This window comes from Mytilus edulis, chromosome 2, assembly GCF_963676685.1.
Source record: "Mytilus edulis chromosome 2, xbMytEdul2.2, whole genome shotgun sequence".
In the NCBI taxonomy this organism is placed as follows: domain Eukaryota; kingdom Metazoa; phylum Mollusca; class Bivalvia; order Mytilida; family Mytilidae; genus Mytilus; species Mytilus edulis.
The window spans coordinates 8,675,549-8,797,975 of record NC_092345.1 but is presented as its reverse complement, the minus strand read 5'-3'; the positions used below and the strand labels follow the sequence as shown (position 1 = coordinate 8,797,975).

At 32.4% G+C, this 122,427-nt stretch overlaps 2 protein-coding genes across 19 annotated transcripts; one reads left to right on the top strand and one right to left on the bottom strand.

Moving 5' to 3' along the window:
• Window positions 1-8,417: 8,417 nt before the first annotated feature.
• Window positions 8,418-87,656, bottom strand: LOC139511382 (retinoic acid receptor RXR-like). Of its 18 annotated transcripts, none has more exons than XM_071298062.1 (9): window positions 87,524-87,656; window positions 29,717-30,107; window positions 26,505-26,662; window positions 24,121-24,171; window positions 20,873-20,929; window positions 19,884-20,032; window positions 17,918-18,044; window positions 16,494-16,718; window positions 8,418-13,564 (listed from the first exon to the last, which is right to left on the bottom strand). In XM_071298062.1, exons 1-9 carry the CDS (start codon window positions 87,543-87,545, stop codon window positions 13,314-13,316), a joined length of 1,431 nt encoding a protein of 476 aa, XP_071154163.1. In that variant the 5' UTR covers window positions 87,546-87,656; the 3' UTR covers window positions 8,418-13,313. The 18 variants fall into 18 exon arrangements, 16 of the variants coding, with proteins under 16 accessions (XP_071154163.1, XP_071154160.1, XP_071154159.1 ...); XM_071298059.1 differs by lacking the exon at window positions 87,524-87,656 and adding an exon at window positions 62,727-62,869; XM_071298058.1 differs by lacking the exon at window positions 87,524-87,656 and adding an exon at window positions 43,095-43,220.
• A 17,584-nt stretch (window positions 87,657-105,240) lies between these two features.
• Window positions 105,241-119,076, top strand: LOC139511381 (ras-related protein Rab-14). Its single transcript, XM_071298057.1, has 9 exons — window positions 105,241-105,377; window positions 109,644-109,756; window positions 110,303-110,348; window positions 111,963-112,094; window positions 113,888-113,954; window positions 115,146-115,233; window positions 115,699-115,729; window positions 116,544-116,612; window positions 118,356-119,076. Exons 2-9 carry the CDS (start codon window positions 109,651-109,653, stop codon window positions 118,459-118,461), a joined length of 645 nt encoding a protein of 214 aa, XP_071154158.1. The 5' UTR covers window positions 105,241-105,377; window positions 109,644-109,650; the 3' UTR covers window positions 118,462-119,076.
• The last annotated feature ends 3,351 nt before the right edge of the window (window positions 119,077-122,427 follow it).

Sequence of the window (122,427 nt, the reverse complement as noted above, 5' to 3'; positions counted from 1 at the left end):
TCGTGTGACAGACATACAGTTCTAAATTCTTTTAAGCTGTTTTATGTACTGTTCTAAATTGATTATAGTTATTCGTTGTTATTCTTTGGTTAACATGTCGAAATGTACTCTTTTAATATTTTTAAATTATTTATGTATTTCTCTGTCTTGAGTGTTCTTGCATTTAATTTTGTACAAAACTGAACAGGCTTGAAAAACCTCTAAACTAAAGTAAGTGCCGTAAGGCTTACAAAGAACTTTTCAAGAACCCAAATTGATAATGAGTGTTGCCTATCATCATACTCAGTCGAATTTAAAAATTGAGTTGGTTTTATAAAAATATTTCCATGGGACGTGTGCTTTTTAACATTTAAAATATTAATTAGTCACAAAATCCAGAAATACCTTGCCACTTCAATGTATTTGAATCAACATGAACAACGAGTTGTTGAATGTGGTCAGCGAATCATGAAATGAAATCAAGATCAGATGAGCCCTCCTAATTAGATGGACTGGTGAACATTTCAAATATTCTGAATACCGAATGAAGTTATCGCATAGTGACTTGGAAACTGACCTTAGTCAGAAACTTTACTTTAAAATGAAGTCCGGGACAGCAAGACATAGTATGTTTTATAGGTCTCTATACAAGAAATTAAAAATCCCCCATCAAAATATTTGGCAGAGTTACATGCCATGACATAGGCATGTTTCTACTATTGAGTGTAAATATCCTCCAAGCCTCGTATCTCAATGAGTTTTGGCAAAGATCTTGGCTATAGATTATATATTGACATATTGTTGATAGTTTAAATTCATCAAGGTTACCTGTCTCCTCAAGGGTTATTTTTATTGTTCTTCGGGACGGGTATGACGTTTTCAGGTTTAATGTTAAGTTATATTTTTTTACAACCGGGGTTTTCTCGGTTACATATGAACAAGCTCTGTACTTATATACATCCCGTCATTCTGTTATTGTTCAATGATGATTTCTGTATTTTTGTCTTTCGTTTTTGATGTGCTTTGTCTATGACCTTTTTATGCTTCTTTCTTGCATGTGACGTTTCTCTGTTCTTCGCGTCATTGTGTTATTGTGTCATGTGAAATGTTTGTTTATATATTTGTTTGTAGTTATAGGGATTAAGATAATAACACAACGTTGACTAGTGAACCCTTATGTTTGACATTTTTACCTATTATGTCTGTGTGTTTTGTTCACACATCGTTGTCAATACACTTCTGTTTAATCCACCATTTTCTACATTACAGAATGCAGGTTCAAAGTCAGGAATATGACAGTTGTTGTCTATTTAGTTGATGTGTTTGAGATTTGATTTTGTCATTTCATTAGAGACTTTCCGTTTTAAAATATCCCCAGAGTTCAGTATTTTTGTGATATTACTTTTTTCATATTTACATACAAATTTTAAAAAGGTCAAACTCCAATCGAAATCTGGTTTTTAATAGTTATGTTATTGTTTTAACTGTCTTAATAAGCACATACACTGGGAACGTTAAGTGTCTTTTTAGTCTGTAGCCAAACTCTATTGTACACTTTCTTTTAATATTGAAGGGGATATACAACTAAATAAAAAACTTGGTGAAAGTCCTATAATTTTGGAATTTCAACCAATAAAAAATAATCTTTAAAAAGTCTTGTTCCCCAGTGAGACTTTTTTAGTTATAGGTAAGACCTACCGACAGTTTTCGTATCAGTGTCGTTTACTTTTCTGCATTGGCTAGAGGTATAGGGGAGGGTTGAGATCTCATAAACATGTTTAACCCCGCCGCATTTTTGCGCCTGTCCCAAGTCAGGAGCCTCTGGCCTTTGTTAGTCTTGTATTATTTTTAATTTTAATTTCTTGTGTATAATTTGGAGTTTAGTATGGCGTTCATTATCACTGAACTAGTATATTTATTTGTTTAGGGGCCATCCGGGTGCGGGAATTTCTCGTTGCATTGAAGACCTGTTGGTGACCTTCTGCTGTTGTCTTCTCTATGGTCGGGTTGTTGTTTCTTTGACACATTCCCCATTTCCATTCTCAATTTCATTGTAATTATAAGAAAGATTAAACACTTCTTAAAAATCCAAAGACTATTCTACAATCTGTCTAAGTTGATAAATTGGTGAAATATAAATTCGCTCTTACAGTGTCCAGATTTTAAATCAGTGACCTGCTCGATTTCACAAAACAGCTTTTTACTATAACCTAAAAAATTGACAATTATCTTTCTTTCAAAATGAACGAGAAGAATCCTGTCAATGTATATAATCCATAATTTGCTGACACAAATTCTGAAGTTATTGAAATGTTTTAGAAATGCGAAAAATGCAACAGTATCATAATTTCAGTAGTGATTTTTCTAAAAACAAACATTATGCAATTGAATTAATTAGATATTGCAAGAAACACCAATAAATCCAATTCCTTAAATAACTTTTCGCAAATCATATTTGATTGAAGTGATTACAAATAGCAATCATTTTAAATATTGCCTTTGAGGACTGTTCAATGTATTCAAATTGATTTCCAATGTGAAATATAGCAAACACATACTTGATCTTGAAAGAACTACAGAACGAAAACCTTGTGACCTCATTTTTGGTTGTGGACCAAAATGACATGCACATGATACCAATATAATAATATATAACTTAAGCAAAAATACTTAACATTAACTAGAGGCTCTAAAGAGCCTGTGTCGCTCACCTTGGTATATGTGAATATTAAATAAAAGAAACAGATGGATTCATGACAAAATTGTGTTTTGGTGATGGTTATGTGTTTGTACATCTTACTTTATTGAACATTCTTGCTGCTTACAATTATCTCTATCTATAATGAACTTGGCCCAATGAAAATTGTTAAAAATTGACTATATAAAGGACATTAACTCCTTAGGGGTCAATTGACCATTTCAGTCATGTTGACTTATTTGTAAATATTACTTTGCTGAACATTATTGCTTTTTACAGGTTATCTCTATCTATAATAGTATTCAAGATAATAACCAAAAACAGCAAAATTTCCTTAAAAACCAATTTAGGGGCAGCAACCCAACAACAGGTTGTCAGATTCATCTGAAAATTTCAGGACGGATAGATCTTGACCTGAAAAACAATTTTACATTGTCAGATTTGCTCTAAAGGCTGTCGTTTCAGAGTTATAAGCCAAAATCTACATTTCACCCCTATGTTCTATTTTTAGCCATGGCGGCCATCTTGGTTGGTTGGCCAAGTCACGGGACACAATTTTTAAACTATTTACCCCAATGATGATTGTGGCCAAGTTTGGTTTAATTTGGCCCAGTAGTTTCAGAGGAGAAGATTTTTGTAAAAGATAACTAAGATTTACGAAAAATGGTTAAAAATTGACTATAAAGGGCAATAACCCCTAAAGAAATCAAGACCATTTTGGTCTTGTTGACTTATTTGTATAGATCTTACTTTGCTGAACATTTTTGCTGTTAACAGTTTATCTCTATCTATAATAATATTCAAGATAATAACCAAAAAACAGCAAAATGTCCTTAAAATTACCAATTCAGGGGCAGCAACCTATCAACGGGTTGTCCAATTCATCTCAAAATTTCAGGGCAGATAGATCTTGACCTGATAAACAATTTTACGCGATGTCAGATTTGCTCTTAATGCTTTGGTTTTTGAGTGATAAGCCAAAAACTGCATTTTACCCCTATGTTCTATTTTTAGCCATGGCGGCCATCTTGGTTGGTCGGCCAGGTCACCGGACTCAATTTTTTAACTAGATACCCCAATGATGATTGTGGTCAAGTTTGGTTCAATTTGGCCCAGTAGTTTCAGAGGCGAAGATTTTTGTAAAAAATGACTAAGATTTACGAAAAATGGTTAAAAATTTACTATAAAGGGCAATAACTCCTAAAGGGGTCAACAGACCATTTTGGTCCTGTTGACTTATTTGTATATCATACTTTACTGAACATTTTTGCTGTTTACAGTTTATCTCTATCTATGATAATATTCAAGATAATAACCAAAAACAGCAAAATGTCCTTAAAATTACCAATTCAGGGGCAGCAACTTATCAACGGGTTGTCCAATTCATCTCAAAATTTCAGGGCAGATAGATCTTGACCTGATAAACAAGTTTACGCGATGTCAGATTTGCTCTTAATGCTTTGGTTTTTGAGTTATAAGCCAAAAACTGCATTTTACCCCTATGTTCTATTTTTAGCCATGGCGGCCATCTTGGTTGGTTGGCCGGGTCACCGGACACAATTTTTAAACTAGATACCCTAATAATGATTGTGGCCAAGTTTGGTAAAAATTGGCTCAGTAGTTTCAGAGGAGAAGATTTTTGTAAAAGCTAACGACGGACGACGGACGCCAAGTGATGAGAAAAGCTCACTTGGCCCTTTGGGCCAGGTGAGCTAAAAATGGTTCAAAATTGACTACAAAGGGCAATAACTCCTAAAGGGGTCAACTGACCATTTCAATCATGTTGACTTATTTATAAATCTTACTTAGCTGAACATTATTGCTGTTTACAGTTTATCTCTATCTATGATAATATTCAAGATAATAACCAAAAAACAGCAAAATGTCCTTAAAATTACCAATTCAGGGGCAGCAACCTATCAACGGGTTGTCCAATTCATCTCAAAATTTCAGGGCAGATAGATCTTGACCTGATAAACAATTTTACGCGATGTCAGATTTGCTCTTAATGCTTTGGTTTTTGAGTGATAAGCCAAAAACTGCATTTTACCCCTGTTCTATTTTTAGCCATGGCGGCCATCTTGGTTGGTCGGCCAGGTCACCGGACTCAATTTTTTAACTAGATACCCCAATGATGATTGTGGTCAAGTTTGGTTCAATTTGGCCCAGTAGTTTCAGAGGAGAAGATTTTTGTAAAAAATGACTAAGATTTACAAAAATGGTTAAAAATTGACTATAAAGGGCAATAACTCCTAAAGGGGTCAACAGACCATTTTGGTCTTGTTGACTTATTTGTATATCTTACTTTACTGAACATTTTTGCTGTTTACAGTTTATCTCTATCTATGATAATATTCAAGATAATAACCAAAAACAGCAAAATGTCCTTAAAATTACCAATTCAGGGGCAGCAACTTATCAACGGGTTGTCCAATTCATCTCAAAATTTCAGGGCAGATAGATCTTGACCTGATAAACAAGTTTACGCGATGTCAGATATGCTCTTATGGCTTTGGTTTTTGAGTTATAAGCCAAAAACTGCATTTTACCCCTATGTTCTATTTTTAGCCATGGCGGCCATCTTGGTTGGTTGGCCGGGTCACCGGACACAATTTTTAAACTAGATACCCTAATAATGATTGTGGCCAAGTTTGGTAAAAATTGGCTCAGTAGTTTCAGAGGAGAAGATTTTTGTAAAAGCTAACGACGGACGACGGACGCCAAGTGATGAGAAAAGCTCACTTGGCCTAAAAATGGTTCAAAATTGACTACAAAGGACAATAACTCCTAAAGGGATCAACTGACCATTTCAATCATGTTGACTTATTTATAAATCTTACTTACCTGAACATTATTGCTGTTTACAGTTTATCTCTATCTATAATAATATTCCAAGATAATAACCAAAAACAGTAAAATTAAGAAAAAATTACCAATTCAGGGGCAGCAACCAAACAACGGGTTGTCCGATTCATCTGAAAATTTCAGGGCAGATAGATCTTGACCTGATGAACGATTTAACCCCATGTCAGATTTGCTCTAAATGCTATGGTTTTTGAGTTAAAAGCCAACCAGATGGCAGGGCGCAGCTTTATATGACCGCAGAGGTTGAACCCTGAACGGTTGGGGCAAGTATGGACACAACATTCAAGCTGGATTCAGCTCTAAATTTGAATTGTGATGAATAGTTGACACAGCATAGGTTTCTGACTCAGAATGAATGTGGTCTAATGAACTTAAAATTTTTTTTTGCCTTTGAGCAATTCACTATGCTGTTGAATATTAATCCTCTCAAAAAATTTGTTTGAAGAAATTTTCTTTTTATCTATGAAATCTGAAATGAGAAAAATTTAACCCCCCCCCCCCCTTTTTTTTCACATCCCCCTTTCCCTTTTTCCAAAACTGATCTCAATTTAAATTTCTAATGGAGTTTGCAACAATAACTACTCATTTAAATACATCATAAAATATTAAAATGTAAAATAAAGTGCTTGTTATCACTGAATGGTAAAGATTGTTTTAATTTATCAGTTGGTAGTAAAAGTGAATTAACATTGTATATTGTATAAAACAATGATTTAAGTTGATTCAACTACTATTCTGGACAAAGAAAGATAACTCCAATTGAAAATATCTTGCTATTGCACAATATTGTGCAATTAGATATTTCACGCTATTGCACAATACTGTGCAATTGAAAATATTTGCTATTGCACAATACTGTGCAATTGAAGATTTCTTGCTATTGCGCAATCCTGTGCAATTGAAAATTTCTTGCTACTGCACAATACTGTGCAATTGAAGATTTCTTGCTATTGCTGAATACTGTGCAATTGAAAATTTCTTGCTATTGCACAATACTTAATATAATAATTTTGGATCCTGATTTGGACCAACTTGAAAACTGGGCCCATAATCAAAAATCTAAGTACATGTTTAGATTCAGCATATCAAAAAAGCCCAAGAATTCAATATTTGTTAGTTTTAATTTTGGACCCTTTGGACTTTAATGTAGACCAATTTGAAAACGGGACCAAAAATTAAGAATCTACATACACAGTTAGATTTGGCATATCAAAGAACCCCAATTATTCAATTTTTGATGAAATCAAACAAAGTTTAATTTTGGACCCCGATTTGGACCACTTGAAAACTGGGCCAATAATAAAAAATCTAAGTACATTTTTAGATTCAACATATTAAAAAACCCCAAGATTTCAATTTTTGTTAAAATCAAACTAAGTTTAATTTTGACCCTTTGGACCTTAATGTAGACCAATTTGAAAACAGGACCAAAAATTAAGAATCTACATACAGTCAGATTTAGCATATCAAAGAACCCCATTTATTCAATTTTTTATGAAATCAAACAAAGTTTAATTTTGGACCCCGATTTGGACCAACTTGAAAACTGGGCCAATAATCAAGAATCTAAGTACATTTTTAGATTCAGCATATCAAAGAACCTAACTGTTTCATTTTTTGTCAAAATCAAACCAAGTTTAATTTTGGACCCTTTGGACCTTAATGTAGACCAATTTGAAAACGGGACCAAAAGTTAAGAATCTACATACACAGTCATGACAGTTAGATTCGGCATATCAAAGAACCCCAATTATTCAATTTTGATGAAATCAAACAAAGTTTAATTTTGGACCCTTTGGGCCCCTTATTCTGTTGGGACCAAAACTCCCAAAATCAATACCAACCTTCCTTTTATGGTCATAAACCTTGTGTTTAAATTTCATAGATTTCTATTTACTTATACTAACGTTATGGTGCGAAAACCAAGAAAAATGCTTATTTGGGTCCCTATTTGGCCCCTAATTCCTAAACAGTTGGGACCTAAACTCCCAAAATCAATACCAACCTTCCTTTTGTAGTCATTAACATTGTGTTTAAATTTCACTGATTTCTATTTACTTAAACTAAAGTCATTGAGCGAAAACCAAGAATAATGCTTATTTGGGCCCTTTTTTTGCCCCTAATTCCTAAACTGTTAAAACCAAAACTCCCAAAATCAATCCCAACCGTTCTTTTGTGGTCTTAAACCTTGTGTCAAAATTTCATAGATTTCTATTAACTTAAACTAAAGTTATAGTGCGAAAACCAAGAAAATGCTTATTTTGGCCCTTTTTGGCCCCCAATTCCTAAAATGTTGGGACCAAAACTCCCAAAATCAATCCCAACCTTCCTTTTGTGGTCATAAACCTTGTGTTAAAATTTCATAGATTTCCATTCACTTTTACTAAAGTTAGAGTGCGAAAACTAAAAGTATTCGGACGATGACGACGACGCCAACGTGATAGCAATATACGACGAAAAATTTTTCAAATTTTGCGGTCGTATAAAAATTAAAAATTTTGCGGTTGCATAAAAACCGCATTTTACCCCTATGTTCTATTTTAAGCCATGGTGGCCATCTTGGTTGGTTGACCGGGTCACCGGACACATTTTTTAAACTAGATACCCCAATGATGATTGTGGCCAAGTTTGGTAAAATTGGCCCAGTAGTTTCAGAGGAGAAGATTTTTGTAAAAGCTAACGACAGACGACGACGGACGACAAGTGATGAGAAACGCTCACTTGGCCCTTTGGGCCAGGTGAGCTAAAAAGTGACCCATTTGCCAGTCTGAAAAGTACAAAATGAATTTATCAAAACAGGATGAGATGAGCACATGGTATCAGATATTGCATGATGTTTAGTATGTAACAAAGACTATCAAATAAAGAAAAACAATAAATTCTTGTATCGTTTATTCTAGCAATGTCTGATATATATATATATTTTACTGGATTCATGACATAAGACAAATATAGCACTCCCCAATAGTTGATGAAATAAGCCTACCACAATAAAACCAACATTTTATGATATATATACAATGATAAAATATATATTTCTACAGTTGTGTAAAATATTTTCTTCAACATACATTATACATTTTATGTACATAGCACTGGACTATCAAAGCAATGAACATGGCTTCAATAATATCACTAACAATATCTATAATGTTTCATCTGGGATATGCCATTATTTGTGTAGTGGTGTTAAATAAGAAAATATGTCGGCTTTCTTTCCTTAATCCAATAGAGATGAATAATGTCAGCTGGTTAGATTATAAAATACCCAAAATAGTGGAAATCAATATAAGATGAAATTATTCTTGATTGGAAAAATGAAAATTAATCTATAAAATTTCCAGCTTAATGTCAAAATTTTAATTCAAAATTAATAAATGGCAATGAAAGAAAGCGAATATATTTCTTTTCCAGATTTTGAGGGAAATTTTTGAGGATAACAGCCTACAGGAAGTATGTAGTAGTTAAAACATTAAAAAGGTTTTGCCTTTATACATGAAATTCCTCATATATCAGTAAAACCTATCCATAATAGTACTAAAACAATCTGATGTTTAGAATAAATCAATAATGAGGATATAATGTGGTTCATTTTAGACAATACATGGCATCATCTAGCAACTTTCAACCAGTTCACAGATACAAAAGGGGATTTCTTTGAGGTGAGGCTGATAATAAATGTTGGGTTGAGTTTTTCTTCGCTATATTTATGTAAAATATATTCAAAATAGTACTCACATAGTTTTTTAATGTTTGAAACTGGTTATCTAAATTATTAATTTACAATACAATAAAAAGTTAATCGCTGATGATTTTCGTATGTGCCTGTTAAATTATATACATGGTAATGTCAAAACAAAACTGAAATCCATATATATGTAGCAAATTCTGGTAACCTAGCAACCAATCTACAACCATAAATATACAATTTACACTTCTTTATGAATCACAACTGAAAAATCAAATATATACAGAAACCGTACAAATAAAGGTACCCACTGGCAAGTTGAAACCATGCAAATAAAGATCCCCACTGGTCAGATGCAACCATACAAATTAAGATACCCCATGTTCAGTAAGAACCATGCAAATAAAGATACCCACTGGTCAGTTGCAACCATACTAATTAAGATACCCACTGGCAAGTTGAAACCATACAAATAAAAATACCCACTGGTTAGTGGAAACCATACAAATAAAGATACCCATTGGTTATTTACACATAAACCATAAAAATAAAGACACTCACTGGTCAGTTGAGACAGAACCAGGATAGTTCAATTTACAAATAAAAATCTTTTTTAAGTTATTTTGTAAGTATGTTAGTAATTTTTGATAATCTTATTTTTTCACTAAAAACATATGTACAGCTGAGTAAAATGTACATTTTAAAGACCTGTACATTTTTACACTGATATACTGTTTCTAATAGATAGTGTCATTTTTATTTTTCGAAGAACCTTGTGTTGACAAATTACTTTAAATATGTTAATAAGTAATCTGTACAGTAAAAACCAAGTAGATACTGAATCTGTAGTGAAACCAAAGTGGAAAATGTATCTGTACAGTGAAATCACAGTGGATTGATATCTTTACAGTGCATTCATATGAGATACTGTATTTGTAGTGAAATCAGTGAATACTGTATCTGTACAGTGAAATCACAGTGGATACCGTATCTGTACAGTGAAATCACAGTGTATACCGTATTTGTACAGTGAAATCACAGTGGATACCATTTGTGTACAGTGAAATCACAGTGGATACCGTATGTGCACAGTTAAATCACAGTGGATACTGTATCTGTACAGTTAAATCACAGTGGATACTGTATCTGTACAGTTAAATCACAGTGGATACCGTATGTGTACAGTGAAATCACAGTGGATACTGTATCTGTACAGTGAAATCACAGTGGATACTGTATCTGTACAGTGAAATCACAGTGGATACTGTATCTGTACAGTGAAATCACAGTGGATACTGTATGTGTACAGTGAAATTGAGCATTAAATTCATATGAATCAATAGCTGCACTAACATCCATTAAATAAGAACATACACAATGAAATGTCTCAGTAAGATTTAAATAAAGATTTGTCTAAGCATGCAACCACTGGATTTACCTGTATACAATCTATCCATTAAAAACCCTAATATATACATTATTTAGTTAATTATCCTTTCAAATATAAAACTGTTCACAATTTTTTAAAAGCACTTATAAAACATGAGACAATCACAGAACTGACACATCAATTGTAGTTGTATACAAAAACCAACCTAAATTCTTTAACATGAAAACCATTAAAAAGAAAAACAGAAAAAAAAACATAGTGACAAATGCCTTGATAGATTGCAGTCTTTTACTAGAAATTGATAGATTGCAACCTTTTACTAGAAATTGAACTAATGAGACATTTGGTGTCTAATAACACTCAATTATATTATTTTAACCAGGAAAAATGCAACGTTGTGTAATGGGGATCAAACAAAGATAAGCCTGTATTTTTATATTTAAACAAATGTGTAGGTCTTTCTTCTATGTAAACCAGCAAGCTTAGAATATACCCTGTATTTCAAAATATATTCATTAAAAGTTTTTTATCACAATTAACAATCTGTTTTCCTCATCACGTTTTCATCAACACTGTTCTTTACCTAAATCACTTCAATGCCATCAACAATATAACAAATAAACAAATCCTTGCATACTAGTACATATTACCCAAGCACTTTATAATCATATCACAGTATTATACATAAAATAAGAAATATTAGTTATCTACACTGGACTAAGTTACCTGGGGGAGACAATACACATCTATGTGTTGATTCTGATGATCACTCCCTTCATTTTAAATATAAGTATAATATCAAAACTAATAAATTAACAATAGTATTGAATTTAAAACAATTGACTTTGATAGTACTTAGTGCATTCTTTCTAGAAATGGAACTTTTGATATAAATATGAAGTGTATCCTTGAAGCAAAAATTAACCTTAACTAAATGGTGGCACAAAATCTGGTTTTAATATTCTAAACATGTAACACGGAAAATGTCTGAACAGGTTAACAAAGTTGTGTAATTATGTTCAAAGTTAAAATAGCCATTTACTCATTGTAACAGATAGTATTTACATCATATAATAATAATTGGGACTACATTTGGCCAATGTTTATGATTTAATGAAATTACCAAGTTTTACTAGATACTCTTTTTTAACATATGATATGTATCAAATTAGACACTAGGGATAACTTGGAATCGAAACTAATAATCATCATCATGAAAAAGAAGTAGGATCTTTTATGGAAGATCTTTACATAATTTTACACTAACAGTAGGATTATAGTATTAATACTTTCAAATGCCTAGTGTCTGGAAATGGCCGGTAAATGAAAGGTTAGATTTCTGTAATTATTGTTAATGGATGGCCGCCTATATATTTATCACCTCTGAAACAGTGATTTCTTTTTTTTCAATACTCATCATAAGTACTATTAGTAAAATTTTGAACACCAGACTAGCCTTTCCTTTTCAAGACTCATCAGTGATACTTGAATCAAAAAGGTTAAAAAGGCCAAATAAAGTAGATATTTACCTTGTGTAGATATTAACAATGTAATTCCTACAGTATAATTATGTGGATTTGGTGACAAGGAAAATCATTTTACCCCCTGATATATCATATGCAGAAAAAAATTATCAATGTAAACCAAGGGTACATTATAATGAAACAAAAATATCAATGTGAACAAGAAGTGCCATCTTGAACATTCAACACGACTTCTTACATTTTGTCTGCCATAACCGAGTACAAATACATACAAATATTACATATAAAACTATAAACATTACAAAACATCTTGAGGACATATGTTTATCTGAATGTAGGTGTTGTCTGTCATTAAAAGTTTTAGTTTCATGGCATGATCACAAGAAAAACATGACTACATGTATTTCTAAATATATCTAGAATCATTGATTGTTTAAATTAAGAAATTGGGCTCATTTCAGAGAGCTTACACTCATTGTGGTTGATTTTGAGGATTTTTTCATGTTTGTATTTTTATTTTTCTGTTTACTAAGTGTAAAATGTACTGAATTTCAGATTTACATCCTGTTTTGATTGATAAAGGGGAGATTAAATGCTACCCTTTTTTCCAGAATAATAAGTATCTCTCAAAAAAAGTACAGTTGATTAATCAAAAGTCTATATTACTGGCAATTAAAGTCAGACATCACTTATCTGGGACAAAATGGAACATATTCAAAATACAGCAGCATAATAAATCCTGTCAAGCAGAAATTAAATTCAATAGGCATATCAATAGATTGGTGTCTCGAGGAGATTGGGGTGTTCTGGAAAATCAAAGTAACTAGTACTACAGGTCAACTTTGAAACTGATTAATTTTTTTTTTAAATTACCGATGATTTAGAAAAAAATATCTGTATACAGGCCATTTTTTGTACTCTGTAGGACCTAATTTTCTGACAAGGATTCAGGTATCATATCATTTCATATCAATATAGTTTAACTACAAACAAAAACAATTTCAGCTGAACTGCAATCTACAGGTGGTCTTGTTACACAGGTTAGGTGGACATAATAAAACTAGAATTGTAACTGAAAAATGAGAGGAAATGATGAAAGTTTTATACAAGACCATCATGATACAGCCCAAATTGTAACCACACTGGGTCAAAGCCAGTCTTAATGTCAAGTGTGACCGATACTGTTCCAATAAATGACATATGTGGTTCTCAGGTATTTGTAGGGCTTTCTAACATCTCCATGAGGAACGTGTCTATTGGTGTATCACCAATCAATTTAAAGAAAAACAAATGTTCCAGGCACTTTAGTCCAATACTTCGTAAGGCAGGTAGTCTGAGCAGTAACTTGGCAAATCGGCCTGGTTCTTCTGGATATCGGGTTTTACAGTATTCCTCCAATGAAGCGTAAACTTTCTCGCGCAACTGTTCAACTTCATGGGTAGCAGTTAGTCCTTTAGCATCTATCAAACAAATCAAAATATTTTATTTAAAAAAGTATATTTAACATATGGAAATATAAATAATTTTATTGAATAATCATAAGCATGTAACAGTCACTAGGTAATAAGCTGGGAATATAGACACTGAGGAGGTGAATATTGCTGTCCAAAATATTTGTGTTTTCTTTAAAAGAACATTTACTTGTTAGTGTGAATTGAGTTATTTCCCTTTGTCCATTGGATAGTAGTAAGAACAGAGATTCAGAACTTGTATAATTTTCATATGGCTATTATATTAAAAACACCACTATTTTAGCAATTCTGACATTCAAGCATATATTTTTATAAATCACTTGATGATATGGGCCTATTCAGATATCAAATTAAATTAACTAAAACAATTTTCTCCTTAGTGCTCTTTGTTCTTTGTATTAAAAAACAAGAGGCTCTCAAGAGCCTGAATCGCTCACCTGGTAAACAATGCCTTATTGAACATATTGAACCATGCCAGGCAAACATGTACAGCTAACAATTCTTCAATATTACAAATATATATGACTTACTGTTTATAAATAAAGAAAATGAGACCAAAACACAAACACTTAAAACTTAGCAATGGACTGTGAAAATGAGGTCAAGTTCAAATAAAACCTGCGTAACTGACATATAGATCATAAAATATTTTCATACACCAAATATAGTTGACCTAATGCATAAAGTATTAAAAAAATAGACCAAAACTAAACTAGAGGCTCTAAAGAGCCTGTGTCGCTCACCTTGGTCTATGTGAATATTAAACAAAGGAAGCAGATGGATTCATGACAGAATTGTGTTTTGGTGATGGTGATGTGTTTGTACATCTTACTTTACTGAACATTCTTGCTACTTACAATTATCTCTATCTATAATGAACTTGGCCCAGTAGTTTTAGTGGAAAATGTTAGTTAAAATTTACAAATTTTATGAAAATTGTTAAAAATTGATTACAAAGGACAATAACTCCTTAGGGGTCAATTGACCATTTCCGTCATGTTGACTTATTTGTAAATCTTACTTTGCTTAACATTATTGATGTTTAAAGTTTATCTCTATCTATAATAATATTCAAGATAACAACCAAAAACAGCAAAATTTCCTTAAAATTACCAATTCAGGGGCAGCAACCCAACAACAGGTTGTCAGATTCATCTGAAAATTTCAGGGCAGATAGATCTTGACCTGATAAACAATTTAACCCCATGTCAGATTTGCTCTAAGGGCTGCGGTTTCAGAGTTATAAGCCCAAAACTGCATTTTACCCCTATGTTCTATTTTTAGCCATGGCGGCCATCTTGGTTGGTTGGCCAGGTCACGGGACACAATTTTTAAACAAGATACCCCAATGATGATTGTGGCAAAGTTTGGTTTAATTTGGCCCAGTAGTTTCAGAGGAGAGTATTTTTGTAAAAGATAACTAAGATTTACGAAAAATGGTTAAAAATTGACTATAAAGGGCAATAACTCCTAAAGAAATCAACAGACCATTTTGGTTTTGTTGACTTATTTGTAGATCTTACTTTGCTGAACATTTTTGCTGTTTACAGTTTATCTCTATCTATAATAATATTCAAGATAATAACCAAAAACAGCAAAATGTCCTTAAAATTACCAATTCAGGGGCAGCAACCTATCAACGGGTTGTCCAATTCATCTCAAAATTTCAGGGCAGATAGATCTTGACCTGATAAACAATTTTACCATATGTCAGATCTGCTCTAAATACTTTGGTTTTTGAGTGATAAGCCCAAAACTGCATTTTACCCCTATGTTCTATTTTTAGCCATGGCGGCCATCTTGGTTGGTTGGCCAGGTCACCGGACACAATTTTTTAATAAGATACCCCAATGATGATTGTGGTCAAGTTTGGTTTAATTTGGCCCAGTAGTTTCAGAGGAGAAGATTTTTGTAAAAGATGACTAAGATTTACGAAAAATGGTTAAAAATTGACTATTAAGGGCAATAACTCCTAAAGGGGTCAACAGACCATTTTGGTCCTGTTGACTTATTTGTAGATCTTACTTTACTGAACATTTTTGCTGTTTACAGTTTATCTCTATCTATGATAATATTCAAGATAATAACCAAAAACAGCAAAATTTCCTTAAAATTATCAATTCAGGGGCAGCAACCTATCAACGGGTTGTCTGATTCATCTCAAAATTTCAGGGCAGATAGATCTTGACCTTATTAACAATTTTACCCCATGTCAGATTTGCTCTAAATGCTTTGGTTTTTGAGTTATAAGCCAAAAACTGCATTTTACCCCTATGTTCTATTTTTAGCCATGGCGGCCATCTTGGTTGGTTGGCCGGGTCACCGGACACAATTTTTAAACTAGATACCCTAATAATGATTGTGGCCAAGTTTGGTAAAAATTGGCCCAGTAGTTTCAGAGGAGAAGATTTTTGTAAAAGCTAACGACGGACGACGACGACGACGACGGACGACGGACGCCGGACGCCGGACGCCAAGTGATGAGAAAAGCTCACTTGGCCCTTCGGGCCAGGTGAGCTAAAAATGTTAAGAGAAAGGTGAAAATTATAGACATGAAGTAACATACTGTTAATAGTTTTATTTTCCAATATATTTTTTCTGTGTTTAGCCATTCCCAGCTGACTTAGCAGCTACTTTTTTTTCTGTGATATTAACATTTTCTTGATGTTTTTGTATAAGAAAAATAAATTTTTAAGACTTATATTAGCTTTATTCTTCCATTCACACGAAATCAATCGCTGGCCAAAATAATTTGTTTACATTATCCTTATAATGGGATTAATACAGAAATTCATAATTTTTCATGGGGGAATTGGGATCTTGTCCCCTCAAAAACCAGAATGTCTCCAACCTATGAGTTAAGTCAGCCCTATAATACCCATTCCCTTACAAGTTTAGTTTAAAGCCTGTGTATTACCTGGGTTGTACAGGACTATAGCCCTAAGACAGCCAACTTCTGTCTTGTCCATTTTCATTTCCCTCATTTTGGCCACTAATTCTGTAAGGACTCTATCAAATATAGTTCCTACTCCAGCCTGGTGAGCACTACTTCTATGTACATGTAAACCTGTAGCTAGTAATATACCATCCTTAACTACAGTAGATCGGTGGGAAAATGCAGCAATTAACAATTCATTCCAGCCTGCAATGAGAAAAACAAAATAAATATCAAAATATTTCCTGATGCAAATGGTAAAAAATAAAAAATAAAATAAGAGATTTCATTGCCTAAAAATAAATTAATAATTTGATTCATCTTACAAAAACACAATAAACAAAACATTAGATTTTCTTCTTTGCAATCATATAATAATTACATTAGATAAAATTGAGAATGGAAATGGGGAATGTGTCAAAGAGACAACAACCCGACCATAGAGAAGACAACAGCAGAATGTATGTTTCATTAAAATACGTTATTCTGATTGGCTAACTGCACATCTCGCATTATTCCTTAAGCAGTTGCATTACACAACAAAATATCATTCATGATGACACGAGGTCCCACAATAAAGTGCAATATAAGGTGAATTAAATAAAAAATTGATAAAAATCGTGTTTTCATGAATTATAAGTATTGAAGGCTTCTTTTTGTAACTTCATAGGGTTGTAAAAGCGTTGACAGTGCACACATTTTTAGAATGATAGAATGAAGCACTTCCGTGCTTCATACAAAATGTACTTCAGTCAACGCTTTTATACCCAAATGAAGTTACAAAAAGAGGCATTCAATTCCTAATTGAAAACATTTATATATGGCTATTGCTTCAGTTGTTTAACCAAGATAAGCCTTTTATATTGGTCACTGATTATTTTTATTTTATTCATTGGGATGGTTTGGAATTTAATTTGGTTCAGATCAGAATATCTTGAATATTCAATTCCATTTTTATTCATCTTTTTTTCCAAAGCAACCAAATTTTTCAAAATGATAAGAGGACATGATAATTCTGAGCTGATCAATGTTTACTCTTACTTCTATATGACCTGTGAGAAGGAGCAGCATAAATCATTCATTAATTTGACCTGTGAGAAGGAGCAGCATATATCATTCATTAATTTGACCTGGTCACGTATTAAACTCACAATCTACAGCACTCAAGTCCAGCAGTGTGTACAGAGTGTACCAGACAAAATATTTAGCGGACCACACTGTGTGAAAAATTAAATTTTTTATTAATTTTTTATTTATTATTATTGTAGTTGATCATCCATTTAGACAAGTGTTTTACTAGTTTGACAATTCTTTTATTATTGAAAACAATATCTTATTTCAATTTTGCCCCTCCCATTTATCTTGCTCATTATAGATGGTTGACATTATAATGGTAGAAGGTATACCAGCTCTCAGCAGTATCACTTGATCCTCCAATGGTAGTTCTACAAAGTGTGGAATTCTCTTGGCCCATTCTACTAATGTAATCAGCTGTTTGTCTGCAGCCTGACATATGTTGGTAACTGCGTCTTTCTGTAATCAAAGTTGAAACACAATTAAATTTCTTATTCTGATGCTATCGAAAGATGCTGGAAAGACACTCGTATGGAATAACAACAAAGTAAGACTCTTTCATTTTTGAAATGAGGATCTTGGAGAAAATTAGAGTTTTTTTTCTGCTTTTTGACTTATGTTATTCACACAGTTGTTTTTATTTGACACCATACCATATTTAGCACTAAATGAATCATAAAACACTTTTCCAATGAATAAGAGATCTTTACCAGTCGACATTTTGATGTCTTTTTAAGGTTGTGTCAGGTGTTATAACATAAACTCTCCATGATGTCATTCAGTCTTGTCAGGAATTTAATAATTCATAAACCATATGTTGTCATATTTAATATATGTAACAAAATGGCAAATTATCAAACAGTCTAGAAGTGATGAAGTTACAAAATTTGTAATCATTCCTGTGTTTAATGACATTATAAAGACTTTTCATGCCTTCGACTATATCACCCTGCTAAGACAATCCGTTATTTTAGTATCACTGCTTTGATACAAGAGCCCATACTATCCTCATGGTCACAACGGCTGAGGATAAGTGAAGTGAAGTGACAATATGTAAGGCGACGTTATTTAATCGATGTTTGTCAAGCATAAAACTGTGTTAGAGACAGTGGAAAAGACCAGTTATAGAAAGCTAAATAGATTACACAGTTTTCTAATAAAATTGAGAAAGGAAATGGGGAATGTGTCAAAGTGACAACAACCCGACCATAGAGCAGACAACAGCCAAAGGTCACCAATGGGTCTTCAATGCAGCGAGAAATTCCTGCACCCAAAGGCGTCCTTCAGCTGGCCCTAAACAAATATGTATACTAGTTACTCAGTATTGATATCATTAAAATATCAGCCCCTCAACACAACACAAGTTTTTTTGCTCATTTGCTGTGCTTACTTGTCAACTGGTTCATATTGAGGCTTAATTAAGGTTGATATTTTACGATATCAATGTGTAGATAACATCATAATTTATGTACAATCTATTGATACTAACATATATATAATTCAACATTTCTATAAATAGGGGATTAAAAGTTGAGTGGGGATAGGTGGCTCTGGACAGAGCAGAACACCAAACTCGTGTAAGATGGTTTTTTTGTTGTTGTTTTCCTTGATCAATATTTTTTTTTACTTATTCACAACACAAAAACATAATAGCACTTAATAATAGAGTTCTATTAAAATCAAGAGGACAATGACATCTATAAAATCATTGACAAGTACAAAAATCATTAAACATATGAATTAACAGCTTTACAGAAAAAAAAAGTTCATCTGAGTTAATGTAGCCTTTGAAAATACCCAAAGTGTTTACTTTTATAAATTAACACTCAAGAACCAAGTTTCAATATAAAATTCATTATCCCATCTCTGCATACATACAAAAACGTCCAGAAATCACACATTTTCCAAAACATTTACTATTTAAGTCAAAGTCTATTAGCACCTTTGTTTTTAAGAAAACTTTTAAAAAGTCATCACAATAAAGTCAATGCCCTTTGTCAAGAGAAAAATACCTTTTTCCACCATTACTTATGTCAAAGATTTATCATACTATCATGACTACATTGTTTGCTTTAACTTCACACTTTATTTGGTCTTTTTAATGTTTTTGAATCAAGCGTCACTGATCTAGACAATACACGTGTCTGGAGTCTATTGTAAGACAGATATCTTTGATGTCCCCGCTGTTTCTCGCTGCATTGAAGACCCATTGATTGCCCTCAGATGTTGTCTGCTCTATGGTCAGGTTGTTGTCTCTTTGACACATTCCCAATTTTCATTCTCAATTTTATTACCCACCTGAGTATCAATATATGTATCTGTATTAGGATCAACAGCTAGCTCTGCCTCTAAGATTTTCTCTACAGGCATGTCATTGTTGGCTCCACTTGTACTCTCTACTTCTCCCTCCCCTTTCTCTTTATTCCTCTGTCTTTCTTCCTGAACAGCTGGAAAATAAATGAAACATTTAAATTTAAAGGACCACTAATCAATGATACTCTTCAAACATATAAATAAGCTGTTACACCTTTAAATGTTCTCATTTCCATCTGCAAATAAATAAAACATTTAAATATGAATTCTCAATGTCTGTGAATATAACATATTAAAATATAAGGTGCAGCTCAAGCTTCATCAAACATTAGACATGAAGGGAGAATTCATTTTTGTTTCTTTTTCATGAAAATATTTCAGTAATGAAGGGAGACATATATACATGTAAATTAATGAAAGACATCTAGATTTAGTTTTCAAAAAAAAGAAAGAAAAAAAATGAGAAAAAAGACATTGTATTTTCATTAAAAATACTCTGTTTTTCATTAAAAACACTGTGTTAATTGTAAGGAAAGATAAAACTTGTGCATTCAAAACATAACATAAAACATAAATACAGCATGGCAGCATTATCATACTCAAATAAATCAAAAATAGAAAAAATTGTGCTTTTCACAGAATACTCTCCATAGAAACAGATACTGTAATGAATTCAAACCATTAGCCAATTTGACAATCAGAAGAAAAGATTTGAATAATGTCTTCATGGCTTAATTTGTAAGGGACTTTTAATTTTCTTTGCACAGCTCTTTAGACCTTACTGTCTGCCATGAATGTGTTCTTACACGCTACACTGAAACAAGATAGTTACACTGTTCATCAGATATTTGAATATTTTGTATCTCCTCTTTCTGAATAATGACAAATGGCCAATACTAAAACTTCAAAAATTTAACTAGTAACCATTGTAACAAAGTAAACAGAACTGTAAAAAAAGCAACAATAGTTATTACTATCTTCCTCTGAGTCCTCATCGTCCTCATAATACTGATAGAGTTCTGCATCAACCTCTGAAAGTACACAAAGGAGTAGGTTCGGTTAGGGCCATATTGGATCCAAAATCAAGTCAATTGTTGAAAATGAAAGATTTCAAGTTGATCAAAATACATGTAAGAAAGTGAAATAGAGCTATTTTTTTACATCTTTCTTTATAAGGCATTTTAATTTACAACCCAAATAGGCCTTACATAGATATTTTGGTTAAATTTGACAAAATTGCAAGGTTTTCAACCAGATTCACGCCTAGGAAACATAGAGCCCAGGCTTTGACAAGCTAGAGATTTAAGTCAAGTATGTAAAATGTTATAAAAAAACATTATATGATAAAATCTTATTTGTTGACAAATTCAGTTTAAGATTTCAGTCCAAAAAATCAATGGAAATTATCTGTTTTTATTGAATTTCGTGGAAAATTAATATGTGTCTTATTTCTGACTGTCATAAAAAGAAAGCCAATATGTAAAATTTCAACAAATAGACATATAAACTATCTTTTCATTGTTGTTTTTAGCAAATGATTCATTTTGATATCAATCAATAAATCCTAATTTGACATTTAGCTAGAAATCTGGGCCATTTTAGAGCCTTATCGAACATACTCCTTTCATACTTCTTTCTTTTTACAGAACCTAGCTATTGCTTGCTTATTGATTTTGGTATTAAAAATACATGCAGTAAATTCAAAGTGAATAATAGTGTCTTTTTGTCATTTTGTGTAAATACAAGATTTGTAATTTGAATAAAGTCTTAACTTCTTTGCATTATTTGTAATTTGAATAAAGTCTTAACTTCTTTGCATTTTAGACTCTGATTTATTCATCATGCTGACTTAACTTCAACAAAAGCTTACAATGTCTTATAAAAGTTTTAAAAAATTGAAACATTTCTTTCTTTTCAAAAAGAAGAATTCAACACTTCAATGCTGAATAAACTTGGAGATGAAGTTCAAAATTTTAAATATAAAGCAACATAGCTAATAAATATTCATGGCGAAAAGATAAGAAATCCAATTTGAACTTTTTTTAAATGTAATTATCAATGGTACATAAAGACTTTTTTTAGTTTTACACTTTGTATGTCTTAAAGAATAGAAAAAGAAAGTCAGACAATATATATCCTACCAGTCACATCTCTGACATCTTGTTTCATAATAACATTTTAGTAATCTAATAAACATGATAAATAAGTTGGTGTATTCTCAGATTTATAATCAATAGTAACAATTGACAATATAAATAATTCTGTTATCCGATATTGATTATACTGGACTATAACAGCTGAATGGATACTTCTACAAACAAATACAAATCAAAAGCCTAATTAACAATACACAACACTGGTAGAGATGCTTCGTCGTCATTACTTCAAGAAATTTACAGCTTTTAAAGATCAATTACATCGTTTTGTGCAGAACTAAAAAAAATGGAAAAACTCGTTAATTTCTTCCTTAACTGAGAAACATATATAGGAACATTAAAGTGAACAATAAGAGATAGCAAGCTTTGATCTCTACAGAATAGTACATGTTGTCTTGCCAAGTTGATCTAATTATAAAAGCATTGCTACATTCATATCAATTAGCATGCAATCATAAAGTTTTAAAAATTCAATTCCAAATTTATTTTATTTCACTTATTACAGAAACAAAATTAAAATTTCTTTATCCAATTTGCAAATTCTCATGATTGTACTTGATTTGAAATGAACATTTTCATCCTAGTGAAATGTCAAATTTTTCCATCTTATTTGAATGTCAAACAGTGTAATAATAAACAATAAAGTTAGAAGAGACACAATTGTTATACACAGGAGGGACAGAAAGTCTAGAGGTTGACTTCACAAACAGTGAAACCTGTAATTGATTATCAAAGCTTGCTATTCTTATTTCAAATCTTGCTTTTATCCTTCCCTTCTAATTTCAAATCTTGCTTTTATCCTTCCCTATCTCTTGCTAAATCCCTTGATTATTATATGGCACCATTTGATTCCAACAGATAAATGAAAAAATATTATAATCTTCACGGTTTTTTTTATTTCGTTCTTTGACACACCAATTTATTTATTCCCACCCGACTGAAAATTGGCCGCTGGTAATCTTATCAAAGAGAACAAGGAACCTTGATAGACAAAGTCCAAATACATTCACTCATTCTCTGAAAATGAAAATCCCCAAAATTACCGAATTATAAATCTGAATAACATAAAATGTATCAAAATAGTGTGTGTACACCAAGTAAAAGCAGAAGCTGTAACTATTATTTTTTACAATCAAATATTTGGAAAGAGTAAAAAAGTATGTCATCAACGTACATGTAAACAACAGTAAAAATAATAATTAATTGACTTAATGACTGAAATAAAGCATGACCTATTTATTAAAATGTTAATCACAAAAATAGTCACATGAGGAGGTAAATAAAAGACCATCTTGATAATCAAATTAGGAAACACTGATTGAGTTGTCATGGTAACCCTTTCCCAGATGTAACAAAAACTCCAGAAAATGTTAAAAAGTCTTAACTTCATAATGAAGCTGACATACAAAGTAATTTGAATCTAGATATGTGTGGATTGATTTCTGATTAAAAGGGTTACCCAAGAAATCTAATATAACTAGCAATAGAAAATATTTCACTCGCAAATGCTTTCTAATGAGCTATTTATTATATACACAATTTTTGTACAATATATGAAACAGTAAAGAGTATTTAATTTTTCCTTATAAAATCACTTAAAAGAAGGAGATATTGCCATTAAAAAAACTACATTGATTTTTTTTTGTAGAGAAGTTTTCTATTTCAAATATTAACATACATGTAATTCTATTTATAAAAAATTTTTTGACTTGATTTTCTTTTCTAATTTCTATAAAAAATTCTAAAAGTCTGTATATGTATACATTTTAATGAAATATTGAATTTATAAATATTCTATTAATTAAATTACATGAATAGCAAACATTCTACATGCATGTTTTAAGCCAGTTAAAAAGTATAATGTACTTAAACATGTTGAAGAAAAATTTAAATTGCGCTAAAATAAAACTTCATGGATAATTTTTACAGTAATTCAATTTTTGTTTCAAGGCACAGCAATCTAAAAGCCAAGCCTGTGGCAGGAATAGGAATAACTAAATACTCAATACTATTTGCAGACCATGCCATTTTTGTGTGAAATATTTAGATTTATTGGTCCTATTTACCACCCCATGATGATCCGCTGTTATCTGCAGGAGGAGCTACACTTTTCACATCTGTAAATGATAAACAATTATACTGAATGCTAACAATATACAAAATTTGGACCACTGTGAACTTGAGTTGTTCAAAAACTAATCTTCATCATCAAGTCCTTGTTTCAGGTTGTGATTTTAATTTGTACAAGGTTCTCACTAAGGATTGTTGAAGAGAGTTGTCAATTTAGTCATTGGGAGTCCAACAGCATGAAGATCAAATTTCATTGCTATCTAATATAAAATTTCAGGCTCCATGACAAAGTAGAGTAAGAAAATGATAATAAATTTAAATTATCATGATCATTTTCAAATTAAGCAATAAAAATTTTGATAGATATACATGTGCTCAAATGATACAATATTTTACAATCTGGATGCATCTTTTGACTCATGAACTCACCTGAGGACCTTAGTAGGAACCTGTTCTTTTATCACTATTTGTTAATCATTCAGTGCAATCATTCTTTTAAATCGCACTGGAAATTTTGCTGGTTTGATATTGTTTTTAAATTTTCTCTGACCAGGTATACCTGAAGATACCTGAAGACTGTCAAGCTACAAGTACAATTATTGAACTGAGCTGGATTTTCCATGTGTCAGTTCAATAACATTACCTTTGGTAACTGACTGTCTTGTCTATGAACATGAATGTGAAGGAATGAAGAATCCAGGAAGTATTCAACATCATCAACCACCAGTCTCATGGAAATCTCTTAAGTATATGTCATCAATAATTCAAACTTGATTGATTTTACAGGAAATTTAAATATGAAGAAAACTGAGCTGTCAGAATAATGTCAATTTCATATAAAAAGACATATGCAAGTGCATATCCAATTCCGTTAAAAAAATCACAATGAAAAACTACAGTTAACATCAATTACGTCTTATAAACGACAAATAACTGTCACAGATTGATTTTTTCCAAAGGCATTTACAACAAAAACATTGCTGAGATTTCAAAATCAATTTAAATTTCTACTTTTCTGAACTAAAACAAATCAATTATGTTTCTTTCAGTTTCTGAAATGTAACATTTATTGAAAAATATCAAATAGAGGCAGGAAATGAAGTGTTAAGCCAGGACAATTAATCATTGTTTATTGTAAAAATGTGCATATATTTTTTGTCTAAAAAAAGTAGATATTTTGCGTGTAAAGGGAGAGATGATTCGTTTTAAAAGGTATCTTAGTCTAAATCAGGACAACATCACTGAAATCTAAAATATAGGGGGTAAACTAAGTTTTTATAAAAGTTAACTGTCAAAGGAGCCATGTACACAATTGTTTGGGTGTACATGTAGAAACCAACCAATCAAAGGAGCCATGTATACAATTGTTCAGGTGTACATGTAGAAACCAACCAATCAACCAAAGGAGCCATGTATACAATTGTTTGGGTGTACATGTAGAAACCAACCAATCAACATGATCAACGTTTCTTTGTTTAAAAATTTATGATCTTTTGTACCATATTGTTTCAACTCTTCAGCATGTTCAATAAATCAATTCAGATCAAACCATTATACTTGTCTATCTTATTCTGTTATGACTTGTCCCCAGGTTTTCACATTTTACTTTTGCTTATAAATATCCAAAATAAGTTAAAGCATCAGTCAGTTTGATACCAAAAACTATTAACGAAACAGCAACCCAAGTTCACAGTTGATTTAAACATTTAACACGCCTTCTGAAGAAAAAAATAACAGAAGGGTTTTCTGACCAACTTTTATGTCTTACTTTATTACACCTGCATATCTTAACATTAGATTTTTATAAATGATATTATTTCAATAAACATGAGTTTAAATGTGGGTAAACTTACAGCTAATTGAAAGTGTTCCAACACACATAATATAGATAGTCACACAACCAGTTATCTCAATAAAAAACCATATTGTATCTTTTTATTCTTTGAAGGACAATTGTGGAAATTTGTCAAATGTAAAAAAAACTGAAGCACTAAAATAAAAACACCATAAAATGTGACCCAAAAAAATTATATCAGTATAGGTTCAAAATGAATTCCAAAATAATTCTAATCAAAATCAATTTAGGCCAAATAAAATAATATGTGTTTCTACTAACGACTGAAAAAGATTAGGGTAGGAAGTTAGACATTATCCTTTTATTTTACAAACATTTTTAAGCTGGTTACTACTATTGAATCAGTCTGACTTAGACAGTGTTTGTTCCAAAATGGCATAAAAACTGTCAGGGTAGGCACTAAAAATTAGGGTAGGTACATGTAGGGTTGACGAAATAAACACATGTATTATTTTATTTGGCTTTAAAGAAATAAGAGTTCAAATATGAAAAATAATAACAATATTACAGTGTTGATGAGTTTACCTTCTCTTTTCATTCCCATGGTTAAACATTTCATGTAGCGGCAGTACTGACATCGGTTTCGCTGTCGTTTATCAATGATACAATTTCTGTCATCTCGACAGGCATATGTCAAATCTTTCCTCACTGTTCTCTTGAAAAATCCTTTACAACCTTCACAACTGTAAATGTAAAAAAAGACTTTTTCTTAAAATCCGTCTTATTCCTGAAAACTAAAATTAAAATGTGGTTATCTCAAGATATGTGTTATTGGTCCATACATGTGTTATTGGTCCATACATATGTTATTGGTCCATGACATATGTGTTATAGGTCCATATAATGTATATATGTTATTGGTCCATTGTTTAAACAAGATGTTGTATAAATTTATGTATACTACTGCAGTCTACTGACCAGTGTGAAAAAGGAATTTCCTAAATTGTAGACATATTGTGAGAAAGCAACAGGTCAGAAATTTATAATTGGGCAGTATCCGTTACTTATCAGCACAATTATATCTGAAAAACTCTTTAAATAAGTGGATTATAAATCAGGCCTGAAGAATATAATATGTGCAAACTTGGTTTTCATTATATTTATCAATATTAATGAATTTTGTGTAATTGCTAACATGTTCAATGATGGTTAACGCAATGAAGGGGCATAACTCCTGAATAGCAAAAGTGACAATTGTCCATTTACAATTTAAATTTTTTACCTCAATTTTTTCATCATCAATATCATACTTAAAATTTGAAAGTATTCTATGATTGAACAGGTTATTGAATGGAAACAACTGGTTCCACCTAAAGGCATGTTGTATGGACATAAATCAATAACCAGATGTCCATTGGAAAACTGATTATTTAACACATATTTTACACCACATACACCAGTGCATACGTGTTGGTTGAAGTTAACATTGTTTGCAATAATTAGAGCATTTAAATCAGATATTTGGAGGGAGGCAGGCATTCTGAGAAGAATTATATTTTATTATTTTACAATTAATTATACAATTATAAATCATATATCTACTCAATTATTTTTTTATTTGCTCTGGAGCATAAACAATATAATATTTTGTAAAAATCAAAACTATTCTGTTTCTAGAATAAAACATGTACATGTACATGTATGTACACTACATGTACACCTGCATTTACAAAAATGTAGTTACCGTAAGATACTGGTCTTTTTTTCACATAAAATTACATTCTCTTAATTTTTATAAAAAAACACTTGTAAATTGGTTTGATAAATTGGTATGCAAAACGATATAAAGTGGAAAATACATTCATGCAGATCCAGGACAAGGACAATTTAACAACCAGTCCAATAGATTGCAATGTTGACTTCTCAACATCTTTTTTTCCCTGGTGGTCCATTTAGAAAATCTACTGGCCTTCACTATTCTTTCAATTGAAAAATACCAAATTTGTGTTTGTCCTTCAAATACATTTTGGTGGTGCAACCTGGTGAAAGTGAGTTGATCAAAATGGGGGACAGCATATACATGTATGCATGCATGCATGTTTGGACTATCACTAGAACAGAAAGATATGTTGGTGTAAAAATATAGCCTAGAACAAAAATGTTCAAACAGGCCATCCGATACAGTACAATGTACACACACTTTTAAATTGTTTATACATGTACATTTGTACAAGCTAACGGTTTCATTTACTGGAAGGGATTTTTGGGGGTCATTTTCCATGCACTTGCATCCTCATTTTGTAGGCATATGCCTGATACTTTAGACCATGCTTAAAAGTTTAACTTATATACATGCACATGATGAATGTTAGATTCTTGTAGTACTTTAGGATTTTAAGTGTACATGCTATGCAATATATGTGACAACTTTCCACCCAAGGGTGCAATCTTGTAACATGTCATTAAAACTACCCTGGATCACCCACGACTAATGTAAGAACTTAAGGAAGGATTGAAAACCATCTCATTATACAGCACACGTTTCATTGAAAAAATAAATCAAATTAAATTGTTAACAATAGACATACATAGGCATAATAACTTTTTGCAAGCTAAGCAACTTGCATGTACCTATAAAATCCATAATTCCAGGACTCTTTCTTCACATGTACATTGTATGTATATATGCAACTTATGATGAGATGATTTCAGCTTTCCAATTTTGAACTTTACAGTTCTATGTAGGAACATTTCAGCAGCCCCTGAATATGGAATATATATCTTCCAGTTGATACCACATATTTCATATTGTGACTTCCTTGATAGAAGGTTGCTACTCACAAAGGAGATATTTGACCAAGAGTTCCAATTGGTGAGTTAAAATCATCCCTTCTTAATTTGTGACTGTTATGGAGTTTTCAGAGATAAAAGCAGATATGTTCCTAATTTTGTTACTACAATCCCATCCCTTTTACATGATATTGACCTACCACAATAGACATTTAAAGGGTTTGTACTGACATGAGCAACATGACATAAAGAGAAGGATCTGCTTATTCTTTCAGGCATCTAAGATCACCCCCAGTTTTTGATGGGGTTCATGTTGCTCAGTCTTTAGTTTTATATGTTGTGTTTTGTGAACTATTGTTTGTCTTTCTGTCTTTTTTTTTTAAGACACAGTGTTGTCAGTTTATTTTTCGACTTATGAGTTTGGATCTTCCACCTCTCTTTTACGAATGAACTCGTTACTCCATAATGTTTTCCAGAAGCTCTTGTTGCCACACATGCATGCACAACTTACCTATAAACTCCATAATGTTTTATAGAAGCTCTTGTCTTCTCATATACAGCTTACCTATAACATGTATAAACTCCATAATGTTTTCCAGAAGCTCTCATCTACACCAGTGTATCCCAAACTCTGTCTGACCGACAAAATGTCAGACATAAAATCATTCGGTCAGATAGAACTTTTAAGAATTTTTGGTTGAATATATATACATGTAGAAGAAAAGTTCATTTTTTTTCTTTCTGTCAAACCCTAAAACAGTTTGGCACAGACCACTACACATGTACAACTTACCTATAAACTCCATAATGTTTTCCAGAAGCTCTCATCTACACCAGTGTATCCCAAACTCTGTCTGACCGACAAAATGTCAGACACAAAATCATTCGGTCAGATAGAACTTTAAGAATTTTTGGTTGAATATATAGAAGAAAAGTTCATTTTTTTTCTTCCTATCAGACAAACCCTAAAACAGTTTGGCACAGACCACTACACATGTACAACTTACCTATAAACTCCATAATGTTTTCCAGAAGCTCTGTCTCCACATATAGCACATATATGTTTAGTAGAAAATGCATTGGTTGGAGATCCAATGGATCCAGGTGAGCCTACAGACATCATAGATGATGGGGATGTAACTGACGATGAGGGTGACAATAAACCTGGTGACTGCATGGGAGCAGACCCGGGTGACGGCTGAGTGGAAGGCATTGGCATCTGTAATCCTGGAGGAAATCCACTGAAGAAGTTGTGACCAGGCATCTGTAACTGTCCAATGTCTGGTTTAATATCAGGAGGCGAATCTAGCCCACCCATAGAGTTCATGGACCCCATCTGTCCAGCCATGCCCCCTGATGACATTCCTACAGAACTCCCAACACTGCTGTCAAGTGAATCTATAAAATAAAATGCTGAAGTTATTGATTGTCTGATATCATAAAATGATTTACTTTATTGTCAATATACATGTGTATATTAACATATTGACCTTAGGGGATCAAATCAAATGTCTGTTAATGTATGAGGAATATGCCTTTTTCACTTTTGGGATCATTATTCTGCTCAACATGTTGTAAGCAGTGCAATTTGATAGTCTAATTACGACTATGTGGTAAGATTATGGATTTAGGTCATAGTTGGTTTGCCATGTATTTGTTGTTCATTGTTGTATAATTATTTCAATGGCACAAAAATAAAACACGTCTGTCAAGCAATTTGGAAAGGAATAATATGTTTTCAATGTAATAAATATTTGAAACAAATACTTAAAGAAAATGTTATTATGCTATGAACATGATGAAATAAATTAAAGTTAGAATGTTTGATGTACATGCTGGAGTAACAAGTACTGGTCATCAAAGTCAGAAAAACAACATAAAAAGTTATTTCTTTGAAATAAAAGCATGAACATACAACAGGGCTCACGCTACCAGGCAACTTGGGCGAAGAAGTCGCCCTCCCGACCGTCACTTCGCTTTCCCCGACCCCCAAAAGCGAAAACAAGTCGCCCTGTTCTTGACGAAAGTCGCTTTCAGTCGCTTCCGTCATCGGACATTTTCAATTTTTACCAAGTTGATGAAACATTAATTTTTAACTGATAATTAAAGAAATTCAGACATAAACTATTCATTATCTTTAGAAAAGAGGTTGAAGCATTGTCTTTGCAGTGTGTATCAGGTTATTTGATAAAAATACAACTTTTTATCACTTCGTGCATGTATGCAAGTTCCGGTGCTTGTTACTCGAAAAAGTACATCAACCTAAATTTCGGCGGCAAAATAAGTTTGTTACTTCATTTAAAGGTGATAAAAGTTGCCTCCAGTAAATGTTTAATCCATTTATTGCAATAAAACCGTCATGTTCCTTTCCAAATAACTTGTCAAACATCGTTTATTTTTGTAAATTTTCTTGCATTCTTCCGCCATTGACCGATTTCTAAACTACGGATCTGAACCGGACCAGCTATGACCGAAATCCGTACTTTTACAATAATTACTACGGACGCACGGATGGAACAGCTGACAGAAGAATATTGATCCCAAAGGGGAAAATTACGCATCCCACACGCATTAAGAGACTTTTGGTTACATCTAATTGATTGGTGTATATAATTCCCTATATTTTTTATGAATGTTTCAAACTATTGATTAAAGTTGCTTAACTCTGAGACTATTATACTAATATCAATATATTATGGCCCAGCTTAATAACTTTTATATTTTTTTTATGAGAAACACTGAATTTCATACACAAGATAATTTTTAATTAAATTGTAATTGATATAATTTCTTTACATTTTTTAAAATAAAAATTTTTTTTTTAGTGCTAGATATTTAGTTGGTAGTTTCTCACAAGAACCTTAGTAAAACTTAAACAACTTTTAATTTCAAATGTTAATTTAATTGTAATTTTTTACTCATATGAATTGAACAACATAAAAAGAACATTATTTACATATGGCCCTTTATACTATTGTAAAATCCAAACATTGTAGCGCACCCGCGCTAATGAGCACTTCTCTTTCAAATCTCACCACTTCTCCCTATCAGTTTCAAAAAGAGAAGTCACTTCTCCCTATAATTCTGAAGTAGTGTGAGCCCTGATACAAAGAATGTTAAGTATATGATTTCACCATGTTTCTAAAGAAAGAAATTGTTTATGTCTCTGATTATTGGGGTTTCACATTGTTATTGTCATTTGCTGATATTTTTGTTGAATTTGAATGGTTGCTTATGTCATGTGTGTAAGATCGTTGGTGCAAACCAAAAACAGACTGGAAGCATAGGCGGATCCAGGGGGGGGGGGGGGGGGGGGGGGGGCTGGGGGGGGCCCGGGCCCCCCTTTCATGGGAAAAATTTGGTTGATTATATAGGGAATCATTGAAGCATGACTGGAGTGGGCCCCCCCTTAGGTCAGTCAGCAGGCCCCCCCTTAGGAAAAGTTCTGGATCCGCCACTGGGAAGTACAATGTTACTGTACATGTAGACATGCTTATAAAATACTAGAGAAAAAAGCCACAATCAATTTTTACAAATCCCAAACGATTATAGACATTGCTGAGACTAATCAACTTATTCCAATGGTTCGAACATCATTTCTTTGAACTGTAAACATGTCTATCATCATCAAGATCATCTTTTGACTGCTAAAAGGGTATTCCTAAACATGCTCCTTGAAAATATTTTTGCAATTAATTGACTTTTAATTTCATTAATTACTTGCAATAACAGTACATGTAATGATAAAAATCCTAGAGAGAAATAAAACAGAAGATGATTGTTGTAATTGGTCCATTTATTGTCTTTATATGCTTATACAATCAAAATTTATTTTCTTCTCTTAGACACATACAATGTACATGTTTGTCTAGCAACTAAAGATGTCAAACGAAGCAATTTAGGTATAATTCAATGTATTAGATGGACCGGGAAAGACACATTATAAATAAATTGCATCTGTTATTTGCTTCAAAAACTTCCATTTTGACATTTTACATGTTTAGAATAAATAAATGATTTATAAATATAACAAACCTGAGCATAACAACTTGCTAATCAGGGAAATTAACCAGAAAATTTTTGTAATGATATGAAATCATCAGATATGACCTCATTACTGACATTTAGAAATTTTACGGTACCTCGAATGATCAGAATAACACCGTTAATATCCGAATAACACTTGTAATGACCGAAATACACTTGGAATTTCAATATTAGAACATACAAATGTATTGGTGACTTTTAAACATTGATTTTTAAGGTGGTACCCACACTTTCACTAAAGTTAATTTGGCTCGTTTAATTTTCATAAAACTTTGCCAATGCATTTACTTTGACCCTTTAACAAAAATATAAAAATTTTAAAAATTTTGAACCAACCGTTTTGTCAGAAAAATTTCACTGGTTACATTTGTATATAGCAGTTTGACAAACACCAATTTTGATCATTGACAAGCTTAATATTCCCTTTACAACACAACGTAATTAAAGTGTTTAGCTGACTTTACAGGGTTATCTCCCTGTAGTGTTATGTACCACCTTAATTAATAGTATATTATCGATGTATTTTATAACTTATAAATGATTTACAGAAAGCAGATAAGTTCATAAAAAACTTCTAAATTTAGTGTGTACATCGAATATGGTGACCACAGAAATCACAATGGCCGCCATGTTCGATGTACACACTACATTCAAAATTATCTTTATGAACTTATCTACTTTTTGTAAAGCATTTTTAAGTTATAAAATACATCGATAATACATAATTATTTAATATTCAATGTTCAAAAGTCACCAATATGTGATCATATTAAAATTTCAAGTGTTATTCGGTCATAACAAGTGTTATTCGGATAATAACAGTGTTATTCAGTCATTCGTGTTACCCGAAATTTTACAGTCATGATTGTCCATATTAATTTTCAGAAAGAAAAAAAAGTTAAATATACTTTAGGTAATTATACTAGAACTTCGAAGTCGCACCTCCTTTAATCCAATAGTTGACCCCAGCAGAATTATTAAATAAATGCATCAAGTAATGATCCATTCAGCTGTGTATTTGTAGGCACCAGCAAAAATGTTTTATAATCATTACATATTCAATCATGAATGTACATAGCTGCGGAACCATAGCTCTTAGGTCCTTATGCTATTTTTTTGACTATTTGCGGACCATATAGTCAAAAAATAGCATAAGGACCTAAGAGCTACGGTTCCGCAGCTAGAATGTACAATGATGTACAGTGTATTTAATTATAAAAAAAAATTATGTGCAACTCAGAGTCTACTTAATTTTCTTCTCATTCTTCTGCTGTGTTGACAGTCACAAATTTAATGTCAAATTATAACTAAAGTAATGTCTTAGTTGTTAATGAAATAATCAGATTATCTAATCATATAAAAATTTTGTTCAATGTTTAAGGTATTCAATGAAAGCTATTTTTCTTGTTTAAAACAAAATATATTCTTTGTCTACAAGTAAATTTCTTACCTGTACTTATTAATTACAATAAAAACCTTCCAATATATTACAAAATCAGGAAAGTACATGTAACTCCTCCGAAATGAACCCAATTTTCAGTACGTTCAACCTAACAAGATGGCGACCAATACACAACATGTTGAATTCGAGTACGCATTCCATTGATTAACATACACTAAAAATCGAGATATGCATTAGTGGGGGACGATGAGAAAATCATCTTTTATCCTTACCCATCTCCGAATGGTCCATACTGGCTGTTTCACCAGAAATGGTGCCAACGAGGTGATTTGTAAACACAGGGTTAGTTGCCCTACTTACAAATTTTTCACCTTTACGTAGGTTTACCCACAATTCCTTGCGCCAATCTTTTTCTTCTTGTATGATTTTCGAGCTGTACAAAGATGATTACGATCATTCAATATTTGTTCATCCTTTTCATTTTATTCTGACTTTTGAGAGAATGAAATTTTACCTTTAATATAAATTTGTTTTGTTTATTTCATTGACTATAGATTGAGGTCAACAATTAAAAGGTCAAAAGTTCACAGACTCAAGTTGAGATCAAGGACCGAGCGGCTAGTTTTGTTTGACGTAGGGAATTATGACGTAACATGTCAATAAATAGAAATTTTTGATAAGCGACAGAATAACGCGGTCTGCATAATGTACACCCAACAATATAGTATCTGATTTTATACATAATCTATTAATTTAGATGATGTCTAGATGAAAGCCACAGACTAGCTGTAAATAGTCTGTAAACAGGTAAATGTCAATTTAAAAGATCAAATTGATGATCATTGATAATGACATTTATAAATGTTTTTCAGTATACCATTTTTAGATATATATATATAAAAATGCGACACCTTATTTAGAAAGGCATTAATACAACGAAATTTAGGATTGAGTTTATTGTTGTTGTTGGTTTTTTTTTTATTTATTTGGTTGATATGTGTTTGTTTGTGGGTTTGTTGTTTGTTTGTATGCTCTTTTTTTTTTTTTGGGGGGGGGGGGGGGGGAAGTAGTAACATTTCCAAGGTTTTCCCCCTTTAATTGCCCTTTCATTTTGTTGCTGTTATATGGTTATTTCGGGAAACAATCAGTTTGTTTTATATAAACCTTTTATTTTGAAACATTCCCAACCAGTTCTGGTAATCTAGTCGAATATTTGATCATTCTTATAACGTGACTTTGAAAGTCCAACGTACAAATTATAGTGCATGTCGATGTTGTATAAAAAAAAATACGAAAAAGTGTCCATGATATCGGTCGCAAATAGTTTTGGAAAGAAATCTGTTGATCATCATGCCCGATTGAGTCGGAACTCATGAAGTACACGTAATTAATAAGAGACTCAACCATTCGACCTGTCCTACAATAAGCCTGATAAGATATTTCTGTTTCAATTACGGGAACCGTGAAAAGCAGTAAACTGATATATGATTTACATAAATCATCTAAAACACTACATCAGGTGAAAACAATTATTGGTTGATTGGTTGGTGTTAAACGCCACGTCAGCACTATTGTGCCGTTCGTCGCGATCAGTTTTTATTGGTGGAGGAAGCCGGAGTGTCCAGAGAGAAATATGGACCATCGGTGGGAAAACTGACAATCCTATAGTCCATAAAGATTGTAGTCGAGTGAACCTGCCACGCCGGTGTATTGACATGTCAGCAATAAGTAGTTTGGACTACTTGGCCTGGGCCACTAGGCCACCGAGACCCCTTCAGCGGAATAAAACATGATGGTGTGGTTCAATAACTGTTATATTCAAGTTATTTGGAATTACCGGTAATTGTAAAAATGCAAAAATGTTCGATATTATGGATCTTTTAACAAATTTGAGAAGCATATCCAAATCGTACATGCAAGTGTTCATCCGTGGTGTCGAAGATGAGGCTCATTTTCTCTTTGATTGCAACAAATTAAATGATGACAGAACTGGGAGAATGATTTGTTTAATAATTTTGAGTCTAAACAAAATCATTTTGATGTTTACATAATTGAGTACAGCAGGTATCTGTAATTTAACAAAGACAGACATACAAGCACCCGCAGAAGTAAAGTCTGGTGCAACAGTAACTGTGATTTCCGGTTAAAGGCAAACACACAAGTAGTTACAGTAATAAAGTCTGGTGGATAAGGTAACGAGGATTTCACAAAGGCAAACCTGAAATCACCTGCTGAAGTAGAAGAAAGTGATGCAATATGTAATTGGGATTTCACATAAACAGTTTTACACAAAGAATCAGACGTACAGTATGACGACTCTATGATGCAACAGCTAAACTAAGGATTTCACATAGGCTGTTCTGTGAACACCTGCAGAAGTAATGTCTAGTACCACAGGTGAATGGTATTTCACATAGACAGGTCTATAAGCACCCGCAGAAGGTCTGGTGCCACAGGTAAATGATATTTCACATAGGCAAGACTGTACAGATAAATGGGTTGTCACATAGACAGGTCTGTAAGCACCAACAAAAGTAAAGGCTAAAGCCACAGGTAAATGGTGTTTCACATAGGCATGTCTGTAAGCAACCACAGAAGTAAGGTCTAGTACCACAGGTAAATGGGATTTCACATAGGCAGGTCTGTAAACAACCGCAGAGGTGAGGTCTAGTACCACAGGTAAATGGGATTTCACATAGGCAGGTCTGTAAACAACCGCAGAGGTGAGGTCTAATACCACAGGTAAATGGTATTTCACATAGGCATGTCTGTAAGCAACCGCAGAAGTAAGGTCTAGTACCACAGGTAAATGGGATTTCACATAGGCAGGTCTGCAAGCACCCTCAGAAGTAAGGTCTAGTACCACAGGTAAATGGGATTTCACATAGGCAGGTCTGTAAGCACCTGCAGAAGTAGGGTATAGTGCCACAGGTAAATGGGATTTCACATAGCTGCTGGTCTGTAAACAACCGCAGAAGTAAGGATAGTGCCACAGGTAAATGGGATTTCACATAGACAGGTCTGTAAGCACCTGTAGAAGCAAGGTCTAGTGCCACAGGTAAATGGGATTTCACATAGGCAGGTCTGTAAGCACCTGCAGAAGTAAGGTCTAGTGCCACAGGTAAATGGGAGTTCACATAGGCAGGTCTGTAAGCACCTGCAGAAGTAAGGTCTAGTGCCACAGGTAAATGGGATTTCACATAGGCAGGTCTGTAAGCACATGTAGAAGTAAGGTCTAGAACCACAGGTAAATTGGATTTCACATAGGCAGGTCTGTAAACAACCGCAGAAATAAGGTCTAGAACCACAGGTAAAATGAGATTTCACATCGGCAGGTCTGTAAGCAACCGCAAAAGTAAAGGCTAAAGCCACAGGTAAATGGTGTTTCACATAGGCATGTCTGTAAGCAACCACAGAGGTGAGGTCTAGTACCACAGGTAAATGGGATTTCACATAGGCAGGTCTGTAAACAACCGCAGAGGTGAGGTCTAATACCACAGGTAAATGGTTTTTCACATAGGCATGTCTGTGAGCAACCGCAGAAGTAATGTCTAGTACCACAGGTAAATGGGATTTCACATAGGCAGGTCTGCAAGCACCCTCAGAAGTAAGGTCTAGTACCACAGGTAAATGGGATTTCACATAGGCAGGTCTGTAAGCACCTGCAGAAGTAGGGTATAGTGCCACAGGTAAATGGGATTTCACATAGCTGCTGGTCTGTAAACAACCGCAGAAGTAAGGATAGTGCCACAGGTAAATGGGATTTCACATAGACAGGTCTGTAAGCACCTGTAGAAGCAAGGTCTAGTGCCACAGGTAAATGGGATTTCACATAGTCAGGTCTGTAAGCACCTGCAGAAGTAAGGTCTAGTGCCACAGGTAAATGGGATTTCACATATGCAGGTCTGTAAGCACCTGCAGAAGTAAGGTCTAGTGCCACAGGTAAATGGAATTTCACATAGGCAGGTCTGTAAGCACCTGTAGAAGTAAGGTCTAGAACCACAGGTAAATTGGATTTCACATAGGCAGGTCTGTAAACAACCGCAGAAGTAAGGTATAGAACCACAGGTAAAATGAGATTTCACATAGGCAGGTCTGTAAGCAACCGCAGAAGTAAGGTCTAGTGCCACAGGTAAATGAGATTTCACATAGGCAGGTCTGTAAACAACCGCAGAAGTATGGTCTAGTGCAAGGTAAATGGGATTTCACATAATCAGGTCTAGGCAAGCACCCGCAGAAGTGTGGTGCCACAGGTTAATGGTATTTCACAAAGGCTAGCATACAAACACTCGTCGATGTTAAGTCAAGTGGAACATGTATATTGGATTTCACAAAGACAAGCATACAAGTATCCGGGGATATATTGTTTATTGCAACAGTTTTCTCGGATTTCACAAAAACAGACACAATGGAATCCTCGGAATTAATTTCTGATTTAACAGGACGACTGAGATTTAAATCTAACCGGATATAGATACACATATCACAGTGAAATCTACGTCATTAGCAACTTGTGCTTCGGATGGACAGTTACCCAAAGGGGAGTTCAAACAGACTGGCGATTTAATAAATAAGGTCAGCAATTAAAGTGTATTTTTGTATGACAATTGGGAAGTAGTCAATGTCTCCAAAAATAACACAACTTTATAGGAACCGAAGGCAAATTCATGTGGTACTTATACGTATGGCATGACTTCAAGAAAGGGTATTACATGCAGTATATAAAAAAGTTCATTTATATTTATTTTCTTTCTAATTCATTTAATTGTGAAGAACTATCAAAGCTAGCGCAACTGATTTTTGCCGCGGAAAATTAGATGCTATACATGCAGTTGATTACCATGTTCCGTTTTTCTTAACATGAAAAACACAAAAAAAAATTACAGACAAAAATAAAGAAAAAGAATTAATGAAATAACACTAGTTACATATTTTCTTCTTTTTTTCTTGTGTATTGTCTATTGCAATTGTGTGCTAAAAAAAAAATATGTACTGATTATGCCTATAATGGGTCCTCTATCGGAAATAAAAAATTATCTATCTATATTGTGAGTAATTACTACTTACAATTTCCAAACCTTTGTCCATAGTGATAAAATTGATCCATCATCATTCCGACGGGTGCGATATATACAGAAGAACTTTCGGAATTAAAGACCAGGAAATATTTACCTACCTTATATGAAATAACTATACTAGTTTTGTAACACTACATCATGTTTGACACTTGAAGGTCTCTCAGTGTTTCCACTTGCTGATGACGGACATTAACCTACCCGTATGCGTGGGCGGTGTCCAGTCAATAAGGTACACCGGAAGGTCAGTATCCTTTCACTAGTGATTCTTGGGTATTATTTGATGTACAATTGATCGATTATTTCGAAAGAATATAAAAGAAGGCTTAAGGGGTTTATATTTTTTAAAAGTCCCTTTGAATTGGATTATTTGTGTTTAAAAAAGATACCCGCCATTTGTATTTGAGTTTTGTAAAGGTCAACATGCTTCTTCATGCCGTTGCATTTCTATATAATTTGGTATGCCATGTTGTAAAAAGTCACTTGTAATTGCATAAATAGTCCATGTTTAGGTAAACTGAACTATCCTTCCGATAAATGTAATTTAAAGACGAACAAACCCTATTTAATAACCTAAAGGTAACAATAACATAATCACTGACCCGAAACGAGTGTTCAATTAATGTCCATAAAATTTCTAAGGCACATTTTGAAATTGCATTCAATAAAGGGTTCGGGTCAAAATTCTGATCGTTTTTAAAAAGAATATGACATCATATCTTGCAAAAATACCTCGTAGGTAAATGGAGCGTGTGGATATGCTGTAATGATAAGTAAAGTATAAAACATACCTAGAGATTGCAATTTTTCTTTTGTATTTTTCAAGATTCTTCAGACGGGTTTCCAACAACAATAATGAGAACTATATGATCATGGCTCTATTCGAATGGTTTAGGGGCGTTACATTCAATGGCAGATTAAAGAGTATACACCTTCAATTTGATGAAAATATCATTTTATGTGGCGTAAGATCTGTGAAAAAAAGAGATTCGTCTCTATCCACTCGCCAAATCTATGAGGATCCGGTCAATGACTTCAAATTGTGGATCCGCCCGTTGGTATATACATTTGTATGCTTTAGATTTAGTTGCTCATGATATATTCATATTGGTGCTTAAACTGCATATTCATTGTATTTAAAGATTTTCCGATTTTTAGCTCGTTTGTGATTAACAGAACTCAAGTTGCAAAAGAAAGGCAAAGGGACGTTCTAGCTCATAAATCGAAAACAAAACCTGATAAAGCAATGGCATAGAATAGGAGATATTATTTCATAATAAAATTTAGAGCAGGTTCCTCAACAAGGCTAGATGTTAGGTCCTATTTTATTTATGCTTTACCTATAAGCATAATCTTCTTATACAGATATGTATGCAGATGCTTCATCACCGAACCTATAACAAACATAGGAAAGAAGAGCTGCATTTTGTGTTACAGCCGATTTCAATGAGTATGAATCAAAAGGTGATATCTTTGGTTAGCTTGCTTGCTAGCTGAACCGTGAAATCATTGTTATGAAAGGTACACTACCCTCCTTTCGAAGTAGCCTAGTCCTACATACAGATAGATCGGTTATCTGTCGGACAAGTCTACTCTTAAAGGAGGGTAGTTTAGCTAATATAACAGTGACTTCACGGTTCAGCTATCAAGCAAGCTAACCAAAGATATTACCTTTAGCTACATACGCATTGAAATCGGCTGTAAACACATTGGTTATGTACTATGAAAATGGAATGGCTCTATAAATGGGTATCTATGATTCTTATATTCAGATAAAATATCTTGCGCGGTTTACAAAAAGCTATACTATAGTTTACAAATCAATTGAAACAAACGTGGATTAACATAAATAAAAGAACATTTTATACACACGTTAAACATTGTTAATATTACTTACGGTCTTAAAAATAATGACTAAAACTTCCAGTATCAAAATAAAATTTACTGAAACAAGATTCCTTTATTCTGGAATTATCCAAGCGTCAAAGGATGTATCAAAAGAAAGTGATTTAATTTCAGATTTAATTGACATAGTTTAATACATGTACATGTATAATGGCAATGCATATTAGAAAATGATTGTTATGACGTTTGATTTGAATATTAATTCCGTCTGTCTGTATATTTTTGTTAGTGTTGTTTCGAGGACCACATCATGTGGTACATGGGAGAGTAAGTTATATAACTAAAAATGTTGATTGATTCATTGGTTCATTTAGTCATTATTTTTATTGAATATTTAGTTATGTAAGCTATAATTAATAATTTCAAGACGTAATAATTTATACTTTCCTTGACTTGCGAACCCGTTAAATTGTATTCCCATTACTCACGGTAACCTATTATATCACGTTATTTCGAAATTTGGACGAGGTGTACTTTGTTGTCGTACCTCTTACATATAAATGTGTTTAGATGAAATAATTGTTTCATTAAGTGTATTAAGACGATCTGTATAAGTACTCACAGTAATTGATATTAAGACAATCTGGTTAAGTACTCACAGTAATTGATATTAAGACAATCTGTGTAAGTACTCACAGTAATTTATTTTAAGACAATCTGTGTAAGTACTCACAGTAAATTATATTAATACAATCTGTGTAATTTCTCACAGTATTTGATATTAAGACAATCTGTGAGAGTACTTACAGTAATTGATATTAAGACTATCTGTGTAAGTACCCTCAGTAATTTATATTAAGACAATCTGTGTAGGTACTCACAGTAATTGATATTAAGACAATCTTTAATTTCTCACAGTATTTGATATAAAGACAATCTGTGAGAGTAGTTAGAGAAATTGATATTAAGACTATATGTGTAAGTACTCACAGTAAATTATATTAAGACAATCTGTGTAAGTACTCACAGTAATTGATATTAAGACTATCTGTGTAAGTACTATGAGTAATTTATATTAAGACAATCTGTGTAAGTACTCACAGTAATTGATATTAAGACAATCTGTGTAATTTCTCACAATATTTGATATTAAGACAATCTGTAAGAGTACTTACAGGAATTGATATTTAGACTATCTGTGTAAGTACTCTCAGTAATTGATATTAAGACTATATGTGTAAGTACTCTCAGTAATTGATATTAAGACAATCTGTGTAAGTACTCTCAGTATTTTATATTAAGACAATTTGTGTAAGTACTCACAGTAATTGATATTAAGACAAGCTGTGTAAGTGCTCACAGTAATTGATATTAAGACAATCTGATAAAGTACTCACAGTAATTGATATTTAGACAATCTTTGTAAGTACTAATAGCAATTGATACTAAGACAATCTGTACAAGTACTCACAGTAATTGATACTTAGACAATCTGCGTAAGATATCACAGTATTTGATACTAAGACAATCTGATAGTATTCACAGTAATTGATACAAAGACAATCTGATCACAGTAATTGATATTAAGACAATCTGTTTAGGTACTCACAGTAATTGATATTAAAACAATCTGATAAAGTACTCACAGTAATTGATAATAAGACAATCTGTTTATGTACTCACAGTAATTGATATTAAAACAATCTGATAAAGTACTCACAGTAATTGATATTAAGACAATCTGTTTATGTACTCACAGTAATTGATATTAAGACAATCTGTTTATGTACTCACAGTAATTGATATTAAGACAATCTGTTTATGTACTCACAGTAATTGATATTAAAACAATCTGATAAAGTACTCACATTAATTGATATTAAGACAATCTGTTTATGTACTCACAGTAATTGATATTAAGACACTCTGTTTATGTACTCACAGTAATTGATATTAAGACAATCTGTTTATGTACTCACAGTAATTGATATTAAGACAATCTGTTTATGTACTCACAGTAATTGACCATGTTTGAGATATCATTCACCTTTTCTGTAGACTTATCACCACATTCAATAGATAGGCAACATTTATTCTCTCGGTCGGAAATCATAGCTGACTGAAATTTGATGTGATTTGATATTACCGCAATAAAATCATAATTTTACGATCGGAATATAAACTATTGTGGGACAATGGAAAAGAAACACGTGACCATAGGTTTCCAATTTACATTTTAGTGATTGCTTCCAAAACGCAAATTTAAAAAAAAAATCTGTTAACTAAGTAACATTATTATCAAAAGTTTGCACGAGTTATTAATTTAAAGTTTCCTTTTATTAATGTACAATAACTATAAACTTCAAAATCATCGAAGTTTTGCTTGGATGATTCTTTTAAGTACAATCGCTTATATATATTTCATATTTGTAGTGTAAAAAGTTGATCTTGATTTTATCTATAGTTGATTCTTTCTAAAGTGCAAAATGAAAGACTTGCAATATATCATTTACATAAGGGGATGTGGTTGATTGCCAACGAGACAAATTTCCACTGGAGACCAAATGACGATTATATAACCAGTTATAGGGACCTGTACGGCCATCGACAATAAGTTAAAGCATAAACCCTATAGTTATCTTAATAAAATGTTCTACAGGACACACCTTGATACGACCTCAGAGATAGAGGCAAATATGAATACTACATTCAATCTCGATACAGCTCTGAATTTGAATTGTGATTAAATAGTTGAATGCTGTCTAAGAAATTTAAAATCTTAAATTGGACAATTACCTATTATGATCCAATATCCAAAATCTAAATGCATCGTTAGATTCAACATATATATATAAAAAAACTTTCTTCGTCAAAATGTTGGGTACCCCTTAGATTACACTGTAACTGATTAGTAAATGGCTACGTATCGTACATGACTGGGCCATTGAAACAGTTTAGCTGTCGATGTAATAGGTATTGTAATGATGTATTTATTTGTTATGTGTTTATGATAATGAAGATAACCTTTTCCTTTAAATGTATGCTAATGCCCATTGTTTGTCCATAATTGGAAATGTTACATATCAAAATAAAAATAATAAAAAATGCTATAGTAATCATATACGAGTTTGTACCAGGAAGTACAACATAAAACCCTCATAGTCATAGATACCAACCAGTCTGACTTAAACCAGCACCAACTATCCGCCTGAATTTAGTGGGGTCTGATTGAATCAGACTGTACAGATAACAGTTTATATTTTGACTTGTAGGCCTAGTCGTACTTTGTTTTTTTGTCGCAAAAAGATAAACTTTAAGATGACATTTGAAACAAACCGATATTTCAATCCAGGAGTAAGAAGAGTACTCACTGTAGGGAAGTTGGTAAAAAAAGATTATACATTAGAAGGCCATACCAGTGGGGTATTTTAAGAAGAAAATGGAACTGGTTTAATCCTTTATGCATTATAATCAACCCGAACTTTTTAAACTTTATTATCAATTCGGTAGATGTAAGAGTATTGGTAAAAATTGGTGATATATGTTCATTTTTCACCATCCTGTTCGTTCTGTTATGAACACAGACAAACTTTTAGACTTCAACAACACAACTCCATGACAGAGGAAAGTCGCGAACTGGAATATTAAGATATTAATGGGCGTTAAATATAAAAACTATTCTAATGTCTGACAAAAAGGTTACTCATGTGTAACAGAAATTAATATTAAATTGCCGTTCGTTCATTTACTTTTATATATTTCAAAAGGTTTATAAAACTTATACAGGCAAATTGATCAGAAAATTCAATTTATCCACTGGTCTACGCTACAGATGATTGTTCGCTTTCGCCATTCATTTTGAAAGCATTTTGTTTGTACGAATTTTGTAAAAACATCATTGCTGATTCAATCATAAACAAAAACACATTTGTACCATGCAATTAACACCCCTCCCCCTCAAAACCCCTTTTTACTTAGTTTAGTTCATGTACTTATTTGTAATTATCATGTAAGACGTGTTTACTTTTTATAATGTGACTAATATTACGATGTTGGCTTACTATGATATGAAAAACGGGTTTTAGAATATTACATAACATATTTGCTCTGTTTATCATTTTATAGTATACTTATTTATCAGTTTCTTTCTACAAGAAGGGCCAGAGGCAGATTTAGGGGGGGGGGCAGGGGCCCCGGGCCCCCCTTTTGGGAACAAATTTGGTTGTTTATATAGGGAATCACTGAAGCGTGACTGGAGCGGCCCCCCTCTCAGGTCAGTCAGTGGGCCCCCACTTATGAAAATTTCTGGATCCGCCACTGAGGGCAAGTGCATTTGCCAAAACATCTAAGATTCGGAGAGAGAAAAAAACAAGAAAAACAACTATACAAGCTAGAGCGCCTCACTAACAGTCTGACTCACTCACTTGCTTCATATTGAAATACAAGACAAACATAAAAGTTCGTAAATATTCATACATTATCGCTATTTGCAAATATGTTCCTCTTGTCCCAAGAATTTGTTCCGCTTACAATTTTTGACGTCATACAACAATCACTTTTCCACTGGTGCGTAAGATATTTTCTTATATGACTTTAAAAAAATATTACTGGAACTTATACATGTGATGTCCAGTAATGGCGGACAAATAGCGATAAGGTGTATTATAAAGAACCAGCCAATGGTTTCTGTCATATTGGCATTCTTATAGATCTTGTATTACAGTCAGTCGTTATTGTGTTAATAGTTTTACTATCAAAATTTATATTTTTCAAGATTAGAGGCAAATGATCGGACATTAGTTATTCAAAAATTCGTTTGTTATTGTAACGACTCATATATAAGATAAGATAAGATAAGACAAGAATCTTATTAATCTTATCAAGAACCCATAAAGGGCATCGTTTTACAACAATATTATGACAATATGCATATAAGGTCACGTTGGCATTTTTGTACATCATGTACAGCTGGTAATTTTTGTTGTTCACAGTTTCACCTTTTCTATCCAGAGGCGGATTTAGGGGGGGCAGGGGGCCCGGGCCCCCCTTTTTTGGAAAAAAAATTGGTTGCTCATATAGGGAATCACTGATACGTGACTGGAGCGCCCCCCCCCCCTTTTTAGGTCAGTCAGTGGGCCCCCTCTTATGAAAATTTCTGGATCCGCCACTGCTATCATTAATAATAACTTTCAAGGTAATAGAAACATCGTCCTTTAAGACATTAACTCCTTTGATCATTTTGGTGTTCACAGTTTCTTATCTATTATAGATTTCAGGGTCATAAGCAAAAACTCGGTGTAAATTAGCAAAACATCTGAGGTTATCTAAATGTTTTCGGACACTAATTAGTTGAAAAAGGTCTTGTACTGTCGTTTTTTTAGCTGTTTGCAATTTTTACCTATATAAAATTGAGAATGGAAATGGGGAATGTGTCAAAGAGACAACAACCCGACCAAATAAAAAACAACAGCAGAGGGTCACCAACAGGTCTTCAATGTAGCGAGAAATTCCCGCACCCGGAGGCGTCCTTCAACTGGCCCCCAAACAAACATACACTAGTCCAGTGATAATGAACGCCATACTAATTTCCAAATTTCCAAAAAATGCCTTACGTCCTATTTTATAGTTTACAAGATAAAAGGAAAAATATTGCCAATTAGTCACCATTTAGGACAATAACTCTTATATGGAGTCGTCCGATGGTTTTGGTTCTTTGTCATTTCTTAGATTTTGTATACCTAATTATTATTCTGTTTACAGTTCCTAACTATCTAACATTGTTTTTGATAATAGACAAGAATAAATAAATAATTAAAAGTAAATTCGTATTTTAAGGGCAATAACTCCTCCCAATGGGTTCCGACTTGATATCTGGTATTGCTGATAATTTTTGTCATTTAAGGTGTCTACATTTCTATTAAAGTATTCAAGATGATAGACAAAAACTTGAAAATTGATGTATAAAACATCTTTTAAAGACAAAAAAAAATCTTTCATGAATCATCTAATTACGGAAACAGGAAGTATAGTGTGATCAGTGTTGACATTTTGAGCGTGTTTGCTCAAATTTCCTCAATTGTTGTTTTGGAGATATAAGACAACTAATGGAGGTTACCAGTATGTCATATTTTAGATATATAAGACAACTAATGGAGGTTACCAGTATGTCATATTTTAGATATATAAGACAACTAATGGAGGTTACCAGTATGTCATATTCTAGATATATAAGACAACTAATGGAGGTTACCAGTATGTCATATTTTAGATATATAAGACAACTAATGGAGGTTACCAGTATGTCATATAAGACAACTAATGGAGGTTACCAGTATGTCATATAAGACAACTAAAGGTTACCAGTATGTCATATAAGACAACTAATGGAGGTTACCAGTATGTCATATAAGACAACTAATGGAGGTTACCAATATGTCATATAAGACAACTAATGGAGGTTACCCGTATGTCATATAAGACAACTAATGGAGGTTACCAATATGTCATATAAGACAACTAATGGAGGTTACCCGTATGTCATATAAGACAACTAATGGAGGTTACCCGTATGTCATATAAGACAACTAATGGAGGTTACCAGTATGTCATATATAAGACAACTAATGGAGGTTACCCGTATGTCATATAAGACAACTAATGGAGGTTACCAGTATGTCATATATAAGACAACTAATGGAGGTTACCAGTATGTCATATATAAGACAACTAATGGAGGTTACCCGTATGTCATATAAGACAACTAATGGAGGTTACCCGTATGTCATATAAGACAACTAATGGAGGTTACCCGTATGTCATATAAGACAACTAATGGAGGTTACCCGTATGTCATATAAGACAACTAATGGAGGTTACCAGTGTGTCATATAAGACAACTAATGGAGGTTACCAGTATGTCATATATAAGACAACTAATGGAGGTTACCCGTATGTCATATAAGACAACTAATGGAGGTTACCAGTATGTCATATATAAGACAACTAATGGAGGTTACCAGTATGTCATATATAAGACAACTAATGGAGGTTACCAGTATGTCATATAAGACAACTAATGGAGGTTACCCGTATGTCATATAAGACAACTAATGGAGGTTACCCGTATGTCATATAAGACAACTAATGGAGGTTACCCGTATGTCATATAAGACAACTAATGGAGGTTACCCGTATGTCATATAAGACAACTAATGGAGGTTACCAGTGTGTCATATAAGACAACTAATGGAGGTTACCAGTATGTCATATAAGACAACTAATGGAGGTTACCAGTATGTCATAAAAGACAACTAATGGAGGTTACCAGTATGTCATATAAGACAACTAATGGAGGTTACCAGTATGTCATATAAGACAACTAATGGAGGTTACCCGTATGTCATATAAGACAACTAATGGAGGTTACCCGTATGTCATATAAAACAACTAATGGAGGTTACCCGTATGTCATATAAGACAACTAATGGAGGTTACCAGTATGTCATATAAGACAACTAATGGAGGTTACCAGTATGTCATATCTTAGCAATGACGACTATATGTGTTAACTGACAAACTTTATACTACATACACTAAAAATCATTAACCCGTACTTTGGTTGAAGTTGGTTTAGTACAGAGGAGAAGATCTATCTTTGAAAACAATATTAAAAAATGAACAAGAAAAATAAGTTAAAAATCGTCATTTAAGTAACTCTAAAATTGGTCATCCAATCGTGTCTCCCCCTCCCTCTTTTCATTTTTGTAGATCCTGTTTTCTGATTATTCTTATTTGTGTATAATCTATACAGTTTCCACAGATGCACGGTCATCCAATTGTTTCGGTTTTTACAAAGCAAAATATACGGTCATTACATTATTATTACTGGAATCAAAAATAAAAACTTTTAACTTTTAAAATGCAATTATATGAGTACATTCATACAACTGCAAAATGTTTGTCATATAAACAGACAAATGCCGATAAAAAAGAATACACATTTAATACAAATAATATATAGAAATAAAATGAATAAATATCAAATCTGTTTTCTTTGAACAGTGCTTTTATTGCTAATATTACATAATGCGGTTAAATATTATACTAAATAAAAGACTACGTTTCAAACAGTTCCAACGATAGTCAATTTGTATAAGTTTTTAAATCTAGACTTATTTTTAATTGTATCAAGTGTGTTAAACATACTTTTAAAGAAAGAGGGAGGGAGGGACCGAGTTAAGATGAAAGAGTAATATCAAATTCAATTCAAAAGTATTTAGAAATTTGTTTAACACTTGATACAAGCTTTTTAAATACACGTGACGTATTATAATGTATGCAAAGGCATATATTGTTTTATAAATAAGGCAACATGAGTTTCTCAATATCCATAAGAAATATCTGTCACTTTGTAAGTCCTGGTTTTATCATATTGGAATTTTTAAATTTGCATATTTTTAATTAAATGTTCTTTAAGTACAACTCAACGTGTTACATCTAAACTAAAGGTGCACATGGGTGCACACATTCTTTACTCAACAATAACTGTCACAAATATGAATATTTATTATTAAGGTATACCAATTGTTAGTACAAAAATTAAAACATTATGGAGGTATCGAGTTTTTGTGAGTTCTATTTGATTGGACACATGGCGCCGACATGAACACAGTTTGGTAACATTGAGTTTCTCTGTTGGTATCAGATCCTACTACTAGTATGTCTCCTAACTTCGAAACTTATATTGACGACATGAACACAGTTTGGAAACATTGAGTTTCTCTGCTAGTATAAGATCCTACTACTTATTTTGTCTCCTAACTTCAAGACCTTATATCGACGAGATTGATACATCAATTCTTTTCATGTCTATGACTTAATTAAACGAGATTGGGTAAACGTTAGCGAGTCAGTAACCCAAAGAAACAAAAGCAAAATTCGAAGTTGAGTGTCTTTTAATAAAATTGAGATTCAAAGAGACAATAACCCGACCGTAGAACAGACAACATCCGAAGGTCACCAATGTACGGTTACGATCTCTGTCGTATACCGATCAACGTATTCAACTTCCAAAGAAACAAAAGCTAGGACAGGGAAGTTTAGCTTGTTTTAAGTATACGACTTTGACCCTTATCGTTTACCAACTAACGTATTCAACTTCCAAAGAAACAAAAACAAAAAAATCAGGCAGAGAAGTTTAGTCGGTTTTAATTCTAGGACTATGATGATGATTATGATCCCTAACGTTTACCAATTAACGTAAAATGTATTCAACTTCTATAGAAACAAAAGCCAGGCTGGAAAGTTAGACTGTTTTAGGTCCAAAAGTGTTACCTGTTGTATAGCCATTGTAATTAGATATAGGAAGATGTGGCATGAGTGCCAATGAGACAACTTTCCATCCAAATGACAATTTATAAAAGTAAACCATTATAGGTCAAGGTACGGCCTTCAACACGGAGCCTTGGCTCACATCGAACAACAAACTATAAAGGGCCCCAAAATTACTAGTGTAAAACCATTCAAACGGGAAAACCAACTGTCTAATCTATATGATGTTATCTTTTAATAGAAAATAAGCGCTTTGGGAAGTTAGTTTCAATTTAATAACATAAACTTATCCATGTTATATAGCAATTGAAATAAAAAAAAATAAAGAAGTTATTTTTGTTTTTATGTAAATAAATTATCACTGTTATTTAGAAATTGGAGCATAAGAACGTATTTTAAAAGCGAATTACGAAGTTTGATTAGTTTGAGTACAACAGTGATCTCTGTTTTAAGCAATTGAAGTACATAATTTCAAAAATAAATCTGTAAGATATGAAGTTTGTTTTGGAGGAAATATTTTTGGGAGATACATGTGCATATCGTATACAATTTTGAAGTACATAAAATACTTTTAACATTTCAAAAGCACAGTTTGCAAGCCTTAGATGATTGAAAAACCATTAAACACTACTAAGTGTTTGTATCTGTACTACAAATATAATATTCAAATGATGTCTCAAATTGATGAACAAATATATCAGTTTGTGAAGAGAGGAGAAATTTATAATAGCCCAATAATATTCACATATCCAATTAGGGGTAAGAAATTGTCAGCAAAAAATGAACAAAACGAGTATAACTGTACTAATGTATTCCTTGTTAACGGAAGACTGGTTTAAGAACTTTAAAGAAAGGGAAAAAAAACTTTAAAGTAATGACAGACGAATAATTATTCATCTGTAAAATCATAGATTAAAGAAATATCACTGCAACCTGTTGCATATGAAATAAACGGCGGACAACAAGTGCAATACGGTATTCAAAAGAGGATTACCTCCAGGTACATGGATGGATGCGTTTGGAAGTGATTACATTTTTATGTTCATTGACGAAGAAGCGTAACAACTGAATTAATGTCAAGCAAAACAGAGACATGACCAGTTTCTGTTCACCTGCTTTTATTTCAAATGTTAGACATTTAATTGTTGATAAATACAAATGAACTTGTTGGGAGGGGGCAATCAAAAGCATTTCGAGCGCTTTCAGGCAATTTGCATATAATGGGGTTACATGATAAACAGTTGGAAATTGAAGAACTTACTTCTATCACATAATTGAAAATATATAGGTGAAACTTGAAGACGATGATGTCCAAAAGCCAAAAGCGGGAACCAAGAGTACTATGTAATTGATTTCCAGTTGAAGATTAACGTAAAATATATCTTCATACTCAAAGCCTGCTTTGAAATATTTATTGTCTAAAAATAGAAAAATCTTAAATAAGCCCGTTTACTATCTGAAGAATGACATACCACACACTAGGCAAACATAAAAAAAATAATGTTAGAAAAAACATGTACAACTGTTAGAAAATATGAGATGTAGAAATAAACAAAACCATGAAATAAACGTATTAATCACACAAAGCAAATTATGCCTGTGGAATTGGGAACCACAACAATTCAATTCTTTATTTACACTCAGACACAAAATATGTGTTATATGAAGACAAATTACAAATCAAATACAATAAATGACAGAATAGACAGGTAACTATTAACAAAAGTGTAATTTCTAAAGATAATAAAACTTGTAAGATACATGCATCTTTCTAAACGAAGGTAGATAGTTTCTTAATAAATATAGCTAGATTATACAATAACTGACAGTGACACAATGACAGCATATTTTGCATTTTCAGTACAGATGGGTATGTTGTATAATATTTCGGTATATATTTCTTCCGAAGTTCAGTAATAGAACTATTATTACATACATATAAATAATGATATTCATCACCAATACATGATTCATTACATAAGGTACATATGCGATCTGTTCTAGCGATGTTGTACCATCTGCCAGTTTCCATATGATTTTTTAGGTTACATGTTCTCAGTTTTGAAATCCAGATTCTTTTATCCTCTGGAAGACGTAATAGATAATTTTCCAGACCAAACTGAGATTTAAATAACTTATAATATTCGCCACGAGACGAGTTATCAATATTACTGGACCACTGTTGGAGAAACTGATCTTGAATAATCTGTTTTGTAACGGGTTTGATAGTTGAATAATCAATGTATTGGTTGAAAAACATATAACCTAATCCTGAGTTGTCAAATATAGATTTTACAAATGACACCCATTTAAATTCACAAATACCATCAGCATGTATTTTGAAAATAAGCTTATACATAGAACTACTAAGTTTGTTTTCATTTTTAGCCATTCTACTCCAAAACGATAACATTCTTAATTTTACTTTAATTTCTAGTGGAAACCTTCCTTATTCTCCATATACCATAACATTTGGAGTACTTGATCTCACATTTAAAATTCTCTTGCAAAATTGTGGATGAACTTTTTCAATTATATCAATGTTTTCAAATCCCCATATTTCTGCTCCATACAATAAAATAGGTTCGACAAGATAATCAAACAATTTAAGTTTGCGACTGTTCTACAAGCTTTTTCTTTGCACAAACAAATGACCCATTATAATTAAGCAAAAGACCAAGATATGTATAGCTATATACAATTTCAAGAGATGTACCATCAAGTTTAAAATCAAAATTCATTTTCGATTTTCTTTTGCTAAAAACCATCACTTTAGTTTTACCAATATTCACACTAAGTTTCCACATTTTACAATAGTTTTCAAAAACTTTAAGAGCATTTTACATTTCATCATAATTATCAGCAAAAATAACAGTGTCATCTGCAAACAACAAAACAAAAATAAATCGCTACTTTTATAAAGAAACCCAAATCTTGATTACAATTTACAAATCATACGAGGACAAAACACAATTATGATTACAAATAAAAAAACTATACACGGACAAAAAAGCATCATAATAACCAATAACAAACCGTTTATTAACTGTACATTGTTGAAGGTCGTACGGTGACCTATAGTTGTTAATTTCTGTGTCATTTGGTCTCTTGTGGAGAGTTGTCTAATTGGCAATCATACCACATCTTCTTTTTTATACATACAAGGACAAGACACAATAAAAAAAAACCATCAGGGACAAAACACAACAACCATGATTACAAATAACCTTTTATAAATTGGCAGTCAAAATAATGACCATAGTCATCATTAGAGTCCGCTGATCATATCGGCTAAAACATAATCATGGCTATTATCAAACATTAGAGACCGCTGATCATTTTAAAAGACGCAGACAAAATCATATCTGTAGTCAAACATTTGAGAGCGCTGATCATATAGGCACAGCCATATATCATAACCTTAATTAAACATAAGAGATAAGCGCTCCTATATATACAAGGGATCGCTGAACATTTAGGAACATACCAAATCCTGAGTATAGTCAAACATCACAGACCGCTCATACAGACAAAATTATAACCGCCGTTAGAAAAAAAAGAGACCGCTGACACATACAAAAGCATAATCGTATTCAAACATTAGATACCATTGATCATACATAAAAAAAAAGCATAACCAATTATAGTCAACCATTGGAAACTGCTACATGATCATATAAGCACAGACAAAAACATTTTCGTAGACAAACGTCGGAGACCGCTGATCCTCTAGGCAGAGACAAAATAGACCATTGGTCATATAGGCAGAGACAAAATAGACTATTGTTCATATACGCAGAGACAAAATAATGACCGTAGTCAAACATTAGAGATCGCTTATCATCTAGGTACAGACAAAATCATTACCTCAGTCAAATATTAAAGACCACTGATCATATAGGCACATACAAAATAATGAGCGTAGTCAAACTTTCAATAACGGTGATCATCTAGGCACAGACAACATCATGACCGTAGTCAAATATTAGAGACCGCTGACCATCTAGACACAGACAGAATCATGACCGTAGTCAAACATTAAAGTCCGCTGATCCTCTAGGCACAGACAAAATCTTGACCGTAGTCAAACATTCGTAACCGCTGATCATATAGGTGCAGACAAAATCATGACCATAGTCGAACATTCGAGACCGCTGATCATCTAGGCACAGATAAAATCATGAGCGTAGTCTAATAATCGAGACCGCTGATCATCTAGACACAGACAAAACCATAACTGTAGTCAAACATTAGATATAGCTGATCATCTAGGCACAGATAAAATCATGACCATAGTCAAACATCCGAGACCGCTGATCATCTAGACACAGACAAAATCATGACCGTAGTCAAGATTTGAGACCGCTGATCATCTAGGCACAGACAAAATCATGACCATAGTCAAACATTCGAGACCGCTGATCATCTAGGCACAGACAAAATCATGACCATAGTCAAACATTCGAGACCGCTGATCATCTAGGCACAGACAAAATCGTGACCATAGTCGAACATTAGAGACCGCTGATCATCTTGGCACAGACAAAATCATGACCATAGTCAAACATTCGAGACCGCTGATCATCTAGGCACAGACAAAATCATGACCATAGTCAAACATTCGAGACCGCTTATCATCTAGGCACAGACAAACTCATGAGCGTAGTCAAACATTCGAGACCGTTGATCATCTAGGCACAGACAAACTCATGACCGTAGTCAAACATTCGAGACCGCTGATCATAAAGGCGCAGACAAACTCATGACCGTAGTCAAACATTGGAGACCGTTGCCTTAACGAGCATATATTCATGACCGTAGTCAAACATTAAAGACCGCTTACCTTACAAGTATATAACCATGACCGTAGTCAACATTGGTGGGAGAACAGTGATCATTGTAAAATGCACCGAAAACACAGGATAATTACAAGCCGATAATCACTGAAAGAATAAAAACAACCTTGTGAACCATTATAACTATAGAGGGACAGAAATCATAAATATTCAAAAAAGAGCAAAAGTGGGATAGTTGATACACATAAATTGCGACCGGAAGAAACATCAACATCGTACATACATGAACTTAGCATTCTTAAAAAAATATCTCTTCAAGTGAAAGAACATGACAAAAATACTACATACCATATACACTGCTCATCTCATCCCTTTCTTGTGCAATTAAACGACTGGTGAATTGAATTTGATATTTTCTGTCAGGACTTTTCAAGACAGGAATATTTTCTTTGAAGACGTGACGATGAAAAACATTCATGTTTAGGGTAATCACAATATAACATGAGTGTACGAAAACTATGAGGTTTCAGTAGGAAGAACTACGTCAAAACTGTTTATCTATATTTTACCAAATATAGCCATAAAATAATATATGTCATGAAATTTAGCTAATGTGATAATTTTAATATTATTAAAATCTGAAGATGGATGGAAATGACATTTCGTTGTAAATGACATTGAAATGACTAACAATGGTTAAGGTCAATGTATAATGAATTATGCCACCCAATTTAATAACACACACAGTACTTGTAAATAAACATAATCTTATAAAAAATTCTGTTTGAATTACAGAAAAGCTGATTCAGATTTTAACGTGCCACATCCTTTTGTTTTTATATACAAGTAGTTCGCAAAATAACACGAGTCTGTAGATTTCCGAACATGTTATTCTGACTCTAATTCAACCAGTGTTTGTTCCTAATTGAAAAGCAGCAGTTTTAAATTTTCAAGTCTTTGGTTTGTCCAGACCGGGTACAGAACCACGACACCCTGACGAGCCTGTTACAAAGAGAGCACCGAGGCGAATGTAGCTTTTTGAAACAACATATAATCTTCATTTTAATCCCTCAACTCATAGGTATAAACATGGTAAAACGAAAGATTTAAATTTCAACAAAAAATTATATGTAACAAAAAATTACAATTTAAACCTTTTTTTTTTTTTTTTTATTAAAACACAGATAGATGAGATAAAAAAAAAGACATGTTCATTATTTTATAAAAATAAGGCCGTTAGTTTTTTTGTTTGAATTGTTTTACATTGTCATTTCGGGGCCTTTTATGGCTGACTATGCGGTATGGGCTTTGCTCATTGTTGAAGGCCGTACGATGACCTATAGTTGTTAATTTCTGTGTCATTTTGGTCTCTTGTGGAGAGTTTTCTCATTGGCAATCATACCACATCTTCTGTTTTATATGTGTTCAAATTCTGTTTGCATGTAACAGTACGTCAAAATAAAAGGTGTTAATTAATTTCCTTATGGCATTGTCCTTTTAATCTGCAGCATTAATCAAATCCATCCAAGAATATTTCACCATATTAGGTTAATAGCTAAAGTACTGATTTCACAATACTGAAATAATTATATGATAAAGCAAATCTCTTTGACGAGAAATTCAATTCTATGTATTGCAGAGCCAGGACCACTGTTGCCAGTGGGTTTTCAATTTGTTTTCAACCAACGAGTTTGAATATTCTTCTGGTATTTTTTGCCTCTCTTTTAAAAAGACAGACACACAATAAATAAAAAAGAAACTGTTCTATACAGGTGTACAATTTTCTCACACAATTAATCGGAAAGAATAAAAAAAACACACGCACACAAATGTGAAATAAATTAAGTCATAACACAACTTACGAAATGTACACAAAAACACATAAAAGCATTTAAGTTTTGAATAACCCCTTGATATGTTCCATCTAATTTTTATCCGAAAGACCCGCATGTAAACTAGCCAAATACCGGGTCTGAAACTATGTCGCTGCATACATTGGAATGAGGTAACATGTATAAAGAAGCAAGACGGATCACTTTCAGACCTAACTTCAATAGGAGCCAAGAAAAGTGTGACGAAACTTTCCCTTGTTCAATGACTATCGTAAAATTTCAAACTATTGGCGAGAAGGAAATGGCTATACGGCTGATGTCGAAAAAAGTTTACTCACTACAATTGAACATTGTCAAAGCTGCAGACCAAATATCAAATCATTCCCTTTCATAAAAGCCAAGAAAACTGTGACGAAATTTTTTCTTGTACAACTAATGCTGTAAAATTTCAAACCATCGACAAATAGGAAGTAACTACACAATAGATGTAAAAATTCTTTTCTCGCTACAAATCATCTTTATCAAGCGTCAGACCAATTAGTAAATCATTACCTTTCATAGAAGTCAAGAAAGTGTTCCTTCGGACGGACGGAAGGACGGACAGAGTCGAGCGATTACTAGACATTCCTCCACCTTCGGCGACACTAGTATAAAAAAAACCACACAAAATAACAAAAAAACTGGAACACAAATAGTCTGAAAAACAGCACTCGCACATAATTTATAAGAAGAATTCGTACTTACTATACAAATGTTTTGAACGTGTGTTTCTAAAGAAAATATTCATCGGATATTTTGTTCATTTCAACATTATTGACTAAACCCCTCGTAATTTGAAAAGACGTTTGCATTACCTAAAACACTTATATTCCGCTACATAGATGTCGTTTCTCAATGAATAATATTTCGTATTTTAGTTGTTTGTTGACTGGCTACGTTGATCGCACACATTCAACAGAACGGGCAAACAATTGTTTTGCTTTTTATTTATTATTCGAAACACTTAGATTTGTCTACCCCAGGCATAGATAGTCTTAGTAGTGTTTGGTATTTTCGGTTTTAATGTTCTTAAAAAATAAAAAACCAACACTTAATAAATTCGTTGCGTCCGAAGCGCTTTTCTGATATACTTTCATTGGCATCGCTCAAAGCCGAATATAAGAAAGACGATGAGTAAAGAACCGATTCATTTGAACTTCGTATTTTATTTAATTTGAACTGTTTTGATTCGAGCGTCACTGATGAGTATTTTGTTGACAAAAAAAAAGTGTATCTCGTATACCCAATTTCAAGTCAAGTCCTTTGTCATTAATGAAGGGTCTCGGAGATCAAGTGGTCTAAGCAGTTCAGACACTGTATCACTAGCCCATTACAATTGAGGTTTTGAATTCGAAACTAAGCATGTTTGAAGGTGCGTAGAACTTCTATCTTAATTTACAAGAATTGCTAGTTTTCTCAGAGCGCTCCGGCTTACTCCAACACAGTGAGTTAAACACAACAAAAAACCAATCGATCAAATGTGATGAGTTTTTACCCTTGGCATTAAAGCGCTTATAAAAAAAATTTAGATAGAGAAACTTTCATTATAAAATTTCAAAAAATCAAATTTCTACCCATCGAATGTGAAATTTGTGAAGGCAACGCATCTATCATTAGTATTATTGCCTAAATGTATAATGTTTCTAATTCAATTAAAATCTCTTTATAACTTGTTTTGTAAAGCTTGCAGAATAGAATTATTAATAAATGTTCTTACTTTTTCTTATCATATCTTTAATTATACACGGGCTTATAAACTCCATACTAAATCTCGATTATAAAATACATTTTATGAAATATGACAAATATTTATAAAGTACCAACAAATAATTTGGATTTCTGCATTAATAAATAAAAGATATATAATTCTTATGCAATATAAACAAGCTGTTGTATGCACGGCGTAAAAAAATGAATACAATTGCTATAAAATTTAATTTATTTTTCTATTTTTAGGTGTGAAATTGTTTATCATGGTTGATCAGTGGTTTTGAAAGCTTAATTTAGGTCAGATATTCAGATGTATGTGTTGGATTGTACGCAATTTTCACACACACATGTAGTTAATTGAACCAATTTAAATAAAAATAGCCATCTACTGTGAATTTAGTACTGTACACACGTATACTCATAGTTTGTTTAAAAAGGGGGAAATAATTGGGACCATAAAAAAATTATGTCAAATAAAACAAAAAAACACCATGATAGCTACATTCTAAAAGACAAACGACGTTCAACAATATCTTCACATAAAACTTAAGGATGAGCACAACGAATCATATAATAACAAGGAGTAGACTTTGGTGCCCTATGTAGTGATACAAGACTTGTTATTACTGCTAAAACCAAGAGATGAAAATATCATGTGGTTAGGAATCACACAAAATCAGACTTGCACAAGACTCATGTCTAACACTAAACAAGATTTCATTTTAAACGACGAGTGAATACAGTATCATGGAAAGATTATCAGGTTCTGCTCCCTTGGGTCATTCGTCGTGTTGCCAATCGCTGAAGAAAGAAAAATACACGGGACGAGCCGCATTCAATGATATCAAAAGAGAGGATGAGAAGATATTTCTATATGGGTATTGCTAACTTCTTCTTCTACTGCTCCTGTATGAAGTCTGTCTGATACGAATAAAGGAAATAACAGACAAGAAGAAATGCAATTGGTTCCCATAGTAAGATCAACTTTCTCCCGAAGGAAACATCCAGCAATTATAACACATATTTTTCCAACAAAATTTCAAGCATCGGAAGTTAGTTTGTTTGAATACAAGCTTTAAAAATTTGATCATAAGTTATAAAATCATAATTACACACAAATATTCAGCATTTAAGTTCACAGAAAATTCAAAGTATGGCATAAGACTTCAATAAATCTGAGACAACCAGCGAAAGACCATGAAGAAAAGAAAATTAGCGTAGACATCTACGCAGTTGAATCAATTTTCTTATGATTTAAGCAAAGAACAGGAGACATTGGTTAATAACACACAGATGGAGAACCATATAAAGCATTAAATCACAGCTGCTCGTCGTACTGACCAGTCTTTTATAAAATTAAAAGCACGTCTAGCGGAAACAAAAAATATAAGTCTGGTATCTTTGATAAGTTTCATTTAGTTAATCCATATAGCTAAACACTATAAGACACAGCGGATTCAACCCATAATATTCATTTACTAACACAGCTACGTCAACAAATAGGGAGGGATAATGGGGTTACAAGACATAACATACGCTTAGACACAACTAAGTCAACTCCCAATAGACACTACGACACAGCTGAGCAAACCCACAAACGTCATCAAGACTCAACTGAGTCAAATGATGATACAAACCAAGACACATTCTGATTCAACCATTAACAATCAGCTGGAAAAAAAAGTAAAATCACAAAAATACTGAGCTCCGAGAAATATTCAAAACGGAAAGTCCCTAATGAAATTGCAAAATGAAATAATAAAACACATCAAACGAATGGACAACAATTAACTGTCATATTCCTGACTTGGTACACCCGTAACAGATACTTAGTGACAACTACCAGACACTTACATACTTTTCCGACCCCATTCCGACCGGACATGGCTGCGCATTTATACAGCCCGCATAGCTAAACAGACGCATCTCTAGAGTTTTACAGTCAGAACGCGAGAAGTCAAAGGATGACCATAATTCTATACCCCCAGCCAATCAATCCGTGGAAAAGATAAGGCATATATGGGAAAACTTACAATACAAATAGACTGAACAGAGAAAACCGGGGTTAAGTTGAGACAATCCAAAAAGTAAGTAAGACCAAACTGACACATTTTAGGAATAGGCAAAACAAAAGTTGACAAATAAATTGCATTGAAAATTAAAAGACATTTTGAATTATTCATAATCAAAAAAGAATTTGATCTGCTCCGCGTAGAGCGTAATAATATTGCGTTATCAAACCCTGTACACAGTTAAAGTTTAATAGAATCGAAATAAATATATATGAAATTTTTTATTCAGCGGTTTCTATAAATATTGAATTCTCCTAAACATCATACTATCAAACTCTGGTTTCTTTTTTTACAAACTTTGCACCAACTAACATCTTTTAGATAGGTTATATTACAAAATTAAAGTACTCCAATAAGTGATTTATATCAATAAGATTAAACCCATATGAAAGGTCATTCTTCTACAATTTTGGCACTTTATTTCATTACATGATTTTAAATTATGAACAAAAAATTAAAACGCCTATTTAGAAATACGGAAATATTAAGTTACAGTAATTTTTGAGGCTGCAATAAAAACACGTACTTCCGACATGACTTCTACAAATGATGCGGTTCTTTATTCAATCAGCTTGCTCTTAACCGAGATATATTTTTAGATATATTTCAGTGAGCTCGTTAATCTGCAAGCATTTCTATTTTTAGATTTGGTGCGACAATCATATCAAGCATTTTGGAATCATAGGCATTTTTTTCAATTGAATTATTCAACTAGAATTTTGTATAAAATATATCAGAGACATATAATACATATATCAGGATATATTAAATATGTGTTAAATGAAATTATAACATTAATATCATGATTATTGCATGATATTTTTTTTTTATTAAAAACATAAATAAATAAATAAAAATAAATGAATGCATACATGAATTATTTTAGGAAACTATCTGATAAACAATAATATAAGTTGGAGATCACCTTAATATTTTTTTTTCTTTCAAATGCAGTATTTAAGCAAAAAGGGAGGCAATGAATCCCTTGCAACCAAAATTACAAGGCTGATAATTTAATGCACCAGACACCTTAGAAACTTACTAGCAGCGCTATAAAAATTAAAAGGCCAAATGAAATACAAAGTTGGGGAGCATTTAGGACCAATATACCCTTTAATAAAACTTTACAACATTTTAAATGATAATTAAATACCAGCATGGATCTTTGTGAAATTAATGTTTAGACAATATATAAAGTTTCACATTAGTTTATAAGTTCTTTTCGTTATCATTATGACCCTTTTCAATTAATCAAAATATAAAAAAATTGGAATGGAAATGGAGAACGTGTCAAAGAGACAACAACTCAACTAAAGAGTGAGTCAATCATTTTCATTTTTATTATAATTATTATTATTAGTAGTACTTTTATTTTATAATTATCTAGTATAGAAATCTGTGAAATATTATCACAGTTTACACGGGTTAAGCTTAAGTTACAATGATATTGAGATCACATGTGAACATCCGTTGTACCCACTTTAAGGAACATTTGGAATTGTCAAAACTACAATTTAAGTTTATGAACATAAAATTGAAAATAAAGTTTACATGAGAATCATACAAAATGAAAAAAAAAATCTTGGGTCAACTGTAGGTTTTCTTGCTATATCTTGCCACATAACCTACGTAATATATCAATAAAATAACATATATATTATTGCATTTGAACTCGTCAGGACTTTTATTTTTCTAATAATTTAAAGTTTATCTGGATGAGATTGCACACAATTTTAAATTGTAAATTGAATCAAAGTAAAAACTTAATTGATTTCAATATGCCATCCTGTGACATCTGGTGGCATCTACAATAGTAGGGTGTATCCAGTACAAGAAATATATATATGTATAAACAATGATGATACTGACCTGTGATCGAGGGGATATATAACCCATACAAACTACTTTCAGTCTCGGTTGATTTAAAATTCGCCACCATATTATTTTGCGGTTTCATAAAACAACTACTCAAGTATTAACTATCATCCGAAAATTCCCCGAATAGACAGAAGAAGAAAAAAAACAGTTAAGAAACATATCTTGATGTTTTCATTGGTTAGCTTTGACTCGAGGTCACACAGTACAAGTACTGTATGAAGTCGAATCTTGCTGTTTTCTATTTCGATCACAGCAAAAAATTAGAATAAGAGAAGAAAAAAATAAATGTTGACATTTTAATACTTTGTTTCTGTTTGATTAGAAATAAAACATGGGTTCTTAATAGGTAAGAAGCGCAAAAATGATATTTTAAAAGAAACTGCTTGATATATAGCGTGAGAAATCCTCTATACAGTTATATCATGTTACGAAGTAAGGCTGAGTCAGTACACATTCTTAGATATAAATACATCGAATGAGATGCACTCACTCACCCACAGAAGGCAATACAACACTCTTTACAATACACCGGTTTTACGCTATTCAACACAAATGCCAAAATCTAACCTAGAGGTCTCGTACGCAATTGTTAAACAAATTATTATTGATAGAAAACCCTATGATATCCCAAAAAAGTGTGGTGAAGTTTGTTATTAAACGCTAAAAATATCAATTAGATATTTAAATCTGACACTTTAAAGAATTAATCATATCAAATTGAGTGTCTCGAATATAAACTCGTTTCTTTAGAATACCACAGCTAAATGTCATCATCTATTTATTTATAAGGTAACAAATAAAGATAAAGATATTATATTACATTTCATTCTCATTTTATAATTGTAAATTCATAACCATTTACTGTGTAAACATATCTGATGTTACGCTTTATAAGAAGTATTTGGGGAACATCCTTTTTTGGATAATGGGTGTATCGTGATACGTTACAAAAATTCAAGCAACTTCATGTAAGACGATCACGTGGTGTTTATGTTCCCATTCGTTTGGGTTTTTATATAATCTTTTGATTTCGTGTGTATACGATGAAGGCTATTCCATTAATACGTGTCATACTTACTGAAATCAATTATAGAACTGCTAGATTGCACTTGGGGATAAACAGCGACCTAACTATTTCAATATGTTTTACTTTAATTACATACACAGAGTCATAGCAAGAGTGATAGTACCTCGAGGATAGTACTAAAAGCAAATAGAAATAAGAAGATGTGGTATGATTACCAATTATACAACTATCCATGCACGGTTGTCTCGTATATTACATAATAATGACCCGTCAGTTGATAGAATGCTAAAAGAAAGTGTAAACCATATAGTGACGCTTATTAAGCAGGATGATTGTATCTATGAGATGTCATTATGTCACAGACAACTAACACTATTAATTAAGATTGATAAGTTAACCGAAATATATCATAGTCCTGCATGGTTAGCAAAATACTCGACTACAATTTATAAAGAGGTTTGAAATTTTCTTAGATATATAACGCACAAAATTTATGCACCTGAATCAAAACAGACAAGATATTTCGATTTAAGCATGTGATAATTTAACCTTCTCAAGTCTGAAATATCTTAATATGTAGATGATATGTAGTTTCCTCAAAGTGATAAATAGCTTTGTCATTGTCAGCAACCAGTTCAATGAGAGAGAAAAAAAAACAATAGTTCTCGTATCTCTGTCTTTGTCAACAACAAGTTCCCTGATGATCACCTCTAGTTCGGCATCTCTATCTTTGTCAACCACAAGTTTCATGTGAATCATCACTAGTTCACGTATGTCTGCCATTGTCAACCAGAAGTTTCTTGAGGTAAACGCCTAGTTCGGGATCTCTGTCTTTGTCAACCACAAGTTTCCTGTGGATCACCCATAGTTCACGTATGTCTGCCATTGTCAACTGCAAGTTTCCTGAGGTACACCCCTAGTTCGGCATCTCAGTCTTTGTCAACAACAAGTTCCCTAAGGTTAACCTCTAGTTCACGTATGTCTGCCATTGTCAACCAGAGGTTTCCTGAGGATTACCCCTAGTTCGGCATCTCTGTCTCTTTCATTGTCAACAACCAGTGCCCTGATGATATAACATTAAGATCGAGTATCTTTGTCGTTTTCAACAATCAGTTCCCGATGATAACCCAAAGCTCACGTATGTCTGCCATTGTCAACCGCAATTTCCTTTAAGTTAACCCTAATTCGGTATATCTGCCATTGTCAACTGTCAGTTCCCGAGGATAACCCATAGTTCACGTATTTCTGCCATTGTCAACCACAAGTTTCTTGAGGTTTAACCCTTGTTCGTGTATCTCTGCCATTGTCAACAATCAGTTCCATGAGGATAATTCCTAAAAGAGGGACGAAAGATGCCAGAGGGACAGTCAAACTCATAAATCTAAAATAAACTGACAACGCCATGGCTAAAAATGAAAAAGACAAACAGACAAACAATATACACATGACACAACATAGGAAACTAAAGTAAAAACAACACGAACCCCACCAAAACTAGGGGTGATCTCAGGTTCTCCGGAAGGGTTAGCAAATCCTGCTCCACATGTGGCACCCGTCGTGTTGCTTATGTGATAACAAATCCGGTAAATAGTCTAATTCGGTAGGCACATTCATGAAAGGGAAGGGGATTGTAGTTACGACGTAAGGAACATATCCGATATCATTTGTGAAACGGTTATTCCATAACGATAAACCAACTCGTGATGGCGTCCGTAAAATTTACGAAGTGATGATTCCAACTTCACCATTTGGAACTCTTGATTTAATAGCTTCCTTGTGAGCAACAACTCTATATCAAGAAAATCATGATAGGAAATGCAAACACGGGAATACGTATCAATTGGGAGATATATATATACACCGTATTGAGGTACTTCTGGAATGTTGCCTCTTAGAAATGGAAAGTTCACAATTGGAAGGCTGAAATCACCGCCTTTGTCGTAAAGTTTTGCTTTCAACCGACCCTCATTGTCAATTTCTAGATGTAAGTAAAGATATGAGGCCGACTTAACTGTATCTGTTGTATCCTTTATCTCTAGTCCAATGGGATAGATGTGTTCAACATAGTCACCAAATTTTGAATTATTTAGTGAAAGAACATCATCTATATACTAGTAGCGGAAAGTAGAGTTAAAGGATATTGCAAATTTCTTATCTTTCTTTCTAAGAAGTTCCTGTATGAAGTCAGCCTCATATTAATAAAGAAACAATTCGACAAGAAGAGGGGCCCTTACTCTCACATCTCTGCCATTGTCAACAACCAGTTCCCGAAGGATAACCCATTGTTCGCGTGTATCTACCATTGTAAACAACAACTAGTTCCCGCCGGACAAGCTCTAGATCGTGTATCTCTGCTACTGTCCACAACCAGTTCCCGATGTACAAACCATTGTTTGGTATCTCTTCCATGGTCAACTATTTCCTGGAGGATAATCCACAACCAGATCCAGGGGAAAACCCTTATGTTGAGTATTTTTGTCATTGTCATCAACCAGATCCTTGATGATAACCCATAGTTTGCGTATCTCTGTTATTGTCAATAATCAGTTCCCTGAGGTCAACACTTAATAGCGCATCTTTACCCTTTTCGATACCCATATTTTTGTCAATTTGGATGGTTATTATGAAAATGTGTTTATTTACAGAAAAGGAGGTGGGTGATACCAATGAAACACTAAAAATTCAAATAAAGAATGACCCAGATTGCTTTGGAAAGGTATAAGCAGGTCTAATGTTTGTGCATACATTCAAATACTGAAATCAATTTATAGACTGCTAGATTACCCTTGGGGTTAAACATAAACTTAATTCACTGTGTTTTACTTTAATTACACACACAAATTTACAGCTACAGTTAAAGTACCAAAAGCAGACAAAAATAAGAAGATGTGGTATGATTACCAATAAGACAACTCTCCATGCACGGTTGTCTTGTATATTACATAATAGTGACCCGTCAGTTGATAGAATGCTTACAGTGTAAACCATATAGTGACGCTTATTAAGCAGGACTATTGTATCTATGGATGTCATTATGTGACAGACAACTAACACTGTTAATTAAGATAGATAAGTTAACCGAAATATGTCAAAGTCCTGCATGGTTAGCAAATGACTAGACTGCAATTTATACAGAGATTTGATTTCTTTTTTAGAAATATGACGCTTAAAATTCATGCACTGAAATCAAAACAAACTATAGGAGTATCGATTAGCATGACGTGATAATGTAACCTTCTCAAGTCGGAAACGTTTTTATATGTAGATAATATGTTTTATCATTGTGATGCCGATTTATTGCTTTGTCATTGTCAACAACCAGTTAAATGAAGAAAACCACTAGTTTGTGTATCTCTGCAATTGTCAACAACCAGTTCTCCCTGAGGATAAACCCTAGTTCCCATATCTCTACCATCGACCAGTTTCCGGAGGATAACTGCATAGCATGATTCGCGTATCTCTGTCATTGTCAACAACCAGTTCCCGGAGGATAACCCCTAGTTCCCATATCTTTACCATCGACCAGTTCCCTGAGGATAACTGCATAGCATGGTTCGCGTATCTCTGCCATTGTCAACAACCAGTTCCCGGAGGATAACCCCTAGTTCGCATATCTCTGCCATCGACCAGTTCCCGATGGATAACTACATAGCATGGTTTGCGTATCTCTGCCATCGTCAACAACCAGTTCCCACAGGATAACCCCTTGTGCAACTATCTTTGTCATTGCCAACAACCAGTTCCCGGAGGATAACCCCTTGTGCTAGTATCTTTGTCATTGTCAATAACCAATTCCAAGAGGACAACACATTTTAGCTATTAGAAAGTTTGTTTTGAAAACGTGTAAACTTATAGAAAAAAATGTTGCCGATACCAATGAGACACTCAAACCTCGTAGAGAACAGGACCTCAATAAGGCAGAAAATGACAAGACAAATAACTGTATAGAAAACACATAAAAACTAAAGACTGTGCAACAATCTACATATGGGGTGACCATAAGTGTCCCGGAAAGGTGTGAACAGGTCTCACGTTTGTTCATACATTTAAATAGTTTCATGTGTTCTTTTGAAATATTAAGGCTTTTCTACCCCAAGCATATATTACGTTAGCTGTATTTGGCAAAACTTTAAGGAATTTTGGTTTTCTATTGCTCTTCAACTTTGTACTTTATTTGGCCTTTCTAACTTTTTTGGATACAAGCGTCCCTGATGAGTCATTTGTAGACGAAACGCGCGTCTGGCGTTTATACTAAATTTAGTCCTGGTATCTTTGATGAGTTTATTGATATAGCGTAATATAATCTGTTTTCTTTTGGTTTCGTTGTTTGTCATATTAGTTACCTGTTATAATATTTTTTTATTTGTCTTTATGAACATTACTCGTACTTTTTAGTCTGTTGTATTGGTATCCATTTGACGTGGTTATTTACTCATACATCCCGTCATTGTGTTATTGTTCTATGATAATTTTTGTATTTTTGTCTTCCATTTTTGATAATATGCTTTGTCTATATGACTTTTTGTGCTTATTTGTTACATATGACATAGCTCTTATCCCATCATTGTGTTATTGTGCCATGGTAAATGTTTGTTGACATATTTTTTTTTATAGTGTTAAGATAATAACCCAATATTATTTTTTTTAACATTTTTACCTATTAAATCTGTGAGTTTTGTTCACACATCGTTGGAATATAATAAATATAATAGTTGTTGTCCATTCGTTTGATGTGTTTCATATTTTTGTATTATGCCGTTTGATTAGGAACTTTTTCGAATTTTACCCAGAGTTCGTTTGTTTTTATGTATATTGTTTATCATATGACATGCATAAAAAGATAGTAAGTGTAGTATTGACTTTTTACGTTATATTGTCATGAATTAGACGCTTCTTCATAATACAGATTCCTAACGGAAGAAAAAGTGTGAAACATTAGTTCACGGAATAAAGGGTATAGACAATTTATCCAACAGAAAGACATATTACATGGTATTCGTTATATAACATTGTTTCGAGCTATACTTCTGTTAGGAGGAACAAACATAATTATAGGTTAACAATATCAATCGATCAATGTGTTAAATTCTAGTTATCTCCCGCTAATAAGAAATAATCTCAACTAAGAATTTTACTTTTCTTTGAATCTAAACGCATTTAGATTATTTACGTAGGTGACAATGATCTGCGTTTTTACTATAAAAGATTCTGTCAAATGAGTAGGTCCGGTAAGGACCGATTTTGGCCTCAAATTTCAGGTTCATCTGACGAAAGATTTTGACCACTTTTTAAACACTTAAGTGTCTATTTTATTTGAATTAATTATTTTATGTGAAAGATTTTAACAGATTTAGTCATTAAAAACGATCCGATTCAAGCTCAAATATGAAAAATCTACCTAATATGCCGAAAAATGTCACTTTTCAGATGGTTTTTGGTAAAAATGAAAGTGGCCGCATCCGTGTTCATCCTCAACCTTTATATATGTTATGTATTATCATAAAATACAACTTACATTTCAATATTAAGGATGAACACGAATGCGGCCACTTTCGTTTTACACGAAAACCGTCTAAAATTTAACTAAAATGCTAGAATTATGAGGATTTCAGTAATTTAGCATGACTTATTGGTGCTAGTACCGGATATATGTGCATTGTATTGTCAAAAACAGCCCATATGTATGTAGCAGAAGCATTCTACTGTCCAATAAATAACTTAAGGTTTACATTTTAACAATTTTGTAAAACTTCTATATTTTGGGGACAAAAAGGGGTCTTACTGAACCTACTCCTTTTGCATTTTTAAAACAAATGGTGTGAATAGACCTGCATATCACATATGGTGCTACAGCTTTTCTTTCTTTCTTTTTCTTTCTTTCTTTCCTTCTTTAAAGTAAAATGGCATTTTTATGGGTACTTATAATTCCGGACGTACATAGCATGAATGATAAACACTCCTTGGTTGATTTTGCACATAAACATATCTTATCACAGAGATCTTTCCCTCAAATGTTTCGTTTTAACCCAAACCAATAGCAAATAGTAATTTCTTTGCGAGGACAACAGAAAATAAAATCACTTCTATCAAGGAGTTGTGAAACCTCCTTGGTTATTCCTATTATCGTGACCGTAAACAATAGGAACAGGCATCTTAAATGAATACCTTCTAACCTTTAACGAAGCACTGTTAACAAATTTAACAACTCATTTCTAAAAATTTCTTTTTATTTTATAGTTTAACCAGGAATTTATATAACTACAAATTCAATCCGATAAAAATACCGTTGCCGTTCTGGTTATTTATATACTGTCAATTATTTGCTTGGGTACCGATTTTCGTGGATATTTCATTTCGTGAATTTGCCAAAATCTACATACAACCTAATGCAAAAATTTTCATTCGTTCAACATTCAAATTTGTGGTTTACCTGTACCTAGGAAAACCACTAAAATTGATATCCAACGAATAATAATGAATCCATAGTGGATTTGAAATCTGAAGAGGGCGGCAAACGGCGATGACACAAGTCATGGCATAAAAATGGAAGCCAGAGATAGCAATGGGATATTCAAATTTGAAAAGAAACTGATAAAACCATGGAAAAACGAAAAACAATACGAAAAGGCAAATAGTAAAATTGAGAATGGGAATGGGAAGGTGGGTCAAAGAGACAACAACCCGACCAAAGAGCAGAAAACACTACAGAAGTCAACAATTAGAACATAGAAAACTATAGAACTAATAGAAATACGAACATTATTGTTACTCAATGTTTGCTTGTTTTGTTTTTTTTATCTCGTCTCACTATTTCATTGAAAATATACACCTGGGATAAGCGTTTAGTAAATTGCGATAAATTTTCACTTCTGTTCTCGTACTGGAGAACAAATTTTGTACTCCTAACAATAAAATATTATATTTAAAGTTACCGCTGTCTAATGACACTCCTAGGCTACCACATCTTCTTATATCTAATAAATCTTAAATGAGAAGTGCCAAAAACGGCCAAATATTGAACTAAACCTGACGTTAGGGTATGGCTCAAAGAGGTTGAATTTTGTAAATTAACTATCTAGAAGCAATAATGAACAATTACTTTTAGGTTAACAATTGGAATGCTTTAAAAGAGTTAACGTCAAAACTATCAGTAAAAAATGCGGCCTTTTTATAAGGTGTATAATAATATTTTTTTTATATTTACAAAGATTTACAAAGCGATACTTTCGTTGACATTCCGAAATATATTAGGAAACCATAGCCTTTACGGAAACTAAGGATCTTAATAACCCTTAAACAGTTCATGTAAAAAAATAATCGAATAAAAATCATTCATTTTTCCTGCTGTGCTTTTTCTGCATGTTCATTTACAATTTAATCAGTAATATCTTGTAAGGCAGGTACTATTCTTGTCCTTAGGATTCTTTCTTTTAAGCTTATACTTCTTATATTCTCAAAAAGATGATGATCAAACAATAATCATTGGCAAAAACAGAAAGAAGTTTTTTCAGTTTTTTTTGGGGGAGATGGGGGAAGGGTAATATAACATTCTAAACGTTTAAAATAAATTCTCAAGAAAAATTGCAAATAATATATATGTGTAGATTCTAACATGACGTCCTTCAAACGCTTTGAGTTTACACCCGTGATAAATCTGAATATATTGACAGGGCTGTTCTGACCGTACTCCCACGTCATATGCTTTTTTATGGATGAGGAGCCCGACGTCATAGAACGATGACGTTAGAATATAAGCATTTTACTGGAAAATACACGAAACCGAAAATCATCACAAGGAAACGTAATCAAACGATGATAAAATGTGGTATAAGCCGATAAGCCATTTTTTAAACATATAAGACATATAAGTAAATTATCATTTAAATTCATACAAAACGATCTAAAAACGTTATTGTAAATAGTTTAAGCATGTCAATAATTCAGTTAGCTCCGTTTTACGCCAATTGAAGTGCGTTTATTTATGGGAACAACAAATATTTGCCTCTACCTAGAGCACTTCGATCCAAAAGAATTGCCGTAATTGTCCTATTAGAATCGAAATAATTCATGGGGGCTTGAATATATCTAGATTTTACCACTGGTTGTCCCTTGATGCCGATATTTTACCCCTCGCCATCGCTCAGGGTAAAATATTTGTCATAAAGGGTCAACCCGTGGTAAAATCACGATATATTCAAGCCCCCATGAATTATTTCTTAATTAACGAGCAGTTCAGTTTAAAATGATCAGATTTAGTAAAATTCCGATATGCTTTAATGTTGAAAGTTTATCATAATAATAAATTAACTGTTAACAAAACTTTGAAATTTTTGAAACACTAAGGCTTTTCTACCTCAGGAATAGATTACCTTAGCTGTATTTGGCAAAACTTTTAGGAATTTTTTATCCTAAATGTTCTTCAACTTCGTACCTTATTTTGCATTTTAAACAGTTTTTTATTCGAGCGTCACTGATGAGTCTTTTGTAGACTAAACGCGCGTCTGGCGTTGGCGTATATATAAAGTTTTACTCCTGTTATCTATGATGCGTTTATTTAAGTACTAACAGACAAACGGTAATGGAAAATAATCATAAAGGATGTCGTTTAAAATACCCTACAGTAGATCTAATGTATACAATATGTTCGCTATTGATGTACTGTTATACTTGTAGTCGTGTCCTCGATGAGACCTCAATTAATTCAATACAAATATTGTATAACATCGTATGCTTCTAAGTTACATTCCCATATAAGAGAACAATTATACCATTCTGTTCTCCAAATGATTAAGCTATCAAATTGTCTTCAAGAAACCTGTCAAAATACAGAGAAAAAACTTCCTCCTTTTAGCACAGTGTTCTAAATATGGCATGCTGATTAAGGTTGGAAATCTTAATAATGATTCTGTGAAAATATTACAATCGGCAATATGTACCAAATAAAGCTCAATTTCCTAGTTTAGATATGTTTTTATTTATTTGTTTGAACAAAACAAAACCATATGCATCCTCCCGTTTGTGTAAGAAAAGAAAGTTAGACATGTCGAAAATGTAAAATGTTATTAAAATAGCCATGAGACCAAAAAAGAGGTAAAAAAAAGGAAGTACTGAAATAAAAGTTTTATAAGGCTCATAGCAGTCTTTATCACTCATCAATACAACGGAAAATATATGTTGGTTACCTCACTAAGATTTCTGTATATATTTTGAACTGAAATGAAAGTATCTGTTGTTTGAGGATGAACAGGCTCATTAAATAAAGGTAACAGTAGTATACCGCTGTTCAAACTCATAAATCCAGGGACAAAAAACAAAATCGGGGTAACAAACTAAAACTGAGGGAAACGCATAAATATAAGAGTAGAACAACGACACAACACTACAATGTAACTAACACACACAGAAACGGACCAAGCATCAGACAAAATCCCACGAGAATAACAAATATAACATCATTCATTAAAACAATTCATTTATCAGTTACAAAGAAGTGGACAATATTTTGCACTTTTGAGAATTTCCAAGTTTTCAATACTTTTGTATTGTTTAATGACGGATTGGTTGGTGGCAGTTTTCTACTTATTTACCATTAATGTATATATCACTTAGATTTTGTCTGACAGCTGTACGATATTTACAGGTTTCTAAATCATTCTTCATAAATTTCCATTACTTTACCCTAAAGTATAATTTTTAAGACTTCGCATCGACCTTTATATGCAGCTGCAGAGTAAAACTACAAAAACGAAGTAATCAATATTTTTAGATTAAGCAGCTGAAACAAGTGGCAGATAAACCGGATACAAAGCTTAAATACTATAGATGCATTAAATGTTACTTATTGTATTTGAACATGGCCAAGTTTAATTCAAATTGGTTTATATTCTTACATACCATTTTAACTGTCAAATATCGGAATTATTTGAAAAACTGTGTTGAAGTATATTCAAACAATTTGAAAATAAATATTGAAATGGTCTTGGTATAGGGAACCCAAAGCATGAACTTAATTGCGTACAAATTATGAATCATTACTGTTGTTGAGTCTCCTTTCAATAATGGTTGCATATTTTTTAATAATTTTCATGTTCATTCAAGAAAAACCTAACCATAGAACGTAGGTATAGGGAAGATGGACTATATTTCAGTATTACAGATATTAGAAAACATACTGATAGATAAAAGGGGGAAACAAAAAGAATGCACAACAGCCATACTCTAAAAAGTAAATAGTTACCAAAGGTACCAGGATTATAATTTAGACGACAGACGCGCGTTTCGTCTACATAAGACTCATCAGTGACGCTCAAATCAAAATATTTATAAAGCCAAACAAGTATAAAGTTGAAGAGCATTGAGGATCCAAAATTTCCAAAAATTGTGCCAAATACGGCTAAGGTAATCTATACCTGGGATAAGAAAATCCTTAGTTTTTCGAAAATTCAAAGTTTTGTAAACAGGAAATTTATAAAAAAAAAATGACCACATTATTGATATTCATGTCAACACAGAAGTGTTGACTACTGGGCTGGTGATACCCTCGGGGACGAAACGTCCACCAGCAGTGGCATCGACCCAGTGGTGTAAACAGTTATCATAGGTATACCAGAATTATCATTTAGTACGACAGACGCGCGTTTCGTCTACACAAGACTCACCAGTGATGCTCAAATTAAAATATTTATAAAGCCAAACAAGTATAAAGTTGAAGAGCATTGAGGATCCAAAATTCCAAAAAATTGTGCCAAATACGGTTAAGGTAATCTATACCTGGGATAAGAAAATCCTTAGTTTTTCGAAAATGACAAATAAAGTGAACTCCAAGGAAAAATCAAAATGGAAAGTCCTTATAATCAAATTGCAAAATCAAAAGCTCAAACACATCAAACGAATGGCAACTATCATTTTCCTGATTTCAAGTAGAAAATGGTGGATTGAACCTAGTTCTATAGCTAGCTAAACCACTCACTTGTATGACAGTCGCATAAGTTTCATAACAGGTACTTTTTGAAAAAAAAGTTCAATTATTCCTTTGTTTTGACAGCCATTCGTGTAACCAACCACTTGTATCCTTTGAGAATGTACATATATAAAGTTCGGCTCAAATGACGACAATTCAAATTTTAGAAAACGTTTTATTTTCGGAAATGGTGCATAAGATAGAAATATGAGACAATTATCATTCTTAAATGAAATATATGTTGGAATTTTTAGTGTCGTCCCATGACTTTTCAAGGTGAACAGATATTTTTCAACATTAATTAGCCCCTCCCTCCATATGAAGTTTATCCTATTTTTGATCGAAACTGAAACAATTAATCCCTCTGTTCATGGATTTGTGTTTTCATGATGATAAAAGAAGGAACATAATAAATGTTAAGACAATCTATTTAATATAGACCTATTATTTCCTTATCCGTATAAAATATACGAGCTTTGATAGTTTATATGGATCAGAGTTTTAATCAGATTGATAATAAGAGCAACTACTGATAATCACAAATAGTTTGCTGTCTTAAATCTCAACATGTCATGTTCATTTCATAAAATGGCTGCGCATATGAAACATTTTTGAATTATTATAATAACGAAACAACAATATATTTTTATTTATTCACATTATGTCAAGATTCCGGTCTATTTGTAGCTTTTAACATATATAGTGTAGACACTTGTTTTTATTTAAGACCATATTTTGACTTACGTATATGTGTATGGTTTCATTTAATTGTCTGGTTAGTGTTTTATTGACGTTTAACTAACAAAAGCATCCTTCTTTTATACTAATTCATAGAGTATAGAATTAATATTACTGTTCTTCATTTCAACAATACTAACATTTAAAGAAAGCGTGGTTTTAATATTTTTAAAATAAACGTAGAAAATAAAACGACTATTTGATTCATTGTTTTTGGTAGCAAAACATGTAATGATACACACAAACATTGCTCTGAGTATAAATATTAGGGATGGCAATGAGTACTCGAGTACTGTTTTAGTACTCGAATACTCGTTTGCAAGTTAAACATCTTGAGATATGTCTCTTCACATTTCCACTCACTTTATTTCCGTTGAAATATCCACCTCGTATAACTAAATAAAATCAATTAACAACATAATCTCTGATAGGAGACATTTTTAACGGTGTTTGTACACGATCAACACTTTCATGGATTAATAATTAACTCATCACAAGCCGTAAAAATTACTTTTGTTTGTTAATCAAGACTTCTATGTAAACGTGATTGGTATGAGATGTACATTTGAATTAGTTTAAAATTACTCTGTGTATTTGAAACTTAATTTATAATTGTTTAATTTACAATGTAAAGATAGCCGAAAGTATGAGTGCAACATTTAAACCCAAAAGTTGAAAGTAGACTGTCAACGTCATGGTTAAAAAACTCTAGTGCAAAAAGTCGTATTATAAAAAGTACCAACTTCTTAGGACCAGATGATACATATATTGTATACTTTATCGGACTTTATATGCAAATATTTTTGATTTTATTGGAATTTGGTTCATGAACACGTACACAAACAATGATTGCTATTATGATAGGTTATTTGTAGAAACGGCAGTCGGTAATTCAGTGTTTAATCGACACAAAAAAAGAGGATCAAGCTATTTTTGTAGTACTTTTGTCTTCCGTTAATATGATTATGAAGAAAGGTAGTAACAAAAAAACTGCATCCCACCTAAAACCTGAACTTTTCAATAGACGTTTAAGATTCATCCGAGTACTCGCGAGTACTCGCGAGTACTCGAGTTTCATGACCGAGTATCCGAGTATTAAATTTCAGATATTTTGACATCCCTAATAAATATGCAATGTTACGTCCATACATGGCTATGGGGTTGAAACACGTAAAAACGTCTACACATTGCTATGCGGTAAAAACATGAACGGAAAATTCATATATCTCTAGTGAGTGAAAACATGAATGAAACGCCCCTACATTACTATGGGATTACAACGCGTAAAAAACGTCTACACATTGCTACGCGGTAAAAACATGAACGGAAAGTTCATACATCTCTATTCGGTTAAAGCATGCATGAAACGCCCATACATTGCTATGAAATTAAAACACGAATGGAACGCTCATACGTCGCTGTTGGGTTAAAACACAATGAAACGTCAACGCATTGCTATGGGGTAAAAACATGAATAAAGAAAGAGTCCATACATTGCTATGGAATAAAAACATGAATAAAGGGTCTATACATTGCTATGGAATAAAAGCATGAATATAGGGTCTATAAATTTCTATGGAATAAAAGCATGAATAAAGGGTCTATACATTGCTATGGAATAAAAACATGAATGAAACATCCACGCATTGCTATGGGGTTAAACATGAATAAAACGTCCATACATTGCTATGGGATTAAGCATGAATGAAACGCCCCTACATTACTATGGGATTACAACGCGTAAAAAACGTCTACACATTGCTACGCGGTAAAAACATGAACGGAAAGTTCATACATCTCTATTCGGTTAAAACATGCATGAAACACCCATACATTGCTATGAAATTATAACATGTAAAGAAACATCTACACATTGCTATGCAATTAAAACATGAATGGAACGCTCATACGTCGCTGTTGGGTTAAAACACAATGAAACGTCAACGCATTGCTATGGGGTAAAAACATGAATAAAGAAGAGTCCATACATTGCTATGGAATAAAAACATGAGTAAAGGGTCTATACATTGCTATGGAATAAAAGCATGAATAAAGGGTCTATACATTGCTATGGAATAAAAACATGAATGAAACATCCACGCATTGCTATGGGGTTAAACTTGAATAAAACGTCCATACATTGCTATGGGGTTAAGCATGAATGAAACGTCCATACTCTATGGGATAAAATAAAAAAGAGATTGAAACGTCCATACACTGTTATGGGGTTAATACATAAATGATACGTCCATGCATTGCTATGGGGTTAAGACATAAATGACACGTCCATGCATTACTATGGGATTAAAACATGAATGAAACGTCCATACATTGTTATGGGGTTAAAACATGAATAAAACGTCCGTGCATTACTATGGGGTTAAAACATGAATGAAACGTTCATACATTGCTACGGAGTTAAACCATGAATGAAACGTTCACGAATTGATAAAGGTATTCAACACGAAATGATGTCTTCATACATAGGTATGGGCATGAAACATGTAAGACGTCATGGATGGGATTTTGCACGATTTTCATATTTTTTTTATCAGTATAATTGAGGTCGTCTGTTGTTGATAAAAGTCCTGTATTAGTTTATGATGACAATTGTCATTTTGCTTAGTTTTTTTTGTAACCTATTCTTACATCGGAATTTTTTTAACTAAGTTTTTAATATACGTATCAATATCTGTTTATTCATTCCACATTAGGTATAGGAAAAAAAAGGGGTGTAGGTTTTATAAAACATGTTGACTCCGCTGCATTGAAGACCCATTATTAGTATTTCTTAGTAATGAGATATGTTCTTCTGTTTGGTCGGGTTGTTTGACTCATTCTCGTTTCCATTCTAAATTCTAAAGTCCATTCATTGCTATGGTTTTAAAACAGGTAATGATACATTCATATTACAATGTATCAAACATGGAATCCTACTGTTATGCAATACAATCAAAAGCTAACATGAAATGACAGTTTTATATATTTCTAACACAAAATGATACTTTAATGCATTGCGTTGAGAAGCAAATATGACATAACTTAGTATACTTAAATTCAATGCATTGCAGACATGAAATTATGCTTTTATAAAATGATTTGAGAAACAAACATGAATAAACTCATCATAGATACCATGAGTTAAATTATTTTACGTCAAAAGCATGTTTCTTGTAGGAAAAAAATCATAAATGACGCTTGAAAAAAGTAAAAAAAAGGCCAAACCAAGTACATAGTTGGAGAGCATTAAGGACCCAAAATTCCATGAAAAGTTTGTTAAATTGCTACGGTTATCGAATGATAGTACATACATGACAATGGATAGCAAACATCGAAGTAAAGTTATGGCTATATGTTCATGTTATTACAGGGGACCTCAACAGAATTTAGGACCAAGAGGTTATAAACTTCCCAAAAAAGACCGATCTATTTCAATGATAGATTTGAACGAGTGTCGTCAGGTCATTAAATATGTTCTTTCATCCTATTGTAAAAATTGGTGTAAAAGGAGAAATATTCCCAAAAATCAGTCAATCCTAATCTAAAAAGAAATGGAAGGTTTTCTTTCAAAATGTAATGTACAACTGTATAAACGACCTTCTGTATTTATTAAATAAACTTATCATAGATACCAGGATTAAATTTAAATTCTGTGTTCACGCCAGACGCGCGTTCCGTCTACAAAGGACTCATTAGTGACGCTCGAATTCAAAAAATGTATAAAAAAAGACAAAAAACATTGCCAATATGTTGGAAAATGTTGAAAAACATATTTGTATATTATTGTTATATCTATATTATCGTGTTTACTTTGTTTTGTTTATGTGATGCTATTATTAATGTGTCTGAATATTGCGGGAAAATATTTCACAAATAATTCAGCAGTAATTAAAAGTGTAAGTTTAATGCCCATATCAAGGGTTAAAAATTAAATTCAAGATATGACAAAGCTTTTGTTATTCGTAACGGCCGGCAAAGCAGTCAAAATTGTAGCTTTGGCATGACAAAAATACTACACGGAAGTTCGTAATAATCAAAGTTTATTATTGAACAGCGGAATAATACTGTTACCTTTATTTTCTACATTCAAAGTCATGCCCTCACAGAAAGTCAATAAGTAATATAAATGGCATTATCTCATCTCAGTTTTAGTCATCCTTTGAACAATTCAATGTCCCTCTATGTACTGCCTAACTTAACTACACTGAACCCCGTTAATGAAGTAGCATTTTATTAATGGTATGCGTTCGTAGAACTTTTCTGGATTTACCATCAACATGAATGCTCAAATCAAATTATTATCGAGCCAAGGACGTACAATACATCAACGAACACGCATAGAGACATATATGACAAACTAAAAAATAGCCAAAATCATCAAAGGGCATCTGGGCATGAATGAGTTATAACGTTAGTTTTTTTAATAAATTCTTAAATTTTGTACAATAAAAAAAAAAACGGTTAAGCAATTAAAATTACAATGACACGGAAATAAATTCAGGAAAATTAGCCAAACATCTCTTGGGAACAAATAAGGTGCATAAAACGTTGAATTCTCCAATAAACAATTGGTTAACATTAATCATTTCTGAGCCAGGTTCTTTTTTCAATGCGGGAACACTTATTTATCTTTTCTTAATCCTGTCTCAATGTATAGCGGGAAATGCCTGCCGACGTACAGTTGATCTTGTCTGCCAAATAAGGCGATAGTAAAGTCAATCTGTCTTGGTCGACCACCAGGGATTGAGGACTCAATAATATTCAATACTTGAAAACGATTCCCCATTTTCCACTGGCAGTTGAAAAAACATACCCGAAACATTTATGCAAAAAATGAACTAATTCTTCAATACTGTTCGAATATGACGGGATTTTAAACATTCTATCATTTGTACTATACAGAGACATCAGACGTTCGCGCATGTTGCTTTGGGCATAAGGGAGAAGGAATAAGGAAGTCATCATGATAATTTACAGAATTTATGAAAGTATTAAATGTAATTTTATTTGCTGTTAACAAAAATCTTAGTTTTAGTTCGTACATCTTAAGAAATGACACATAATCATCACTTTAACCATAGATAATTTGATATTCAGATATAATCCAATAAAACTGTATTTCTATAAACTTCTACTGTCGCAAAATTTAAACGCTGATTGAATTAGTTCTTCAGGCATTCAATTGTTACCATGGAAATTTAAATTGTATTTCAGTTTCAATGGAGCAAAAAAGTAACACACACAGAAACGAACTATAAGGTAACAATGGCAATTTTCCTGACTTGTTCCAGGACATTTTAAGAAAAAACGGTGGGTTGAGCTTGGTTTTGTGGCTAGCCAAACCTCACGCTTTTATGGCGATGTTAAATATAATTAAAATGACAACATTAGATTACACAACATACTACAAAACAAATAAATGGGAGAACATATAGGACAGAGAAACACATAAATAATAGCTATCAAACGTTACCAAGTTTATAATTTAATACGCCAGACGCGCGTTTCGTCTACACAAGACTAAACAGTGACGCTGAGATAAAAAAAGTTCGAACGCAAAAAAAAATACAAAGTTGAAGAGCATTGAGGCCAAAAGTTCAAAAAAGTTGTGCCTAATACAGATAGGGTTATCTGCCTGGGATAAGAACATCCTTAGTATTTAGAATAATTCATACTTTTGCAAACAGTAAATTTATAAAAAAAAATGACTATATAGTAAATATACATGATAACACCGAAGTAGTGACTAACTACAGAATAAAAACGTAATACAATATAAACCAGCACATAACAAATCACAGCCGAGTTAGAAGAGATCAATGCACATATTTGAATTTCAAAACATAGGATAGAATAAGGATAGAATTCAGGATTAGGTTTGTAATACTGATATTACATCTATTAATAACAATGAAAACTAGATTTATAATTGCTAGCAATAACGGATGGCACCCTCGATTCCCCATTGCCAGGAAAACAGCAGTCATTATGAACATTCAAAAGTTGAATGTACTAAAATTTATTAATTGAACTAGGTGATTAATTATCTTTACCATAACACTCGAATACAACAGAAAAAAAAATAAGATTTACAACTACAAAAGATAAGACATTTGACAAAATCCGATGAGAATAACAAATATAATATCAAAACTAAATACATGAATTTGAGATAGAAGAGTACCGAGACACGTCTTACATCAATGCGAATTCTCACTCAGCAAAACAGTCATCATCGGGAATACGTCACGTTCGGTAATTAAAAGATCAGACGACGTAATTACAAACCACAATTTAACACGTGGTAAAAATGTCCTTAGTTAGTTTGGACAAAGATACATCGTATGGATCAACCAATTCGTAATGGTGTGCGTAAAATTTACGGAGTGTTATTTTTAATCTGTCCTTATCATAACTTTGTTGGACCAGTTTCTGTGTTAGGAGCACACTCCTGTATATGAAGTGTGAACATGCACGAGCATAACGTATCAACTGAGATATGTAAACACAATACGAAGGGGCAGAGTGTAAAATACTATAAATACTATAGCTAACGTTTGTTGACAATATGTTATTTGGCAAATGTATCTGCTTCAACTAAGCTATCAGGAAGAGCGACTTAAATCGACACTACATAAGTTTTTATGTCACTATCACGACTCGCTTGGTCGATACGCTATATCGTTATCTCAACTAACTAGCGACCAATTATTCGCGGTTTTAGATTAAAAATAGAGAATGGTGCCTGCATGACTCCTTATGGTGGTCATTTTATTCCCTAAGATTTTGTTTGTTTACTTAACTTGTCTATTTTTAATCGATCTCGACATTTGAACGGCGGTAAATTCCTGACGCCTTAGTTTATATAAGTTGCAAAAGAGGATTTCCCGGCTGCTGATTGTCGATAAAGAAGAGGGACGAGAGATACCAGAGGGAGTTATCCTCGAAAAAAATGTGTTTCCTTTCACCTGGGATACCAACAGCAGCAGATGCTGTAATAGACTAATAGTGGTAGTTTGATTACGTAGCTGGAAAACTCGGATATACCATTCGTTGGCTGCAATAGTGATGTATTGCCATTCACATCTGAAAATGTGAAAAAGAAATGATCCATTTTGATTTTATATCTGCCAAAGGCGTTAAATTGTTCTTTACGACCGTTGGGTAGTTGGTCGACCTTAACTTGATATCCCGCATGAAGACGCCCGATTACATTGTTACGTGTGGCCGGGTGTAATCCTAGCATATCACCATTTCAGAGTAGCAATAAAAATCAGATTTTATGTACGATAGTTTCCCCCGGACGCAATGAATATTTTTTTCTGCATAGTAGCTGCAAACTTTTATTTTTTCTAGTCTTGAAAAATTACTTAGTGTGTTGCCAAAATGTTCGTACCGACGGTTTTTTTTTTATGTTGAATACATCTTCAATAACTTATTCATTATTTATTTCATTATTAATTCCTTATTTATTTCATTATTAATTCCTTATTTATTTCATTATTAATTCCTTATTTATTTCATTATTAATTCCTTATTTATTTCATTATTAATTCCTTATTTTTTTCATTACTAATTCCTTATTTATTTTATAACTTATTACTTGTCCATTTTACTTTTAATATTCATTTATCATTGTCAACTTTATTTCAAAAATGAATAGGACCTACGCGTTAGTTAGTATTTAAAGTGAATTTATGTATCGAATTGATTGTTGATGACAAAAAACTCGATACAGAAATGAATCATAATACGTCGCCTAGAATGATCTGCATTGAACGAAAACACTTTTTTTTAAACCAAGGGAATAATGTCATAATCACAAGATTAAGAAAGACAGACATCGCCATGACAAAAAGACGAAAATAAAAGTCCACTAAACCAATATCGTTTTCAATTGTTGTAAGTACTGTAGGTTATTTCATCGACATAGTTTCTAAAAGACCGACAATAATCCGTTCCTTCAGGGACCAAAAATGAAATGCACCACAATAATCCGTTCCTAAAGGGACCGAGATTAAAATATAACACAATAATCCGTTCCTAAAGGGACCAAAATTGAAATGCAACACAGTTATTCGTTCCTAAAGGAACTAAACTTGAAATGCAACACAATAATCAGTTCTTAAAAGACCAATATTGAAATACAACACAATAATTCGTTCCTAAAAGGACAAAAATTTTATGCAACACAATAATCCGTTCTTAAAAGGACCAAAATTGAAATACAACACAATAATTCGTTCCTAGAGGGACCAAAATTGAAATACAACACAGTTATTCGTTCCTAAAGGAACTAAACTTGAAATGCAACACAGTAATCCTTTTCAAAGTGACAATGATTAAGAATTTAAAATTCATCCAATTCAATGTATATGGCAATGATTAATATTTGTTCCGGACTTGAAAACGATCATATTCAATGTACTGGGTGCCAAATGATCATATTCAATGTACTGGGTGCCAAACGATCATATTCAATGTACTGAGTGCCAAACGATGATATTCAATGTACTGGGTGCCAAACGATCATATTCAATGTACTGGGTGCCAAATAATCAAGTTTTATGTTTCTAAAATAAATCAAATAAATATAGTTGCAAAGTTGTGAAATATTAATTCCAACGTGATAGCTGAAAAGTGGCTTAAATTATTTTTTCGAACAACTTTGCTACTCTTATACTTGATTAGTGCAAATGGAGAGAAATGATACAATAAGACAAACATAACTTAAAATAGTTTCATCAACCATTTTGTACATAAAAAATTGTTTGTACGAAGTCAGGAATATAACATTTGTTATCCTTTCGTTTGATGTGTTTGAGCTTTTAATTTTGCTATTTGATTAGGGAACTTCCGTTTTGAATTTTTGTGGGAGTTCGGTATTTTTGTGATTTTACTTTTTACAAGTCAAATTAAAACAAACACCACCAAGACCAAATATATAAACGGCGAAAAAAACAAACAACAGAACCTAAACATGACACAGAAAATAAATATGAAGAAACCCGAAACCCTTTTAAATCTGGGGATGAACTCATGTGCTCTGGTAGTGGTGAGCAGTTGTTGTTCTACTAATGCAACCCGTCGTGTTGGTCATGCAAGTTAAATCCACAAACAAGTCGCGTTCAGTACTGCCGCAATCACGAAAAGGGACGGAATCGAGGTTACGAACAATGGAACATATCCAAGGTCATCTGTGACTCAGATATTCCTTAACATTCAATTATAGAATGATGGCGTGAGTTAATCTTTCAAAAGTGGCCGTATAAACCACCTACAACCCCTCTGCAGTTTTCAATTAAATCTAAAAGTTGTTTATCGTGTCAAGGATTTGTACTTTTCTTTAAACTAAAAATATAGCAATAATGTTGTTACTTCCCTCATCAAGTATCACAGACATCGATAAAGTCGCCCACATGAAATAATGTCTCCGATTGTCTTTATTGATTTTCTAAGAAACCCACAAACTATATGACTAAAATACCTTTACATTCAAAACTATCATATTTCTCCAATATGACAATTTCAAGATAATTTTCTGGGTATAAATGCCATGGATTTTCGTACAATTATTCATGGAAGATGTTTGATATCTTTCCCCGCAGCAGTTTGGTGTGTATACAATAACATATCTATTCAATTATACACCGAAATTTAGTTGCAAAATTAAACTAAATTTCTGTTACGAATGCTGAACAATGGACACATATGTGCGATTAATTATTGCGATATGCTGTGTTTTTTTGTGTGTGCAAAACCTATCCTGTCACAATGTTTGATTGGCGTTTATAAACTATCCGTCTTCAGAGTCAGTAAACTGAAATTTTCAATCATCAAATTAAAAATTGTCCACAAATGATCAACTACAATACAGTTATTTCATTTATAATACAACATAAAGAAACCATCTTTAAATCATACATTTAAAACTCATTTGCATCACATATGTGCTGTCACGCTCAACTGCAGACGATCAATCGTAACATTGATGCTCTGAAAGTTGTGGTTTTAAAAAAAAGTGTTGCGTCAAAATTACATTTGTCAATTTTTTGGCTGTTATTATTCTTGACATTTATATACCCTTGACAGTGTCAATCAGTAATTACTTTCAATTACAAAGCCTGTATCTGCATTTATTGAATTTGTCTTTTCAATTACAGTTCCCTGACCAGCTTTCATTTTTAGGTAAGAAAATGTTTCACCATAAGTAAAGTAATTGAGTCTATCAGCTAACTTAGATTTCCTAATTGTATACAATTAGAAGACTTGCTCAATCAACGCAAGACGTGCGCAAAGTGTGTTGAAAATACTAATTACATGTTTGAAAGTAGATAGACAATTAATTGATGTATATCTTTAATTTCCGGAGAGAAAGTGAAATTAATATCAATGCATACGTAGTTATATTCCCATCTGAATTGGACATGTTTTTGTAAAGTTATCTCCCCTGGTGGAGTATGTTAGTAGTTCTCTGTCCATGAATAATTCTAAAGTCTAGATTCCCCTCCAGGTTACTGCCAGGTTTTGAATTGAGACTGAAGAATAGTGTTTTATAAAACTTCATTATTTATAATAAAAGCTGCCTTATCTTAATATTAAAAAATTTTAATTCATGTGATAATGACTACTAAATTTTTGTCATGAACATAAAAGTATACATTCGAGTTCAAACAAATATTTTAAGGTATGCTTCGTGTTTTTATGCTAAATCTGTTATTCTGTGAATGATGAAGAGGATACAAATTTGATCGAAAATTTATAATTTTGCATATAAAGCTGACAGCGTGGAAATTTATCGTGGATATTTATTTACTCATGATCGTCGTCAAAAAGAAAAGTCTGTTAAAACAATTTGTTTATGTCGCAAGCAGTATTTTTTTGTCACGAAACACGGTTATCTAATATCGGAAGTATTTATAAAGTCAATGCAATATGACAAAATCAGATAGCACCATAAACTAACACTATATTCAAGATGACAGTCGTATACATAAAACGGTATATGTTATGATTTTATGTTTATTGGAGTTTGTTTTTGACTATGTATATAACAAACATTCATCATAACTACCAGGATTAATATTGTACACCAGATGCCCGTTTCATTTACAAAAGTCTCATAAGTTACGCTCGATGCAAAAGAGTTTTAATACCAAATAAAGTACGAAGCGCTATAGTTCTTTCATTCCGTTCATTCTATCCACCAAGCATACCCAGTAAAACAATGCACAACTTTCTGTTCTATCCACCCTAATTAATGCTAGAGATAGACAGGATCTTGTTCAAACAGAACAATTAAACGACGTGCAGTGGATGATAGCGGAGCCATCACGAACGAAATGAGTCCACACAATGTTCGGGCGTGTACTTACGTGATTTAGTCCAAAGCAATCATCATTGATCACTATAATAAGCTTCAACGTAATAAATCTGTTATATCTTATATCCCGTAATTGGATTTTAATGAAATTGTATGCACTTTAATGAATAAATGATGAGCCTGTAGTTATTCAATATTGTCACGGATATTTTATACCTCTGAAACTGTTATAGAATAAAGTTAATATATATGTCGATTCCAGTTTCAGTTGCAAAAATACGTACTAATGACAAAATGCACGCCCTCTTCATAGAAGTACATTGAGTCAATATAGTTATTTAGTTTTTTGCTAAAAAAAATAAAATAAGTAATGTGATCTAGTTTTTATTTGTTACATCAGTTTCATTGTTCAGTCGCTGTCGAAGATGACCTCATAACGCCATTTGTTCTTTCGAATTAATGAAACATTAGGATAAAATGCCATGTGCTTTTAAAAAGGTCATACCCACGTGATATATATGGAATTACTTATTGTTAGAATCTCGTATATTTGATCTGCTTCTTTTCTTATCACCTACAATAAAATCCATTCATAAACTACATTATTCCAATATCTACATGACACAATTTGGCTTCTGATCTATCACAGCTGAAGGGGAAAAACTCAAGTAACAACTAATTAATTGATAAATAAATAAACGAATTAATAAATTAATAAATATAAATGAAATATACTTTACCCCTCAATCTGAAATTAAACATCTCTTGAACACGTCTTGGTATAATGCTCTTGTGAATTGTGGCTTAACAAAGGCAACAGATAGCTTGACGCTGTATAATCAATAAATAAAACTATTTGAAAACAGAACTCTACACCAATATTCCCTTAGCACAGAACTGTCAACTTCCCTGACGAAGCTTTATGATCTATTTATAAGCTAGTGGTACTTATCTTTTTTTCAAAGCCAATTGCCATTTTCAGTATACAATGTAAAAATGTAATTGTCTACCCTGACGTGTCGCGCCACGTTATGCAATATTTTCAATATAAAATACTTCATCAATAATATGATAAATGAAAACATGAGCAAACTTAGAATTACTAGATGTAAACTCGTCGATCCGCATCAGAATTAATGTGGCACATCATATTTTCTTTTTCTTTACAGTTAATGCACATTCCAATTAAATTTACACATTTAATGCTTAAATTATGAAAAAATTAGTACTATCTGAAGTAATTATTTTAGTTATAATACATGAGAAGAAAATGGGTGGTACTGTTATAAGACCACAAAAACAAACGTTATCAGTACATAAGTCCTGATCTTTCGAAACACGTCACTGCCTACCTCAAAATACATAAATATGTCACAGGCACTTGTCTCAGAAAAAAATAATCCTATATACCTTAGGTAAATAGGGAGGGGGGGGGGGGGTTTCTGAGACAAGTGCCTGTGAAATATGTACCAAAAAATAGACTGACCTTAGATGATAGATACAATACTAGGAGATAGTTTTCCAACACTAAATATGCATGCGGCAGTTGGTGAGGGAAAAGAGTGACATGACTACAGTACACAAAGTAAGAAGATAATGAACATTGTAAGATTAAGAGAAGACTTGATAACAAACAGATAATTCAAGAAAAACAAAGAAAATTGAACAGAAGATCTTATAGCTGGACGATAATTCGACAGGAACAATGAAAAACAAAGAGAAGTTCGTATTGTAAGAAGTTAATTGAGAGGTGCAATTAAAAAAAAAAGATTGACTTAACCTCACGTTGATGGAACTTTTTGGATTTGGTGGTTTTAAAGCTTTTCAACTTCGTATTTAATTTGTCCATCAAACTGTTTTGATTCAAGTGTCATTTAAGAGTTTTATGTAGATGAAACGTGCGTCACAAAAAATGCTGAACTTCAATGAAACTCAAAACGGAAAGTCCCTAGGTAGCAATACACAGTTAGAAGTTTAGTTTCGCATTATGGCCCCTGTGAATTTTTTAAATATGAAAGTTTTTGTACAATAAAATTGATTTTTAGATAATTGAAGAATAATATAGCCTTCTTAGTGGGTTTATATGAACATTAAGATTGTTTTTAACATGTTTTATAGGCCATTTATATGATTGACAGTCCGTATTTTCCTATCCGTACCGTTCATAGGTCCATACATTATTGTAGTGTTTATCAACAAAGATTTTGCGCTCGATCTTTTCAATTCAATTTTATGGAAAAACGAGCAGATAAGCATATGATTTTTTTGGGACCACTTGATAGATATAAACCTATGGATTCAGGAAAGGTATTACTGTAATTGATTGAAATTTTCCTTTAGACCAAATTTTGGAGACTTTTGTGACATGTTCACCCCCCTTTTTTGCTATATTTTGTATCTAAGAAATGCAGATTGTTGCCATGGTTACACCCAAGAGGGATTATATTTCACCCTTATGACCATTAGAAATCAAATCTATGGAAGATTCTCTTTCTATAAGTATATACATGCATAACACACATATAAAGCCTTCTTTGTAAGACAGGAGGGGAAAGAGGGTGTTTAAAAATTATGAGTGTCAATTTTAAGTTTTTTTCCTAACTGTGTATTGCTACCCTAGTCAAACGTACAAAATCATAATCCTGGTATCGTTAACGAGTTTTTAAAACTACATGATTAATGCCACTGCTGGTGGACGTTCCATCCTTGAGGATATCACCAACCCAGTAGTCAGCACCTATGTGATGACATGCATGACATATGTTCAATTTTCTGTAAATTTACTGTTAATAAAACGCTGAATTACTCGAAGCAATAAGATTTTTCTAACCTGAGGTAAGGTTTGCTTTAAACTGCTGAATTACTCGAAACAATAAAATTTTTCTTACCTGAGGTAAGGTCTGTTTTGAAATGCTGAATTACTCGAAGCAATTAGATTTTTCTAACCTGAGGTAAGGTTTGTTTTGAAACGCTGAATTACTCGAAGCATGGAAGTAATATTGAGCTTTGGCTCACACCGAACAGCAAGCTATAAAGGACCCCAAGAACTTCTCATGTAAAACCATTCAAACGGGAAAACAAATGGTCAAATATGTTTACTTACGGAATTACAAGATGAGCCTTTCTTTAATATTATAGATATACATGTATTTCTTTAGACATTTTCAGCAATGGTTCACACCTCGGTGGCGATAATGAAGTTTTTTTTAATTAACAGAGGCGTATCAATTAACAAATACTAAGTCAAACGAAAACAACACAAACTTGCATAAGCACGTCGATATGACGCACTGCCATTATATTACTCCTACAGCTCTTGGCAACAATTATTTTTAACTAACATTGCATCAATACGATCCCCAAAATGAATCGTCCACAACAAGAATGCACGGTGATAAACAGAAATACAGGGTTATTTTGTATTGAAGAGTTTTGTAAACTATATTACGATATTTACTGAAATGTTAATGTATTGGACTGTTATGTAGTATAAATATTTGCATGTTTTCGCGAAATTCTGAGTTCTAATGCTACTTCAAGGTAACCCTTTAATTGTCATAGAAAGTTTGCATATATATACTATGCATTCAGAGGGTACTTCATGTTGATAGAAATATGTGGAATTGACACGACATAAAGTGGATATTTTGCAAAGACAAAACATATATGAAAGTTTTTGTACAATAAAATTGATTTTTAGATAATTGAAGAATAATATAGCCTTCTTAGTGGGTTTATATGAACATTAAGATTGTTTTTAACATGTTTTATAGGCCATTTATATGATTGACAGTCCGTATTTTCCTATCCGTACCGTTCATAGGTCCATACATTATTGTAGTGTTTATCAACAAAGATTTTGCGCTCGATCTTTTCAATTCAATTTTATGGAAAAACGAGCAGATAAGCATATGATTTTTTTGGGACCACTTGATAGATATAAACCTATGGATTCAGGAAAGGTATTACTGTAATTGATTGAAATTTTCCTTTAGACCAAATTTTGGAGACTTTTGTGACATGTTCACCCCCCTTTTTTGCTATATTTTGTATCTAAGAAATGCAGATTGTTGCCATGGTTACACCCAAGAGGGATTATATTTCACCCTTATGACCATTAGAAATCAAATCTATGGAAGATTCTCTTTCTATAAGTATATACATGCATAACACACATATAAAGCCTTCTTTGTAAGACAGGAGGGGAAAGAGGGTGTTTAAAAATTATGAGTGTCAATTTTAAGTTTTTTTCCTAACTGTGTATTGCTACCCTAGTCAAACGTACAAAATCATAATCCTGGTATCGTTAACGAGTTTTTAAAACTACATGATTAATGCCACTGCTGGTGGACGTTCCATCCTTGAGGATATCACCAACCCAGTAGTCAGCACCTATGTGATGACATGCATGACATATGTTCAATTTTCTGTAAATTTACTGTTAATAAAACGCTGAATTACTCGAAGCAATAAGATTTTTCTAACCTGAGGTAAGGTTTGCTTTAAACTGCTGAATTACTCGAAACAATAAAATTTTTCTTACCTGAGGTAAGGTCTGTTTTGAAATGCTGAATTACTCGAAGCAATTAGATTTTTCTAACCTGAGGTAAGGTTTGTTTTGAAACGCTGAATTACTCGAAGCATGGAAGTAATATTGAGCTTTGGCTCACACCGAACAGCAAGCTATAAAGGACCCCAAGAACTTCTCATGTAAAACCATTCAAACGGGAAAACAAATGGTCAAATATGTTTACTTACGGAATTACAAGATGAGCCTTTCTTTAATATTATAGATATACATGTATTTCTTTAGACATTTTCAGCAATGGTTCACACCTCGGTGGCGATAATGAAGTTTTTTTTAATTAACAGAGGCGTATCAATTAACAAATACTAAGTCAAACGAAAACAACACAAACTTGCATAAGCACGTCGATATGACGCACTGCCATTATATTACTCCTACAGCTCTTGGCAACAATTATTTTTAACTAACATTGCATCAATACGATCCCCAAAATGAATCGTCCACAACAAGAATGCACGGTGATAAACAGAAATACAGGGTTATTTTGTATTGAAGAGTTTTGTAAACTATATTACGATATTTACTGAAATGTTAATGTATTGGACTGTTATGTAGTATAAATATTTGCATGTTTTCGCGAAATTCTGAGTTCTAATGCTACTTCAAGGTAACCCTTTAATTGTCATAGAAAGTTTGCATATATATACTATGCATTCAGAGGGTACTTCATGTTGATAGAAATATGTGGAATTGACACGACATAAAGTGGATATTTTGCAAAGACAAAACATATATGAAAGTTTTTGTACAATAAAATTGATTTTTAGATAATTGAAGAATAATATAGCCTTCTTAGTGGGTTTATATGAACATTAAGATTGTTTTTAACATGTTTTATAGGCCATTTATATGATTGACAGTCCGTATTTTCCTATCCGTACCGTTCATAGGTCCATACATTATTGTAGTGTTTATCAACAAAGATTTTGCGCTCGATCTTTTCAATTCAATTTTATGGAAAAACGAGCAGATAAGCATATGATTTTTTTGGGACCACTTGATAGATATAAACCTATGGATTCAGGAAAGGTATTACTGTAATTGATTGAAATTTTCCTTTAGACCAAATTTTGGAGACTTTTGTGACATGTTCACCCCCCTTTTTTGCTATATTTTGTATCTAAGAAATGCAGATTGTTGCCATGGTTACACCCAAGAGGGATTATATTTCACCCTTATGACCATTAGAAATCAAATCTATGGAAGATTCTCTTTCTATAAGTATATACATGCATAACACACATATAAAGCCTTCTTTGTAAGACAGGAGGGGAAAGAGGGTGTTTAAAAATTATGAGTGTCAATTTTAAGTTTTTTTCCTAACTGTGTATTGCTACCCTAGTCAAACGTACAAAATCATAATCCTGGTATCGTTAACGAGTTTTTAAAACTACATGATTAATGCCACTGCTGGTGGACGTTCCATCCTTGAGGATATCACCAACCCAGTAGTCAGCACCTATGTGATGACATGCATGACATATGTTCAATTTTCTGTAAATTTACTGTTAATAAAACGCTGAATTACTCGAAGCAATAAGATTTTTCTAACCTGAGGTAAGGTTTGCTTTAAACTGCTGAATTACTCGAAACAATAAAATTTTTCTTACCTGAGGTAAGGTCTGTTTTGAAATGCTGAATTACTCGAAGCAATTAGATTTTTCTAACCTGAGGTAAGGTTTGTTTTGAAACGCTGAATTACTCGAAGCATGGAAGTAATATTGAGCTTTGGCTCACACCGAACAGCAAGCTATAAAGGACCCCAAGAACTTCTCATGTAAAACCATTCAAACGGGAAAACAAATGGTCAAATATGTTTACTTACGGAATTACAAGATGAGCCTTTCTTTAATATTATAGATATACATGTATTTCTTTAGACATTTTCAGCAATGGTTCACACCTCGGTGGCGATAATGAAGTTTTTTTTAATTAACAGAGGCGTATCAATTAACAAATACTAAGTCAAACGAAAACAACACAAACTTGCATAAGCACGTCGATATGACGCACTGCCATTATATTACTCCTACAGCTCTTGGCAACAATTATTTTTAACTAACATTGCATCAATACGATCCCCAAAATGAATCGTCCACAACAAGAATGCACGGTGATAAACAGAAATACAGGGTTATTTTGTATTGAAGAGTTTTGTAAACTATATTACGATATTTACTGAAATGTTAATGTATTGGACTGTTATGTAGTATAAATATTTGCATGTTTTCGCGAAATTCTGAGTTCTAATGCTACTTCAAGGTAACCCTTTAATTGTCATAGAAAGTTTGCATATATATACTATGCATTCAGAGGGTACTTCATGTTGATAGAAATATGTGGAATTGACACGACATAAAGTGGATATTTTGCAAAGACAAAACATATATGAAAGTTTTTGTACAATAAAATTGATTTTTAGATAATTGAAGAATAATATAGCCTTCTTAGTGGGTTTATATGAACATTAAGATTGTTTTTAACATGTTTTATAGGCCATTTATATGATTGACAGTCCGTATTTTCCTATCCGTACCGTTCATAGGTCCATACATTATTGTAGTGTTTATCAACAAAGATTTTGCGCTCGATCTTTTCAATTCAATTTTATGGAAAAACGAGCAGATAAGCATATGATTTTTTTGGGACCACTTGATAGATATAAACCTATGGATTCAGGAAAGGTATTACTGTAATTGATTGAAATTTTCCTTTAGACCAAATTTTGGAGACTTTTGTGACATGTTCACCCCCCTTTTTTGCTATATTTTGTATCTAAGAAATGCAGATTGTTGCCATGGTTACACCCAAGAGGGATTATATTTCACCCTTATGACCATTAGAAATCAAATCTATGGAAGATTCTCTTTCTATAAGTATATACATGCATAACACACATATAAAGCCTTCTTTGTAAGACAGGAGGGGAAAGAGGGTGTTTAAAAATTATGAGTGTCAATTTTAAGTTTTTTTCCTAACTGTGTATTGCTACCCTAGTCAAACGTACAAAATCATAATCCTGGTATCGTTAACGAGTTTTTAAAACTACATGATTAATGCCACTGCTGGTGGACGTTCCATCCTTGAGGATATCACCAACCCAGTAGTCAGCACCTATGTGATGACATGCATGACATATGTTCAATTTTCTGTAAATTTACTGTTAATAAAACGCTGAATTACTCGAAGCAATAAGATTTTTCTAACCTGAGGTAAGGTTTGCTTTAAACTGCTGAATTACTCGAAACAATAAAATTTTTCTTACCTGAGGTAAGGTCTGTTTTGAAATGCTGAATTACTCGAAGCAATTAGATTTTTCTAACCTGAGGTAAGGTTTGTTTTGAAACGCTGAATTACTCGAAGCATGGAAGTAATATTGAGCTTTGGCTCACACCAAACAGCAAGCTATAAAGGACCCCAAGAACTTCTCATGTAAAACCATTCAAACGGGAAAACAAATGGTCAAATATGTTTACTTACGGAATTACAAGATGAGCCTTTCTTTAATATTATAGATATACATGTATTTCTTTAGACATTTTCAGCAATGGTTCACACCTCGGTGGCGATAATGAAGTTTTTTTTAATTAACAGAGGCGTATCAATTAACAAATACTAAGTCAAACGAAAACAACACAAACTTGCATAAGCACGTCGATATGACGCACTGCCATTATATTACTCCTACAGCTCTTGGCAACAATTATTTTTAACTAACATTGCATCAATACGATCCCCAAAATGAATCGTCCACAACAAGAATGCACGGTGATAAACAGAAATACAGGGTTATTTTGTATTGAAGAGTTTTGTAAACTATATTACGATATTTACTGAAATGTTAATGTATTGGACTGTTATGTAGTATAAATATTTGCATGTTTTCGCGAAATTCTGAGTTCTAATGCTACTTCAAGGTAACCCTTTAATTGTCATAGAAAGTTTGCATATATATACTATGCATTCAGAGGGTACTTCATGTTGATAGAAATATGTGGAATTGACACGACATAAAGTGGATATTTTGCAAAGACAAAACATATATGAAAGTTTTTGTACAATAAAATTGATTTTTAGATAATTGAAGAATAATATAGCCTTCTTAGTGGGTTTATATGAACATTAAGATTGTTTTTAACATGTTTTATAGGCCATTTATATGATTGACAGTCCGTATTTTCCTATCCGTACCGTTCATAGGTCCATACATTATTGTAGTGTTTATCAACAAAGATTTTGCGCTCGATCTTTTCAATTCAATTTTATGGAAAAACGAGCAGATAAGCATATGATTTTTTTGGGACCACTTGATAGATATAAACCTATGGATTCAGGAAAGGTATTACTGTAATTGATTGAAATTTTCCTTTAGACCAAATTTTGGAGACTTTTGTGACATGTTCACCCCCCTTTTTTGCTATATTTTGTATCTAAGAAATGCAGATTGTTGCCATGGTTACACCCAAGAGGGATTATATTTCACCCTTATGACCATTAGAAATCAAATCTATGGAAGATTCTCTTTCTATAAGTATATACATGCATAACACACATATAAAGCCTTCTTTGTAAGACAGGAGGGGAAAGAGGGTGTTTAAAAATTATGAGTGTCAATTTTAAGTTTTTTTCCTAACTGTGTATTGCTACCCTAGTCAAACGTACAAAATCATAATCCTGGTATCGTTAACGAGTTTTTAAAACTACATGATTAATGCCACTGCTGGTGGACGTTCCATCCTTGAGGATATCACCAACCCAGTAGTCAGCACCTATGTGATGACATGCATGACATATGTTCAATTTTCTGTAAATTTACTGTTAATAAAACGCTGAATTACTCGAAGCAATAAGATTTTTCTAACCTGAGGTAAGGTTTGCTTTAAACTGCTGAATTACTCGAAACAATAAAATTTTTCTTACCTGAGGTAAGGTCTGTTTTGAAATGCTGAATTACTCGAAGCAATTAGATTTTTCTAACCTGAGGTAAGGTTTGTTTTGAAACGCTGAATTACTCGAAGCATGGAAGTAATATTGAGCTTTGGCTCACACCGAACAGCAAGCTATAAAGGACCCCAAGAACTTCTCATGTAAAACCATTCAAACGGGAAAACAAATGGTCAAATATGTTTACTTACGGAATTACAAGATGAGCCTTTCTTTAATATTATAGATATACATGTATTTCTTTAGACATTTTCAGCAATGGTTCACACCTCGGTGGCGATAATGAAGTTTTTTTTAATTAACAGAGGCGTATCAATTAACAAATACTAAGTCAAACGAAAACAACACAAACTTGCATAAGCACGTCGATATGACGCACTGCCATTATATTACTCCTACAGCTCTTGGCAACAATTATTTTTAACTAACATTGCATCAATACGATCCCCAAAATGAATCGTCCACAACAAGAATGCACGGTGATAAACAGAAATACAGGGTTATTTTGTATTGAAGAGTTTTGTAAACTATATTACGATATTTACTGAAATGTTAATGTATTGGACTGTTATGTAGTATAAATATTTGCATGTTTTCGCGAAATTCTGAGTTCTAATGCTACTTCAAGGTAACCCTTTAATTGTCATAGAAAGTTTGCATATATATACTATGCATTCAGAGGGTACTTCATGTTGATAGAAATATGTGGAATTGACACGACATAAAGTGGATATTTTGCAAAGACAAAACATATATGAAAGTTTTTGTACAATAAAATTGATTTTTAGATAATTGAAGAATAATATAGCCTTCTTAGTGGGTTTATATGAACATTAAGATTGTTTTTAACATGTTTTATAGGCCATTTATATGATTGACAGTCCGTATTTTCCTATCCGTACCGTTCATAGGTCCATACATTATTGTAGTGTTTATCAACAAAGATTTTGCGCTCGATCTTTTCAATTCAATTTTATGGAAAAACGAGCAGATAAGCATATGATTTTTTTGGGACCACTTGATAGATATAAACCTATGGATTCAGGAAAGGTATTACTGTAATTGATTGAAATTTTCCTTTAGACCAAATTTTGGAGACTTTTGTGACATGTTCACCCCCCTTTTTTGCTATATTTTGTATCTAAGAAATGCAGATTGTTGCCATGGTTACACCCAAGAGGGATTATATTTCACCCTTATGACCATTAGAAATCAAATCTATGGAAGATTCTCTTTCTATAAGTATATACATGCATAACACACATATAAAGCCTTCTTTGTAAGACAGGAGGGGAAAGAGGGTGTTTAAAAATTATGAGTGTCAATTTTAAGTTTTTTTCCTAACTGTGTATTGCTACCCTAGTCAAACGTACAAAATCATAATCCTGGTATCGTTAACGAGTTTTTAAAACTACATGATTAATGCCACTGCTGGTGGACGTTCCATCCTTGAGGATATCACCAACCCAGTAGTCAGCACCTATGTGATGACATGCATGACATATGTTCAATTTTCTGTAAATTTACTGTTAATAAAACGCTGAATTACTCGAAGCAATAAGATTTTTCTAACCTGAGGTAAGGTTTGCTTTAAACTGCTGAATTACTCGAAACAATAAAATTTTTCTTACCTGAGGTAAGGTCTGTTTTGAAATGCTGAATTACTCGAAGCAATTAGATTTTTCTAACCTGAGGTAAGGTTTGTTTTGAAACGCTGAATTACTCGAAGCATGGAAGTAATATTGAGCTTTGGCTCACACCGAACAGCAAGCTATAAAGGACCCCAAGAACTTCTCATGTAAAACCATTCAAACGGGAAAACAAATGGTCAAATATGTTTACTTACGGAATTACAAGATGAGCCTTTCTTTAATATTATAGATATACATGTATTTCTTTAGACATTTTCAGCAATGGTTCACACCTCGGTGGCGATAATGAAGTTTTTTTTAATTAACAGAGGCGTATCAATTAACAAATACTAAGTCAAACGAAAACAACACAAACTTGCATAAGCACGTCGATATGACGCACTGCCATTATATTACTCCTACAGCTCTTGGCAACAATTATTTTTAACTAACATTGCATCAATACGATCCCCAAAATGAATCGTCCACAACAAGAATGCACGGTGATAAACAGAAATACAGGGTTATTTTGTATTGAAGAGTTTTGTAAACTATATTACGATATTTACTGAAATGTTAATGTATTGGACTGTTATGTAGTATAAATATTTGCATGTTTTCGCGAAATTCTGAGTTCTAATGCTACTTCAAGGTAACCCTTTAATTGTCATAGAAAGTTTGCATATATATACTATGCATTCAGAGGGTACTTCATGTTGATAGAAATATGTGGAATTGACACGACATAAAGTGGATATTTTGCAAAGACAAAACATATAAATTTGTTGGATTTATCATAGTGATACCTTTTTAAATTGTTTCGGTGCTTTTGTCTGTAAAAATAACCCGACTTTATAAACAACAAAATTCTACTGTGTTGTACATTGGAACCTATTCGTGGTACAGCCAATACCTTTAAAAATGATACACATCATTGAATAATTAATGTAACAGGATTCATTAACATTTAACAATATGTAACATGCAAAACTAACAAAAGATCTTATCACACATAACATGGAACATACAAATATATTCTATTTTGTTTCTTAGGGTACGGCCATTTGAATTTCTGAATGGGGGTTGACATAAATTACCCTGGTCTGTTCTAGGGTTGTCGTTTTTTTTTATGTGGTTCAAGAGTGTTTCTTGGTTTTTTTTATATAGATTAGACCGTTTGTTTTTCGAATTGAATGGTTTTACACTATTCATTTTGATGACCCTTTATAGCTTGCTGTTCGTTGTGAGTCTAGGCTCCGTGTTGAAGGTCGTATGTTGACCTATTATGGTTTACTTTTTACAAATTGTGACTTGGATGGAGATTTGTCTCAATGGCACTCATACCACATCTTCTTATATCTAATTTTACCCCACAAATTCAAGGCAAATTTCTATCATAAGTGAAGATACCATGGTTTGAATACAATATGGAAACCCATATAGGGATTTTCAGAGCATTTAAATATACAAAAAAGCTTTTCCATCAATCAAGGCACTGATCTACAAGTTCACGCTGTTGTTTGTAAAGATTCTTGGAAGTACATGTATAACGTATAGTAAAGTTCAGCCATATTTCAAAAGAGTTCGCATGGAATTAATGCTCGATAGAAATTATGTTAAAGCCGCATTATTTAGTTACTAAACGACTTGATATACGGGTTTTTATACAAATACTAGAACACACCCGTGATATCGCGGGTCCGTGACTGAATTAAAGTATATAACTATGCGCAAGCCTTATTTTAATATTAGTATTGTCATCTGATAAAGTCTTGCCGATTATAAGATACACAGTTTTCTCTGCTTTCAAATCTTTCTGTTTGAACCCGTCGAACTGGAACTTATCAATTATTAGTAATATTAATTATTTGGAAAACAAAAGGTCCTGGAATGGAGTATTTTTTAATCAACAGCATTGTCCTATATTAGTTATAAATAAAGTTGAATTCTTTGATTCACTGTTTTACGTCATGTCCGCTAACAAATTGAAAACTGTACCTATACGCCTTATTTTTAGTCCAGATTTTTAGTATTCGTATTGTTATCTTAGAAAGTCTTACTGATTAAATGATTAAATTTAGTAGTGTCAACCCTGTGAGTATGACCCGTGTATATATATAGCTGTTTTGTGAACGCTATGAACAATTACGAACAACATTATTTATGTAATGATATCCGAGACATAGACTTAACTACGCTACCAGCAAACATCAAATTAAAACATTTATTTTGTAATTACAGCAAGCTTGTTTCTAACTTTATTTTGAACTGTTTTACCATCAGACAATCTAGAATCAACTGTTAACGTGCCTTGCTATAATTTGCGTGTAAATTTGAACTATATTTATTTATTTATTTTATTTCAATAATGATTCACAATGCACAGTGCATCATAAGCCTATTTGGCTGGCTGAAAATTACTTGTATATATGAATGTAATTTTTGTTATAATTCAGGTTGCACTTTAATATTAAAATATTCTATTCTATTCTATATAGCATAATTAATCCTAAATACACCGTTTGGTGGTGCGCCTGACAGATGCGGAACGTACAGATTAGGTAATAGGTAACAGGTGAATATACTATTGGTATCGGTATCGGACTCGACCCGGAACTTCTTAATTATTGGCAATATTAATTACGTGGAAAACAAAAGGGCCTGGAGTGGTGTAATTTTTAATCTACACCTTTGTACTATATTAGTTATATATAAAGTTGAATTCTTTGATTCGTCGTTTTTACGTGATGACGGCTGACAAATTGGACCTCGTAATTTTAGTATTATAGATTTTCGATGGATGCATATGCAAATGTAAACATAATATCAATGGAACTAAGTCAAATGTGCATCAATGAGTTAAAAATAGCGATATTTTAAAATAAATGTCTCAAACTATAGTCCGGTTTGTAAATTTATCTTACTAATTACACTTTGATATACATTGCATAAATCACAAAATCACACAGCTATATTTCAGCGCTTAATTCAATACTATTTTATGATTATGAAGGTGTATAAATAAAACAAACTGCATGCATAGAAGTCTGAAATATAGTTTTAAGTAACAAGTATAGAATGAAAAATTAACATAATTATAGCCTATAGAAACCTGGATAATTAAAATTATCTCTTTGAAATTGTATCAGTGACGCCATCAGGATTTGATTGCCCGTTATCGAATATCTATGTTGAAAAAAATCACCATAACGGTGTTCCATTTGTCTTAGCCGCACTCAAATACTATTTACCTCGATTGTAACAACACCGAATGCGAATGGGCCCAGCTTGTCTGGCAAAACAGTCGTTGGACGTCAGAGTAATCTCGGACTAGCGAATCATAAACAAATGTGCACTTGACTTTCTCAGTCATCTTCCGCGGCTTCTGACATAACTCATTCTAATTGGAGGGCTAGTGTTGCCAAGTGTCCAGTTTTCTCTGCTGTATGTTGTGTTCTTGTTCGTCTTATTGTCGTTTATCGTATCTTAGATCAGAGTTCTCATCAGATTACCTAATTGCGCATCTGTATTCATTTCTAGATTTAGTTTTAAAGGGTTTTTTGTTTTTGTTTTCAGTGATGTAGTGTGTTTGGTTTTTGTTCCTTTTGAAGTGTTCAATACAATCTTACTGTTAGACTATATAGTCGATTGGTCACAAACAGACACCTCTGACGTTTATAGAGCCTCTGTCGGGTTTTGGTGGGGGTTCATGTTGTCCAATCTTTTTTTGTGTACTGTAGTGTTTTGTGAATTGCTATTTTGTCTGTTCTGCTTTTACCTTTTGATCGTGACGTCGTCTGGTTCTGTTTCTTATGTCTTAGTTTTAAGCAAATTATGATAAACGTACCTTATACTTTAACACTCTCAGACATCGCTGAATAGCAATATGTTAATGCTTACAAAAATATTCTGCCGTCATCACCAGAACTACAACAGAAACCCTTTTTACAAGAGTTTTACTTTGATTTATTTTAGTTCATTACCAGATAAAGAATAAATACTCACTGGAGTTTACGATCCCAAAAGTTAATGAATAACGAAGAAAGGAATAAAAATATCACTGAGTTATATACACTCTAAGACATAAGCCCGGATTTGTTACCGCAAGTTCTATTAATCTCATTAACCCTTCTCAAATGAATTACACAAACGTAGTATTAAAATGAAATCAATATTGCTAAAAGTGACAGCTTTCTACTACTGCAGAATAAAGGTTTTTCTAAAGAAAATTATATAAGGCAATAAGATCGACCCCTTAGCACTGTGATTAAAGTATATATTTCGACAGATAACGTTCGTACAGAGTTTATACATGTGTTTACGACCAACTGCTAAAACATTATTTAGAGATTTTCTATTGAATTATGGTCATAACCTGGGCTTACGTTATTTATTACTTATTCTTCGTCTAAAATTTTGCAAAACAACAATAGCAAATTGTAGTCTTTCCTGCATCGGATTTTAATCCCATGTTTCTGTGACAACACAACCTGCATGCACTTTATTCAATGTCTAGTGCCCAAGACCATTCACATAGGATTGTAACAAACGGTAAATGGTGTATAATGGCATGCATATGGGAGAACTGTTAAACACCGTTTCAAATAAAAAAAATCACATTCGGTCAAGTTTCAGGGTTAGAAAAATTATATGACCGACGATTTACAACTTTGTCGATGTCATCGGGTTAGAATCAATCCGCTATTGTGTGTTGTCTTTTCGCTTCACTTAAGCTTTTAATAGGAAGTAACGCTAGACGGACGTCACATGCGGAGCAGCCTATGCTTACCCTTCCGGAAGATATGAGCTCAACCCTGGTTTTACGTGGGGTTACTATCTAATCAAAATATAGATCTCGGATTTCGTTATACCACATATGTGATCATATGTAGTATAACGAAATCAGAGATCTATATTTTATTTAAATTGGTGTTGTTTCTTAGTCTTTGTTTTTATATGGTGTGTTTTGTTAAAGTGTTGCTTAACTTTATGTCTTGTTTTTTCGTTTTCTATTCTTGTCAGTTTATTTTCTGCATTTCTGTTTGATTATCCCTTTGGTATCTACATTCTCCCTGTTAACGTATATCCAAAAAATAATCAGCAAATTTCAAACATAATTGAAGTCGCTTTGGAAATGACGATTCCAAACACAATTGAGAACATATATATAGAAGTCTAAAACTGCATGCAACAATATCAATAAGAAATATAAAATATCCGCGAAAAATATTAATATAATCCTATTAAAAGACTGAATATTTCGTTGCAAAAAAATACATGTTTCAGTATTGTTCTTCTTTCATAATGAAATGATATCATTGTTTATTCTAAAATAAATTGTACTTATTGCAAAAGGGATTTTCATTTTTTTTTAAATCATCATCGACGAAGGTAATTTCTTGTGCCGAAATATTTTTTCTTCTTTATGGTGTAACTTCCTCTTGTAAGTTTACTACAAATCTACAGGCTTGTGTATTTGACTCGTAACTACAATCCCGTTCCCTTTTCACGAATGTGATCTACCGAATGAAACTTTTTTTCTTTATTTGTGACATTTTTACCTATTGTGTCTGTTTGTTTTGTTCACGCATCATTATCAATATTATTAAATGTGATGCGACTGTCATACAAGTGAGAGGTTTAGCGCTACAAAACCAGGTTTAATCCACCATTTTCTACATTCGAAAATGCCTGTACCAAGTCAGGAATATGACAGTTGTTGTCCATTCGTTTGATGTGTTTTATCATTTGATTGTGTCATTTATTTTGAATTTTCCTCGGAGTTCAGTATTTTTGTGCTTTTACTTTTTATATATGCATGTACATATTACGGTTGCTGCTTGATTGTTTTTGTGTTCCTTTTCTGTAAATTAATGCCCAGAAATATTCAGTAGTGAATTTGATTTTTTTAATATAGAAAACAAATCTTTGACTATTCTGGCAAAAGATCGGCTTGCCGATGTTTGCTTGTCATAACTGCATCTACAACGACTAACATACAGACATCCTTATAAAATCAAAATATCAGATTGAACTGCATGGGTCATTCGAATATCATACTTTTAAAAGATTTTTCAAGTTCACTTTTAAATATCTGAATTTCTGTGTCATCTGGTCTCTTGTGGAGAGTTTTCTCATTCGCAATCATACCTCAGCTTCTTAGTCTTTATATTTAAAAAACAATCTACACAAAAACACCAACATTTAAGTGTTTAAAACACGTTTCATTTATTAAACTGATGTACTTTCCCTTTGTTCATTTTATCTGTAAGGAAGTTAATAGGATGGTACGGGTTAATGCTCTCGTATTGATCGTCCCTGCGGGAAATTCATATCTGTCAATAAGTTTACACTACTCAGAAAGGGGAAATAAAAACATAGGTTTACGTTGAGACTACAATAATGCATAATAGTCGCAGATGTTTTCTTATTGAATTAAATGGTATATTGAGACATCTGATTACAGCTATATATTTGCTGCCCATGATTCATATAAAGGATAATTTTGTAATAAACTGCAAAATGGGACAGTAATGATAATGTTAAATTAAGATTAGTTGGCATACTGTTGGTGTTCCTATAGGCACAAGTTGCACCTCTGTAATAAAAGGTGTGTTACTATATATGGTTTTGAATCACAGCTTACAAACACAGTACCGATACGGCTAAACTCAATTTCATTGGTATATTGAATGACACCTACCGCTGTCGTAATGGTTTTTTTTTTTTTACAATAGTTTAAAAGGAGTCACGGAAATCACGGTGGCATTAAATATTAACGTATCTGCATGGGAACTAGTTTCCTTGATGAACCCAAGGACGTATTTAAATATGCTAGTTGTACGTCCTAAGTGGGCTGCAGTGGCTAACCAAGGATGCCACACACCAACACTTTTTTCCTTAAGATAACAAATATATTTAATGATATGATATATATGTACGTGCCTCAAGTTTATTGTCGACTCGTTCCGCTCGGCACAATTTTTAAGCACAATATCCCACTTATTCATATCTAGTAATTGTCATTGAGACCGTAACAGGTAAGAGGCATTTAAGGAATTCTTTCCATGACCTCAAATGAAATGAAATAAAATGACCAGTCCCTATACTGATAAAATACTTAGTACAGTAATGAAAAATATAAACAAAAAAAGGGGGACTATTTACTGAGCGCACCTGTGGTTTGTCTAGGTCTTTGTAGATTTTAACTGTGAAAAAAAAAATTATTTTCAATATTTGATCCTTATTTTTTTTATTGTTTGTAGTGAATTTCTAATTTTACAAGAAAAGTATTTCTGGATCAAGCGCATTTCATTTCTGGGATTTAGAGTTAATTTCTCTTGACAGATAGGGGGCGTATGGATCGCCTATTTATTCCGCCATATTGTTGCTGATTCAGAAACACAATTTCTGGGTTTTATACAAATTTAGGTATAGAACATCATACAATGATGTCTAGAAATGAAAGGCAGAATGAGTCTACATATTCAATTATTATAGCCTGTATTTCTTTTCTGTTAAATATAGATACGAACCGAAAATCGCAGATAAACACAGAGAACAGACGATTTGACAGTCACCCCTCCCCTTCCAACCTGTCATTACGATGTATCTAAAACAAAACGATACAATAATCATATGACATAAATACAAACACCAATTTGTTCTTCCTATCTGAATGTACTGATCGTTATTTCAGTGCAGCTGACCAGTAGAAAGGGGTAACCAGTAGCTGCTAAAGTGCTATATTTTGATTTCTTCAATACTTGATCATTGATGACTTGTCAAAGTAGTTCAGTCTCAAAGAGTTTAATTAATGTCATGATATTTTTTTAAGAAAGAAGTTTGTGCCAGACCATTTATAGACTCCAGGTTTTACTGATTGTCTATGTAAAAATACAACAAAACATTAAAATCAGCATAATATCAATGATAGGGCTCTTCACGGTTAGTTCGGCCATATTGGATAGGGGGCAGATTTTTTCGGTCTCACTAATTAGCGACAACAACAATTTTAGCGACAACAAGCGTCAACAAGCGACAAGAAGTGACAACAAGAATTATTTTAGCGACAACAAGCGACAAGAAACTATTTAGCGACAAGAAAACATTTTTTTTTAATTAAAATAAATTATTGCAATAAATATTAAAAGAATATGCAAAAGAAAATAATTTTAGCGACAAGAAAGTTAAAATTGATAGAAAAAAATGAAACATCATTTACATAATATTTTATCATCTATTATGAATAACAGCCAGTATTACGTTTAATTATTGTATTATGAGATTACTTTTCCCAAGGATTTGTATAGTACTATACAAATCCTTGCTTTTCCTTTGTTTAGAACATATTATTTATCTTATAATTTGTTTTTTAAAACAATGAATTATACTGTTAGAATCAAAATATTATATTCCATTATGCCCGCTCCATATATATCGCCATTCGTCATCTGAAATTCAGTACCTATAGTTATATAAATATTTAAGAAAGAATGACATATACTTATATACAATATTTGACCCATGCTTATATAAGCACTAACTCATCATCACTCATAATTCATAAATATACCAGCTACCCTTAAGTTTTTATATATGAATTGACATCGTTTGGTGCACATATCAATAGGATATTTATATATGATATGTAGATCATACCCCAAATCAATATACAATTATCAAACGTAAATGCATTTTAATATAGGATGTCATTAAAAAGGAGGGTCATTTTTATATAAAATCTCGCAAAATTATGACCCATATTTTTGGCACATCCCCGTATACCCAATAATAGGAAGTTACCCCCCCCCCCCCCCCGTGCATTATCTTATACATATTCTTCATATTTAAAAATAATAAAAGAAGCTCGATCTCTTTCTTCTTCACAAATGTTAAATTTCTTCATCTACCAATATAATAAAACATTTTAATTAGACATATCTGCTCGTATATTTAAAAAAAAACACCATTAAATACAAATTTCTTTATATTTAATAAAAAAAAAATGTTTTCTTGTCGCTAAATAGTCTTCTTGTCTCTTGTTGTCTCTAAAATAATTCTTGTTGTCGCTTCTTGTCGCTTGTTGACGCTTGTTGTCGCTTCTTGACGCTTGTTGTCGCTAATTAGTGAGACCCGATTTTTTGGAAGGAGGTGGAAATGGTATGAAAGTGTGGGAAATCCTATGTGTGTTTCCAAGCAACAGCTCTGTTTTAATGATGTTTTCCCGTATTTTTCACACCATTTTTACCTCTATTATGAAAATCTGCCCCCTATCCAATATGGCCGAACTAACCGTGAAGAGCCCTATTCATCGCACACAGTAGTTTTGATCTACATAAGACAGTGTTAACCTATAGGAATATATACTGACAGTGTTTATATTTTAAAAGAATTATTAAAGGAACAGGATTTTAATTGAAATTGCCTAAGACTGCAATACATAAGGGTAGTCATGCTCTTTACCTCCAGACGCCAAACGGTCATTTTCAGCTACTGTTACATGTAGCATCAAAATTCGATAAAATTTTACCGTGATTGGTCTTAATATGCTTATCGTGATATGTCAAATTATCCTTTTTGTGATTCGAGAAAATATCCTTATCATGATTCTTCAAAATAATCTTAAGCCAAAAAAAAATATATGTCTGTTTCCTGCTGCCAAGGCAAAAAAATCAGGGTCGGTAGGTCGGGATTTTTTTTTTTTTTTTTTTAATTATTTTTGCACTCCCTGTCAGATTTGCAGATGGTTAAATGTCATGTTTGGTTAGGGTCCTGTACCCTAAAATCATTTAATCTCTTTAAAGAAGCTTTAATTGAATAATCCTCCCAGTGCCGACATTTTTTAAACCTTAAATGTAGCACATTTGTGCTGGAGCAGCCATTTTGAATGTTTGGGTATAGTAAAATACGGATCTGGATCGGACTGGAAACGAATTTTTCAGGATCGGAAACGATTTTTTTGCGGAATTGAATAAAAAGATCTAGGGTCTGGGGCTTTGAGTCGGGGTCGGTCGGGAAACAGGAAACAGACATATATATTTTTTTTTGGCCTATCATGATTCGTAACTTTTGAAAAATAGATGTGTTTCGTCAAAATCAAAAATCAGTCTTATTCTTTTATCGTTTTAAAAGAGAGTATACAATCTTATCGTTAAAAATTACCGTAAACGTCTTTTGGCAAGAATTTTTATTGTTATTCGTCTTGAAGGTACCCCCTTTTACACCCTGATTCATGTAGCTAGACCAGATACAGTAAGATCTAATAGAAGCCCTTTTGTAGTTTAGATGTTCACTGGGGTCCATGCAGGCAACCTATACATCTAGGTACAATGTATATATTTTATAGATGCATCAATGGATCAAAATAGTAGTTTTTGTACCAGATTGTCAACTTCAGGGACTAAATAAAATACTAAGCATTGGTCCAAGACAACTTAATTTGGGGACGGGTGAATGACTTTATTATTCTGACTGCCCAGCTGGCCATTGAAAAATATTTTGCAGTGAATCCCATTTATACTCTTTCCTTTCCGATATATACAAAAACTGTTCTTAAATGGAAACCTGAATGTCTGATCAAAGCAAGACATTTCATTTTGATTACAAAAATCTGGCCAAACAACTAAGTTTTCCATGCGAAGTCATGATTTGACATGCATATACATATAATATACCAATTCTCTTGACACATGTTCCTATTTCTCTTTTAAAGCTTCCACAATTATTGTTTTGTGTTTTCCTCTAAACTAATGCATTGCATCTCTAGTTGTACTTGTCCTGGGAATCTTAACAAGCCTGTATTTGGCAATAATTTGTCCATGTATCACTATTTACTAAATCCCCAATGAAAAAATGAAACATTATACATGTATCTTGTAAATAAATATCAAAATATCTATCATGTCTATATTGGTATCCAATCTTCAATAAAAAAACATTGAATATTTTTTTTATCAACACTATAAGAGGATCATTTAAATTTAAAATAACATTTAATGATTCATGGAAACAGCCATATTAACAAAATGTCAACAGAAAGGAGATGTACATGTACTAAAATTGTAACATTTTATCTTGTGATATATTTTCTGGCAGCAATAATTCAAGAATCAAGTTATCACTCATAATCTTGACAAGACTCAAAAGCGTCATATAGGATTATCTAAAAGGGTTATATTTGTTTATGAAAAGTACATTTCATTTTTTTTTTAAATTAGTATAAAAATTGGTTTGGTCCCTTAAAGAAATATTTTTGGGGCCAGACTATAATGACTATTCCCTTGAGGAAACAAGTTAAGTTTAGTTCCTGCAGCTTCAGAGCAGAATTCTAGTTATTGTTTGGACAAAATATAAATAAGGCCTTACAGTTGTTATACATGTAATAAGATTAACTAAAGCCATGCCAATATATTCGCATGATTTTTTTGCAACTCAGCTCAGATCAGCTAGTCAAAGCTAGAGATTCCAGGGGAACATTCAAACTAAATTAAACAGACACCATCATGCATATAAAAAAAAGACAAATAATAGTACAAAAAACACAACATAGAAAACATTTTACTGAAGACTGAGCAACACAAACCCAAGTAAATTCACAATTACAATTCACACTACAAAGTGCATGTACTTCCATTAAAACATGTAAACTGAATGTGCTATGAGATCAAGCATAAAATGAGTTCTACTTTTTTTCAGTACAAAGATGGCGGCAGGCCCTTATAATTATTCGTATATATTTAAATATATCATAATAGGAGATATGGGAGTTGGAAAATCATGTTTATTACATCAATTTACAGAGAAAAAATGTGAGTAAAATACACATAGCTGTGTATATATATGATTTTAGTCCAAACACAATTCAGTGTTCTCTCCAGGTCTATATGACACATAGCCTTTCTATGTTTGTGGTTTTCACATTTTTATTACAAAAATAGCTTTTACTCTGCTTTATATTCACATAACATTGCTTTTCAGCATAAAAAAAACACTCACATTATCATTGCTTTTAGCTTTAAAAAAACGCAATCAACAGTTGTTAACATATATAAGAATACACTATGAAAATCAGTTGAAATGTTGTCTTTAACCAAATGTCTTCCACATAAGGTACTTTCCTATTGAAATCTACTTCTTTTGGAAATAACAGTTAGGAGAAATGTTTAACAACCTAAAGCTTTTATTAAATGAAACATTTGTCAAGGTTTTCCACAGTAAAACATATTTTTATTTTGCTTTTTTGTGGAAAGTTGTCTCATTGGCAATCATACCACATCTTCTTTTTTATATTTATATAGAATTGAAATTGACCTAAAAAGTGTAAAAAATATTAATTTGGTTTCTTTGTATTTCAGTCATGGCGGATTGTCCACACACTATAGGAGTAGAATTTGGTACACGGTAGGCTTTTTATGTATTGCATTAGCATGATTAGAGTAATTAAAGTAAATGCAAACAATTGAAGAATGCTCATATTTCAGCTATATACATGATATATAAACATGCATGACAAGAAATATGTACATGGTACACCTGAGGTCAATAAACATGATAAACACAGGAAATGTTAATGGGTGTCCTTGATTCACTCTCAGTTAACTCTAGATACTGTGGATTCATTCATATTTGTGATACCAATATAAGTGGATAGAAGAAAAGTGGTATTTTTGTGGATACTTGATTTTATGTTTTTTTTTAAATGTTTTCAATCAAACCTATACATGCTATAGGAACTTATTGTTGATCTTTGTACTATGTATTGAGATAAGTAAAAGCTATAAACCATGTAAACAGGAAGAATATATATATTATATAATATAGATATTTAATAATAATATGTAGATAAGTTAACAGGAAAATATTGTATCTTATTCACCTTGTGTGTATTAGATGTTATAGATATATGTTTATATTGATAAGTATCAGCTATAAACAAGAAACGATTTTACTGTTATCAATTTGGCAACTGATTCAGGAAAATTAAAATGCACAAAAGATTACTTGCATAAAGTATTTTACAAATAGTTGAGTGAAAAATGAAGACTAAACATTAAAGGTTCCTTTAAATGCAACTAGATTTGTCCCTGGTGTATGTTTTATGGATGAAACTTTTATTTTACTCTGCCTTTCAAAGGACACGTAATATTTTCTTCTCACAAGTATAGGTTGCACTTTGTAAATACAGCTGTTTCTCAAACCACGCCTCTTTTGGGGAGATTTAGAATATTCATAGAAAATTAATTTTGTTTACATACTGGCTCCCAGTTATACTCTCTGTGTTACATCTCATAGAGACATAACTTGGGAATGTTACCAATTAATATACATGTGCATATTGTTTTACATTGAAATCTGTGGTAACCCTTCATTCGAGGTAGTTAAGAAAATAAGTGTTAGTTTAAACTCTGAAAAGTCCAGGGCATATAAACGTTGAAAATATGTCGCACAGCCCTATATTTTGACCTTTGAAAAAATTGTAGTGCATATGAAGTATCAATTCTAGGATAAGATTTTTTTCAAAACTTCATAGTAAAAGCGGTACAGTTTTAGCCGTAAAAGGAGTTCCTATGGGAAATTGCATTGTCAATATTTACAGAAATGCAACCTACAGTTATTTGTTGAATTCAAACTTGTCACTGTTAGTTAATATAACCTTTGACTCAGAGGGTTGAAAAAAGTTTTTATGCTTTAGTTAAAATAAACCTTATGATTTGAAGATGTGAGTTAGGCAATATACACCAGATAAATCAATCATTTATTATAATTTGAAATGTGATAAACATGATTTTGTAATGTCAATATAAAATGTCCTAAAGTCTACTAAAATTTTGCATTAATATATCTGTTAGTTTGTAAAACCATTTTGAAACAATAGGACTATTTTTAGCATTGAATGTTCAAACATGCTAAACAAATAATGATGATGAAAAATCCTAAATCCCTAATATTTCTTTACAAAGATTTTGATGACAATTTTACAGCTAGACTTTTTCACATTGATCATGTTCATTTCAGAATAATTGAAGTCTCAGGACAAAAGATAAAATTACAGATATGGGATACAGCTGGCCAAGAAAGATTTCGTGCTGTCACACGAAGTTATTACAGGGGAGCTGCAGGTGCATTAATGGTTTACGATATAACACGGTAAGACAGATTCAGTTTTGATTGTTGAAGAGGTAGTTCAGGAGATGCCAGATCAATAATTAAACATCGTCTAAAGGTTCTTTCTATTTATCTGGCATAGTGAAATTGAAGGACTTTCTTTTAATGTGTCTGGTCAAATTACATTGACCTACCACTCAGTTCAACATATCAAGGATATCAGTTTGTTGTATATAAATAGATATTATTTTTATAACCTTTTCCCTATAAGGAAACCTTTTTAAGTCATAATATTTAGAGAACTTGGGTATCATGTATAATATAAAAATAAAGATGTTGTTTGATTGCCACAACTCTAGACAATAGACCAAATTGAGTGACGCAGAAATTTAAAACTATAGGTCAGCTTACAGCCTTCAACAATAATGCAAGGCCATTACTGCATGCTCAGCTATAAAAGGCCCTGAAATGACAAATTAAAAAAATTCATACGAGAAAAGTAACAGCCTAATTTGTGTACAAATCAATTAACAAAAAAAACTTAATATGTAACACAGAGGTGTTTACATCTACGATTTTGCCGTAGTTTCTACGGTTTTCATTGAAAAAATACGGACTACGATTGTCATACCAAAAACTACGGGTTTGAAAAAAATTCGTTTCGTTTCAAAATCCGTTAAATTTTGAATCGTTTCGTTTCAAAATCCGTTAAATTTTGATCTTGATCAGTTAAACGATTGAATTAATTAGAATATCAATGCTTTAAAGCGCATATAAGACAAGGTAAATTGAAATCATGTCCAAGAGGACGACCACTGATGACAATAATAATAATACTACAACCGGACCAACATCGGCAAAGAAATCATGCCAAAAATTCAAAGATTGTTACAGGGAAACTTTCCCTTCTTTGGGGGTTTCCCTAGCAAGTGCAGATATGTTTACCAAAAACTTCAAATTGATGTTTCCACATTCTAAAATTGCCTGTGGTAAGTAAATTTATGTTTTGTAAAGTCTATTCACTGTGCTAAGAAGATGTTCCTTTAGGATAAGGGGAACTGCCCTCCTCCTTAGTGCAAGCTCTTCCTCAATTGCCCAATCTTTCAAGGCCTTAATTTGCTTTAAAAAAAAAAAAGGGAAATGTTGATTTTCTAGGAGCCGTGCTGCCCAAATTTTTTATGAAAGTTGGACTTTTTCAGAAATTTTTTCTCAGATTTTTGGGGTTGGTGGACATATCTTATTACCAATAAAACAATTTGATCAAAATCTTTGTTCTAAACATGTCTGAATAAGACTGCAGATTCTGTCAGAATGCAGGGAATTGCATCTAATTTTTAAAAAATTTCTTGGGGGGGCATGCCCCCAAACCCCCCTAGAAGGTTCGTGCCGCTACGCGGCACTCATCGAGAGTACTACTGACAACATTGCAAAACTACTGACAATTCTACTGATAGACATCAGAATGGGTAAACAGGTCTGGTAACATTACAACCACTGAATTACAGACTTGGGACAGGCACATAAAGAATGTGGCATGGTTAAATTATCTACTTTCGTGACAAGTACTTTTGTGCTTTAAATATTTTGAAAATTTAGGCTTATCTCCTAGATCATAACATGGGATAAAAATGATAAGACTAAAATGTAGATATTACTTAAATGATTGCTCTTTCTGTAAGCATATAACTTTTTTCTTGCTCTCAATTTCCATTGTTTATTGTGAAACAATGTTTGTGTATATAAATGTTGTTTATAGATATTCTTATTGGGATTTGTATTTTGAGGAGTGAGATATCCTATGCTAGCCATTAACATTTTATATTTAATCTTTACAGGAGAAGTACATATAATCATTTAAGTAGTTGGTTAACAGATGCGAGAAATTTAACAAATCCAAATACAGTAAGTATTCACATTATTGACTATCAAAGGACAATCTTATACTTATTGCCTATTTAAACAGTGCTAACATGTTATCTACAATACCAGACTTTACAGGAGCAATTTTATTCTAACATAAAGGCATATATTATTTTTATGCCCCACCTACGATAGTAGGGCATTATGTTTTCTGGTCTGTACATCCGTTTGTCCATACATTCGTTCATCCCGCTTCAGGTTAAAGTTTTTGGTCAAGGTAGTTTTTGATGAAGTTGAAGCCAAATAAGAGTTTTTACCCCAATTTCACGGTTCACTGAACATAGAAAATGAGTGTAAGTTAGGCATCCGTGTACTGGGGACACATTCTTGTTCAATTTGATTAGATGACCAAGGTTGGGTTGAAAAGGGGGCATTGAGATGCCAATGATTAATGGTTATCTGCTCTGATCACAAGAGCAGAACTTTATGTAGGCTTAAATCAACTGTTGAGTGCTGATATGGGATGCTTACTTACGGATATATTACCCAATGCAAAATGAAACATATTTTTGTTTATGTGATAAAACATCATATTTGCTTCCTGTGTTGTGTTATGATACATGTATATGTGATTATTAATAGTTAGAAAATATGATAACAACATATATTTGCTTCCTGTTCTAATACAACTTGCAGAATTTCATTTTCCCATATTTTATTTCTCCCATAAAAAATTTATACATGTATGTTTTAACATTATTTTATCCTCGAGCATTGATTCATGCATTTTTTTGCTTTCAACTGAATCTCTATGTTAATAGAATGTATATGAATTCAAATTACAAATACTTGAACTTTAGAATGACATTCTGTAAGAAAAAAAAAATACACAAGTATTTGTGTCCATGTCCAACTGACTCCAAATAACCACATTTTATGCCTATACCAAGTCAGGTTATCTGGTTTTGTTCTTTGATTGTCCTTTGTTTGTGTGTTTTGTGGGTTTTTTCACAGCAGTTTTGTTATGCAAATAATTTTCCTTATTCCTTTTAGAACTTACCTATTTCCTTTATAATACAACTTGAAGTGGCTAATTTTATTGTTAACCATGGTATGAGAAACATTGTAAAACACAACTGACATGAAAAACCCACTGAATTACTCTGAAGGAAAGTCAATTGTATGTTTGCAAGGGATAATCAGACACTTTGATCCATGTTTTATCATTTTCAGGTTATATTTTTAATTGGAAATAAATCTGATTTAGAAGCACAGAGAGATGTTACTTATGAAGAAGCAAAACAATTTGCTGATGAAAATGGTAAAGTATTCATTTATTTAAAAATGTACAACAGAAAGAGCTCATAATCAAGATATTAAAGAAATTTAAATGTTATATATAAGGAAAAAATAGAGGAAATGATGAAAAGAAAGACTCTTTAAAGAAATTTATTTGAAAAAGGGTAATTTATGTCGTAAATATAAAAAACGAACATGTGGTATTGTAAATTAGACAACCCTCCACAGGAGACCAAATGACACAGAAATTAAAAACTATAGGTCACCGTAAGGCCTAAAACAATGAGCAAAGCCAATACTGCATAGTCAGCTTTAAAAGACCCCAAAAAGACAAATGTAAAACAATTCAAACAAGGAACTAACTGCTTAATTAATGTACAAAAATGAACAAAAACAAATATGTTCAGCTGAAGTACGTCTCTGGGTGTAGGATTTCTCGTTTACTTATATTGATAGCTAACATTAAAAATTTAACTCTGTTTTTCAGGTTTAATGTTTTTGGAATGTAGTGCCAAAACGTAAGTATAGTCATTTAGTTACTACATTGTATATTAGTAAGTACACATTGTATATTTAGTTGAATTACAAATCAGTTGATTTATCCCTTTCATTATACTGCCTAATATTGTCTATATCATAGACAGGAGGAGATACTCCAAAATATTAAACAATGATGTTGCACAACAGTGGAGTAATGCATGGCACATGTTCATGTCCATTTACATTAATTTATCAACATAATTTATCAATGAAATTATATAGCACATGACCTTATTCAGGGATTGCTTGATCCTCATACTGATAAGTCAGTATTAAAAACATGCTTGATCCTCATACTGTTAAGTCAGTATTAAAAACATGCTTGATCCTCATACTGATAAGTCAGTATTAAAAACATGCTTGATCCTCATACTGATAAAGTAGGTATTAAAAACATGATTGATCCTCATACTGATAAGTCAGTATTAAAAACATGCTTGATCCTCATACTGATAAGTCAGTATTAAAAACATGCTTGATCCTCATACTGATAAGTCAGTATTAAAAACATGCTTGATCCTCATACTGATAAGTCATTATTAAAAACATGATTGATCAGTATTAAAAACATGCTTGATCCTCATACTGATAAGTCATTATTAAAAACAAACAAAAAACATTATTCTATGTATGTATATAAAGTTAAAAAATTAAAAGGAAATTTTTACAATGACATTGGGGTTTTTTAACATCAATTTACAAAATGTGCTTTGATCTTTAAAACTACATGGTATGATTTAAACATTTTGTTATTAGATATAGAATATTACAACTTTTCTTCAATCTTTTCAGGGGAGATAATGTAGAAGATGCATTTTTAGATACAGCAAAGAAAATTTATCAAAATATACAAGATGGAAGGTTTGTACATATAACTGTATAGTGTGCCAGTAAAATACTTTACAGTGAAATGAAAAAAAGCATCTAGAGGTTCACTAAGGGTTTTCTTCATAATGGCAAATACTCAAACTATATTTAAGCCCTAGAAGTTTTACAGCCGATTTCAATGAGTATGTAGCTAAAGGTAATATCTTTAATTAGCTTGCTTGCTAGCTGAACTGTGAAATCTTTTAATAGGTAAGGTATACTACCCTCCTTTCGAAGTAGCCTAGTCCTACAAACAGAAAAATTGGTTATCTGTCAAACTAGTCTACTCTTAAAAGAGGGTAGTTTTTCCTAACCTAACCTAACAATAAATTCACGGTTCAGCTAGCAAGCAAGCTAAACAAAGATATTACCTTTAGCTATATACTCATTGAAATCGGCTGTAAACAATCTGTGAATAAAGAACTGCCTAACATGAATACCTTATTCCATCTAGTGTTTCACCATCAGACATCAAAACTATATTGATCTTGACTTCATTTAATAAGATAAAATTTCTAGTGCTTACTACCAGTGAAGGCAAGTAAATATAGTTGGGTTCATCTGATGTTGAAAAGGCACTTCTATGTGTTTTTGTGAAAAAGTTATAGATTTTTGTCAATTTTCACTGTTTTGACCAACAAGAAAATGCACATGCAAACATTAACTAATAATTTACCACAATGTTTGCCTATATAAATAATGTCTCTCAAGTGAATATTTATTAGGTACTGCAAAACCTCATAAAGTATTCAAAATATTTGGAATCTTTACAGTTAATCTTTGCAAATGCATATATATTATCTGTAGGCTAAAATCACCTAATTTGGTTGTACAACATACCTCAATTTTAGGGCCAAAAAGGCTTTATACTAATGCAATTTGTTTGTAACGATACTTTTTATTGGATGTTGACAAACAGTTTGAAGGGGTTAATTCAACATCCTACCAGTCCGTAACCACCATTTTGAATATTCCAATTTTTTTTGGTATGTAATTTCTCACAAAATAAACACGAAAGTCACATTTTGAGCCTCAAAATTTTCTTTTTGACACTATTGAAACCATTCTGAAGGGTGAGAAAGGTTTAAATACGGCTAGAGTTTTATGTTTGACATCGTGAGTATACATATGACATCACATTGTTTAATTGCTTAAGTTTCATGAACTTTTTCATTTATGTCATATTACGCCAAAATATTTGTTAAATGGTATTTATTTTATTAAGCTCCATTATAATGGAGATTACTGTATTATATTTTAAGCTTGGCCTTTGTAATACTTATATTTTACTGTCGCAAATTGAGTTTACCTTGCAACTTGTATAAATAATTAGATATCATATTGATCCGACATAATCAAGGACCGGCTATCAACGTAGTTACTTAATCTTGTTTTAGTGTTTTTCTGATGCTGAAAATGAATTTGACTTTGTCTTTTAAGTCATCAACAATGAAAAAAAAACCACATACAATATAGTCAACTATAAAAGGCCCTGAAACAATGCAAACAAGAAAGCGAACCAAAAACGAATAAATGTAGCACAGGCATGAACCAGTGACAACCACTGAACTACAGGGTCCATACTTGTGACAGGCACATAAAGATTCAAACATTCATCGTCATTAACCTCAAACGTGATTATTAAGATAAGCTATAAAGATCTCATATATCAATTCTATAAAAATATATGAAAAAATATATATGCCATTTCATTCTTGACTTGCTTTATTTGATCAGCTTGGACTTGAATGCGGCGGAGTCCGGTGTACAACATAAACCAGCCACACCTAGGAATGCAATTAGTACGGACCAGACACCTAATGATAAAGGATGTGCATGCTAGTCTACGAGGAGATTTTATCATTGTATGGACATATTAATCCATTCCAAATCCTATGGTTACTGGTGGATCTATCAAGACAAGTCATTTTTGTTCTTAATCAATGTTTATATGTTCATGGAAAATATACTGTTTCAAATCTGGTACTGCATGAGAGAATTAGAAACTGGTTCTAAAGGAGAAATATTTAAACTGGTACTTCATGACAGAAATATCAAATATTGTGACTTTATCAAACAAATTTCAGTTGTGATATGATTTGGATAGACATGTTAATATTATAATTTTTAAATCCTTCTATATTGGAAAGATCAAAGTAAGTTACTTGTCTAACCAAGGTACAATACTGAGATGAAAGTAGTTTAGGGGTTTTTAATTGTAATTATCTCCCCTGAATAAAACATACCTGAAATAGGTTTTTGCTTTTCAAAATATCAGCTTTAAAGTCTTTCTGCTCTTACTGATTGCAAAATCATAAACATTCCCACTAAATTGATTGCATCATAGAAGTGATTGGTTTATGGGGGTTATTTTTATTATTTTTGCATTTGGTAGGAATGTTTATATTTTGATTTGCAATCTGCAAGTCCATAAATAAGTTGAAAGATTTATTGATAAGTTATGAGAATTTATAACAGGAAAGGATATTAGGTTAGACCATCTACAAATTATATCAAAGTTCTATTCCTGTTTAGTTTTCATCTCTGCAGAACTTTATAATAATAAAGCATAAACAGCATTCAACTATCTCTGTCACTTTTTGCATATTTGCTCTAAGGAAAATGGACCCTTCTGTTAATATTTGTAATTCAGAAGACCCAATATTCCCCAGAAGGTTGTATTTATATCAACATATATATAAAAAAAGAATCAGGAATGAATTGTATGTTAAAGATGTTTCAAACTATTTATCAGTTGTGACCTTTATGATTTAAACAGGGTAACCTATGTAAATGATAGGAACTTGTATATTTGTATTTTGCTTGAAAAGAGGAATTTTAATGTTTCAGAAGGAGCAGGTTCAATAAGGCCCCTATTTTTAGCTTAAATTCTTATTTGGATTTAAATGCCATTATCACAATAAGTCTTAGTGTGAACAATGACTTAGAAGATATAAAATATTTTATTTTTCAAATTTATGTATCCATGTTCATTTTAGGAAATATCAATTAACATCAATTTCAAGTTAAACCAAATTAAATTAAATTTTCATTGTTTTTTTAGGACATAATGCACATGGGTCTAGAAATAATATGGTAGCATTATATATGTTTGTTATAACAAATATTGTGTCCGACTTGAATTTTTAATTTGTTGAACCATGTAGTCTTTGTTTCTTTAGTCTAAATTTTTGTTGAAACCTGGGAATTAGTCTAATTTTTTTCAAATCTGTAATATAGGCCTATTCAGGTGTTTCATTATCAAAGTGTGTCAAAAATTGTAATATATCACTTTCTTGAAGGTTTATTCATCAGCTAATGATAATGGAATTTATTTTTGGGGGCCAAATAAGACCCTAACTGCACCTATCCCATAGAGGGTTGTCTGTAATGCAACAATTTGTTTTGACAGCATAAGTCCTATCTTTTATTGCTATTCTTGATGTGAGTTTTATTTAAGTTTTAAGATAATTTGATAGATTTACCAGTAATCATTTTGAAGTAGAGAATGCTTCTCACAAATTTTATAACAAATTTTCAGGTTTTTAGTTGAATAATAAATATTGTATTGTATTCAGTTTTAAGAATTTCAATATAGTTTCAGCAGGACTGAAAGATTTTGTAAGAAAATGTATTGCAAAAAAAATTAATGTTTAGGATTGCTTTCATCCAGGTAAGGTACACTGAAATAAATGCAATTGATAAAATACCTAATACCTCTTTCACAATATCTGATATTAGAATTCTGTTGGTGGCTATCATTCATTCTGTGTATTTTTCCTGGATGGTAAATTTGTTTAGATAAAACTTCTGGTAAAAACAAAAAAAGTTGGAAAAACAGTCTTTATTATCAAAAACACTTTAAAAATGAAACATAATTGATAAAGTTTGTGAGAAACATATTGATAATGTGGTGACCAAGTATTGGTCACATGTCAGTCTTACATATGATATGGTATGCTGATGTATTTTTTTGAGCTTTTGTGAATGTGTGAGTGAATGGATTACACTTAATCATTGTGATAACCATTTTGTTTTTAAAGTGATTTGTTGAGACTTGAACAAACTATAAAGTTCCTGAAAACGAAAGCATTTGTTGAAAAAACTGTATTGCAATTTAAAAAAAAATCCTAATGACAATGACACTGATATATATTTATATATATAAAAAAAAAAACCACATCGAAACAATAAATCTGTTTAAATTTAAAATTACACAAAGAGTACATATACCTAAAATAACTGTTTCTTGTTGTGTGAGTTCGAAATAGGAATTACAGTAAAACCTGCTTAAGAGACCACCTGTTTTAAGCATGTGTTATAAGATTATTAATGTTAGGTCCCTCTAGTGCATTTCATATAGATTGAACCTGTATTAAAAGACCTACTGTCTTATGAGACCACTTTTTTGCTCTCTTTTAAGTGGTCTCTTAAGACAGGTTTCACTGTATAATAACTTCTAGATGGGATATGTGAGTAGTGAGTAATTTCTGCATATTTTAAGTGTTTGTGAGATCACATGACAGAGAAGGTATAGAATTATTGTGGGCTCAGCAATATTTTCCTTTGTTAATCATTTGTAATTACTGAATTGTTTAGAGATTATTTTTTATTTTGTTACCCAGAATAACATGTGATCTCCCATGATTTTGTTCTGCAATATATCTATGAATTCTGCTTCATTTTATATAAATTTAGATGGAATATGTTAGCCATTGGTACCCTCTTGTCTGTATAATGACCTGCCTATTGAGAACAAATATTTTTCTGCATTCAAAACTATTTCTTTAGTTTCTACTTGCTTATTTGATTAAATTTGACAGAATGTCATGTTACCAGAATATCTGTCCTGTTTTTTTGGCTGACTTATTTGCATTCAAGTTTTTTTTAATGTGAATTTCCTTTTCTAGACTTTTTTTAGCATTTTTCAGGCACTGTTCGTGCATTTAGGGAAGTTAAAATAATGGACCTATACTGTCTGAACATACAAAAATTTGCTATTTTATAGACATGAATTGTTCCTTATTGTACAAAATAATTGAAACTACAGAAAATATTGTCAGCTAAAAGAATTTATATGCATGTATATCAAATTTTCTAAAAAAATGCCTCATAAACATCTATACCAAGCAAGTCAAAAACAGATATTTTAATGCAGTCAGAATTTTTTCTTGGCGAGGAAAAGGAAAGGTGTCTTTCCTGGGGATTGTACGTTTTAAATGAAATAGTTATCATTATAAATCTTTTTTTAAAGTTGATCAAATATTTTATGAATTCCATTGACTGTAGAAATTAATTCATTTGCTCAATAGAAGCAGACACAAATTATAAACCAGAAATAATCTTAAGTTTAGTAACGGCAGCTCTTGGTCTTAGATTGAATATTAGTAGAATGTACTCTTTCAATACACCCTTAAAAAATTCAATGCAGGCATGCCCAATTAAGTGTGTTGGTCGGATAATAAAATATACAAATTTAACATAGAATATATATATAGAATTGACCAGAAAGTTTGGAACACTTCAACTCAATGAAATGTCGTTATAGTAGGTAAAATGAATTCACAGTATTTGAATATACGACAGGGACCAATAAAGTAATATATTTTTTATTGCTAGATAAGAAGCTTTGAGCATTTGTTCTGTCTGTCCTTCATGTTTATATAGGAAATATTTTTATACAGTGCTTCAGTAGACAGGTTTGCTTCAAGAAGTCATTATTACATGGGAACTTGTTTGTTTAAAGTATGTATGAACAATGAATGTATTGCATCAGTGCTATATTTAACATGTTGTTTTCTAGTTCTGT

What these genes read in the sequence shown, in the direction of transcription:
- LOC139511381 (XM_071298057.1), top strand. Translation starts at nt 109,651, where the DNA reads ATGGCGGCAGGCCCTTATAATTATTCGTATATATTTAAATATATCATA. An exon ending in ACAATTTGCTGATGAAAATG is followed by an intron (nt 115,234 to 115,698) that starts GTAAAGTATTCA and finishes TCTGTTTTTCAG; the next exon opens with GTTTAATGTTTTTGGAATGT. An exon ending in CAAAATATACAAGATGGAAG is followed by an intron (nt 116,613 to 118,355) that starts GTTTGTACATAT and finishes TTATTTGATCAG; the next exon opens with CTTGGACTTGAATGCGGCGG.
- LOC139511382 (XM_071298058.1), bottom strand. Translation starts at nt 43,191, where the DNA reads ATGATTTCCGACCGAGAGAATAAATGTTGCCTATCTATTGAATGTGGT. An exon ending in CTCAAACATGGTCAATTACT is followed by an intron (nt 30,108 to 43,094) that starts GTGAGTACATAA and finishes TTTATTTTATAG; the next exon opens with ATTCACTTGACAGCAGTGTT. An exon ending in TATAGTCCTGTACAACCCAG is followed by an intron (nt 13,565 to 16,493) that starts GTAATACACAGG and finishes TTTGTTTGATAG; the next exon opens with ATGCTAAAGGACTAACTGCT.